The sequence below is a fragment of the Leucoraja erinacea genome, chromosome 39, assembly GCF_028641065.1.
Source record: "Leucoraja erinacea ecotype New England chromosome 39, Leri_hhj_1, whole genome shotgun sequence".
In the NCBI taxonomy this organism is placed as follows: Eukaryota; Metazoa; Chordata; class Chondrichthyes; order Rajiformes; family Rajidae; genus Leucoraja; species Leucoraja erinaceus.
Window position 1 is genome coordinate 11,725,026 of NC_073415.1, and position 144,179 is coordinate 11,869,204.

The window sequence follows — 144,179 nt, forward strand, 5'->3', positions numbered from 1 at the left end:
GCAGTCAGATGTCTGATGCAATGATGCAATGTCCAATCTTATCGACCATTGATGCCAGGTCCAATTCCATTGACCATTGCCACTGGGTCCCATCCAACTGACCATTGACACAAGGTCCAGTCCCATCATTTTAAATTCAAGCACTACATAGCATAGGAATTTGCTAAGGCCACTGTGGGTAACATTAACCATGCAATACGGGACTGTCAAAAAAAACCCCAACCAGTCACAAATGTCTCAGCAGGCTGGTCTCCATCTGCCTTCAGGCCACCAGACCCTCTGTTGAAGGGCAGTTGGGGTGTGGACAAATGCCCGTCCACATCCATAACCAGTGAACACATACACAAACATGCCTTCACTTGTATGAAGTGTTGGTGCTCAAGTCGAGCCTTGTTCTACCAGTCCACCCTGTTCCTTTCCCAATAACTGCCTGTAGGGATGAGTGAATTCCACATTCTATCCGTGCTCTGGGTGGGGTGACCTGGGGCGGTAGGTGTAATAGATTGTCACCCTCCAGGTCAGCTTTCACCACCACCTCACAGGGCGAGGAAACTGACCATCTCCTGTCGTCCATCCCACTCCCTCCCAATGTCCAAGTAGTGTAACCTCAACGGGAATGAGATGGGGAAGGGTGGCATGATCAGGAAAACAAACAGTTATGAATCTGCGTTGGAAAATTGGATATTGCAGCAAACATAGATGTTTGGGACCACCTGATCTCCCTTTGTTTCCCAGCCATGGTTACGTTTGGTTTGGTTAAAGCCCATATGTCTTCCCTGCCTCGTTTGGCACCTGAGCTCTGGTTTACTGAAGCCTGCACCTCATTGACCATCCACTTGACCCAACAAAGATGTGCGCACCATTCTCAAATGCTGTCTTAATGCTTCACGAAACTAAATAACATCTCAGTTATCTAGCAAGGATCTAGATACCAGGAATAAGTACCTGACCTCTAATTCCTCACTGTAGCTGGAAAGATAATAACAAGTTGCATTGATGTAGCACCTGCCAAGACATCTCAGATAGTTTTACACCCAATGGGAAGCTTTGAAAGTCCAGTTACTGAGGAACAATGGTAAACAATTGGTGCTCAGAATGGTCCCGTGCCGCCTGTAATACATATGGCCATGGTCTGATCTGTTCCTTGCTGTGTTTAGCTACTGCAGATGCTGGTCTGGCAGGGGGAAAGTTACAGCCAGAAACAGATACATCATACCCAGCCAAGCAACGCCAACAGTCCAAGTATCTGAGTCATTGCCACTTCAACAAAATGCAGGCCAGAGGGATGACTGCTGTGGCCATCAGCATCCTGAGAAAGGGAATCTGGGGATGCTACTAAACTAGGGAATATATGGTGCACGAGTTTGTTATTCAGTTTGCAGAACCGGAGTTTGGCAACTGCTCTGCATTCTTCTGTCTGTTCGCTCCACTTCCTTATAAACTGGCTGCTAATCTCAGAGCAGCATCTGTGAGTGGGGAGGAGCAGCTGGCCGCGACTGGAGGAGATCAGGAAATCGCCCGCATTTCTGGGACAAAATGGGACACAAAAATGGTACAGTAAGTTGTGTTGCTGGGGTTACCATTGTAGACAAATCTGCACTCATTTTCCTCTGTATTTCTCAATAAGAACACCCCTCATTCTTCTAAACTCTGAAGTATAGTTTAGTTTAGTTTAGTCTTTAACTCAAGCTACAGTGAAAAGCTTTTGATGCGTGCTAACCAGTCAGCAGAGAGACAGTACTTGATTACAATCGAGCCATTTACAGTACACAGATACATGATAAGGGAATAATGTTCAGTGCAAGGTAAAGCCTGTAAAGTCTGATCGAAGATTGTCCAAGGGTCACCAGTATAGTAGATCAGGACTGCTCTCTGGTTGTGGTTGAATGATCCAGTTGCCAGATACAAATGCAAACCACTTCTCCTCCACATTGCAATGCTTTCTCTTGCATCCCATTGCATCTTGTCCTTGAGTCCACTGGTCCTTCAATCTCCCACTACTCTAAACCCATCATGAACTTGTCGACCATTCATGAAACCCAACTCTCAACCTTCTTCACCCCAAGGGGAACAAACCCATGGTCCTTGCAGCTGGAGGCCCACATCTCTGGGACCATCCCAGTAGATGCTTTCTGCAGAGCGTCATCACTCGATGTCGGAATGGGAGGGGTGTTTTAATATGGAAGCTGGGGTGAGAAGAGGACCCTTCTTGTTGTGGCCAGCATTCCCCAGTGTGCCATTTCCAAATGTCAGCAAATACCTTCTTGGTTTATTTTTGTGGTGAGCTCCTGAGCTGATTCTGGCCAAGAGTTATTGGCTGTGGCAACCACCGTGGCTACCAAGCCCAGTGGACAGGCTGTCACTCAGCGACAGCTCGTATTCCTGAGTCTTGCTCTGGTCTGAAGTTCAATGTTGGAAAGTTCTAAACTCATTGCCCAAACAACACAGTCACGTAAATAATGGTTTTGTGCCAGCAGTGATTTACCACAGTTATTGTAGATCATTACTAGATCTCAATTACAGTCACCCTACTAATCAAGAATCTATCTATCTCTGCCTTAAAAATAATAGTTGCACCTATTGCGTTAAAATGAAGTTATTTTGTTGAGCCACAGAGGGTTAGATTCTTGATAAGTGCGGGTGTCAGGGGCTGGGAGGAGAAGGCAGGAGAATGGGGTTAGGAGGGAAAGATAGATCAGTCATGGTTGAATGGCGGAGTAGACTTGATGGGCCGAATGGCCTAATTCTGCTCCTGACCTTATGATCACACGTATGTTCCGTGTGTTGAGAGCGAGGTGGAGATGAAGGGGTTAATGTGTCGGCCGATTACACTGACACTGTTTATGATGCATTCCAGCATGCATCACATGGTGTGTGTGTGTGTGTGTGTGTGTGTGTGCATGTGTCTCCCCATCAGCTCGCTACATAACCAGAAAAGGCCATGCTGTAGAAATTACAAATTTGATTTCTTTTTAACCAAATTAGTAAAACTCAAAAACGGCCTATAGTTTTATTTTTAAATATTGTGTCCCATGCATGGCCTAATATGCAGTGGTATGTGGACTGGTCTTTCTCTTTCAGAAGCTGTCTGACTGTGAGTCAGAGTCAGAGTTGGTGCCTAAATAAGACACAAGGTGCTGGAGTAACCCAGCTGGTCAAGCAGCACTTCTGGAGAACAAGGTCTGAAGGAAGGAAGGTCCAGACTCGAAACGTCACCTATCCTTTTTCTCCAGAGATGCTGCCTGACCCGCTGAGTTACTCCAGCACTTTGTCTATCTTTGGTATAAACCAGCATCTGCAGTTCATTGTTCCTAAATGGAAGGTGACGTTTCAAATCGAGACCCTTCTGTAGAATAGCCCCTCATATTCTGCTTGGGTAGTTTGTTTTGTGAACCAGCATCTGCAGTTCTGTGTTTCTACCTCTTGGTCTGCTTAATGTGGCCATTCACCACCCTCCAGTCCAACTCCCTCAATGCTGAGGCTCTATAAGGTGCTGTTCAGGCAAATTTGGGCCCCAGGTTGGAGAATACTGTGTGGAATGAGCTTCCAGGTTCGTTTTTATCATTTAAAAATAAATTGGATAGTTATATGGACGGGAAGGGAATGGAAGGTTATGGTCTGAGCGCAGGAATATGGGATTAGGGGAGATTATGTGTTCGGCACGGACTAGAAGGGTCGAGATGGCCTGTTTCCGTGCTGTAATTGTTATATGGTTATATCTGAGGAAGGATGTGCTGGCTCTGGAGAGGGACCAGAGGAGGTTTACAAGGATGATTCCAGGAATGAGTGGGTTAGCATATGATGAGCGTTTGAGCACTGGGCCTGTACTTGCTGGAGTTCCTTATTACAGAATAATGAAAAGCATAGATAGAGTGGATGTGAAAAAGATGTTTCCACTAGAGGGTGTATCTCGGACCAGAGATCGCAGCCTCAGAATTAAAGGGCACTGTTGTAGAAAGGAGGTGAGGAGGAACTTCTTTAGTCCGAGGGTGGTGAATCTGTGGAAATTCAACTGAGGAGAAGTAGTGTTTTATTTTTCCCTGAATATGTGAGGGTTATTAAAAAATAATGTAGACAAGATTGCTGGAGAAACTCAGCGGGTAGGTTGCCTATTTCCTTCGCTCCATAGATGCTGCCGCACCCACTGAGTTTCTCCAGCAAGTCTTGTCTACCTTCGATTCTCCAGCATCTGCAGTTCCTTCTTGAACATTAAAAATAATGTTGCAGGGAGGATGTTTCCCAAACACTTGCATGTGTGTGTTGCAGCTCTTCCAAGCGCCCGGTTAGGGATCGGTCAGTGTGCAGTGCGGACAGAGAGAGAGAGACAAAAGGAAAGGGGTAGTTGGAAAGAACTAAGTGTTCCAATCTGTGGTCTAGTCTGTGACGCTACCTCTCACACTAACCCTTTGATGAGAAGCCACTCGTATGTGATTGATTTCTTGAGATGCCTGAATACTTGGCATGGACTCGGAGTGCAGAGATAGCCGACATTAACATACTCCAAAGGTTGGAGAAGATGAGAAGAATGTTTCCTTCACTCTGTGGAGCAGTTTATGGAACGGGATCTGGGCCAAAGCAGCTGGGCCCGGTCAATTAGTCTCTTTGTCACTAATAAAGAACTCCCCTTTGTCTCCCGGTATTGCTCCTATAGATGGTTTAGAATGTTTAAAATGTAAAAGAATAATTTCCTATATCTCTAACTTCCCTCTCCCCTGACTCTCAGTCTGAAGAAGGGTCGCGACTCAAAAGGTCACCATTCCTTCTCTCCAGAGATAATGTTCCTTCTCTCCAGAGATGCTGCCTGTCCCGCTGAGTTACTCCAGCTTTTTGTGTCTATCTTTGGTGTAAACCAGCATCTGCAGTTCCTTCCTACACATTACCCGATCTGTTACCGAAGCTAAGCACCATGAACTGAACACTCTCAATAAAGTGGATATACACATACCCCCGGGACTATTGATGATGGAATTTTGAGCAAAGATCCCTGATGGAGGAACTCAGCAGGTCAGGCAGCATATGTGGAGGGAAGTGGCCAGATAATGTGCCTGGTCAGGGCCGTTCTTTGGTCTTGTGTAGATCTTTACCAGATGCATCTCGGGACATCCTGAGCATACGGGCAAGGGTTTGGGAGATGGATGAGTGGGTTTACCAGCTGCTGCAGCATGTTCTGCCGTGTGGGAACTTGGTTCGAGGCAATGTCATTGCATCTTGTGGAGAAGTTAACTGCCTGGTCATCCACACAGGGCCCTCGGTCATCCTACACTATTATGTCAACATGTTGCTGGCAGCCCTGCTTTAGACTCGGGAACGGAACAGTGTCCTGACCTGGGCACAAACTATATGGTTAAAAAGATTGCTCATCAAAGGAGCAGGACAATTCAGTGAGGCCTCTCATCGTCCCTATCAACTATTCTGCTGAAGATATAGTTGCCTCTCAAACCCACCTCTTGTGTTGCAGCATCTCGGGCAGTGGGGGACTGACCAGGGTGTCAGCTTGCCCGATGGCAAGTGGGCCCCCATTGTCTCCTGGCAACCAATATTTTTAGACCCAGGCCGCCACTGATCTAGGGAGAACATGGGTTGAAGTTCCGGTCAGGACATTACATCAGACTAATCAGTCTGGAAAAGTGTCTCGACCCAAATTGACACCTATCCAGAGATGTTGCCTGACCGATTGAATTACTCCAGCATTTTGAGCCGTCTGTTGATTAATTGTTAGCTTAGATGGGGCATCTTAGTCGGCATGGTTTAGTTTGGTTTAGCTTATTGTCACATGTACGGTGAAAACCTTTTTGTTGCGTGCTATCCGTATGCGAACAAGTTGAGCTTGTTTAGTGCCGTGTGAGTCTATGACTCTAGATAGTTTCATTTAATGCTGCTCTTTTCAATGAGGGTTGGCCAGTGTCATGTGGATTGTCTCAAATGAGCTGTTAGTGTGGATTGAATGAGCTGCGTAGCCGGGCAAGTCTTTGGTGTAATGATGGTACTGATACTGTCAGCAATGCCCTATACAAGTATGTATGTCTGCCTCACACTCTGCTGAGAACTGTTGCTTTGAATAAAATTATCTTATTTTGGCCTTTTGCGGAATCATCCTTGCCCTGGAGGTTCTGACTCACACTGGGTGTGGTTCCAATCACTGGGCTTGTGCAAACCTGCTCACTAAACCCAGCAACCTGTGTTAGCACACAGCCAGTGTTGGAGAGAGTCCCATCTCCCTCACATCCACATTGGAGCCGTGGAGGCAATAGCCAGCACAGGAGGCCATCACAACCTTGTCCCCATCCATCCACCCCTGTCCACCCCCTGACCCCTAACCCTGACCCCTGACCCCAACCCTGACCTGACCCCCAACCCTGACCCCCAACCCTGACCGACATTAGCTCATTTAGAAGCAACGATGATCAAACTAGAGACCACTAATTATTAATAAATTAATCAAAGCGAGACAAATGAAATCTGAAATCTGGAGGAAAGCATTCATGGGTGGAGATTTGGGTTAGTGACTGTACTAAGGAAAGATTTGCTTTGTTGAAGTATTAACCCAGCTTCTCTCTCTCTACAGATGCTGCCTAACGTACCGGCTATTTTCCAGGGTCCTCTGTCAATAGTTCTTCTGCACTGAGCTCCCAGCTCAGGAGATGGTCGCCCCAAGTCTGTTTTAAGGTAACTATGGAACCACAAGAGAGTTTGATTTCTGCACTAGATTGTTGTAATCTGGCAAGTACTGCCTGGGGAAAGGGGCAAAACTGTCAAGGAGATGTGTAGGAAGAACTGCTGGTTTAAATCGAAGGTAGACACAAAATGCTGGAGTAACTCAGCGGGACAGGCAGCATCTCTGGAGAGAAGGAATGGGTGACGTTTTGGGTCGAGACCCTTCTTCAGACTGAATGATAAAGGAGATGTGCAGGGCATGACTGTTTTTACATCGAGACTGATATGTGCGTGGAACTTTGTCCGTGGGAAGTGTTGGAAGCAGATACGATGGCGGAATTCAAGAGGCATTTAGAACCACCAGGCTGTGGAGGGATATAGAGCTTCAGCTGGCACATGGGATTAGTTTAAATATGTTTCATGGCCAACTAAGACATTGTGGACTGAAGGGCTCGTTCCTATGTTGTACTGTTCCATGCTCAGTGACTAGTTGTGGAAGCAGATACCGACCACGACCACAACAAGGTTGCAATACAACCAATGATACAGCCGGGAAAAAGACTATGCATTAATTTTAACCATGCCTCTCGTGACCTTGTACACCTTAATAAGGTCACCTCTCAACCTCCTACACTCCAAAGCAAAACTCCCAGCCTATCCATCCTCCCTTCCCCTCTAACCCAAGTCCCCAAGTCCGATAACATCCTGGTGAATCTTTCCTGCACCCTTTCCAACTTAATGACAGGAGTTGGCTGCCAGGGCTCAATATCATTGATGTACATGTTCTTAGGCAGGGTTTGGTCTAACACAACCACCAATAACCCAAGCCCTTGACCATCAATCAAATTACTGCTCAAGCTGTTGGTAACTCCCCAAAGCACACAGCAAGATCCCACATGCCACAAGTGTGTATCAGGTGACAAAGATGTTACTGAAACCCGCTTTACACATCCCTAGTCTGAGCAACTGGTCTGAGAGGTATCTCGTCCTCACTATGGGACAAGAAAGTGGAGTTAGATCTCCAGACCAGCTCACTTAGTTTAGTTTAGAGATACACTGCGGAAACAGGCCCTTCAGCCCAGAGTCCACACTGACCAGCGATCCCTGCAAATTAACACTATCCCACACACACTGGGGACAATTTACAATTATACCAAGCCAATTGACCTACAAACCTGTACGTCTTTAGAGTGTGGGAGGAAACCGAAGATCTCGGAGAAACCCCACGCAGGTGACAGGGAGAACATGCAAACTCCGTACAGGCAGCACCCGTAGTCAGGATCGAACCCGGGTCTCTGGCGCTGTGAGGTAGCAACTCTACAGCTGCACCAACATGGTTGGAGGTCTGCAATGGGGCGTAGAATTGGAATAATTCTACATGCAAAAGGCCAATGGTTTTTTATATATGAAAAATGAAAATTTCTGCCAGCCAGAATATGCATGGGACACAATTGCTTGCTTTCATCTTGTAGTGTTCCTGGTTGAAGGCTGGTGATGTAACACATCATGGGGCAGGATTTCTGTAGATTGGGAAACTCGTGTTCCTTACAACAGTGGATCTCAGATAAAGTGGAATGACTGAAATGCAGAAAGTACAATACTCAGCTTGAAGCGTTTGAACTTGTGCTGCTGCAAGGAAGAATTTCATTGTTGTATCTGGGACATATTGCAACAAAACACTCTTGACTCTTGATAATTCTTGAGGCAGCTGTGAGATATTTTGCAATTTTGGAGTTTACTGTGGTTTATTAATGTCACGTGTGCCGAGGTAAAGCTTTTATGTTGCGTGCTTTCCAATCCGCGGAAAGATAACATGTAATTACAAGACACAGGGCAAAGGGAATAACGTTTAGTGCAACTAGGAACAATTAAAGATATACCGAGGGTCTCCAATGAGGTAGATGGGAGTTCAGGACCGCTCCCTGGTTGGTGAGAGGATGGTTCAGTTGCCTGATAACAGCCGGGAAGAAACTGTCCCTGAATCTGGAGGTAGACAAAAATGCTGGAGAAACTCAGCGGGTGAGGCAGCATCTATGGAGCGAAGGAATAGGTGACGTTTCGGGTCGAGACCTTCTATTACCAGGCTTGTGAATGGTTCTTCCACAAACCAGGGTCCTGTCCGATTCACCTCTGCCACATTGTGGACATTGGACTTTGTCTAAGGAACTGATGGGCTACCATGCTGAGAACTATATTCTACACTCTGTATCTTCCCCTTTGCTCTATCTATTGCACTAGAGTTTGATGATTGTGTTTATCTGATCTGCTTGGATAGCAAGCAAAACACAGGTGTCAGGGGATAGGGGAGAAGGCAGGAGAATGGGGTTAGGAGGGAGAGATCCATCAGCCATGATTGAATGGCAGTGTAGACTTGATGGGCCGAATGGCCTAAATCTGATCGTATCTCTTATGACCTTATGATCAGATGACGTATATTCAGATGAAAGTCCAGCATGGACTGGACGAATGAGTGTTGCAAGTGACTGTGACTTGGCAAGACAGATGTGTGATCACTGACTGATGTTGGACTGCTTTGAACAGCTGGATGATTTTATCCAGATGTTATTGGTTAATTTCCTATTGAATGGTCACTTTTAAAAACTAAAAGAAAGTGCTCTAACTGCACCTAATTATAACGTTGCACTCAAATGAAGGGAAAGAGTATTTCTGTTATTGCTCCCAATATCTGTGAAGAAGACTTGCCAATACAACTCTAATATTCCGAAACAAAAAGATAAATATCTAAATGAAAACTGATGCTGGAAATTTGAACACAACACAAAAATCTAATCAGGCAGTATCTGTGGAATTGGAAACAGGGTAGGTACTGTCATCCCTGGATTGCAAGAGAGTTTCAGTTGCCATATGTACAAAAAAAAACAATGACATTCTTACTCAATACAAGTTGTTGTGATCAAGACTTTTGTCCAAAACTAGTTGTGGGTTTTTGGTCTCTAAGTTAACATTGTGGTTGAGCGAGACACATACGCCGTTGCTGAGATGACTGGTGAGCTTTGCTTTGTGGGTTGAGATCTGACTGCATATCTGTGGGCTGTGAAGTTGTGACTTCACAGGGTCTTGGTGAGACCACACCTGGAGTATTGCGTACAGTTTTGGTCTCCAAATCTGAGGAAGGACATTATTGCCATAGAGGGAGTGCAGAGACGGTTCACCAGACTGATTCCTGGGATGTCAGGACTGTCTTATGAAGAAAGACTGGATAGACTTGGTTTATACTCTCTAGAATTTAGGAGATTGAGAGGGGATCTTATAGAAACTTACAAAATTCTTAAGGGGTTGGACAGGCTAGATGCAGGAAGATTGTTCCCGATGTTAGGGAAGTCCAGGACAAGGGGTCACAGCTTAAGGATAAGGGGGAAATCCTTTAAAACCGAGATGAGAAGAACTTGTTTCACACAGAGAGTGGTGAATCTCTGGAACTCTCTGCCACAGAGGGTAGTTGAGGCCAGTTCATTGGCTATATTTAAGAGGGAGTTAGATGTGGCCCTTGTGGCTAAGGGGATCAGGGGGTATGGAGAGAAGGCAGGTACGGGATACTGAGTTGAATGATCAGCCATGATCATATTGAATGGCGGTGCAGGCTTGAAGGGCCGAATGGCCTAGTCCTGCACCTAATTTTTAATGTTTCTATGTGACCATTGGTGGGCCTGCATCTTGTGATTGTACTGATAGTGGGATTGTTGCGTTTGCCACCAACACTATGAGACGGACAACAAAACTGTTTATAGGCATGAGTATGAAACATGGAACTCTGGGAGGTTGTCATTCATCTCAAGGAGCTGGTCCATGGTATCCTGTTAGTCATACAGCACGGAAACAGGCCATTCGGCCCAACATGCCAATGCTGCCCAAGATCTACACTAGTCCCACCAGCCCTTGTTTGGCCCATATCCCTCTAACCCATCCCTATCCATGTATCTGTCCAAAAGCCTCGTAAATGTTACAGTCTTTGACAATAGACAATAGGTGCAGGAGGAGGCCACTCGGCCCTTCAAGCCAGCACCGCCATTTACTATGATCATGGCTGATCATCCCCAATTAGTACACCATTTCTGCCTTCTCCCCATATCCTCATGACTCCACTATCGTTAAGAGCCCTATCTAGCTCTCTCTTGAAAGCATCCAGAGAACCTGCCTCCACCGCCCGCTGAGGCAGAGAATTCCACAGACTCACACCTCTCTGTGAGAAAAAGTGTTTTCCTCATCTCCGTTCTAAATGGCTTACTCATTCTTAAACTGTGGCCCCTGGTTCTGGACTCCCCCAACATCGGGAACATGTTTCCTGCCTCTACCGTGTCCAACCCCTTAATAATCTAATATGTTTTAATAAGATTCCCTCTCATACGGAGTTTGTATGTTCTCCCCGTGACCTGCGGGGATTTCATCCGGGTGCTCCGGTTTCGTCCCACACACCAAAGACGTGCAGGTTTGTAGGTTAATCGGCTTGGTATAAATGTAAATTGTCCCTAGTGTAGGATAGTGTTAATGTGCGGGGATCGCTGGTCGGTGTAGTCTTGGTGGGCCGAAGGGCCTGTTTCATGCTGTATCTCTAAACTAAGGTCATAAGGAATAGGAGTAGAATTAGGCCATTCGGCCCATCAAGTCTACTCCGCCATTCAATCTTGGCTGATCTATCTAACCCCATTCCCCTGCCTTCTCCCCATAACCTTTGACACCTGTACTAATCAAGAATATATCTATCTCTGCCTTAAATATATCACTGACTTGGCCTCCACAGCCTTCTGTGGCAAAGAATTCCACAGATTCACCACCCTCCGACTAGAGAAATTCCTCCTCATCTCCTTCCTAAAAGAACATTCTTTAATTCTCTAATGAAATCTGTGCCCTCTAGTTCTAGACTCTCCCATTAGTGGAAACATCTAAACTCAAATACAAGCGGGGCTCCAGTTGGGAAAGCTGCAGCAGAATAAAGTGTCTAGGTTGGCCTTGTGTAGTGACAGCAACTGATGCATAGAGCCCCTGGTTGCAGAGTCTCCATTGTTCTGCCCTTCACCAAGGTTATTTGGTGTCTGCAAGTCTCCTGTTGGAGTTGACCACAGGAATGGCTGAGTTGATGTACAAGAGCGTAGTAATTATACAAACCCCGTCGAGGTTTCTCAATCCATTTGCTTCACAACAATTTTCTCTTCGACTTCACAAACCGGCTTTGATCCGACTTCCCCCGTAATTGTCCCATTATTATTCCTGGAATTACCGGAACTCTGTCTCCCAGTGGGTTATCCTTATCCCGCCTTCCCCCCCTGCGCTTTAATCTACTTGCCTTCTGACTTGGGGCCAGTATTTTGCAGAAGTGGCTAGTTACAAGGTGACCAAATTGAGAGCCTCAATTGTTTGGGCAATGGCCATTTCACCCAATGTCTTCTGCAGAGAGGCACAAAGTGCTGGAGTAACTCAGCGGGTCAGGCAGCATCTGTGGAGAGAAGGAATGGGTGATGTTTCAGGTCGGGACCCTTCTTCAGACTGTGGGAATAGCAGGATCAAGCTGGAAAAGAGAGGTGGGGGTGGGACAAAGCCTGGCGAATGATAGGTGGACACGGGGGAGGGGGAATCTGCAGACAGAGGCTGGGGGAGAAGGGTGTGTGGGGGGAGAGAGGGTGTGTGGGGGGAGGGAGTGTGTGGGGGGGGGGGGGGGGAGAAGGGGTGTGGGGGAGGGAGAGGGGGGTGGGGGGAGTGGGGTCGAGGGGGGGAGAGGGTATGTGGGGGGGAGAGGTGGGGTGGGTGGGGTAGAGGGGTGTGGGGGGGGAGGGGGGGGGGTGTATCGAGGGGGGAGAGGGGGGTGGGGGGGGGTGAGACAACCACATTTCTGGCTTCCTCTGTCACTGTCAGAGGGGGAGGATGTGTGTGCCTGCACCAGACATATAAAGGAATGCTTTGATGGTAATACTTGTGCAGGTTGAACAAACATACCGATATCTGGCTAGGCGGGCGGGGGCAGTGGGGGTGAAAGATAAATCACGGAAGCAATTGCTGTTCATCGGACACAGCTTCTAATCTGCAACTTACTGCGATCAGCATCGGGGAAGGGCGGTCGGTAACATTCAGAGACTCTTGCCGCTAAGATGTGTCCTTTCCAAACAAAACAGTAGTTTAAAAATAAACCATGTGGTTCAAAAAGTATTTTGAAAGTATTTCCTTTCCTGCTCCTTTGAAGACGTGCTGGGCCTCTCACTGCTCAGCCGTTGGCTCAGATCTGTGGGACTCTGCAGTGGAAACATCAGCCATGGCGCCACCAGTATTACTTCCCTCAGTCCTTGGGTTAAAAGCACCAGACCTCAGAGTCATCGAGCCATAGTTATAGAGGCACTTCGCATGGAAACAGGCCCTTCGGCCCAACTTGCCAACACCGTCCAACATGCCCCAGCTACAATAGTCCCACCTGCATTTGGTCCATATCCCTCCAAACCTGCCCCATCCATGTACCTGTCTAATTGTTTCTTAAATGTTGGGATAGTCCCAGACTCAACTACCTCCTCTGGCAGCTCGTTCCATACACCCACCACCCTTTGTGTGAAAATGTTACCCCTCCAGTCCCTATTAAATCTCCCCCCCCCCCCCCCCCCCACCCAACTTTAAACCCGTGTCCTCTGTACAAGTTTCCCCACTCGCCAGTTGCGGATGGAGGTCCCAAGGCCATCTCTAACCAGCACTCAACGTTTATAATAATAATAATAATAAGTTTATTTATATAGCACATTTATAGTCAATTTTCATTGACCCCAAAGTGCTTTACATAATTTAAAAATCAGTTCCATACAAAGCATAAAGATGGGTTAACAAAATAATAAAATGCATAAACAGGACACAACATGTAACATAAACATCCACCACAGCATTCATCACTGGTATCTCTTTGGTCGAGATATTGATCAGCCATCCTGGTATCTCCTCATTTGACTTGGAGTCAAATTCACTTTGGTAGTTTCAGGCAGTGTGCGATCATTAACTATGCAAATACTTGCCGGAGAGAGAATGTATAATTGGGATTATTTTATTATTGTCAGGTGTACCGAGATACAGTGAAAAGTTTAGTTTTGCGTGCTGCCTAGGCAAATGATAATGTGCCTGACTAGAACAGCTCAGGCCAAAGAGAAAATAAACAAGTGCTGAATATAATGTTACAGCTACAGGGAAAGTGCAGGTAAACAAAGGCCAGTGATGAGGTAGACTGGAAGATCAAGAGTTCATGCTCCACATATTGCTGTGGTTAATGAAAATGAAATGGTGATCTCCAAGAGAATGATGTTCCACACAGACTTCTGCTTCATTTGAATCTCTTTGCATATGATTGAAGTAACATTTACGAGTTGAGTTTGGGATTTGTAAGTTGCTACGTGGCTTTTACATGGAGGGGAGAACATGACTCTTTGTTTGAGATGTTTGTTAGCGAGTTATTCCCCAGACAGTCTGTGACCCAGAGAGAGACCACGATTCACTGTGTTGTCTTGGGCAGCTCAACGACCCCATCGTTAGACCAAAAAACTGCTGCTGCTGGGAAACTAAATTAACTGCCTCTCACCTGTCTGCCACACACCCGTCTGTCTCACACCCGTCTGTCTCACACCTGTCTGTCTCACACCTGTCTGTCTCCTGTCTGCGTCTCACACCTGTCTGCCACACACCTGTCTGACTCACACCTGTCTGTCTCACACCTGTCTGTCTCGCACCTGTCTGTCTCCTGTCTGCGTCTCCCACCTGTCTGTCACACACCTGTCTGTCTCACACCTGTCTGTCTCCTGTCTGCGTCTCACACCTGTCTGCGTCTCACACCTGTCTGTCTCACACCTGTCTGCGTCTCACACCTGTCTACCTCGCACCCGTCTGTCTCACACCTGTCTGCGTCTCACACCCGTCTGTCTCACACCCGTCTGCCTCGCAGCTGTCTGCCTCACACCTGTCTGTCTCACACCTGTCTGCGACTCACACCTGTCTACCTCGCACCTGTCTGTCTCACACCTGTCTGACTCCTGTTTGCGTCTCACACCTGTCTGCGACTCACACCTGTCTACCTCGCACCCATCTGTCTCACACCCGTCTGCCTCGCACCTGTCTGTCTCACACCTGTCTGCGACTCACACCTGTCTGCGACTCACACCTGTCTGCCTCACACCTGTCTGCGTCTCACACCTGTCTGCCACTCGCCCATCTGCCAACCAAGTCACAGATCGTGTCTCAGGCACCAACCCGTCTCCGTAGCCCACTGGGTCGCAGGTTATGACCTGTGTTTGGGGCTGGGTTTGGGGAAGAGGAGACACCCAGGTGGAGAATCTACAACCCCCCCCAGATGAACCACATTTGTCTCGCGGGACCCCTCACCAACGAGAGCACCAGATCAGGTAGCTTACTCCAGTAGAACCAGCCAGTATAAGATGGTGGTAGACGGCCACATTTATAGCCACATGTTCAACCGCAGGTCTTGTATGGTCTGATTTCTCCAGCAAATACCATTCGGTTGAGGAATGTTATTGCAAACAGGGAGCAGCAGTAAAACGCTAACTATAGATTTTTGTCATGCTTCAGGCATTCTGTGGAAACCATGTAAAATTAGTGGTGGTAACTGATCAGCAGACGTTTCGAACAAAGTCATCGCTGTCACTGACACATCCTCTCCAATGCAGAATTTTTCCGTTGAGTTACTCCAGCTTTTTGTGTCTTTCTTCGGTGGTCAAGAACCTGGGCTGAAATGCCACGGGGCAATCTGTTCCTCCAATAGGTCATAAGGTCATAAGTGATAGGAGCAGAATTAGGCCATTCGGCCCATTAAGTCTCCTCCACCATTCAATCATGGCTGATCTATCTCTCTCCTGCCTTCTCCCCATAACCCCTGACACCCGTACTAATCAAGAATCTATCTATGGCTGCCTTAAGAATATCCATTGACTTGGCCTCCACAGCCCTCTGTGGCAATGAGTTCCACAGATCACCGCCCTCTGACTAAAGAGATTCCTCCTCATCTCCTCCCTAAAGGAACGTCCTTCAATTCTGAGGCTGTGCCCTCTAGTCCTAGATTCTCCCACTAGTGGACAAATCCTCTCCACATCCAGTCTATCCAGGCCTTGCACTATTGGGTAGGTGTTGGCATTCCACATTCCATCCACATGCACTGAGTGACAACAGCAGACGTTGGGAAAGTCAGGGAAACGTATTTGGCCAGGTGACAAGAAACTTAACTCTTCCCCTGCACCTTGTGCCAGATGCCTGGGATTCTCTGAGCACGGACTGGACACTGAGAACTGTTGAGGTGTGTCTGGTGCTCTGATGTGGGCAAGGTGGTGGCCACTGTACACACAGCGACTCTCACAGACACCGACCTGATAATGACCAGATCATCAGTGTCACTGATCACAGTCGAGGCACAAGTTTGGCCCCAGGGCACATGGAGAAAGTTCATGTCTACAACATTTCTCTCTTCTGTGTAGGAAGGAACTGCAGTTGCTGGTTTAAACCCAAGATAGACACAAAAAGCTGAAGTCACTCAGCTGGATGGGCAGCATCTCTGGAGAGAAGGAATGGGTGACGTTTCAGGTCAAGACCCCTGACTCTCAGTCTAAAGAAGGGTCTCTTATCCATGTTCTCCAGAGATGCTGCCTGACCCGCTGAGTTACTCCAGCACTCTGTAAAACGTCACCTATCCATGTTCTCCACAGATGCTGCCTGACCCGCTGAGTTACTCCAACAATTTGGATCATTCCTCATTTCTGTGTTGTTATCGAAAGCAAACTCTGTGGGTGCTGGGCATTAAGTAGAATGTATTGGAATTCCACATTTGCTGCGGACTTCAGCCCATCGAGCCCGTGCTAGCTCAGGGAACTATCCCAATTTCCCCGTCACCCAACACTTTGGCCAGAAGCAACAACTCAACTACACTCAGGGGCCCTGACTGAGCCAATTAACTTGCGTGTATTTGGGATGTGGGAGGAAACAGCTGCCAAAAACCCAATCCACTGAACCAATCATTGTTATTGATCCCGTGGTGTCTGAGTCTAATGCACGGTGGGGCTGGTGATCTGGAGTAACTAAGCATGACATTCGATATTGGGCAGTTCTGTAATGTCTCAGTTCCTGAGTCAAGTCATATGATTACAGATTTACCACCACTGATGTAACGAGAAATGAGCTCAGTGGCTGTGCTTGAATAAGACACTGTCTGCAGCTGATGTCGGAATGTGGAACAACATCAGTAAAGAGAGAATGTTGCATTGCCCACCCAACCCTCCTTGTTTAACACATGACCATGCTTGGTGATTACAGTTCTGTTGTACAACCTCAGCAGAGTCCCAGTTGCACAGCGGGTGCAGCAGGTGGAGCTGCTGCCTCACGACACAAGAAATCCCGGGTTTAATCCTCACCTCGGATGCTGTCTGTGTGGAGTTTGCACGTTTCCTCACACATCCCTAAGGCGAGTGGGTTTGCAGGTTAATTGGCCTCTGTGAATTGGCCTAGGAATCTGGGCCAGAATAAAAGGAAGGAGATGAGGAAGAATCTCTTTAGCTAGAGGGGGATGAGTCTGTGGAGTTCATTGCCACAGATGGCAGTGGGTTCTTCTAAGGCGGAGATTGATAGGTTCTTCATTAGTACGGGTGTCAGGGGTTATGGGGAGAAGGCAGGAGAATGGGGTTAGGAGAGAAAGATAGATCAGCCATGATTGAACGGCAGAGTAGACTCAATTTGAACATCAACTTAGAATCAATGGCTCAATGGGATGGTCATCTCTCTCCTGGTCATCTCTGCTGATGAGAATAATTAACTGTGTCAAGTGTCTCCAAATGACTGGTGATCTTGCCTCCCACCACCCTCAACCCTTCTTCTCAACCTTCTTTGGTCCAAGTAGAACCTCTATAGAAACATAGAAATTAGGTGCAGGAGTAGGCCATTCGGCCCTTCGAGCCTGCACCGCCATTTAATATGATCATGGCTGATCATCCAACTCAGTATCCCGTCCCTGCCTTCTCTCCATACCCTCTGATCCCCTTGGCCACAAGGGCCACACCTAACTCCCTCTTAAATATAGCCAATGAACTGGCCTCAACTACCCTCTGTGGCAGAGAGTTCCAGAGATTCACCACTCTCTGTGTGAAAAAAGTTCTCCTCATCTCGGTTTTAAAGGATTTCCCCCTTATCCTTAAGCTGTGACCCCTTGTCCTGGACTTCCCCAACATCGGGAACAATCTTCCTGCATCTAGCCTGTCCAACCCCTTAAGAATTTTGTAAGTTTCTATAAGATCCCCCTTCAATCTCCTAAATTCTAGAGAGTATAAACCAAGTCTAGTCTATCTCTGTAGCTGAGCTCCCTCTCCTCTGGAACCGCAGGGACATTCTGCTTGACCGGGCAGTTTGCTCCATTGGCCTGGGCCCCTGGGCTATATCACACCTCTGGCATGACAGTGGCCATTTAATGCATCTGGGTGTGAAATATGTAGCAGTTGTACTGGTGCTGGTGCAGGAGATGCAGACCTCCAAAGCGCTGGACATTTATTTGGCCGTCAGTCTGCAGCCTGCTCCCGTCTCCAATGGGAGGCCAACAGGATGTTTTGACTCAGCGTCTCCATGTTCCTCCTTCCAAACGGTCTCCAGAGGAAGTTGGGAGAGGTCCATGGAATAGAGGCAAGGAAGAGCCGGCCAAATATTTCCACACAGCCTGGTCAAGTGGAGAAGCTGGTGGAGTAAGAGAGGGGAAAGTGTGGATCCAATCCATGCTGCTGTTTACACTAGCCAAACAGGATTAGTTTACACAGTGTCCTGTTACCGGTGCTGCTCAAATAACCCTCGGACCAGCGAGTCTGCGCTCCTCGCCACTGGCAGATGTTTGGAGATTAACAGGAACATCTGGATCTTTTGGGGGAGAGGGCTTTTCCTTTGAAGCTCTCCATAAAGAATTAACCCGTTTGTGTACACAGGGTTACCGTTCCCTAGCAATCGCTTGGGAAAAGCAAAGGAACATAGTCACGCAGCTCAGAAACAGGCCCTTCAGCCCATCATGTCTATGCTGACCCTCAAGCACCTGTGGAGACACACAAGACCACAGATGCTAGAATCTTGAGTAAAACACAGAGTGCTGGAGTAACTCAGCGGGTCAGGCAGCATCTGTGGAGAACATGGATAGGTGACGTTTCACAGAGTGCTGGAGTAACTCAGCGGGTCAGGCAGCATCTGTGGAGAACATGGATAGGTGACGTTTCACAGAGTGCTGGAGTAACTCAGTGGGTCAGGCAGCATCTGTGGAGAACATGGATAGGTGACGTTTCACAGAGTGCTGGAGTAACTCAGCGGGTCAGGCAGCATCTGTGGAGAACATGGATAGGTGACGTTTCACAGAGTGCTGGAGTAACTCAGCGGGTCAGGCAGCATCTGTGGAGGGGATAGGCTGATGACGTTTCAGGTCGGGACCCTTCTTCAGATGGACAGAATTAGAGGGGGAAATGCTGGAGAAAAGATGTTGTGGTGAGGCAAAGCCTGGCAGGTGATGATAGGTGGATACAGGTGAATGGGGTGAACCAGTAAATCTATTGTCTTACCTGATAGAAAACATAGACAATAGGTGCAGGAGTAGAGGCCATTCGGCCCTTCGAGCCTGCACCGCCATTCAATATGATCAAGCTGATGACACTGAAGAGATGTTGTCTGCCCATTCCCACCACCAACTCTGCCTGACCCTCTGAGTTCCTCCAGCACTTTGTGCCTTGCCAAGATTCCAGCACCTGCAGTTCCTTGCATCTCCCTGTTGACATTGATAGCAGGACTATGAAGGCCAAAGGGCCTGTTTTCATGTTGTTTCTCGAAACTCCCAGTTACTCCCACCTCAAGGAACAATTTTAAAAGTCGTGAAAGAATCTGCTATGAGAAAGGGCCAAGATTAGTTTAACAGGAGCGACTGATAGCACAGACCCACATTGAAGTGTACATTTACGAATGTAATAATAATAATAATACATTTATGTGTGTATAGCACATTTAAAAACAATTCACGTTGACCAAAGTGCTTTACATCAGTGCACAGAGCTAACGATACATACAGTGGTACGCAGAGCTAACGATACGTACAGTGGTACACAGAGCTAACGATACATACAGTGGTACGCAGAGCTAACGATACGTACAGTGGTACACAGAGCTAACGATACATACAGTGGTACACAGAGCTAACGATACATACAGTGCTACACAGAGCTAACGATACATACAGTGGTACGCAGAGCTAACGATACATACAGTGGTACGCAGAGCTAACGATACATACAGTGGTATACAGAGCTAACGATACATACAGTGGTATACAGAGCTAACGATACATACGGTGGTACACAGAGCTAACGATACATACAGTGCTACACAGAGCTAACGATACATACAGTGGTACACAGAGTTAAGGACACATACATAAACTGTTTACAGCACCCCGTCCGAGGGCTCAACAACATTGGGAGTTGAAATAGGTTTTGAGTCGTGACTTAAAGGAGTTGATGGAGGGGGCAGTCCTGATGAGGAGAGGGATGCTGTTCCACAGTCTAGGAGCTGCAACCGCAAACGCCCAGTCACCCCCTGAGCTTAAACCTAGACCGCGGGATATTCAGTAGCCCCATGTCGGCTGACCTGAGGGATCTGGAGGTAGAATGGTGGGTTCGATTAGAAGATTTTAGATATAGGGGAGGGCAAGCCCATTGAGGGCTTTGTATACGTGTAAGGAGCTTGAAGTTGATTCTGTGCCATAGTTTGCAATAAGTGAGTATATGTTTGATGTAAACACTTCTGACACTCACTCTGTGTGCAGAGGGACTATCGCCACATACAAATGCTCACCCACATCAAACTCCCTCGGGAGAAGGGAACTTTCAAACTAAAGTGTCGATGAACTTTGTGGTTTAGATTTGGAAGTTTCAATAGATTAAGATTCTGAGCGTTTTCCACGTTGAGTAATAGCCAGTTCTCTAAAAGTGCTACGTTCATTTTCCATGGCAATTATTTCCCAAATGTCTATTTTTGTTAAGTTATGCATCCAGTTCCCTCGACTGGTCAGCATTTCTTTCCCACGTTAATCCTCCGTATTCAAAGCTTTTTGGTTTATCCCATGTACGTATCTTGTTAATTACCTTAAATATCCCCACTAATTATCAGTGCTGATTAGAGGAAGTAATCTTACTCTCGAGATCATAGGATAACCTTCAGGACACCCAGCTTGGGTCCAATCTATTCCCTCACCGTTCCGCTGAATGAGACTCCCCAACATTCCGGGAACTGATCCCAGCCTCTCTGGAAGTCGGAATGGGAGAACACACAGTGTGAGGTAGTGTTCGTGGGAATCGGGAACTCACAAAGGCCTTTCATTACAGCTGAGGGCAACCTGAGCAATTATAGTCGCAGGATGTTTTGGCATGGAAGGTTGCTTTCAGTAATGAAGTCCATGTAGCCTCTCTTCATGGACAAATGACTCCCCTCCCCTCCCCTCTCCCTCATAAGAGTAAGACTGTACACCACAGGAACAGGCACTTTAGCCCACCGAGTCCATATCACAACCGATCACACACAAACCTCAATCTCATTCTCTCCACATCCCCATCAGCTTCCCCGAAGATTCTACCACTCACCAACCTAGTGAGGCGTGATTTACAGAGGCCAATCCACCTGCCCATTCCCACACCTTTGCGACATGTGGTGAAACCGGATCACCCTGGGTGACCCCGAACATGCAAACTCCACACAGACTGCACCCCTGCATCCAAAATCATTTGGAAAAAATAAGTGTTGTCCATGTGGTCGTTTGTCAGATTTCCTGCCCTTCAGAGCTCCTCTTTAAGGGCAGCACGGTGATACAGCAGTAGAGTTGCTGCCTTACAGAGCTTGCAGCGCCAGAGACCCAGGTTCAATCCCGACTACGGGTGCTGTCTGTACGGAGTTTGCACGTTCTCCCCGCGACCTGCGTGGGTTTTCTCCAAGATCTTCGGTTTCCTCCCACACTCTAAAGATGTTTTGATAGACAGTTTGTTGGTTAATAGGCTTGGTCTAAATGTAAAATTGTCCCTAGTGTGTGTAGGACCGTGTTAGTGTGCGGGGATCGCTGGTCAGTGCAGACTCCGTGGGCCGAAGGGCCTGTTTCCGCGCTGTATCTCTAAAAACTAAAACTCTGAAGCCTCCAACTCCAATGTTGGGAAGTCTGGACAAGGCCAATCAAAGTGCAGCAGGAATTAAACTAGAGGGGTGAAGGGAGGAGGAACCACCAATAGAATGGGGGTGACCACATGAGTCTGTCCTTGTCTGCTGTTTCTCCCATCACCAGTGAGGTGGTCAGTGTTGGGCGGTTTGCAGCAGTGGCCATACTGACCAGTGACTTACTTGTCTTTGCAGTGAATTCAAGTGGTGGAGCCCAGCCCAAGGCTCAGCGGCAGAGGCTTGAAACCAAACAGCATACACGCCTTGGACAACAATCAGCAGCTGACCATTCAGAGTATGTATGTGGGCAATGCTGGCCTCTCCAACCTCACCATAGCAACTCGGCACCAAAACAGACCAAGGTTTCAGAGACAAGTCTGCTTTGAATCATCTTCCTCTCCGTCAAAGACTCTGGATTGCAGGTGAGTTGTAGAATCTGAGAGAGGTGATGGGGATCGGGAGACACAGGTTGAGGTAGGAATAATGTGGTCAGCACAGCTCGCTGGGCCGAAGGGCCTGGTTCCCTGTTCTGTGACTCTGAGATCTGGTCTCACATGTATACTGTGTTGAACGGTAAGAGGGTGTTTGGGGTCGGCATGTGGCTGAGATAACTGTTGCCGAGGGGGATTCCTGGTGAAGTGATTTTATACAAAGCACCGAATCACATTGCCAGGGATTACCAATCGGTGACAAGTGTTGCTGCATCAGCCTGAAGACTCTCCTGGCTGTAGAAGCTTCCAAAGTTGGCCGAGGAACGAGAACCAGGAGCTCAGACCAGAACAGCTTCATGCCGTTATGTGTTGGCACTCCACTTAATACAGGAGTCTCCCCTCACAGAGTATATGGCCAAAACTGGCCATGTGCAGAAATTTGACACTGTCCGGGGGGGAGAGTGATCACATCGCAACCTTGAAAATCACAGGCTTTTTGAGTTTAGTTTACTGTCATGTGTACTGAGTACAGTGAACAGTTTTTGTCCCTGTCAACAGCCAGTCTACCAATGAAGATAGACACAGAGTGCTGGAGTAACTCAGCGGGTCAGGCAGCATCTGTGGAAAGAAGGAATAGGTGACGTTTCGGCTCACTGCCATGGCCAGCAGCGGTTCAGGGCTTAGCTAGTTTGTGGACAGAGCTGTGTGTATCCCTTGTTCACAGTGGCTAAGTTCCGCACCTCTGGGGCAAAGTCAACACCAGGAGATGTTCTCGTCGCGGCTGCGGTGTCCGGAGAGGACCCAGGGGCGATAGTGAGGGGTCGGTGCAGCGGTCAGTCAATGGGGGCGCTGACCGATGGACGAGGATGTCGCTGCCGTGGGAAGGAACAACAGTGGACCTGGCGTGGAGAGACTGCCGTGTGGAGGGGTGAAGAACAGTGGATTATTGGGGACCCAGAGTGGGGGGCACTGTCGTGAGGGAGGGGAGAGAACCATACAAGATGTGGCCACTACTTGCATTCCTTGGGCAGGAAGGAGAGCAAAGAATTTCACCGCGACTTCACACATGTGGCAATAAAGTGTTCATTCATTCATTCAATCATTCATTCATTCATTCATTCACAACAAGAAGGTCTGCAAACCTTCAACACACCAACACTCGAAAGAGACGAGGGGACTCTTCATTGAAATGTACTGAATAGCGAAAGCTTTGGATCGAGTGGATGTGGAGAGGATGTTTCCACTAGTGGGAGAGTCTCGGACTAGAGGCCACAGCCTCAGAATTAAAGGACTTTCTTTTAGGAAGGAGATGAGGAGGAATTTCTTTAGTCAGAGGGGGGTGAATCTGTGGAATTCTTTGCCACAGACGGCTGTGGAGGCCAAGTCAGTGGATATTTTTAAGGCAGAGATAGATAGATTCTTGGTGTCAGAGGTTATGGGGAGAAGGCAGGAGAATGGGGTTAGGAGGGAGAGATAGATCAGCCATGGTTGAATGGTGGAGTAAACTTGATGGGCCGAATGGCCTAAATATAATCCTACCCCTTATGACCCTTTCAAACTGGCTGCAATATCCTATTAGCTGCATTGCTCCGTAAACTTCTGGGTTGGTGGAATGAAGAACTAGGGGTTTAGGGTGAGAGAGGGAAGACTAAATGGGAAACTGGGGGTGGGGGGGGGGGGGGGGGGGGGGGGGGGGGGGGGGCGATTTTTTTTACACACAACGTGGTGGGTGTATAAAACGAGCTGCCAGAGAAGGTAGTTGAGGCAGGTACAATAACACTTATAGACACATGGGTGGGAAAGGTAGAGTGGAATTTGGTGCAAATGGGACAAAATTAAGGGACAGAAGTTTAGGGGTAACATGAGGGGGAACTTCCTTACTCAGAGAGTGGTAGCTGTGTGGAATGAGCTTCCAGTGGAAGTGGTGGAGGCAGGTTCAATTTTATCATTTAAAAATAAATTGGATAGGTATATGGACGGGAAAGGAATGGAGGGTTATGGTCTGAGTGCAGGTAGATGGGACTAGGTGAGAGTAAGTGACTAGAAGGGCCGAGATGGCCTGTTTCTGTGCTGTAATTGTTATATCGTTATATGGTTATAAATGGGACTAGCTTAGATTGGGCATCTTGGTGGGCATGCAGGAGTTGGGCTGAAGGGCCTGTTTCCGTGCTGTCTGATGCAGGCTAGTAGAATCTTTCATCCATTGTCACCATTACTAATGCTATCTTTAATTACAGATCTATTTCCCCGACTCATGGTCCCATGCCGCTGGTTCAGCCTTGCTGTTATCTGGTCGTGTAAACTAGCAGCATAGAGCCTTATGCCCCTGTCCCACTTAGGAAACCTGAACGGAAACCTCTGGAGACTTTGCGCCCCACCCAAGGTTTCCGTGCAGTTCCCGGAGGTTGCAGGTGGTTGCCGGAGGTTGCATGTGGTGGAAGCAGGTAGGGAGACTGACAAAACCTCCGGGAACCGCACGGAAACCACACGGAAACCTTGGGTGGGGCACAAAGTCTCCAGAGGTTTCCATTCAGGTTTCCCAAGTGGGACAGGGGCATTAGAGCAACGTGGAACAAAGCCAAGAGGCTGGAGACCAGCTTCAAACTGCAGCAACAGGTGACAACTCTGAAGCACAAATGGGAAGAAAAGGGTTAAGGTTGTTGTTGATGTCAATTTTCACAATTTTTTATTTTTTATTTTCATTGCAGTGAAGGTTGTTGTTGGTGGAGCAGACTGGCCCTGTGTGGTTGGGATAAAGAGGCTTCATTAACATGGAGGGGGTTTTATGAATCAGGTCTAACTCTGCTCAGCCGGTTATTGCTTCTGGCCAGGTACCAGCAGGGTAATTCCCACTCATTTTCTCCCTGTTTATCCTGTGGGGTTTTCCACCGTTTATTTCCTGCCTCCACTTCATCCGGCCTCTGCGGTTCACTAATATCCCACAAGCCGAGAGAGACTGGGACCTACCTGGCCAGGAACTCCATGGATGAGTGATACTGACCTTACAGCCTGCACTCCCTGCCCATGGACAGACTGGGACTGCAGATGGTTCAGAGCAGAACGCTACCTGGTCAACAACATGTAGGTGCAGGGGTAGGCCACTCGGCCCTTCGAGCCAGCACCACCATTCAAATATGATCATGGCTGATCATCCAGAATCAGTACCCCATTCTTGCTTACAAAATCATGAGAGGAATAGATCGGGCAGATGCACAGTCTTTTACCCAGAGTAGGGGAATTGAGGACCAGAGGACAAAGATTCAAGGTGAAAGGGAAAAGATTTAATAGGAATCTGAGGGGTAACATTTTCACACAAAGGGTGGTGGGTGCATGGAACAAGCTGCCAGAGGAGGTAGTTGGGGCTGGGACTTTTTTTTATCATTCAAGAAACAGTTAGACAGGAACATGGATAGGTTAGGTACGGTTTGGAGGGTTCTGGACCAAGCGCAGGCAAGTGGGACTAGGGTAGCTGGGACATTGTTGTTCGGTGTGGGCGTGTTGGGCCAAAGGGCCTGTTTCCACACTGTATTAATCTCTTGATTCCGTTAGCCCTAAGACCTATATCCAATTCTCTCTTGAAAACATTCAATGAATTGGCCTCCACTGCCTTCTGTAGCAGAGAATTCCACAGATTCACAACTCTCTGGGTGAAAATGTTTTTTCCACATCTCGGTCTTATTCTTAAACTGTGACCCCTGGTTCTGGAATCCCCCAACATGCAGAACAATTTTTCTGCATGGCAAAGATGGAGCTTCCTGACCCAGTTACTGACACAACTCTTCCTCCCAGTCCCTGCCCATGGATTGGAACCAAGAAGAGACGTGGCAGGGACTCATGGAAGAGTCTAGACAGTGTTTGTATTCCTCAGGATGAGAATAAGGGGTAACCATGTGTCCATAAGTGATAGGAGCAGGATTAGGCCATTCGGCCCATCATGTCTACTCCACCATTCAATCATGGCTGATCTATCTCTCCCTCCTAACCCCATTCTCCTGCCTTCTCCCCGTAACCCCAGACACACAAGATCTCAAGGAGGTGATAGGGTAGATGGAGGAACTCAAGGGGTCAGGCAGCATCTGTGGAGATGATGCTTCAGATCAGGAGAAGGGTCCTGACTAGAAATGTCATCTGTGCCCTTCCTCCCTCCCAAATGCTGCCTGACCTGTTGAGTTCCTCCAGCACTTTGTGTTTTGCTGAAGATGCCAGCATCTGCAGTTCATTGTGTCTCCAGGTTAGATGTTGAGATGTTTCAAGTGCTGGGAGAGTTATGGACCAAGAGGACTTGTCCATCATATAAGGGGCCAGTTATTTAAAAATGTGGTCTCTGAGTGTGGAGAATCTCTGGAACTCTCTGTCCACAAGGGTGGGGTGGTCTGATCGGATCACGGGTTTATTTGTAGCCGAGATAGAAAGATACTGGAAAAAAATCCAATAAATAAGGCTATTCTTGGAAGCTTTGAAAGGTGGAGAAATGTTTACAGAATGTTGGTTGTATCCACTACAAGGGGAGGTTGACCAAGCCTGGATCGTCAGATGCTGAGAGGAGACCAGGTTATGAGAGGCCTAGACAGGGTAGACAGTCAGAACCTTTTTCCCATTTTCCTAGAGGGCACAGCTTTAAGGTGAGAGGGGCAAAGTTTAAAGGGGATGTGCAGGGCAAATGTTTACACAGAGGGTGGTGGGTGCATGGAACGTACTGCCAGGGGTGGTGGTGGTGGAGGCAGATATGATAGTGGTGTTTAAGACAGGCACATGGATATGCAGGGAATGGAGGGATACGGATTACATGCAGGCAGAGGAGATTAGGTTAACTTGGCATAATGTACGGCACGGAAATTGTGGGCCGAAGGGCCTGTGCTGTACTGTACTGTTCTACTGAGGATTGACACAAAAAGCTGGAGTAACTCAGCGGGACAGGCAGCATCTCTGGAGAGAAGGAATGGGTCGAGACCCTTCTTCACCCGAAACGTCACCCATTCATTCTCTCCAGAGATGCTGCCTGTCCCGCTGAGTTACTCCAGCATTTTGTGTCTATCTTTAGTTTAAACCAGCACCTGCAGTTCCTTCCTACACATTGCACTGTTCTATCTTCTATGAATGCTGTGTCAATGATCCATCATCGATGAGGGACTGAAACTCTGGGAGCGCGCTCGCAAGAATAACTGGACTCCATCTCCCGTGCCTACTGAACTGATAATCAGTTGATGTTGTATATACTGGCTCAGTTCAGCAGGAACAGGAGTTCAGCCCCGCTTCCAACTTGGGCCACTTGGTGAAGCACAACTGGTCTCCAGCGATGCCCATGGTGGCAGTAATGTGGTCTCTCTCTCCCCAGGCAACACACGACTCAACTCCTCACAGTATGGCAGCTTCACAGGACATTGAACGGAGGTGCTCAAAATTATCTGGGGTTTTAGTAGAAAGAAATGATCAGGATGTTCTCTGGCACGAAACAAAATCTCTTCACTGTACCTCAGTACACAACAATACACTGACTGAAGCAGGCAATCAAAACTTAACTCAAAGGAGAAATTGGAGAGAAAGGGGATGGGCAGGAAGGGCTGAATGGCCTGTACTGTACAACCATGTGAATTACATGGTTCTCCTTAGAGACCAATCCATCTCTGTAATGTAAAACAGAGTGGATGGTACTTCTTCACAGAGGGCGGTGAACCTGTGGTATTCTCTACCCCAGGGGAGAAACCCCTTAAAGAGTAGGTGGAAAAATAGACAATAGGTGCAGGAGTTGGCCATTCAGCCCTTCAAGCCAGCACCACCATTCAATATGACCATGGCTGACCATCCAAAATCAGTACCCCATTCCTGCTTTTCCCCCATATCCCTTGATTCCGTTAGCCCCAAGAGCTAAATCTAACTCCCTCTTGAAAACATCCAGTGAATTGGCCTCCACTGCCTTCTGTGGCAGAGAATTCCACAGATTCACAACTCCCTGGGGTGAAAGATGGGGGAGCGGAGAGCTCTGTGGAACTGGCAAGAGAAGAGAGATATTGACACCTGAGACATGATCATAGTGAATAGTAGGGTAGGCTCGAAGGGCCGAACGGCTTACACTCACTCCGATCTCCTCCTGCGTTGATCTATATGTTCGGTCTACAGCCGAGCTAGGTGGGACACTGAGTCACTTGTGTAGTTTCATTACCCCACAGTGATGGCAGTGTTCCTCCACACGTTGTACGTCAGAAATATCCTCGGGGGAAACAAACCCAGAATCACAAAGTTGGCTTGACCCATCCTCCTCCATATCAGGGCAGGCAAGTTCTGTATGTTACCAGGAGTTCAAGGAGCAAGCTGAGCATGAAACTATCTTGTAACAAGCAGTCTCCATCGCTCCAAAATGCATCCTCTTTGGTTGGATAATTTGATTCTGAAAGACACTGTGGAAATTGATCTGTTTTTTCTTCTTCCTAATAAAATATCTTTAAAATAACTAGTTTTGGTTGCGTTTTGTGATTATATTTGATTGCACTGGCCAAGCACAACACAAACAAGCAGAACCTACTGCTTCTAGACACAGAGTGCTGGAGTAACTCAGTGGGTCAGGCAGCATCTGTGGAGAACATGGATAGGTGACGTTTCACAGAGTGTTGGAGTAACTCAGCGGGTGCAGCAGCATCTATGGAGCTAAGGAAATAGGCAACGTTTCGGGTCGAAACCCTTCCGGGTTTCGGCCCGAAACGTTGCCTATTTCCAGAAGGGTTTCGGCCCGAAACGTTGCCTATTTCCTTAGCTCCATAGATGCTGCTGCACCATAACTTAGCGGGTCAGGCAGCATCTGTGGAGAACATGGATAGGTGACATTTCACAGAGTGCTGGAGTAACTCAGCGGGTCAGGCAGCATCTGTGGAGAAACATGGATAGGTGACGTTTCACAGAGTGCTGGAGTAACTCAGCGGGTCAGGCAGCATCTGTGGAGAACATGGATAGGTGACATTTCGGGTCAGACCCGCTGAGTTACTCCAGCATTTAGTGTCTATCTTTGGTATACAGCAGTATCAGTTCCTTCATACACACATTCACTTCTCTCACGCAACCCTATAACTGAGACATTCACCCATTCAGTTCAAGTCCCGATTTGCCCAGACCAGCCCAGGTTAGGTAAGCAGACTAGTCTATGAACGACAGCCCTGACGACTCTAATTACTGGGCTGTAATCAACAGTTCTCACACTTGCTTGAAGTTGTTGTTGATGATCCTTGGGGAAGAGACGTGACAGGATCTGACACGTTTGGAGAGACATCAGAGACCGACCGAGTGGAGGAGGTGGAGAGGTGGAGAAACACCACACATTCCTCAACTGTGTCTGATGCAACAACACACTGAAGCTAAACCAACATGCACCATAAACCAGAGATCTCCAGATGGTTTAGTGACATTACTGGACAAAACTTGGTCCAAGCCGTGCAGTCTGGTGCAGTTAGTTTAGTTTATTGTCATGTGTAAACTGACTGGGAGGGGAGGGAGCTGTGGAATGTGACTCAAGGACATCTCGAAAATAAGAAAGCTACGGATAGCTGGTGGATAGAGTTTGTCTTTCTCCAAGGCCAGGGAGAGGAGGTGATGGATAGTCTTGAGGCTCCAGGTCGGGGGATGAAGAATTAAAGGTGAAAGGTGAAAGATTTAATGGGTATCTGAGTGTCAATATTTCCACACAGAGGCTGGTGGGTAGATGGAACAAGGTGCCAGAGGAAATATTTGAAGCTGGTTCTATAACAACATTTAAAAGACATTTGGACAGGTACATGGATAGGAAAGGTTTACAGGGGTATGGGCTAAATCACCATCACATTGTGAGACACAGGTCCAGGCATGTCGGCCGATCAACTGAGTCTTAATTACTAAAGGGATCAGATATGTACACACGCCATTAACCCCTTTGTGTAGGAAGGAACTGCAGATGTTGGTTTACACTGAAGATAAACACAAAAAGTTGGAGTAACTCCGCGGGTCAAGCAGCATCTATGGAGAGAAGGAATGGGTGACGTTTTGGGTTGGGTCTGAAGAAGACCATCAAAATCATCTTCAAAGCTCAAATATCTTAAAGAATAAAGAAGCAAACTGCCTCAAACTGTCTCAAACTGCCCCAAACTGTCTCAAACTGCCTCAAACTGCCCCAAACTGTCTCAAACTGCCCCAAACTGCCTCAAACTCACAAACTGGCTCAAACTGCCCCAAACTGCCCCCAAACTGCCTCAAACTGCCCCAAACTGCCTCAAACTGCCTCAAACTGCCAGTCACGAGAGAATCACATGTGTTGAATAAAGTTATTCAAGGCATTTGAGAAATACAATTGGCAGCGGCTCACGGCAACAGGGTCAGATCGTGGGGTCACACACACATACACACACACATACACACACACACATATACACACACACACACATATACACACACACACATATACACACACACACACACACATATACACACACACACATATACTCACACACACATATACTCACACACACACACATACACATATATATATATAGTCCAATAGATCCTGAAGAAGGCCAGAGATGGAAAAAACAAGTTTAGTTTAGAGATACAGCATGGAAACAGGCCCTTCGGCCCACCGAGTTACAACCGACCAGCGATCCCCACACATTAACACTATCCTACACACTATAAGAACCATTTACACATACACCAAGCCATTAACCTGCACGTCTTTGGAGTGTGGGAGGAAACCGAAGGTCTTGGAGAAAACCCACGCTGGTTCAGGGGAGAATATAGAAACTGTAGAGGCAGCAACTTCACCGCTGCTGCTCTAGGTGTGAATTGTGAATGATGGGGAAATAGTGTAAGGGGGAGGGAGGAACAGGTGCCGGTCCGGGTGGGCTACATGGGGGGGTTTGTTAGAAGTTAGCTACACTGGGAGTATTCAATGTGCATGCTGTAGTTGCAATAAATGCATCCACTTTAATGCATCAGTCCCCACATCTCTATGGTGCATCGAGTCCCATAATCACATGCTCTCTCTCTGGGCAAAGACGGTCCTTGTGAATTCCCTGGTGGATTTCAGATGGAGGAGAGAAAGTGCCTCACAGAAGCCGGCAGCCGTTAGTTAATGAGTCAGGGCTAGGGAATGCCGGGTTCACCAAGTCTACAGTCATTAAACATGACAAGTGCATCAGCTAGGATAGTGTCAGTAAGTTGATCGCGAGGCTTTGCCCAGTGACGATTATTTTCTTGGCATGGATGGCCACAGCGTGCAGGGCTGGGATAAAAAGCAGCGCTCACACCAAAGTGATCTCAAACAGTGCCCTCGGATTATTAATAGCTGACATTTCTGATCACGGGCCACAGAGGATTTGCTGCCCAGTGTAGACTTCACTTTCCGGGGTGGGAGCTTGCAACCTCCACCTGGTCCGCCCTGTTTCGACGAATGCAATCAACCTGGCGTGCACATTCAAATAAGATCAAATAGAACTTTAGGTTGTACACGCCACACACAAGAAGACTTTCTCACTGCCAGTGGATGTTGTAGAGGCCAAGGTTTGTGCAACACAGAGTCAGGCCCTTCGGCCCACCTTGTCCATGCTGATACACACAAAATGCTGGAGTAACTCAGCGGGACAGGCAGCATCTCTGGAGAGAAGGAATGGGTGACGTTTTGGGTCTGTGGTTTGGGGGGATATGGGCCAAACTCAGTCATATGGGTGGGACCAGTCAGTGTAGCTGGGACATGTTGGTGTGTGTGAGCTGGTTGTGAGCAAGGGCCTGTTTCCACACTACATAACAAAGATCGTATAGCATGGGATCCTTGTTACATAACTCTATGACTCAAGTTGGGAGCGCCTGGAGCTTGGTTTGTAGAGGCTGAGGCAGAGAAAGGAACACCACACTCACACACAGAGCCCGGACACCATCCAATACCCACGTGGTAATTCACTTAGAATCATTTTAGACCAGCTACCATCCGTCAGTATCCTTCGGCCCAACTAGCCGATGCTGTCCAACATGCCCCATCTACACTAGCCCCACCTACCCCCATTTGGTCCATATCCCTCTAAACCTGACATCCATTTACCTGTCAAAGTGTATTTTAATGTTATTAATTTACCCGCCTCAACTACCTCCTCTGGCAGCTCGTTCCACACACACACACACACACATCCACAGCCTCACAGAGAAACCACTTCAGGCACAGACATTGATTGCGGGCAGGCCTGGCTTGTCCACACTTTGGGGAGTTGAATGAGGTTGTAATTTGATGCTCATTTTGATGCTGTTCTTCCTCCCAGAGTTGGTGACATGGAGAGTTCAGTGCATGAGGGGCTCAGCCAAAAAAAGACACAGAGTGCTGGAGTAACTCAGCGGGTCAGGCAGCATCTGTGGAGAACATGGATAGGTGACGTTTCACAGAGTGCTGGAGTAACTCAGCGGGTCAGGCAGCATCTGTGGAGAACATGGATAGGTGACGTTTCACAGAGTGCTGGAGTAACTCAGCGGGTCAGGCAGCATCTATGGAGAACATGGATAGGTGACGTTTCGGGTCAGGATCCCTCTTCAGACCGTTAATAAAATAGTCAGCTGGGAGCAGACCCCAACCCAAGCCCTGACCAAAGTTTCCCACAACTCTGCCAGGCTCCAATGAGCGAGGAATCAAGTCTCAGCCTGCCCGACCCCTTCCGATAGCTCAGACCACAACCTCGTAAATCTTGTACACTTTGTGGCAGGGTGACTGGCCTCACCAACATCTTGTCCAACGCTGATATATCTCTATCCTCAGTGCCCAGCCAAATGCAGCCAGTGCTCAGGGGATGACAATTAGAAAAATCTGCTTCATAATTGGATGAGATTGTTAAGCGCGTTCCCTTTGCTGAGAGAGGGGACAAATGAGAGGCTGCAGCTGTGCAAACAGTTCTCTGGGGGAAGAACAAACAGGTTGGTGTGTGGGAGGGGGACAGAGATACAGGCATGTCCCGGTCCACTGCACTCACACACAACCCTGGCTGCAAATATGGAGCTGGAGATTTGTTGCCTTCTTTAAATGAATGAATGAACAATTGTAACTCAGAGAGTCAGACAGCAACAAAACAGGCCCTTCGGCCCAACTTGCCCATGACGACCAAGATACCCCATCTACACTAGTCCCACCTGCCTGTGGTTGGCCCACATCCCTCTAAACATGTCCTGTCTATGTACCTGTCCAAATGTATTTTAAATGGCACTTTGACCCATGTACACACAGTGTGGAAAAGCTGCCCCTCAGGTTCCCATTCAATGTTTCCCCTCTCACCATATTCTCCGGTTCTGGGTTCCCTTATTCTGGTTAAAAGACTGCGTGCCTTCTTCACCTCGATCTCTCCCCTTTTATGAAGCAACATGAGAGACTTGACCCACAGAGAGATACTGGACCTGTTCACTGGACTCGGGGCAGGTTTCTGGAAACCACAAACTGCACAGATGCTGGAATCTGGAGTGAAAAACAAAGTGCTGGAAGAACTCAGCAGGTCAGGCGGCGGCATCTGTGGAGAAGATGGACATACGGCGTCAGGACACTGCGACTGCCTCCACAGACGCTGCCGACCCGCTGAGTTCCTGCTGCAGTTTAATGCTTAACATGAGATTCCTTGGATGCGAGTTCCATCTAGTGGCATCTTTAACTATGACAGCTCCACACAGAGGTCAGGCTTGCTGTCCTGTCCAAAGCTCTCTACTCTCTGCTATAGGATCTTTGGTCCTGTCCACCCACAAGTGAAGATTTTCCCGACGTATCAGAGGTGGTAAAAGAAGTGGAGGAGTAACGCCACTAGATCAGAGACAATGTCACCACCGCACTCAGAGAGGACATACAGGCGGGTTTACCCATTGATCAATTAAAAAAGGTACAATCGCACTCATAGGGATAGGATTGTACTACAGACCTCCCAATAGCCAGCAGGAGATAGAGGAACAAATATGCAGACAGATTTATGGAAAGATGCAAAAGCAACAAGGTTACCATTGGAGATTATTTTAACTTCTCCAATGTGGGCTGGAAATTGCTCCATTCCAAATGCTTGGACAGAATAGTTTGGTAGGTGTATGAGTATACAAGAGGAGTTTCCAGAAACAGAATGTGGACAGTCCAATCCAAAAGGAGAACATGCTGGAGCTTGTGTTAGGAAATGATCGTGTGCAGGTGACGTGCGTCTCATTGTAAACATATTTTAAATATTTTTTAATCCCAACTCCATAAATTTAGAAAGAGTTGTGAATAAGTCTGAACCTTGGAGGAAGTCACCAAATTGGGGTATGGCGATTGTATCAGACTTATTCACAACTCTTTTTTATTGGTGCATGTGGTTTTAGCCGTGAAAAATAGATCGATCTGGTCATTGTGTGTTTTAAAACAAGTGTTTAAAATTTGAAGATGGAGCTCCGGTTATTTTGTATTAATTCCGCAAGGGGGCAGGAGTGTGCAGACCACCACACCACGCCTGGCTTTGGAAGGCAGCGATGGCCAGAGGCTGCTGCCAGCTAGACACAGACACAGACACAGACACAGACACAGACACAGACACAGACACAGACACACAGACACAGACACAGAGACACAGACACAGAGACACAGACACACACACAGACACAGACACAGACACAGACACAGACACAGACACAGACACAGAGACACAGAGACACAGAGACACAGACACAGACAGGCACAGAGACAGACACAGAGACACACACACAGACACACACACAGACACAGACAGACACAGACAGACACAGACACAGACAGGCACAGAGACACACATACACAGACACACAGAGACAGACACAGACAGACAGACACACACAGAGACAGACACAGACAGACAGACACACACAGACCCAGACACAGACACACACAGAGACAGACATACACAGACACAGAGACATACACAGACACAGACAGACACACACACACAGACAGACACAGACAGACAGACAGAGACACACACACAGACACAGGCACAGACACACACACAGACAGACACACAGATACACACACACACAGGCACACACACCGACACACACAGACAGCCACACAGACACAGAAACACACACACAGACACACAGAGACACACAGACAGAGACACAGACACACACAGAGACAGACACAGAGACAGACACACACACACAGACCCACACACACAGACCCACACACACAGACCCACACACACACTCTGCAGTACAAGCAAGAAGGATCACACATTTGAAGATAGGAACAACATGCTGGAGTAACTCAGCGGGACAGGCAGCATCTCTGGAGAGAAGGAATGTGTGACGTTTCGGGTCGAGACCCTTTTTCAGACCAGCTTCCATTGACTCCATCTACACCTCACGCTGCCTCGGCAAGGCCAGCAGCATCAACAAGGACCTATCTCACCCCGGTCACTCCCTCTTCTCCACTCTCCCATCGGGCAAGAGGTACAGAAGTGTGAAAACCAACGCACACCTCCAGATTCAGAGGCTGTTATTTGGCCACTGAATCATCCCACCACAACAAGAGTGTGATCCTAACCTCCCATCTACCTCATTGGAGACCCTTCATCTCTAATTGGGCATTAAAAAGCTAATGCTCAAGGCCAGAGGTCATGGAACATCATTGGGTTGAAAGGTGCACTTTTCCTCCACAGATGCTGCCTGATTTGCCCATAAACCTGTGGGGATTTAAATTTTAATCCACTTCTGAGCAAAGCTGTCAAGTTCCCCTTCATATTTGAGCTTTTGCCTTGTTTGGTGAGTGGTTCTCAAAGTCCGACCAGATCAAACCACCGTCACAGGCGTTGTTCGAGCACAATGCACCACAGCCACGATGTTCAGACTGAAATCCCTTCATATTCTGAGTCACTTTGATATTTTGAATTCAGTTCCTAGAACTTGCCTCCAATTCCAGTAAGCAGTGCTCAAATAGAGTGGAGCCAGAGCATGTAGTTGACACAGACAATTTAACAGTGTGGATCCCACAGAGATACCAATGTTAAAGGGACTGTCTGAGATTCAATCTAGGAAAGTAGGGCAGGCAAAACCTTTAAATAGACAAAGTGCTGGAGTAACTCAGCGGGTCAGGCAGCATCTGTGGAGAACATGGATAGGTGACGTTTCACAGAGTGCTGGAGTAACTCAGTGGGACAGGCAGCATCTGTGGAGAACATGGATAGGTGACGTTTCACAGAGTGCTGGAGTAACTCAGTGGGTCAGGCAGCATCTGTGGAGAACGTGGACAGGTGATGTTTCACAAAGTGCTGGAGTAACTCAGCGGGTCAGGCAGCATTGTGGAGAACATGGATAGGTGACGTTTCACAGAGTGCTGGAGTAACTCAGCGGGTCAGGCAGCATCTGTGGAGAACATGGATAGGTGACGTTTCACAGAGTGCTGGAGTAACTCAGCGGGTCAGGCAGCATCTGTGGAGAACATGGATAGGTGACGTTTCACAGAGTTGGAGTTGGGTCAGGCAGCATCTGTGGAGAACATGGATAGGTGACGTTTCAGAGAGTGCAAGCGGGTCAGGCAGCATCTCTGGAGAACATGGATAGGTGATGTTTTGGGTCAGAAGCCTTCTTCAGACAATTTGAAAATGTTTAAACGTTAGGTTCATAAAACCATGGTGGTATTGATAGGGTAGATGGCCTTTGTCCCAGGGTAGTGGAGTCTAAAACCAGAGGGCAGAGGTTTTAAGCTCTGAGCTCCACCCAAGGTTTCCGTGCGGTTCCCGGAGGTTGCAACCTCCGGCAACCACCTGCAACCTCCGGGAACCGCACGGAAACCTTGGGTGGGGCTCAAAGTCTCCAGAGGTTTCTGTCAGGTTTCCCAAGTGGGACAGGGGCATTACCCCAGCACTTTGTGTCCACCTGTCATTAGAAGTTGAGTGTGTGCGGTATTGTGTTTAGTTTCAGGTTTCCAGAATCTGCTGCAGTTTACTTTTGGATTACAAAGTCAAAACTCAACATTTGACATGAATTTTCATAAAGCCTTTGATTAAAGGTGCCGCACACGAGGCTGCTGAACAAGATCAGACCCCCATCATATTAGACACAACACACTAACATGGATGTATGCATCTAACAAGATTGGCTGACTGGCAGTGGGGAATAAAGGAGATCCTTTTCTGGTTGACTGGCGCTCTGCAGAGGTCGGTGTTGGGTCCGCCACTTTGATAATCTGGATGAGGGCTTTGTGGCCATGTTTGCAGAGAATACATTGTGCAGAACAGGTAGTGTTGAGGAAGCAGGGAGTCGACATGAGGACTTGAACAGGTGAGGAGGTTGGGCAAAGAGGTGACAAACTGAATACAGCAGAGCATGCACTTTAGTAGAAGGAATAAAGGCATAGACTATTTTCTAAATAGGGAATGAATTCAGAAATCTGAGATGCAAGGGGATTTGGGAGGTGCTGGTGCAGGATTCCCAAAAGCTTAATTTGTAGTTAGTGAGTTAGTGATGAGTGAAATGAAATGAAATGATTCAATTTATTGTCATTGGCAATGTACAGTACAGAGACAACGAAATGCATTTTTAGCATCTCCCTTGAAAGGGAGACACAGGGCGTCGCGGTGTGCCCGCGCCTGCCGCCGTACATTCCATTACAGGCAAAGGTGGGTGAAGTGTCTTGCCCAAGGACACAACGACAGTATGCACTCCAAGCGGGATTTGGCCCTACCACATCAGAGGAAGGATGTGCTATTGTCGCCAAATGGTAATTTCCAGAGGTGATGTTATAAAAGAATGATGTCCCAGAGGTTTATAAGTACACTGGAGACATTGGGAATTTGATAGGAAGGATCGCTTTGGGGGGCGCAGTGATTTACGAACACCTAAAGTACGCTCGCATCCGCATAGACGATCAAGCCTGACCTCCGCCGGTCCGCAATAACCAGCACTCCCAACTCCACTCCCACTCCGTCTCCGACCTCTCTGTCCTGGGTCTCCTCCATGGCCACAGCGAGCAGCACCGGAAATTGGAGGAACAGCACCTCATATTCCGTTTGGGGAGTCTGCATCCTGGGGGCATGAACATCGAATTCTCCCAATTTTGTTAGTCCTTGCTGTCTCCTCCCCTTCCTCAGCTCCCCTGCTGTCTCCTCCCATCCCCCAGCCTTCTGGCTACTCCTCCTTTTCCCTTTCTTGTCCCCGCCCACCCCCGCCCCCGATCAGTCTGAAGAAGGGTTTCGGCCCGAAACGTTGCCTATTTCCTTCGCTCCATAGTTGCTGCTGCACCCGCTGAGTTTCTCCAGCTTTTTTGTGTAACCTCCGAGCATTTGATAGGTCTGGGCCTGGATGAGGAGGATATTTTTTTTGTTGAGTTTAGAGACACATCGTGGAAACAGGCCCTTAGACCCATTGAGTTTACACTGACCAGCAATCCCCGCAAGTTAACACTATCCTACACACACTCGGGACAATTTAAACCAAGCCAATTTACTGACAAATGTCCCCTTTGGAGCGTGGGAGAAAACCCTAATTTACTGACAAATGTCCATACGTCTGGATTGGAGCTGTGGACCCTGGCACTGTAAGGCACCATGCTACCACTGAACCTGGGACACGGCACTGTAAGGTACAAACTCCATAGTTACCATCGAACCTGGGACCCTGGCACTGTAAGGCACCAACTGTACCATTGAACCTGGGACCCTGGCACTGTAAGGCACCAACTGTACCATTGAACCTGGGACCCTGGCACTGTAAGGCACCAACTCTACCACTGAACCTGGGACCCTGGCACTGTAAGGCACCAACTCTACCACTGAACCTGGGACCCTGGCACTGTAAGGCACCAACTCTACCACTGAACCTGGGACCCTGGCACTGTAAGGCACCAACTCTACCATTGAACCTGGGACCCTGGCACTGTAAGGCACCAACTCTACCATTGAACCTGGGACCCTGGCACTGTAAGGCACCAACTCTACCATTGAACCTGGGACCCTGGCACTGTAAGGCACCAACTCTACCACTGAACCTGGGACCCTGGCACTGTAAGGCACCAACTCTACCATTGAACCTGGGACCCTGGCACTGTAAGGCACCAACTCTACCACTGAACCTGGGACCCTGGCACTGTAAGGCACCAACTCTACCACTGAACCTGGGACCCTGGCACTGTAAGGCACCAACTCTACCATTGAACCTGGGACCCTGGCACTGTAAGGCACCAACTCTACCATTGAACCTGGGACCCTGGCACTGTAAGGCACCAACTCTACCACTGAACCTGGGACCCTGGCACTGTAAGGCACCAACTCTACCACTGAACCTGGGACCCTGGCACTGTAAGGCACCAACTCTACCATTGAACCTGGGACCCTGGCACTGTAAGGCACCAACTCTACCATTGAACCTGGGACCCTGGCACTGTAAGGCACCAACTCTACCACTGAACCTGGGACCCTGGCACTGTAAGGCACCAACTCTACCACTGAACCTGGGACCCTGGCACTGTAAGGCACCAACTCTACCACTGAACCTGGGACCCTGGCACTGTAAGGCACCAACTCTACCACTGAACCTGGGACCCTGGCACTGTAAGGCACCAACTCTACCATTGAACCTGGGACCCTGGCACTGTAAGGCACCAACTCTACCACTGAACCTGGGACCCTGGCACTGTAAGGCACCAACTCTACCACTGAACCTGGGACCCTGGCACTGTAAGGCACCAACTCTACCACTGAACCTGGGACCCTGGCACTGTAAGGCACCAACTCTACCATTGAACCTGGGACCCTGGCACTGTAAGGCACCAACTCTACCACTGAACCTGGGACCCTGGCACTGTAAGGTACCAACTCTACCATTGACCCTGGCACTGTAAGGCACCAACTCTACCATTGAACCTGGGACCCTGGCACTGTAAGGCACCAACTCTACCACTGAACCTGGGACCCTGGCACTGTAAGGCACCAACTCTACCACTGAACCTGGGACCCTGGCACTGTAAGGCACCAACTCTACCATTGAACCTGGGACCCTGGCACTGTAAGGCACCAACTCTACCATTGAACCTGGGACCCTGGCACTGTAAGGCACCAACTCTACCATTGAACCTGGGACCCTGGCACTGTAAGGCACCAACTCTACCATTGAACCACGGGCCAGCATCACATTAAAACTTACTGAATAATGAAAGGCATGGAGCGGATGTTTCCCGTAGTGGGAGAATCATGGAGCAGAGGGCACAGTCCCAGAATGCACCTTTAGAATAGAGAGGAGGAATTTATTTAGCCAGAGGATGGCACATCTGTAGAATTCATTACCACAGACAGATGTGGAGGCCAAGTCTTTGGGTATTTTTAAAGCAGATATAGAAACATAGAAAATAGGTCATTCGGCCCTTCGAGCCTGCACCATGGTCGATCATCCAACTCAGTATCCCGTACCTGCCTTCTCTCCATACCCCCGATCCCTTTAGCCACAAGGGCCACATCTAACTCCCTCTTAAATATAGCCAATGAACTGGCCTCAACTACCCTCTGTGGCAGAGAGTTCCACAGATTCACCAATCTCTGTGTGAAAAAAGTTCTTTTCATCTCGGTTTTAAAGGATTTCCCCCTTATCCTTAAGCTGTGACCCCTTGTCCTGGACTTCCCCAACATCGGGAACAATCTTCCTGCATCTAGCCTGTCCAACCCCTTAAGAATTTTGTAAGTTTCTATAAGACTTCCCCCTTATCCTTAAACTGTGACCCCTAGTTCTGGACTTCCCCAACATCGGGAACAATCTTCCTGCATCTAGCCTGTCCAACCCCTTAATAATTTTGTAAATTTTTATAAGATCCCCTCTCAATCTCCTAAATTTTAGACATTGACAAGTTCTCGATTAGCAAGGGTGTCAAAGGTTATAGGGAGTTAGGCAGGAGGTGAGAGGGACTAATAGATCAGCTGTGATTGAATGGCAAAGTAGACATGATGGGCCGAATGGCCTGTGTCTCATGAACTTATGCTGACCGACCTCGAACTTGCGACACGCCAACTCGGGATAAAGGATGATTCACTGCAGTCACAATAAAATGAACGAAATCCAACAATTTGTCATCTTAATAGGTCTATTTCTCAACAGTGAAACCATTTCCAAACTGTAATAAATATCTAACAAAAAATTGAGGATACACTGTACAAAAATCAAGAGCAATTAAAAACTGACCAGCAGCAGTTCTATTTCTCCTTACACTGTGCAGCACATCATGTTGATGAATGACAATCTGCTTGCCCACAAAACACATTCAAGTACTATATTACATACTCCATAAATTAAAAGGTTTTTTAAATTTTCATCTTAATTTGACAAATAAAATACTATTTACAAACCATAGTCTTCTTCCCTGAGAATGGGCTCAGTCACAGCACACACAGGTTTACAAAACACACTCGGCTGCTCAGAATGGCTTTATCTGCGACCTTCCTTTTGTTTTTAATTCAAGTTTGGCAGGTTTATGTTGGCAAGAGATAGAGACAAAGTGTTGTTCAGAGGTATACAGCAGGAGATTTGGTATAGTCGGGTACATGTGGCTCTCTGGGAGGTTTTTGGTCAATGTTGTTCTGGTCAATTTGGAGTTGGCAAGAGAATAGGTCAAAGGAAGAGATGGATCCTCGGTGGAGTGTGCCCCAAGCTATGTCACACCAACTGATGCAGTGTTTCTGACACAATAGGGCTGTTGAGCCAGTCTACAGCATCAGTATTTGTGGCAAAGTGTAGATGGCTCCAGACATGTGGAGCTGCAGGACATGTACAAGAACAAAACAAACCCTTAACCAGTGGGTCGGGCAAGAACAAAACAAGAAAGAGTGCCAGCTCCATTGTGTAGTCACTGTTACACTTGATCACACTTCAGGGAGTTATATCGTCAACACTTTAAGGAAACGTGGCCTTATTTAGGGAAATGGTGGTTGGGAAAGGAAAAGGGTTCAGTTGACTGGCTGACACGCAGTCTAACAGGAAGCTTTACGACAGGACATGAGCTGGCAAGAGAAAGTCTAAGGGTTGAAGCTCAAGTAAAAATACTGATGAGTGAAACTAACGCAGAGGCTGCTTGGGAATGGGACGTTGCATTTTGGCACCAAGTGTCAGAGTCACTAACGAGCTGGATAATGAGGGGGTAGATGAGAAGGCGGCTCATCTCACTCACGGCACACCTTTGTCATCGGAGCCTGTGCAAGACGGGCGGGCGCTGTGGCGCGGCCCTCGGGAGTGGAGGCTCAACGCTGCTCCAGCAGTGAAACACAACAGGCTTCCTGGTGAGCAACAGCAAGGTTGTGGGAGACATGGAGAAGGGGGGAGGGGGGGGAGAAAGGGATGGAGGTCACACAGGACTGACCCAAGCACACGTGACACAGGAGGGCAGAGAATATCACAGCACGTTTCTGCAGTGACAGTCCCCACTTCACACCTTTTGTATAAAATAGGGGCCACATTGATATAAATCATTTAACAGATTTTTCCCACCCTTCCCCCATTGAAATAGTAAGTGGGAAAGCCCCCTGTAAACAGTGCGTGCAGTAGAAAGTATCTTTACTATTTAACCCCTGCCTGTGAAACGTTCGGGGACCACCAGCTGGGGCACCGTGCACCCCTTATGTTTAGTATTGACAGTCCAGTCTGGCCCCCCCTCCTCCCCACTGCAAAGACAACATCCCCATTCTCAACACCAGAGGCTGGGGAATCTAAACTGTGCCCGTGGCGGGGCTCGGACCAGGATTGAACCAGCTCTTCTCCAACATGTTGCACATGGAATGACTTCAGTTTTGGCTCTTTGCAGAAAGGAGTTCATGGTAACAAAGGAAGACTCGGGAACAGGAGGAACCCTGGATTTCAGCCAAAACGTTCTCGAACCAGCATCATCAGCTTCTTCTTTCCCTTGTAAGTCTGTTTGAGGTTGTCGATGAACTGTGTGAATTGTATGTGTCCATCCTGAGCCATCAGGAAGGTCTCTCGAGCTTTGCTGAGGAACTCGATGAATTCTCCGTAGTGCCTGGGGCTGATGTGGGTCAGTCGTGAGTGTGTGGTGCTGACATAGGCGTCCATGGTGGCATTTAGCAACTGGCAGAGGGGAGCCTTCTCTGTGGACATGAGTTTGCCCGAATTCCTGCGTCCAGGTAAACCAGGTAGACCAGGTGCAGACATTGTGCATCTACGCAAGATGTCTGACAACACAGGGGCGCACTGCACACTCTTGATGACCAGTGGCACGATGGCGGCCAGCTCGTTCTTGCCTAGAGAGTGGCTGAGGGAGCAGGCCCACAGGACGTCGGTGATGGCTGGGTGTGTGTCCTGGTTGTACGCCACACTGAGGTGGGACAAGGCCAGGCTGGCCATCTTGTAGGCGCGGATGGGGAAGCCCCTGTGTTCCATGTAGTGAGCGATGGTGAACAGGTGTGAGTAGCTCATCCCGGTGGAAGCAGAGTCAAGCACAATCTGGTACGCGGTTTCAAAGGCTACGTGGTTCTTCTCGCAGAGGTTGAGGGCAGACAAAGCGCAGTTCTGAGGATCCTTCATGGTGCACTGCAGTGCCACAGTGCGTGCACAGCTGTCCAACTCCTCACGCTGACTATAGTCCAGGCTCAAGCGCAGGACCGTGGCGTGAGACGTGACTGTGGCTGCAACTATCGTAGTGGCTTCTGTCGGAGTGAAGAGAGAATACCAGTTCTGCATAATATTCATCAAGGCACACACACCTGAAACACAAGAGTTGGACTGTTCAGACTCGGGCGATTCATGTTTTGTTAAAGCAGAGGCAGGCTCTGTTACAAATTATTACTGAGTTAGGGTCCCACAGATAACTGGCCACACGGCTCATTGGTCTACAGTGGAAACAGCAGCAGCCAACTACCCTCCCACACACACAGCAAGATCCCACACAACACTCTGCATTTCATTACATGTTGGCCATTAAACCAAGCAAACCTCTCACCCTTTCCAAAGGTACATTTGATCTTTTACATTTAGACTGGAAAAAAGGCAAAAGGGGGTTTGACTTTTGCAAATAATCCACAAACAGCTCCCCCCCCTGACATGTAGTGTCCCAAGCCGCTGAGAGGATTCTCCCGATGCCGGAGTACCATCACCCGGCGAGAACGGACTGGACCATCGGGCCTCCGTAGCGGCCACTGCGGAGGCCTCAATAGGCCCGACTATGGGTGGACATGGGGATGGGACTGGACTTTGTGCCTTCCCTCATAATGGAAACCATTGTGGGGGGATGTTTTTTATGTTAAAGTTCTTTATTATTGTCATGTTTGTATTCTTTTTTTATGTGCTGCATGGCAACAAACATTTCACTACACCTAGGTGTATGTCACTAATAAAGAAACCTTTGAACCTTTGACACTGCAGCACTCCCTCAACATTGCACTGACGTGTTAGTCTGGATTGGAATCAACCCACACACAAACTACAGCCCCTGAGCCACAGCTGAAGCTTCAGTGGCATCCTCCATGCTGAGAGCAAGGACATTAAGACTAGTCAGGTTAACATGGCAGTGGACTGAGGAAGCAGGCTCTCTCACACGTGAGCTTGTACCAGCTTACCGACTTCTGTAGCACAGCTCACCAGCCAACGAACCATCTCCCTTCGACGCCAATTCATGGTGGACAATGTCATCCTCATGACCTGCAGAGCAAACACATTCAGTCAAACCCCAGCACCAACACGTTTGCAGTAATGACAAACAGGGTTTCTATTCAACTTGACACAACTGTGCCTTCCTATCTGGAGCACAATAACTAGGGTTTGTACAAGCACCACTCCTCACCAAGGGGACATCTTCTGCACCTGGCCAGCCAAGGCCTGTAACTATTTTGCAAATGTCATTCCTCTGAACACCAAAGGCAGGCCTTTTAAGCAAATAGTCTGAGAATTGTTATCCCACTCCCTCTATGGCACGTATATCCTTTAGGAAGAGTGACCAAAACCCAACCCAATAGTCCCGATGTGGAATCATCAATTTTGTAACTTATACAGTAAAACTTAATGTTGCAGAATCAGTTCTAGTTATGCAGCATGGAAACAGGCCTGGACAAATATGCCAACTCAAAATGTCACCAATCCATGCTCTCCAGAGTTACTGCCTGTCCCGCTGAGTCACTCCAGCACTCTGTGAAACGTCACCTATCCATGTTCTCCACAGATGCTGCCTGACCCGCTGAGTTACTCCAGCACTCTGTGAAACGTCACCTATCCATGTTCTCCACAGATGCTGCCTGACCCGCTGAGTTACTCCAGCACTCTGTGAAACATCACCTATCCATGTTCTCCACAGATGCTGCCTGACCCCCTGAGTTACTCCAGCATTGTGTCTATCTCAGATTCCCATCTAACTGTACACTGCGCCCCACAGAGGTTCCTACCTGTAGCCCAAGCTCCAGAGAGACGTTGAGCAGTGTGATGTCAGGTGCACAGTTGGGGGGTGTGGCTGTCTTGCAAGCATCCTGAGCCAGCTTGTAAATGAGGGATGGAGAATGGATGTTCTGTTGAATGGATTCCAACACCACTCGCAGCCACTTCGGGTCTCCTGCAACAATGGGAGGAACCAATCGATTGATCAAACCACAAGTGTCGAAGTAGCTCGTTGCACAGACTCAAGCCCATAGATTTTTCACCCAGTGCTTCACATCTGTAGCATTTCATACATGGCCTGATGAAACCACTTGCTTAGACAGTCGGGCCGACTAATCTGTGCCAACCCAGCTGCCCAAATCCTGCATTTGTATAGACCATATCTGTTTGCTCATTGCACATTTATCTATCCAAATGCTTGACTATATCATTTACCACCTCTTACTGTGGTCTCAACTTCACATGAATAATTGAAAGATCTAAATAGCCTAACCGAGGAGAAAAACGTACTTTTAAGTTTAATATACTCACAGGATATGGCTCTTGCCATCTTGAATATCCACCCCAATGGCATTGGCATATAACCTACCTAAATATCTTCATTTACTTCCCAGAAACAAGGGTTTTTAAACAATTTGAATCTCCAAAAAGTGAGATTTGAAATGGAGTAACTGGATGAAAAGTACAGGGCAATTTGCATCTTATCCACTTTGCCACCGTGACCTTAAATTTCAAGCGCAGTTTATTGTCACATGTACCAGTTAAGGTGCAGTGAAATGGGAGTTAAAGATGGATTCTAAAGACCAGATGCTATGACAAACTTTAAAATAATTCATCACCAAATGCAATGGTGGAAGTGATTGAGCGGGCGGAATTGACTCCATGTGTTCCAATACTGCAGGATAATCAGAAGCACAACACTTAGACTACAACATGGAGACAGTCTCACAGCCACACCCTCCTGATCCAGGAAGACACCGACCTAGAGGAAGGTGCCAGACCACTTCCAAAACTAGAATGGATTTAGCTGAAGTTACATTAGAAGACCATGAAGAGCCTTCCTTCCACAGTTCTCTACAATACAGAACGGGGCAAGGTGAGAATACTGATTTATACACACACCCATTTTCCCAAAATATTAATCCAAAACTCCCGCAATGCACCTTAGCATTAAAAGCAGATGCTCAACCCTTCAATCATGCTATTAGTTTAAACAACTCCATAAGAGATTTAAATTAAAGGAAAACTTTATATATTGGCTTCCAAAACTGGAATAGGAAAATGGCACGTACAGAGTGAATGTGGAACAACGATGACATCACAGCTTTCTCTGCACAAAACCCTATGAACTTCAGCAACTGTTACAAAAGCAGGACACGTACAGCAGGGGTCTCGAGCTAATTACGTGTTAGGTGGGGAATCACTGGGAAAAAGATAGATGCATTGGGAGGACAGCAGATCCTAATGAACATTGAACTCAGAACAGCGGAACAGGCCATTTGGTCCAGTCTGCACTGAACAATGCCAAGAACATCACTAATCTACCTGCACACAACGCATACCCCTCCATTTTCTGCATATTCATGCACTTATCCAAAGGTCTTTTAAATGCCACTAACATGTCTGCTTCATTCCACAGCTCCAGAGCACTCCCCACCCTCTTAAAAACTTACCCCACACATCTCCTTTAAACTTTGCCCCTCATTTAAATCTACCCTGGTAATGCCACAATGTTAGATAGTTCTTTCATGTCTCCCTGCAACCTCTGGCAATCCAGAGGAAACAAGCCAAGTCTGCCCAATCTCTCCATGTAGCTAATATCCTCTAATCCAGGCATCATTCTGCACCCATTCCAAAGCCACCACATCCTTCCTGTAATGGGGAGAGCAGAACTGCACGCAAGACTCCAAATGTGGCCTAACCAAAGTCCTATAAAGCAGCATCATCACTTCTTGACTGTTACACTCAATGACCAAGCTATGAAAACAAGCATACCATATGCCTTCTTTCCCACTCTCTGTTTGTGTTGCCACTTTCAAGCAGTTGTGAACTTGGACTCCAATTAAATCCTATAAATGTTTCCATAACCAACACCATTTAATTAAATCACTGAGTATCCAGTCTAATAGAGAGATGATGAATAATTTCAGCTATAAATTACATCAGTTACTTTAAATCTGCATGCTCAATTTTCCTCTTGTAAACACAATCTTGAAGTCCTGTTAGCCGATAATTGAACCTTGAGTAAAATTAGCCGCTACATACGCAGCATCACAAGTGGACGCATGTTACTTCAAGCTTCTGCTTTTAAAATGTATTATCAGCAAAAGAACGAGTCAACTTTCCTGTCAAGCGGTGGAACAGGAAGGAAAGGATCCACGAGGCATTCCAGATTTAAAACTTGGTGACTTCTTCTAAAAGCAAACTAGATATTAATTCAGCACATTATCCCGGCTTCTGTCGAGGGTACAACCAGCTGAGCGACCCATGGATAGGAAAATTTAAAAACTAGATCCACCCAAACAAAAACTTAAGAGCCAGCATTGGCAGTGAGTCGCAAACTGAGCGGGGAGGTTCTGCAGGAAGTGCAAGTACACAGTCTACAGCTCAAGCAGCCAGGAATGTGGTGACAGCCTGGTCACAAGACGGAACAACGCATCATTCCCACAGCTGATGGAGCAGATTCAAACCTTGTCAAAACTGGAGTGGAAGAAAGGTTGGGCAGACTGTAGAAACAAGGAACTGCAGCTACAGGTTTATACCAAAGATGCTGGCGTGCTGGAGCAACTCAGCGGGTCAGACAGCATCTCTGAAGAAAAAGGATAGGTGATGTTTTGGGTCGGGTCGGGGCAGTTCCATCGATTTAGAATTTGAAGAAGGTGTCCGACCTGAAACGTCACCTATCCTTTGTTTCCAGACCCGCTGAGTTACTCCAGCACTCTGTGGTCTATGAAAGATTGGACAAGTTTGATTATTGCCCATCAAGCTTGAGAAGTGGCAAAATGTTGATCAACACGTGATAAACTAAACCCCATTTCCCTTCGCCCTCGGCTTGGTTTTACGCCCCTCGTTTAGGATTGAAAGTAAATGGTAGAATAATTGGAGACAGGAACAATGTTTTTGCCAGAGGATGGTAGGGAGAAATAGAAAGAGGCAGAAATGTGTGACATTCACAAAGCTCTTGACATGCACCCTAGAAGCAGTGACACAAAACTAGTGATGAGCATGGGGTTCAAATGAGCAATGGACCAAATGGTTTCCTTCTGCACTGCAGATTTCCTACAATTCTACGAATTTCACCAGCAGTCAAGTTCCACAAAGTCCCTGGTTATAGGAACTCACTTGCAGGAAGTTTGTTTCTACATTCAGCTGACTTGTCTTGGAATGAGATTATCAGCGTATTGCATAAGACTGCAAGACAAGACAAAAAAATGAGTCCTATTTTCCAAAAAGGTAACGCTTAGATGAGTCGGCATGCTAAAACTTTGGATAGGTCTTGGCATCAGAAGGATTCAACCAAAAGATATGAACCTAAACACTGATAAAAGGTTTTTAATTTTCAGCTTCTGTTTCATTCTTCCAAAATGTGGTTTTATTTTACAAGTATTTCCCATTCATGTCGAAATAAATCACCATCATGGGAATGGTTCCTATTCATGTTTTACTTCCAGTGACTGCATTCACAACAGCAGCTCACCAGAAGGCAGGTGTGGACAGAGAGCTTTAACCAGCCTTACCTTTTGCAGCTGTTAACATGGTGGACGCCAGCTCACACTGCTGAGTTTCAAGATGCCCGAGGATGAACCAACGTGGGTAGCGACTGGGATCTACCAACGCCACCAGGTGTGGGTGAGAGCCGTCCGCAGCTGGAGCCATCGATTCCAGCACTGGCAACCTGAGGAAACAACCGTGACATTATAAATGACTGCACTTCCAACACAGGATTCTATAGACAACCCCCGGCTTGTAACCAAACTCAATGATCATCAAACATTTGGACACCAGCACTCCCTCATAGGCACCCTGCTAGTCATCCCAAGTGTAACTGCTTCATCCATTTAATATTCTTTCCAAGCCAACATCGAGCACTCTATATTTTAATGTACCTTTGTTTGAATGTCTGAACTCAGAGCAAATGCTGATCACTCATCTATACTGCTTGTTACAACTTCAAACAGAATTTGTTTAATATGATTTTCCTTTCATAAATCTAGACTCGCCCCAGTCCTATTATTTTCCATGTATCCTGAGGCAATCTAATAATGGCAATTCTAAGAGCATTTTCCCCCCTACTCCTGATGTCAGGCTAACGGGGGAGCTTCCCCTCTCCTGCCTTCCCAAAAAGATTACATTTGCTACCTTCCAGTGTGTGCGATGATCACAAACCCATCATCTCCACAGCCTTTGCCTTCACACCCTTCGGATATAGGTCATCGCGTCCCGAGGACTTGCAGCCTTTTAATTCCATTAACTCTTCATTTTAAACAATTGCTGCTCAGAGCTGTTCATTCACTCTATCAGTGTTCACTACCTACACAAGCTTCATGTAGAGTTCTAGGCTTAGTTTACTGTCACGTGTACAGAGGTACAGTGAAAAGCTTTTGGTGCCTGCTAACCAGTCAGCGGAAAGACAAGGTGTCCGGTTTGATTTCTTCACCATTTCCTTTGCTTTATGTCAGGCTGTAAGGGAGTTGCATAAATTTAAACCAATCCCTCCCTCGTATGTACTTCTGGAAGCCCCCACTGTTTTCAGTTCTTGTCCGACTTTCCTTTATGCCCCGGTCCTCCTTTGCAAAACAGCAAAATCCTCCCATCTGCAACTTGTTACTATTGTTGGCAGCATCATCCTTTTATCTAATACTATCCCAAAACCTTCCGATCGCCACTGAACTATTTTCTTGTTTCTTTTTGCAACCACAATGCCCTGCCTGCAGACACAACTTAGTTAACAATGAAACCCAAAATGATTTTCCAATTCCAGCCCCATCCTGAAGCACAAAAGCAGAAGTCAGCCGTGCTGCTTTGGAATATTTTAAAAACTTGAGCTTGCACAAAGCCATTTCCATGAACTAGCTCGATAGTCTGACCACACAGGGCATTTGGGAGTCAATATGCACATTGCAAGGTCCCACAGTGACAAATAACCAGAAAGGTTTGAGTGATTTTGGATGAGATATCGAGGCTCTGACAGTATAGCTCTTCCCAGAACTGTGTGTAAACTTGGACCAAGATTGTCCATTTACAATAAAGTCACAACTGAACTCTAGCACAACTGGATCCAAGTGCTTATTGAGAGAATACATTATTCTCTTAATTTTAGTAATAATATTGATTGTTATCCTCCAAGGTCAAATGCAGCGTTTTTGGGAACACAGTCCACTGTTCAGAGCAGCACATATAAAGCTGTAAAGAATTGTCTTGCCCAGACTAAGGAACTACTTTCTTCCCCCCCCCCCCCATTGCTATTTGTCTCCAGAACCAATCACCTCTTCCACACCCTATTCCCAGAGGTGCTGCCTCACCCATTTATTCCATTTTCACATCTTTTTTAAAAGACTATTTCAGATACACCTTTAATGGAGATTTGTATTCATCATTGTATCTATTACCATGCATGTTGTTCACTCAGAGCTTCATGCATGCAAGGAATTTCATTGCATCCCTGCGTATGACAAACTGATCTGAATCAAACACATTGATGCCCTCTACTCATGTTACATGATTAAAGTTGAGGAAGGAGAGACAGTTGAAAGGCATTTCAATAGTTTGTGTTGTATAATTTTTAATTCTATTAAATGTAAGTATTTCACGATAATTCTACAGACCAATCAAGAACATATTTTGGGGGCAGCTGTGTGGGAGGTGCGTGGTTTGTTAAGGGAAGCCTCTTGGATTATTTAACTGGGTCTGTGGTCACAGAACATGTACTCAGACAGTCACGTAAGGGAACCTACGCAAGACAAGCAGCATTGTGATGTTCCATTAGAGAAGTTTCCCTCGTCTCAACAACCCACAACACTTTGGTGTGACGCCTCACACTTGCCAGAGTGGATATCAAACTGGGTCACAGAGCCCCCTCTACCACGTCACACCTGGTACAGAAAGGTGTCAGGATTGCCACGTGGGAAGTGGAGGAGCAATACCTCACTGCCCAAAGTATTTCATGCTCTTTAAAAAGTATTACAACGAGTAAACTGACGCTTGGAGACTTAGTTATGTTTATGAAATGGGGTTAGATGAACCAGCTACACCACACAGAAATGTTCCAATTCCCCCACCTATGAGAGACGTTAACTGCCCTCATGGAAAGCACACCCACGTTACAGAGAATGCTCCATTTCATTAGGTGTCATTTTCCAGCCATCGTCACAGTTGTATAATCAGCTACGACTCTCAGTCTGTGAAGTGTAGAGCTTTGTTTGGTCTTAAAATATACTTGTTGGGCACAATGATTGCATGTTTAATGAGTTGAAGGCTTCCCAGAGAATTTCACTCACCTCATGGCTCTCAGAGACACTTTGTAGGCCAGATCAGGGTCATGAAGCAGGAGAGCTTTGAACAGGTATCTTGCAAAAGTGTGCATAGGGACACTTTCCCTGTGAACTACTTCACCTAGGCCACTAAATGGACCTCCTGTGGAAAACAAAGCAGCCAATGTTTAGTCTTCATCTCTGAAGGGAATAGGAAAACCTGCTAATAATTTAACAAATAATGAGATCAGCCCGTTTGCTACATCACATGAGTATTAGTCAATTTCTGTGTCCCACAAAATCAAAACCATTACAAGGACATGACTTCCTGGGCTGGTATTGGAAGGGACGTCATTCCATTGCCATTCCTATCCAACAGTTGCCAGACCAGGAACTCTCCAGCAGGTCCAGGAACAGCTTCTTCCCTGCGGCTGTTACATTACTCAACACTGTACCTCGATGATGGCCAATCACCCCCCACCCCACCCCACCCCTGGTCACGCCTTCCACCAGGAAAAATAAAAACTGCACTATTATGACTGTATGCATGTAAATATATTTATTTATTGCTCATATTCGATGTCGCTCTTCTAGGGAGATGCTAACTGTATTTCATTGTCTCTGTACTGAACACTGCACAATGACAATAAAGTTTGAATCTGAATCTGAATCAGTCCCCACAGCAAAAAATACTATTGCAGACCAGCCTCTCAAATAGAACTGGCCTTTTAGACCAAGCGTGAAGGCATTTACATTTACAAGAAGCGGACTCATCAAGAGATGATATAGTGGGGAAATAATAGTGGTCAGACGTGCTGGCTCATAAGAAATAATGCTCTAGAAATGTAAGTCATTTTACAAAAATGTCACAATTTAAAGGACCAATGCCCAGAAGATTCAGATTCAATTTTAATTTAATTGTCATTGTCAGTGTACAGTACAGAGACAACGAAATGCATTTTTTCCAGAAGCTGCTGGAATTCCACTTGTAGATGGTGGTGGTAACTACACAACGATCACCTCCAGAGTTACTGACAAAGTTTACAGTTACTTTGTGGACATCTTTCAATATTTGTACTATTTTTTCTCCCAATTACCCAGCTGAAGAAATGCCTGGTGTGACAATTAAGCCAACTTGAAGCATGAAGGCAGGTTTACAAAATTAGCTGAACTGTGCATCTAACACATCAATACACAGGGTAGAGGTCAAACCAAGATTAGATTTTCATCTAGCAAAACAAAATGAAGGTCAAGTAATGTAAATAATCAGATCACATTCTGAAGCGGTGTAAAGAACGCGTGTAAAAGTACATGCAAAATGTACTGTGCCTAACCACTCCATTTTTTGCTCTGCGCAAATGTCAGTGTGGTTTTAAGTGGGTTCGTGCTAATGCAATAGAAAGGTCGAGGCTAATCGGGGGAAAAGATCTGCTACAACACAAGCATGTGCGGCAACTCCATTTTCAGTCGGTAGCAGTAAAGGTTCCAATGCCCGTGGAGTCAAATGGCACAAAGTTCTGGCCTGGCTTACAGCCGAGTGCCAGATTCTGGAACAAAAACCCCTCTGAAGTAATTTATCTAATTAGTTTCTCAATGTTGAGAGACTTGATGTGATAAAATACCAAAATACCCTGACGGGAACTTGACACTTTAATTCTGCACTGAGCCAATAGCCATCCATAATAAGGACCTACAAACCCTTATAGAAGTGGAGAGCATCCTGCTGTCATGTTGGGATGGTTGGATGCCAGTGGTCCCATTAGGTCAGTGCTGAGACAACTATCAGGCAACCAAACCATGCTACAATACAATACAATACGGGTTTATTCGTCACATTGCACATAAAGTGCAAGTGAAATGAATATGTCAGCAGCGATACAATGAGAAAGAACACACAATACACAATAAAAATTTAACACAAACATCCACCACAGCATTCATCACTGTGGTGGAAGGTACAAAAATTGTCCAGTCCTCCTCCATTTCCCCCGTGGTCGGGATCAGAGTCCAGAGCCAGTCCATAGTCGGCTCTTCCCCACCGGAGTCCGCGGCTTCAGGATGGTGTAGGCCGCAGGCCGGCGGTCGAAGATTTAAAGTCCCCGCCGCAGCCAGAAGCACCGCAGACCGCAGGGCCGGCGGTCGAAGCTCCCCTCCAGGGGCGATGGTAAGTCCACGCAGGGTCCGCGGTAGAAGTTGGCTGCAGGCCAGCGGTGGAAGCTTCTTCTTCTCCCGGGTCCCCCACGAGGGATCCCGGGCTGTAGACGCCGCGCCAGCTGGAGCTCAGGCTGTCGGCTGCCGCGGGCCAGCGAAACGGAGCGCTCCCCTCCGGCGAGCCCCAGTGAGGGCTCGCCCGCTCCACGCCGAGAGTCCCCGCTGCGCCCGCCGCTGAATCCCCGGGCGCGTCTCTGGGAAAGGCCGCCCGATCCTCGTTGTTAGGCCACGGGGGAGGCGACCTGGAAAAAGTCGCCTCTCCATGGAGGAGGCGACCGAAACGGTTTTCCCCTTGACCCCCCCCCACACAAAACACACATAGAAACACAAAAAACATACTTTAAAACATACTAAAAAAACAAAACAAAGTTGAAAAAAACGGACATGCTGCTGACAGGGCGCCGGCTTGCAGCGCCGCCACCGACTCACCGTAACCAGAGAGCTGTGATCTACCTCATCGGGGACCCTTGGACCATCTGATCGGACGTTACTGGTTTTACCTTGCACTAAACGTCATTCCCTTATCATTATATAGCCACTGCAAATGGCTCAATTGTATTGTCTTTCTGCCGGCTGGTTAGCACGCAACAAAAGCTTTTCACTGTACCTCGGTACACATGACAATAAACTAAACTGAACTGAGAAGGAGTGGCATGGATGCAGTGAAGGTTAGAGGCAATGGAAGGGATGCCTTGCCAACACGTTACCCACTGCCTGACACTAGGCTTGGAAGACCAGGTGGCACTTGGAAAGTTAAATCATCACCCTCAGGACAGTCCAGGTTATTCCTTGCAATGCTCCAAAAGAAACACTAAATTGCAAAGACCCATGGCCTGGCATCAATAAATCATGTCAAAGGCACAGAAATGAAACACGTGCTATAACCCGAGTAACAGAAGTGATTGTTACAACATCTGTGGAAAGAAATGATTCCGAATCACATTGCTGAAAAAGACAACATTATGCAATTGGATTGCAAGGCAACTTTATTAAAAAATGGAAAATGTTAGTCAGTAAGTGAAATAGCTGGAAGAATCAACTCAAAATCTCAATTATTTCTCTCTCCACAGAGGACACCCTATCTGCCAAATATCTAACACCACTTTTAAATTCAGATTTTTCAGCTATCAGCCTAAGAAAATAAGCTTCTGTGCCTGATCATTAATTTCAAATGACACGAACTGGGGAGAATAGTTACATCACATGCCAAGTTCAACTCAATGCCAGCAAGTGTACCATAACTGGACAATGGAAATCTTGGCTGAGCTATATTTCAGAGGGAGTTAGATGTGGCCCTTGTGGCTAAGGGGATCAGGGGGTATGGAGAGAAGGCAGGTACGGGATACTGAGTTGGATGATCAGCCATGATCATATTGAATGGCGGTGCAGGCTCGAAGGGCCGAATGGCCTACTCCTGCACCTAATTTCTATGTTTCTATCCATTGCAGCAGATTCTGACATCTATACCAGTGATTTCCCCAAACCACCTGTGTGTGCAAGACGCTAAATGTGGAACAAACTCGACCAGAATTTAAGCATACAGCATGGAAAAGGGAGCTTTGGCCCACCAACTCCACGCTAACCAGCGATCACCCTTCAACTGGTTCTTTCTTACACACCAATGACAATTTAGAACCCAGTTAACCTACAAACATGCATGTCTTTGGTATGTGTGAGTAAAAAAAAAAAAAAAAAAGGGCACCTGGAGAAAACCCATGTAGTCACCGAAGGTACAAACTTCCTACAAATGGCTACATAGTTAGGATCAAACTGACATCTCTGGCACTACAAGGCAGCGTCTCAACTGTTGCACCACTGGGCCGCCCATATAGGGAGGGGAAACTTAGTGTACTCTGGTCCAAATCAATTTTGACCATAAGGATGCAGAAAAGCAAGGCAATTATGTGTGTCAGTTATTGGGACAGTCAAATTAAATTTCCAACTCATATACTCGAGTTAACAGCTTGCAATGAATCGTATTTCAGTCTCAGCCTCTAGAGCTTTCCCCACAATCAGCCACTCCATTAACAGCAGCCTCAACATCATGAGGTTAGGCAAGAGTGTATAGGGGGCCAAGGTTCAATGTCTTGATCACCACTAGATCTCCAGATGTCCATGGAGCAGACTTGGGTAAGATCACATCCCCATTCACCAGCAGAGAAACAGTTTGCTCATATTGCCCATGCAGACTGAAACTGGCTTACAGCTAAGACAGAAGTGCAATGTGCATGAAGCACATTGCGATCAGATTCCAACCTTGAGCAATATGGCGGGGAGCAAATATTAAAACGTCTTTAAAACCTTTTTTACCTTCCAGCAATAAGACAGCTTGCTTTCGCAACACTTGAACAAGTCGTTCATCAAATTCCATTTGCGACAGCATCGACACAAGCTGTTCTTCATTCCGACACACTTTGTCCTGAGCATAGAGGCCTTCTGGCATTAACCGCTGCTGGCCTAATCCTATTAGTGCCACTTCAAGTGCAAGTGCATAGTAAGACTCTCCCGTGTTGCTACTGCCAGGAACCGGAAAGTGCTGATAGATTGGCTTCCGAATGTCGTTTATTGAATCTGGTAACAGAAAATAGCAATGAGCTAATGTACAGCTGAAACGTTTAATTATCATTCATTTTTGGGTGAAAATAGAGAAAGCCATTCACACAAATACAATTAAAGACCATGGTGTGTGCGTGGAAGAGTGGATGGGGAAGTAACCTCAGCAAACACTGTAACTTGCAATCAAGGAGGTGCACAGTCATTACATCGCTGTGAGGGTGCCACATCCCTTGAAACGCAGGACTTCTAGTCAATATGTTATTTAACACAAGCCATCTTGGACTTTCCCCCATGCAAATGTGCTCACATCAATGACATCACATGTGGACACTTGCTGGCAAATATTTCAGAACACAGAAGCTCCATTGAACATCAATACTTTTGCTTCAAACTGTAACCTTGTCATCAAAAAGGTTTGAAATGGGAGCATGCCATTGAGGCCTTTGGATTTACCAACTCTTTTAAAGAGATCAAACTGGTCTCTCAAACACCACTTCTTGCCCCATCTTGTCCTGTATCCTTGTTCTCAAAGTTCCCCAAATCTCAGCTCTCAATGACAAATGCTCCAGCCCCCAATGTTTCACAATTCCAATAATTTACCACCCTGCCAATTTTCCCTCATGCTAACCCTTACACCCCAATTTTTAAATTGTAACTTTTGGTTCTTGATTGCAGCCAGGAACCCCGTAAATCCTCCCACTATCTTCCCCAATTAATCCGATTTTGTGCATTTCAGCCATTTTTCTAAACCAGGGGTCGGTTAAACCTATGCAGCCCATAACCCAAAATCATCCGGCCCTCGTAATCATCTGGCCCGCCCCCAGCGCGCGGCTGAGCTCTTGCCGTACCACATCCTGCACAAAGCCGCCGGCACGGCCTCGCACCTTCTGTGAACACGTTTAAGAAAGAACTGCAGATGCCGGAAAAATCAAAGGTAGACAAAAATGCTGGAGAAACTCAGCGGGTGAGACATGCAAGAATTGCATGAGGTTGCCTCACCCGCTGAGTTTCTCCAGCATTTTTGTCTATCTTCTGTGAACACGCGATTTGATGCCTGCCATCCGGGGCGGGATCCATGTGTACACGTGACAGATGTGGCCCACCATCCGCTCACAGACATGCGTCCCAGACCCTATGCAGAACAAGGTTGCCCACCCCCGGTCTACACCCTAGTGCAGAGGCCATGCCAACTCTTCATATGCTGGGCCAGCTACCCAAGGAAGCAGTCTTCAGATACAAGATCGACACATAAAGCTTGAGGAACTCAGCGGGTCAGACAGTATCTTTGAAGAAAAGGAATAGGTGATGTTTCGAGTCGAGACCCTTCTTCAGATCTTCTTGCTCAAATGCACGGATATTCCTTTAAGAGGAATAAACCCCAAATTAAACCAATACTCCAGGTGTGGTCTCAGTTCTACTAAAACACTACAAGTTGTCTCCTTGCATGGAATCAAGAGTTGCAGGGAGCGAGACCTTGTTATAGCGGCTGTTATACTAATGAGATAACAATAAGCATTAAAACATTCCAAAAATGCCCAAAACATCTCCACTACAAATTAATAAGCCCAGCAAAATATTCACCAAAAGAAACTGCATTTTTTCCACCAAGGAATAATCAGATTTAGATCCCAATTCCTTAAGGCACCATAAAGTCTGCTGTACCTATCCCCATGAAATATTCATAGGAAAGCTTTATGCCGATAGATTTTATAATTTACATATTCAGCTTTGCCTTTGTTCCATTAATGAGCTGCAAGGACAATAGTTGACTTGGCCACTGATAACCATCTGATTTATGAAGTGAACAGACGTTACCGCAACGATTTGGAAAAACTTAAATTACTTCAATTCCATTTAGATGTGTGATACAATGCCAATCCCATTCACTGGGTCTAGCAACATTATGGCTGTTGCCACTGTTATTTGCTATTAAAAAAAACAATACCTAGTTCTCAGCTTTTGTGAATAATTTGATCAGTTACAGCAGACCTATTGGTGCCCCTCGTACAAGGTTGCATTGGGTGGTGCATGTCTCAACACGGCTCCATCATAAGCAGGATGCACTTGCTCCAGTTCACAGCCTCCCTCCAACCTACAACATCCCACTTACTGCCGTGGCTTCAAGCAGATGACAGCGCAGGTCATGGGCTGAAGCCCACATCTTCAACTCCGAGGACTGAGCATTTACCTGTGAATAACACCGAGCTCTCATCATCCATTTTACAAGCCTCTAGCAACGTTCTGCACAAGCACCCGATCGGATCCAGAGGATGTCCAACCCAGCCTTCCTGATTGGCAATGGCGGTTACACCTTTCTGTAATAGCTCTGGAGAAAAATATACCAGCTATTAAAATCAATTATTTTACATGCAATTCTTCATTCCAGAAGAGCAACCCATTAAAAAAGTATTTAAAAAACTATATTATTAACTTTGGACTTGAATCACACAAAATGGTGCCAGAAATGTGGTGATTCGTGTCTCATTAATTATGATTGCACCCATGTAGAGCAAGATCTTTACTAAACAGCATGTATAGGAATTTCACTGTATCTAGGTACATGTGGCAATAAAGTACAATTGAACCTCAAGTTCCACACGACAAAATCAGCTTTGTAGTCCAGCTTCTAAAAATCCTTAAAGCCTGTTACTCATCTCAATACATTACAAGGTTTACTCAAATTTCCTTCAACAGAAATGCAACAATTTGATGAAATGACCAAACCAAGAATATTTTCCCCAATAAGCAGGCAAGTGATGATTTTAATCGGAACTTTGAACCAAGAAAGAAAATGTATTAACTTTGTAGCCTGGAGTCTTTTCACGTTTGTTTGCAAATGTGCAACCCATTACTCTCACCACCTTGTGGCCACCTTACCCTTCTTCTGATGCTTGTATGTTTCCAATTGGCGTCTTTTCTGCAACCGGACGGTATTAACAATTGCCACCGCCAAGCGAAGGGATTCCCTGGGGTATCCATGCGATCTCAGCGCATCAACTCGAGCACAAGCAGTCGGAACATGCTCTGTGGAATCACATTGCCAGCAATGGAATTAATTACATCTCAGAGTTATTTGTTATTCGACATAATACAAACCATAAACATCTAGCTACACTAAGAATATAAACATTGGGAAAGGGGACAAGAGGATGCAAGATGGAAAACAAAGCCCGTTTCCTCCATGCTATGGAAGCTTACTTCTGATACGAATACAGCTGCTATCTAGAAGAAGACGCCTGCATTAATCATGTGTAAATGGAACTGCAAAGTCAAAAGCTGAATAACTGTACCGAACTACAGGGCAGGAGCTGACCACTGAAATATGGCCGTTTATATTCATCATGCCACAGAGCTGCTGCACTGCACATTAGGAATGCAGATTGGGAGCTGCCGTGCTTCGGACCCGTGCAACAATGATCCATTAGCAGATAAGACATTTTTAAACAGGCTGCCAATGGGAACTGCATAAAGGGCATTAGCTGTGACAGAGTTGACTGAGATTCAGGAGAATAAGTAGCTAGAAAATACAAGCATCTTGCATTGAATGTAACAATTTCCTCTGCCCACTCTAAGAGGTAACAGAGTGCTCTGTAAGGTCAAGGCCAAGGTAAGGCAACAAACGGAATCTCTGTGCAGTCACAGATGTTTTATTTTGCTTATGGGTCAACTACCAATTTGACAGTCTGGCAGATCCTTGCCAAGGTGATGGGAGAAAGGAACCGCTGTTTATGATTCAGTCGACTGACGTATAGGAGGCGCCATTATGCATGAAGTGACCCTGGTGGTACACTAACTACCCATAGATATACCACATTTCTTTATTCAAAGCAATAACCCACTATTTCTTCAGAAATTAATTCCCTTTGGGACAATAAGACAATAATAATTCTGTACTCTAATTCCACCCAGTGCACTCTATCTTGGTTTGATTGTATATGGGTAGACTATTATCAGATTTAATTGGATAGTATACAAACATTTTTCACTGCACCACAGTACATGTCACAATACACCCCAACATAGTTAACTGTCAATTGTTATTTACTCGCCCTTAGCATCAAACATCTTCAGTCGAGTGTAAAGCAAGCAATTTAACTTTTCCAGTGCAACTGCCTTTGTACAAGGCCCAGAGAGGATTTGACATGGTAAACCTGCCATGTAACACAGCACAGTGAAGCAGCAGTAGGCAGAGTTGCTGCCTTACAACACCAGACCCCGCCTGTACAGAGTTTGTACAGTCTCCGTGACCATGTGGGTTGTCCCCAGGTACTTTGGTTTCCTCCCACATTTCAAAGGTGTGTAGGTTTGTGCCCTAGTGTGAAGGATAGAACTGGTGCGTGGGGTGATCGTTGGTTGGTGTGGACTCAGCAGCCTAAAGGGTCTGTTTCCATGCTGTATCTCCAAACTAAACACCACAGATGAGCTCAAACACAATTTATTGCAAGTCAACAAGTCGTGTACATACCCAGCCAGAGGGGCCGCCCCTGGGAGTCAAACAGTGACCGGTCTCCATCACCCCACTGGTTTGTATAGTTGTCACTGCTGATAATTTTGCGAAGGTGGCAGTCTTTCCAGTCCAGGCCGCAGGCTTCTATTGCACGCACAAACACAGTTCGCCGCAATCCTAGCAGCAAAGAAGGATTTATTTCTCAGGCTGCATTTGTGTGGAATTTCATTAAACACATGCTGAATGCAAACCAAAAACACTTGATTTCAAAGACAAACACTACTGAGATCACAAGTGTGCCTGAAACAGTGCAGCACAAGATTCTCTTCTAACAACCAAGGATTCAATACAATTTATGATGCCAGCCCATAGATCTCTCCAGCTATTACACTGTCCAACAGCAAATGGATATGGCAGCTATCTAGCTGAATTCAGAATCAAAGCCATCATGTGCATGCCCTCAGGCTCGCCCCCAAAGAGTGGCTTTCTTGGGAAAAGCAGGAGGGGGGTAGAAATAGGTTGATATTAAAACTGCAGCATTCCACAGTCTGCTTGCTGGAACCATGGGGAAACTTCAACATTTGCACAAGATTGTTTCGTAAGAGCTACCTGCTAATATACTTTGAGGGAGGAGATCCACATGCTGCGTGGAAACTGGTTTCCAAGCGGAGTTCCGGTTTCCAACCAAGAACTAGATGTTCCTAAATTGAATGCCTCAGCTGATAAAATATTGAAATATTTGATAAATACCAACCTGTGCCCGACCACGCCTTCCTGTGATTCATAAATACGTAAACACTAATCTAACTTGTTCTGTCCAGTCCATTAACAACTTGTGCTGCCACTTAGTGGGATTGTATATTGCAGGCATGTCACACTGCTGTGGGCCTCTGGCTCCAGTCTGTAGTCGAGACAGCTACATGTGGTACAGTGCACTTCCCAGGGAGCTGGCCTGTATGGACCTGCAAGTAGCAGGTATTTTTTCCTGCACTCCAAGCCTATCTTGCAGCGGAGGTGGAGGGCAGAGTCATTTCACAAAACCACCCTCACTGGAAGCTGTTCCACAATATCAATCAAGCAGGTTTCGACAGAGCAGAACTAACTGCATTTTTATTGTATTTAGCAATCTCAACCATCCACAGCTACGAATCAGGTTACTTTGAGCTCAAACTATAATCATAAGAAAGTGGTAGCAAAGGTCAAACATTTTCTCGCAGAGATTATCTTTAAATAAAGAGCCTTCTGTTGCCACTCGAAGATTTAAAGAGCCTTTGCTTTGTGCTAGGAATTTTTTGTTACAAGATTCAACAGCAGTAACTCAGTTTCTTCACAAAACACACTTGAGTGAAAAGGTGGGATCCTCACATTCAAGCCAGGCTGAACGCCGGCCTTGTGGCTGTGCAGGAGCATGAAGCTCAGAGAAAAGACACTACACCATGCATCAGTTAGTTCTCAGCCTAAACCATCTCCCCAGCACACTTCCAATCTCAACCCAGTAATCCTGTACAAGAACAAAGTTATTTGACCTGCTGCCTAAAAGGTCAGTAACTCAACCACACAATAATGCTCTTCTGAAAGCATAGCTAACTCCAAAATGTTCTGAAGATAGACACAAAATGTTGGTGTAACTCAGTGGGACAGGCAGCATCCCTGGAGAGAAGGAATGGGTGACGTTTCAGGTCAAGTCCATTCTTCAGACTGGGCTCTGTGTACTAAAATGTCTCTGGGTTCAAAGATGTTTTGTGTACTGTACTTGCACTACCCTGTAGGGGAATCCCAACTAAAAGTCCAAAATGCACTCCATGTTCATAGCCCTGAGTTGATGTTTCCTACTATCACATCTATGAAAGAGTTAAGATGTCCAAACGTTGACAGGGCAGCAGAGTGTACAGGTGCAATGCTACACTTGATACAGATGCAACACTACACTAGATACAGTGACCACCTCACTACACAGTTCAAGCATCAGGAAGCCCAAGAGCAGTTCATGCAAAGCGAATGATCAGAGTGGTAACATGACCACGGAACAGTCACAAGGAAACCACCTTGACCCAGGTCAATAATACTTCCACATCAGAACAGCTCACCTTTACCTATTAAAGATATCTGCACGACAAAAACAATAATGCCCAGCTGGGGCAGACACTGGGTGGGAAGGGCAGCTTAAAGTCTAGAGTCCATGGTTCTCACCCCCAACTCAGTCCTGGAAGACAGCTATCATCACCCATGCTCCATATCACACAAACACCACCCCCTAACTCTGGTCTGCAAGTGGAATATTTGATAGCCAAGGCCACAACTCAAAGGAACATTTCATCAGCATCCTCTATGACAAGTCTTGTTTGAATAAAATAACATTTCAGAGGGGCGAAAGTCATTGTTTCCAATTACTATTACAATGGAAGGCAAATAGGAAGCTACAACAAAAACAGCGACGGTATTATTCTGGAAAGTTCCAATACAGCATGCCAAGTACCTTGGTTTCGATTTGAGTTGTGTTGTAGACCAGCTGTGATACTCAGAGTTTCGCTGACATGATTGCCATAGTTACCATCTTCTTGTGGGCAGACATCCATGTTGTTCCACTTCTTCAGAAGCTCGACCCAGCCTGCTTTCTCATCTTGCTTACAATGAGGGTTTAGCACGACACACACCCAGAGAGCACCTGAGGGAGAGAGAGAAGCCACCTATTAACGTGACTGCAATAAAGCTGAACCACTTTGGTGGTGCTGTGTAAACAAGAGCAAGCACAGTGTGTTACCTCGGGGGAAGTCTGTGCTGGCCTGGAACCTGGCTTGCTGGTTTTCTCAGCTGTTTATTGACATTAAAGAGAAATTTAAACCAGCTAACTACACTAGCACTCACTAACCCCACATGCATTCATGTGACATGCACCTTTTAAAAGAGTAAAGGAAAGGGGTGTGGGGAAAAGATTTTCCATCCAGTGCAAAAGAACCTTATATGGTTAGCATGGTGTGTGACTGGAACACTCACATTTTTGTCCCCACACCCAGCACCACATTGCTGCAGTCCAGAATAGTTAAATGACAACACGTGAATCACACTCAATATTGCAACACAAAGAGATACCAATAGTGCTCTTGTGGTGTTTCGAGATCGAACTGGTTGAGAAAGATGTGATTTGACACTATTTAGAGTTGCCAGAGACCGTAAACAGTGCCAAATTTAATCTGGCTTTGTGTATGCATCAACTTAGATTGTTCACGCAAAACAAAACTAGACTTATAGACTATAAAAGCTTCCAGTACTGATGAAAGCTCATTGATGCAAAACATTAGCAGTTTTTCTACCGTTTAATTGCTTAAGCTTCATTTGCTTCCGACAATGTTGCCCAAATTTCCCCTTCCAACTACCAACCTCATACCAAAGTAACAGGGGAGTTTCCAAGCTCTATGTTTGGTACAGACTCACATATGCTCATTCCCAGGCTCACCAATCTGTTCCTGGGAGGTTGAGAATGAGGTCTGAACACCAACAGAATGGCAGACTCTGTTCAACCTCCGCAGGGCAGAATCAACCTTCATATTATATCAGATCTGACACAACTAGCCTAGATGCAGCAATAGATGATGCCTAAGATAGCCACAAAAAGCTGGAGTAACTCAGCAGGACAGGCAGCATCTCTGGAGAGAAGGAATGGGGACGTTTCAGGTTGAGATCCTTCTTCAAGCATACATTATGCCTGATAAATACTGTGGTGCATAATACTCAAAGCTGTGATTACATATGAACTATGACTTTAAACCCTCAAAACGTATTAGTACAGATACTTCAAAACAAATCTTTAACAGAATCCATTTTGAAGCAGTTTTCAGATACATTTAACCTCATTTTGCCTTACAAATAACATTAGCAAAACACTTCTATTTAACTCCAATAGAGAATTGGCTTCTTTTAAATTCACAATGGTTCAATGCAACTTGACTGTCATGTTTTGACATTGAGACACAAGGAACTGCAGATGCTGGTCGACAAAAAAAGTGCTTGAGTAACTCAGCAGATCCAACCGTATCTCTGAAGGATATGGATGGGTGACGTTATGGCAAGGACCTTCTTGGGATTGATGGTAACAGGGAGAGAAAGCTTGAACAGAGGTGGGGACAAGCCGGCAAGTGTTAGTTGGATACAGGCAAGGTGAGTTGATTGGTAGATGGGTAGACAAAGGCTCCAGTGAAAATTGAGACAACAGGCTGTAAGGTAATTGAAATGTGAAGGTAGAGCTTGGGATGTTGGTAGTAGGAGATGGAGAAAAGGGGGCAGGATAATGGAAGAAATGAATGCGCACCAGAATGAGGCATAGGAAAGACTGTGCACAACATGAACCACACTATTAATTGGAATATACCGTAACAGGATAAATGCACAACCACCACCAAATCTAGTAACCGTATATTTACAGATGATTTTCACATTAACTTATCAATGGGATATCAATTAAAAACCTTTGAGCTGCACCTATCGTAAGTAGGGGTGGGAAGCTGGAGGGAGTTGCAGAAACAGGAAGTGGGCCAAGTGAATGCCAGCGCTGACATCATTGGCCTGTTGTGTTACTGAGACTTTATGTACATTATCCCATATTCCTTCATGCTGTTGAACAGAAATTCATGCAAGATTTCAAAACACTTGTTTATAGACTTGTAAACATTTACACTCACCCTACCGACCCAACAAACACAAGCACTGATAGTCAAAGGTGAAATATTCACCAACACAAACAATTTGAAATTTGAAAGGAATTCAAAATGGACTACGGTTTGAAACCAAGGCTCTCCAAACACAAGTCACCGACACAGCTCGACAGCAGGCTATGTAAATACGTCTGGTTTGCTAATCTCCTGTGCTGGCTGGGAACAGAGCATGGCATTCCCATACTGGGTGCGGACAAGAGGAGAGGAACATCACAGGGGACAGCATAGAAATACCATCATCCCTGGTTCAAACTCCACCCACCTTCCAAGAGATAACACCGACTGCTACCACAAAAGCAAACTAGTGACAGGATAAAGGGAACAAGCTCACTTCACTATTACATATTCAAAACTTCACTATTTTTATCTCGAGATTTGGCTGCTGAAACTGGCTGTGCAGGGGATTAATGCAAATATTAGATTTAGCTGTTAATCATCTCAATAGTTGTTAAAAAAATACATATTAAGTATATTCAAAACTGTAGGGCTGTCTCCTTTTCCATTTTGCTTCCTTCCAAAACATGCAGGAGAATCATTGCATTAACTATATAATGCCTATTAAATCTCACTAATTTATCTCAATTAAATGCTTTGCCCAATTGACAGATTTTAATGTTTGTACCAAATTTCTGCTATGGAGTATTTGCTGAAGGTTTACTCGTTTATTTGCTTTATTCAATCAGGTTAAGGCCTCTAAATGTCCCACCAGAGCGCCTCTCTTCCTCCGCTCCCCCCCACCAGGACCATTTGGATTTATAGCCTTAATAATTTACAGGCCCAATTCTTCAATTCACCAAGGCTTCAGAATACCCCAACAGACCAATGATACCAATACCCCATGAATTGATTGCTATTCTTCCTACACCAGTCTTTCATCTGCTATCTCATTGACCCTGCACCAATTTACATGCAACTGGTAACCCGTAACTTGAGTTAGAGCAGGATTGGGTCACACCATCACTCGTGTCCAGGTATAGCAAGGAGCCGAGAACACGTGACTGTGCCAACGCAGAAAATGACTAATAGATTTCTTCCCCACCTCCTCTGTACGCCGCACATTCCTCTCCTGCTCCTGCTCCTGGATATCACCCTTAACCCCACACAGTCAATAAAACTTTCAGCATCCATACTCCCTGCTACAGGAAACATTCAAACCACTAGCTACTGTCCTGTAACTATACAAAGTAACTATACATTCCTTTTTATTCTTTGTTGGAACTTGGTGGAAGGGGACAAGTTTAACAAGACCAATGAAATGAGTAAAAGCTGAATCTAATCCTTGCTTTAATACCCGACAGTGCCAGTTTCAGCAGACAATTCTGGACATAAAAGTCTATGACATAGACCTATAGTCTCTGTAAATTAAACAAAGATACGAGACTAGATCGACATGGGGATCATCCAATCACTCCTGCTCTCCTTGATTAACATTGCCACTATATGCAGTTAAGTTTTCGTTGTGTAAACCATATACAAACACGATTTATCCTGCCAGGTATAGCTTTATCACTGACTTGGCCATGCCAGCTGCTGGGCATCCTTGTGAAAATGAGAACCAGTTTAACATTCAACTTTGAGAAAGATGGATGACAGCAGAAAACCAGACACATACTGGCATCTGATCATTCCTGATCAAGAACCCAAGGTGCAATTAATGGAACAACAAGTCACATACTGAGATAGCAAATGCTGCCCTATATTGGTACACTGGTCTCTGCAATGCAGAGGAAGCTTACACAGGCACAAACTGAAGCTGGCACTCAATTCCCATACACAGAAAACAATTCAGTCTTTTACCTACAATTCTGTTTTGCCTTAAGATTCCTTTACAACTAACTAAATAATTAAAACAGTCTGTTTTATGCCCATTTAAGCATCTGGTTTAATGATCCTTGCAATTATTAATCAACAAAGAAATGATTTAAAATCATTGATGGAAGGCTTTCTACCCAAAATAACTATTTACCTTTCTGCAGATGTTGCCCAAGCTACCAAATATTTCCTGCATTCTGTTTTTAATTCAATTCAATATCCACATTACATAAATATGGATATTGAAGGTGCTATGTTTTGACACTGGACGCATGCCCATTTGACGTGTACAATTAACTGAAAAATATTAAATAGACATTACCTTTAAAATATTCACACTTGGCTACAAAGCTGATGCTATCACACATTACCACAGATTTGATTCATATGTTCAAGACGATTGGAGTTAAACTTCCCTCAAGGCCCAAATGAGGTGGCCAAACAGTACACTGCAGATGTTAGGGGCTGCTGCATTGCGACATGTGCTTCATCACTAATGCCACTGATTCAAAGTTGTTGATATTGGTAAACCTGAAGATTCCCATGGTATTCGAGCAGGTGCCATACATCAATAATCATTCACTGTCATGCCATAGTGCTTAACAATGAAAGATGATTTTTATTCATGATTAATGCTACAAGGGATTATTTCTCACTGATTTATCACTTTTTCTAAATGAATATTTTCATTCTTACACTTCCATCCCCAATCCTGCAAACGGTTCCAAAGTCCTAATAGTTGGTAGCATGTGTTAGCCTAAACGGTCAATTTGAAATATTAGCAATGTTCTTTCTTGCTGCTGGAGCTGCTCATTCCAAGTTAGTGCTTGCTCAGCCAGAACAATGGCGGCCAAATCAAAGAATTAATTGGAAAAACAAAATCTTTGCTAACTGGCTGGCCAAATTTAAAACTCTGTTCACATCCAGTACCTAAAATAATTTCATGCCTGCTCCAGTTAATCCAATAAAAACATTAATTCTCAGACAGATTCATCCTCAAAATGCAAAACATGTAGAAGCTGTTGAGCAAAATCTTAAACTAATCAAAAAAATTGCAAGAGCCATAGGAAATTGCATTAAAAAGGAGATACAAGAATCTGCAGATACTGGTTTGATTGACACAAAGTGCTGGATTAACTCAGTGGGTCATCTTCGCCCGGCCTGCTGAGTTACTGCAGCAGTCTTCTTTTGGTAAAACCTGCATGCTTATTATGAAGTGCAGCCATTACCTAACTCATCCCACAGTTCTCGGCATTTATCCGTCATGCCCGTCCCCTGCTGCCGCCAGAGAGAGAGCCGTGGGTCTTCCATAAACTGCTCAGTCATCAGTGTCAACATTCGAGCGCCGTTGGAATCCCGCATCCTGAGCATCTCCCGCACCTGTGGGACAACAAACTGGCCGTTGAAACATGCAAACAGCCACGCTGCAAAAAGCCTTCACCATCAACAACAGGCACATGTAATTAGCAATTTGCTACTGAATCACCAGAACGCCACAAGGGTAAATTAAACATGTATGCAGCATCCTTGCATGGCTGATGTGGAACCTGATAAATCAGGATGTGCCTCAGGTTGAGAGCCCCATTGGATAAATAAGCCAATCATTAAAGGTGGGGCTGTGATAATGAAGGTTGGAAGACTTGAGGGAGAACCCAACACTTAAGTACACCTAATAGGGATGAAACTCCATCACTCGTTGCCTATATCACCCAAGGTGCCAGAGGCTCGTCAATGCATGCTGGATCATACACATTAATGCCTTCAATCAAAATCTGGCTTTCAAAAGAAAATGCAAAACACATTATAAAAACAAAGGCTTCATTAAATTTTAAAGTCGGCAAATGGCCATGTAAACTTCAGCCACCACATAAAGACACCAACGTCAATATCACTGCTGCTCCTTCACATCAATCATTAGCATTGCTGAAAAGTACCAAGGGCTTTGAAGAATAAAATATAGGGACAAAATCAATGAGTTCTATTCCTGCAGAACAGTAGGGTTTGGAGATGAGAAGGCCTTACCTTGGCAAACATGGAATGCAGCTGCTTGCTTGCTCCGTAGTAGCCACTGATGGACAGCAGCACCTTCACTTGTTCCTGTACCTGCTGTTCATCCAGGTGCCAGCAGTTCACATCATCAATGCTCGCACCAGCAGTGGGATCAGGAGCACCTGCATGAAACATGAAAATCCTCATACTCATGCTCAGTTTAAACAGAAGATGTATTGACACGGGGGCACAGCGGTAGAGTTGCTGCCTCACAGCGCCAGACACCCAGGATTGATCCTGCCTCTCGGGTGCTGTCAAATGCTCATCATACATTAACCCAATCATGGACACACTCCATGTACTTTAAGTTATGGCATCCATAATAATTCAACAAAACAATTTTGTAAGTGGAATTCCACAGTTTACATGGCTTTGAGAAAATGTGATAAGGAATTGGATCCAACCATCTCCTCTGGAGCCAGGAGACAAACGTCCCAGGATACCCCAAACTTGCACCATCTTGTTGCAAATAAGACAAAGATATAGTATTTTGAATTCTTATCCCAGTTCAAGGTAGAAGTAACCTGACCAATAACATGACCTGCCCACTCCCCCCCAAAGATGCTGCCTGACGTGCTGAGTTCCTTGAGTACATTGGTCTTTGGTTTACTTAAGGAAGGTTACATTCAGTCTATGCTTTAACCACAAGATATGAGATCTTACTGAATTTCAGGCATGAAATGAGAAAACATTTTTAGGTATCCCAATCTAAAAATAAATTTCTCATCTGGAAGAGCAAAGGCAGTAAAGAAACACCCAGAAAGTGAAACAGAGGGTGCATTATAATGATAATGAGCTTACTGTGAAACACAGATGTCTACATAGTTTTAACAGCTAAAGATAACCTATAAATGACTAATTTGCATTAAAACCGACTTTGTGTGAATACAAGTTATGACATTTTAATCTAAAACTAACCTGGGGTAAAGTACATGAACAATACCACCTTGATCCTTACCATGCACTTGATTAATTTCAGAACAGGAAGATAGAATTTCGTCAGCCAGTTTCTGTGCCGTGGGAAGAACCTCTGTGTGATGGGCCGTGATGAGGTACTGCACAAATTTCTGTAGCTGATCCCGGTTCATTTGTGACAATGTCTCTGAGATGGGGAGGCGTAGTTCCACCTGCTGAGCTTTCCGGATACGGTACAGGGAGAGTGCCACGACGTGACCACAGTAGAAGATGTCCTTGTTACCACAGCCACATGTCACTGAGGTAATTTTGCAACGGTCAAAGCTGATGGCGACTTTGTAAGTTTTCTCGGGTTCACCCTGGCTGGCTAGCTCTGTCACAGTTCCACTCAAATGAAATCCTGAGAGGGGGGGAGAAAAAATAAAAGATTTATTGAAGCAGCTTTCAAATCAGCACTGTCACTTCAATAACATGCTGAATTGCAGGTTCCAAGGGCTTGAAACCCAATAAAGTTAGAAACTGGGGAACCAATGAAAATAGAAGGGAAACAAAACTGACCATTATCCAACCTCGGCTTCAGTAAACGCGCATACAAATAGGATGCAAAGATTTTTGGTAGATTGTTACATTGCCCTGGCCTCTTGTCGTCAAATAGTCTGCCAAGAACGGATGAAGTGAGGTTTGGGCTTGGATCCAGATGTACCCAATGAGAAAGTCTCCCTTCTTTCATTTCTCAGGGAGGAATTTGGAGCAATCACTTGAAAATGTAGCACAAAGAGTGTCTACATTTTGGGCATCTTGTCACTTTCATAAAAGCACTATTTTTATTCAGATTTGGGGTGATCAGCATCCAAGAGCAGCCCCACATTGCATGGCTATCCCTCATGCCAGCAGACTTGGGCACCAAAAAAAAGCTTTAAAAACACTGAAGCCACGCCAGGGAGACAACACTGGCATCATAAATTTACTCAGACACAGATTTCCCAGAATTAGGGTTAAAAACCTGCCAATGTAATGAATTAAAATAGCAAAAAGCACAACATTACAAGAGTTGATGTTTCTGGCTAGGCTAAACCCAAACTAAAAATGCTAAAAATCAGCCCAAAATCTCGACAGAATAAAAACTATTTAAAAATGGATTCCAGTTTAGACATCTTCCTGAAAATCTAGCATTGAAATATTAATTACTCATGTAACACCGAACCATAACGTGTCGTTTTAGTTTGGATACCTGTTAGATAGAGTAGTGTACATGGAGTAAATGTTAAAGCCATCCATTGGGGAATTACAAGTAAATTAGAGTTGGGGAACACTAGGGTTTAGAAATTCAGTGTAAACGAGGCTTAGTGTAGAAGCCAACAAAAATTTTAAAATATAAATTGTTAAACTGGGTTGGTTTACTGCAACCTAACTTGAACTGACTCCCAGATAGAGCTGAACAGTACAACCAGCAATACTCAACCCATTCCCAGATTAGGCAAATGCATGCAAGTGAAAAGCCTCAGGAACGGTTCCAAATTTAACATCTCATATACCAAATCAATAGAACCACTGTAATATGTTGGTGTTTAACAGACATTAAAATGTAGCCATTAGAAGATGTTAAGGGGAGGGACAGACTAAAACAGAACTGGAGTGGTGTTGCATCCCTAGTGCCAGGGTCAAGGATGTCCGAGTGGATGCAGGAAATTTGGGGCAAGGCAGGCAGCCCAAAGTAGTTGTACACATCGGTACAAGTGACATGGGTAGAAATAGGGATGCAGTCCCACAGAGCAAATATATGGAGATTGACAAAAGATTGAAAAGCAGAACCTCGAGGATAGCAACCTCTGGATTACTCAGTGTCATGTGCTAGTGAGGACAGGAATTGGATGATGAGACAAAGCATGGAAGCTATAGACCAGAAACCCCAACATCTGCAGAATGTTACTGGATGGGGATCCTGAGGAATAAGATCATGTATGTGTGAAGACAGGGATATATTTTTGTCCCTTATCATGTATCCCTTAAAGTTATTCCCTTATTCCAACACGGACTTCCATCTGTATATATGTATATATGTATGTAGCGCCGTAGAATTTGTGCACCTATTCCCCCCCCCCATCTCCCTTCTGTTTTGTTTTCTGTTTCTTGTTTTTTTGTGTAAAATTGTATGTATGCACTGAGTACGAGCAGCTTTCAGTTTCACTGTACATGTATAGTGACAATAAATGGCATATCATAGCATATCATATCATCATGTGTCTATACACTGAATGGCTCGATTGTAATCATGTCTTGTCTTTCTGCTGACTGGTTAGCATGCAACACAAGCTTTTCACTGTACCTCAGTACATGTGACAATAAACTAAACTAAAACTGAGTAGTATTAAATATAGTGAAGGTTATCAAGTATTATAGCAGGATCTAGATCAGTGGATAACTGGGTATACGAACAGTAAATTGAGCTTATTTCATTCAAGCATTGCACTTTGGGAAAATCAAATCAGTGCAAACATTTTAGTCAACAGAGCCCTTGGTAGTGTTCTAGAACAGAGGGACCTAGGAACACTACTTTGTTCCTCAAAAGCAGTGTCCCAGGTAGACAGGATGGTTAAGGAAGATTTTGACACACACATCAAGTGCAGAGGTTGGATGGTTGCAGCAATTCTTCAAGGCATTGGTGAGACTAATTGGAGTATTGGGTTTACTTTTTGTCACCCTAAAGATGTCATTAAGCTGGAGAGAGAGTGCAAAAAAGATTGAAGGATGTTACCAGGACAAGGCATAAAACTAGAGATTGAACAGTCAAGACTTTAATCCTTGCAGGACAGAAGAGCAAGGGGTGATCTTGGTGTATAAAATCATGATGGACATGGATATAATATGATGATATGAATAAGTTTATTGGCCAAGTATTCATATACAAGGAATTTGCCTTGGTGCTCCGCCCGCAAGTGACAACATGACATACAGTGATAGTTAGGAATGACACATAGTTTTTTTTTTTTGGGGGGGGGGGGGGGGGGCGGCGCTGTTCTGGCAGCAGCCATGTCAGCAGTGCATCAGTTTTTTCAACTTGAATGGAGGAGGACTGGCCAAATTTTTGTGCCTTCCACCAGTGATGAATGCTGTGGTGGATGTTTGTGTTACATTTTGTGTGTTCTTTATTATTGTATCGCTGCTGACAACCCAATCCTTGCCGGGTCACTGCTCGTGCGGGCAACCGGTAGGTGCAGAGAGTAGCTTTGAATGTTTGTCTCTTCGTTGATTGTGTCTCTTTCTTTTTAAAAATTAAAAAAACTACTGTAATGCGCCCTTTTAAATTGCCCCTCGGGGATGAATAAAGTGCTTGATTGATTGATTGATTGATAAAACATTAAACATTAATAATAAAGCATTATCGATTAAACATGTGAATTAAATAAAATACCAGAGCAAAAGGAGGCTACAGATTTTTGGTTAGAGTAGAGCTACTACTAGTGGGAAAAACAGTTTATGTCTGGCTGTGGCAGCTTTGACAGTGAATGGTCTGACTTTTTCCTCATGGTGAGTGTGTCTCAATCTAGATGCCATGGGCTCAAGGTAATAGGGGGGAAATCTAACCGGAACCAGAGGGGCAACTGCTTCAGTGGATGGTACGTGTATGGAATGAGCTCCCATGAAAAGTGGTTGAGACGGGTAGAATAATGACATTAAATAATAGCATTTAAAAGTAATTTTGACCAGCGCATGGATAGTACTAGTTTAGATGATATGGGTTATGCCAAATGTATTTGGTCATCTTGGACAGCATGGACCAGTTGGGCCAAAGGACCTATTCACATGATGCATGACTAATACAAATCCTGGAATTAAGCTTCTTCAACCTCCCAACTGAAGCTTTGTCAACTTATTACCCCACATACAGTCAAGCAAAGTCCAGTCACCAGGTATTAAGGGAAGGCTTAAAAACCTTCATAGAACCCTCTAAATCTCTAAAGGTAACTTGTTCCAGGAAAGAAAGGAAGGAGAAAGGGGGAAAAAAGCACTAATAAGTGATTTTCACAAATGCCTCCCTTGTTGAGGAGGTAATTGATGCTGTCAGCTGCAGAGCTGACACCACTACATCGCACCTCCATCAGCATCATTCCCCGGGAGGAACAGACCCATCCCCAGGCTCTGCTGGAAGCTCATTTTTCCTAATTAGTTTTAATAAATGAATCGATGGCAGACAGATGACACTGGTCTTTAGTTTACTGGACGTCTATTGAGTCGCACTGAGTGCAGTGGGGAGGGAGAGAGAAGCAGGAGTTACACAACCCTTGGGGGGCAATCAATCAGCTGCCTCAGCTCTGTCCAAAGGCAAAAGGTACAATGCAATATTCTCTCCCCTCAGCAGTTGCCAGCACACTGAATTATAGATAAACATGTGCAACTCTACCTACATACAAATTGAGCTATTACATTACAACGCAGCGTTAACTTCCTGTATATTGGAAAATAGACAGAACTAACAATTGTGGCTTTGGTCTTTAACTATAATACGTAGAAACAAGCCCTCATTTTGTGCACATGTATATTATGTTCCTTGGTCTCAGCTGTTCCAGTCAAATTCATAAAGGGGGTCAAAACTCCTATTTTGTAGTTGTCTGCAATAATGGATTACAATGAAAATTCAAATTAATGCATTGTACCTCTGGTTAACACCTTGCCAATTAACCAGACACTTTTTTTTTCTGAAGAATTACTGAAGTCGATCTGCACTTTGTAATCAATTTTAAAGAGTGCACTTTGAATATCAGTATAATGTGGAAATGGATACTTTTGGTTTGTTGTAAACTTGTGACAATTTCTTTAATGGGATTTGTATAAAGTGGAGAAAGTGTAGCAGGACTGAAATTCATTGCAAGCAGACAAGTGCAATGTAGAAGTGAACTGTGTGCTTACTATCACTACTGTATATGCAAAGTATGAGGCACAGATAGCACAAGTGAAATTCATTCTGACTGACAGTTCCACGTTTACAGTACAGTTACTGTCAAGAGTGCACATAATATCTTGCACACATTGCATTTACCAGCTGGCAATGAATTCCACTCCTGCTGTCACTCTGGACAATGCCCACTAAGAGAGTGCATCTCCACTCCATCCTAACAGGCTGTTGGGGAAGAGGGGAAATACACCCAGCAAAGACTTTCAGACTGGTTATGTAACACTCGGGTCTAATGTTTCGAGCGTTGCACAGGATTAGGTTTTGTTGGGGACAATGGTAAAGGGAACTACCGTTCATCTGCAATTATTCCTGGCAGCATGAAAATGTGAGATGCAGGAAGGTCTCAAGCTGCTGCAACTATCCTCCAGCCACTAGATTCAACACCTCCGCAGTTCCTCCTTCTGCTCTTCTTGAACGGTGTAGATTTGAAGCAGTTGTTTTCACCTAAATAATTATATTTTGCCAAATTGTCCATCTCACCATTTGTTTTTTAATTATAACAGTGCTATTAAATTAATTAACAGTAGAATTGTATATATTGCATACGACAGTTTTTGAGAATTACTCTCCTTTTGGTTACCCTCCTGTCTGAAGAAGGGTCTCGTCCCGAAACGTCACCTATTCCTTCGCTCCATAGATGCTGCCTCACCTGCTGAGTTTCTCCAGCATTTTTGTCTACCTCCTTTTGTTACTTTCATCTTCCTGCATGTTATTCCCATAAACTTAGCTTCCTGAACATGCTCAAAGGAATGTACAATGACTGAACTACACTTCAACGTGGGCAAGATTGCGGGAGGAAAACGTGTGTGCAAAATGAGAAACAAGTATTATTAGACCAGTTAGCAGGGTGACTCCCTTATTCCTATTTAGGAGACCATTCAAATCTGAATGGCTGGCTCAGTTGAATAACTCTGCCATCCAACAATGGTACAATAGCAGCAGTTAAGACTCATGGACAGGAAAGGTTTAGAAGGTTTGAGACCTAATGCTGGCAAATGGGACTAGCGTAGATGGGAGCATATTGGACGACATGGATACGTTGGGCCAAAAAGCACATTTGTTTGCCATTATGGATTGCAATGGATATGGACACTATGGATTGCAATGCCGAACACCAGTCAGTATGGATTATGGATTATGCTCAAATCTCTAGAATTGGACCACCCAGCTCAGGGAGGTTAAAGAACTAATACTCAGCCAAGATAGATCAATGTAGGTTCAGGTAATTCAGCACTAATTTGAGTGCTGAGGAATCAGCTGGTGAAGAAGCGGGCAGCACTATAGTTTAACACTAACATTTCCAATATGTGGATTTGCACAACGATCTATTGCTGAAAAACAAAGCTTCATTGAACTTGAGCTGGTGCTTGTGGCATGTACCAGTTAAATGTCAACTATCCCATTTGCTTACGAAATATTTGATATACAGCACTTAAAAATACCTTGATAATCGCTTTGGCCATCTCCAATAAGCATTTCTTTCCCTTTAACTCATCAAACTGCCTATGAGATAGCTGCAGTACAACAGAAGTTTGATTCTTTTATCAGGATCACAGTGGCTATTCACAGCTGAGTGGAGACAAAGCTGGCTTTGGGAGGGTGGGGATGTTTGTTAGTAGGGAGAGGGGGTAAACAAAACCAACAAAATCAAAACTATTGCATACATTAAAACAGGATTTTACAGCTGTACCAAATGACTTTAAAACACAATTCTTAGCACTATTCACCGAGTCAAACATACCGCGTTTGATTTTATGCTCTGGCCAGTGTGCTTATGCAAGCCACCAGTACACAGTCAGCCAGAGCATCTAGGAGTGCTGGTGGAACAGTAATGTTGCGTGGAAATAAATACAGCGCACAGGAACAGGTAAAGCTTTTAAGCAGTTATAAATCAAACTACCTGTACTGACATTATTGTGGAGTTTCCAATGGAAAATGTAATAATTTGATGTCTACAAATGATGTACCTTTTCCTAAACCAAATCGGTCACTAGGCACGGATGGGTAAACAATCGCCTGAAGCCGTCACCTTTCAAGCAACCCCTGCAAGCCCACAAACTGCCGTTGCAAAGCACCAGCTCATTTTACATCGCCAAACCAGAAAGTGATCTATGGCCACAAGATATGGTATTCATGTTTAACAGCAAATATCAGGAGATACTGACTGCCATCAGATTCCCAAATCAGGTTTCAAAACAAGTCCATGCAATATCTCTAGGTGCAAAGGCTGTGTACTCAAGTGTGCTACCGGGTACTACACACCAAGTCCTAGACGCAAGGGGAACCCAAAGCTTCAGACAAATGCATCAGAGTCTCAGCCTGCATCTGGGTCAAGATGAAGTGTCTTGTTGCATCCTAGCCCAACAGATCACCGTGAGAAGCTACAACGGAACTTTGGAATCAAACAAATTCTGACAAATAGGCTTAAAACAAAAAGTGTCTCCTCACTGGCTGCTAATTAATATGCTAAAAAAAGAGAATAACACTACTAATTTTAAGCATGGGCTGAAACCAGATCTGACAAAATGGGCAGATTTTTGCAACATGTAAAAGACCAACAAAATCCTTCCAGATTTATGACTGAAAATATTAAAGATCATGTACACAGCTCGGGTTTATGGTTGCTGGCCTATGGAGGTCACACTGTGGTGGGAGAAGCGCAGTACATGCATTCATCAATAGAAACTCAAGAGGTGAAAGACGGCACCAAAGAACAGGATTAGTTAGCACGTCCCCACTGCATGTCCTTGCATGCAGTCATGTTCTCCAAGGAGTCCAAAATATCCAAATTGTTCCCCGAGGAGTCATAACAGCCTTTAGAACAAAAAGGCATGTCACTGTTGCGAGCCATATGAAATGACATCCTTCCCTCTCTGGAGGAATGATTTTTTTCTATCAGAGTTGGGATTCCTTTGTCGCGGTTTACTGGAGCTCAACGCCTCTCTGTACGCTGGTAGCTTAATCAATCAAATTACTTGGAAACTTTATCACACTGACAGAAGGGTGGAATTAAATGGACGCACCCCACCTGCCCAACCTTATCATCTGGAGAAAGGACAATAAGGAAACAGTACAATTAAATGCAAACCATTTGATGAAAACTAATGACAAAGCAAATTCAAAAATCTCCAATAATGTACTTAAACAAGTGAAATTGGAGATGTACTAAAAAGATTTAAATCTCAAAACAAAATGGCGTTTAAATAGTGCAGATGTAAAATTGGTATGGTTCAAAATCAAAACAAACATCTATTAGGGAGGAAACCTTCTTAAAACAAAGAGCTCTTGGCAACTCTTAAAATTGGATTCTTCAAATCAAATGCAGAAACGTGAATAGTAAACAGAAGGTCCAGTCACAGGCCATGTTCATCCCCCTATTCCAGTACAAGAGAATTAATTTGGCTCCATTGAAAAGAATGGACATGAGCGGCAGTACTACAGCACAGATTCATAAATGGAGTCCCAGAACAAGTTTAAAATAATTCGCCAATCAACTGGCCAGTCTTCACTAACATCTCCAACCTCTCTAATTAGTCTAGTGTTCCCATCCGCTTCAAACAAACATCCACCATTCCAGTCTCCAAGAAAAATAAACTGATCTTTCTCATTGACGACTGACAGTAGCTGCAACATCAACCACAGTGCTTTGTAACATTGGTATGGACAACATCTGTATGGACAACATCTGCGCCTGGTTACCAGACAATTGAGCCACCTTACACTTTGTATACTGGGGACCAAATCAACAGGGCATCATCTTTCAGTCTTCATTAGTTCAACCACCTTATAAAAAGCACCTAGGCCTCAGGACATATATCTACATCTAGATGACAAACTAATCCAAATGACTTACCTGCTATAACTATCAAGACAGAATTGATTTTATCCAACAATGGCCAGTTAGACTGGAACAAAGACCAGCTCATCTTCTGAATACAAGTCTGTGCCACTCTGCCCAATCTCTGAAGTTCTATTTGGTTTGGGAGGGAAAATGAAGAAGCATAGAATCCCAAAGACAACTGAACTCAATGTATATTTAAACCTACACTACTCCATACAAAATTATGTATATCCTTTCAAAGATGGGGATGGGGGAATATAGAATTATACTTGGTAGTTGCTCAAGTGAGGCGGAAAAAATTCTTACGCCAGTCAGTTAATGGGTGCAAGCAAGCAGAATGTCACATTTCAATCAGTCTTACGCCAGTCAGTTAATGGGTGCAAGCAAGCAGAATGTCACATTTCTATGTTTCAGCCAAGAAGCTTCCATTTGGTTTGATAGCCTCAGAAGAGGAATGTGAAGATAGCAATGATGTCCTGCTAACTACCAATGTATCCATACGATTGCTTATGAATAGTCACTTGATTTTATTTTTAAAAGGCCACCTCTGCAAACTCAACTTTGAGATCAGATGGAGTGTTTGCTAGTTAAAGCAGAGAGAAGAGAGGAGAGACAGGCAGGTCCATGAAGGTGATGGTTAAAACAGCAACAAATAAACTGAGAATACAGGATGTTAACACAAGTGAGAACAAGGTTGACTGCACAAAATTCAGGTGAAAGGAAAGGACAAAAGACTGGCAGCAAGAAAATGGGACTTTGCAGTCTTCAGAGGAAGATGTTTCTGAAGTGTAACCACAGGAAGAGAAACTGAAGCTTTAAACTGGCTGCAAATTGATAAACAAGGGCCTAAGCAAGGCTGCAGACAAACCACCTGCATCATTCCTGGAGCAGGGGAGCACATTGTCATGGTCCTGGGCAACATCTAAAGCTAGATATGCAGGGCCAAGAACCAAGATCTGAAAAATTGCACATTGTTTAAAGAGGTAGATAAATGCTAAATGTGTACAAAATTGTTTCAACCTCCATGGCAGTGAACTTTCTTGGGACAATAATCAGGAGTAGAATTTGGTATGTAGATGAAGAGTCAGAATAAGTTTAACAAAGCAGTCACATCTAACTGGGAGGCAATTTTGAAGGAACAGGGACAGCTGATAAATGTGGACTTCAAAGGTTCAAAAAAGTGCCAGATTAATTGAAGTCCATGGAATAAAGAGTACCACAGCTAGAAAACTGCTGAAATAAACAGTGTGGCAGTGGGATCTTTAATTAACCTCATTCATGGAGCTTATTTTTGGAACCAAAGTGTACAGCAGGTGATTATTAATATATTGGTGTATACTCAAGTGTACAGAGGATAACGTCAAAACTTGCTGATAAATGAAAACAGAGGCAAAGAACTGAGAACAGTAACAAACTTCAAAGGAAGGCAGGCTGAGTACTGGGCTGAATGCAGATAAAACTTAACCGAGCAATGGACTGGTATATTTTGGTAAGAAAAGCAATCCTAATCCAAAGGGCACATTTCTAAATGTAGTACCCTGTACAACAAAATCTGGGGATAAACATGCTTGGCTGGAGAGACTGAGCAAGTGGCTAATAAGAGGAAAGGAAAGCATGCTCTATCGCTTCACAAGGCTGGGGAGGCCTCCAGCCTGATACGTTAGGCAAGATGCAAAAGCATTGAGGATGAAGTTTAGCAAATGGATTTCACGGATGAGGATGTATGGTTCAGTAGAGAGACAAGCTGGTCTTCTCCTTGGTACCTCAGATTGCAGATGGAAGTATTTAAAATGTTGAAAGGAAAAAGACAAAGCACATTGAACATGGTTTCCGTTGTCAGATTTGTCACTAGCATCAGCAAAAAGACAACTGTTGACTTAAATGATTGGTTAGGATCTGGAAGCAGTAGAGAAAGATCGACAAAGAGGGGATTTGCAAGACTATGGGGAAAGGGCTGAACTAGCTGGATTGTTTGAATGGACTCCTGTGTTGCAAGGCCTAGTCTCTTAGGAAATATTTCCTCCATAGCATCCAATCTCAATTCCCCAAATATCTCAGAAGATGACAGTGGCAGTGTAACTCAGCAGGTCAAGCAGCTCCTCAGGAGAACATGGAGAGCCATGCTTCAGGTCAGGACCCTTCTTCAGCTGGGTCACACTGTGTAGAGTTTCTACCTTCTGTCCAAGATCTGGAAGCAGAAGCCTCCAGACATAGCTGGTTTCTGTCTGAAGAAAATAAATGGCAGATGATGGAGAAACTCCGTACATCAGGTAACATCTGGGGAGGGAATGGATAGGCAGTGTTGTTTACGGTCAGAACTCAGGGTAGAACCTCACTTTCAAAATAGATATGTAGTGCACAACTTAACTGCTCTTGAACCTTTAACCAAATAACTCCACAGCAGTGACAATCATATCTCACTTGGTCTATGAGGCTTCAGCAATATTGTTGAACCTTGACCATGAATGGAGTTTGTGTGCCCCAGATCACCTCGTTTTCTTCCACTCGCCAAAAATGTGTGGGCTTGTGTTTAATTGCCCATTAGATTGCCCCAATTGTGGAGATGAGCTGCAGACTTCAGTGTGGGGGGTGTCTGTATGATGGGAACTGAGAATAAAATGAGATGAAAGTAGATTAGTGCTTTCTCACTTGGGGACACTGGGCTGAAGAACCAGTTTGTGCTGCATGACTCGTGCACAATTATACTAAAGCCTTTGTTCTCCAAATAAATTATTCCCTGAAACATGGACTGCAGTTTCCTTATAAATTCACCAATCCCATACTGCAAAGTCAGAATAAATGTGTTATTTCTACAGCCCGGCCAAAACCATGAGAGATGGTCAAGCATAACAGTGACCTTCAAAAATTAATTCTAAATGCTCGTCTCCAGCAGAACACTCGTTATACCGAGAACTCCAATGTTCTTGAACAAACAGCTGAAGCAAACCGTTTTGCTATTCTAGCTGTGACATTTTAATTATGCTCATCCCAATCAATAAAGCCATTGTATTAAAAAAGTAATCAAAACTGGGATTGTATGTGTGCTAAATCAGAGGGGGGGGTAATGAGGTAGGGAGGGGAGGGGGATGTAGAGAGGGGAGGCAGGAATGTAGGGAGGGGAGGGGGATGTAGAGAGGGGAGGCAGGAATGTAGGGAGGGGAGGCGTGGGGCAAGACACAGAGAGGGAGAGGAGGAAGGGGTATGGAGGGCATTTCAAAGCTCCAGTCTCTCCTTCTGGCTGGCTTTAATTTCCTCCTTGCCGACTGGCTAGTGCAGCTTGCCTGCTCCCTGATAAATCAGCTGATGACCTTCCAAAATGCTAATTCTGTCTCCATATGGCTACGCATTTAATACAGTTATCACAACAGCGATGAACACAGGGGCCTCCAACTGAAACCTCATACGTACACGTCTCCATCTGAATCGCACTCCCAGCTAAAGAACACATGCTGCGAAACATTATCCTTGGTACAAGCATGCAACTTTTTCCTGCTCCTATTGTCCTCCACAGCCCCATCCACATAAAAACACCTAGAACTTAGTGCAGCTATGCAAAGCCTGGCAAGGACTCTAGACACCCTACACATCAGCTCGAGATGTCACTGTGCTTTTTTGATAGTTCTATCTTTTTAGGCCATGGTGTGTTGTCTATTGTATTAACTGACCAATTTATTCTTTGGGGTAAAATGCATAGTAGATAAAAGTATAATTACTGCCAAAATCATCTGCAGTAATAATGTTCATAAGTCCCATGTCATTCCGAATCAATAACAGCACCATTCAGTACCAACTCAATCCACCCCAACATGTAAATAGTCGTGACCTCTGCACACATTCTGCAATGTTCAGTCGTGATGCCCCAAAATGCAGGAAACACAGTAATGTTAATTGATAATTCATAAGATTTAGAATAACCTACTTTTTATTAAATGTAGAAATTAAATTGGGAGTAAAGTGGAGTAGCAAGTAAAAATCTTCAGGATCCCTAACTATAAAAATAAAAACTGAGCAGTCTTGTCAGACATTGGGCCATCAACAGCCCAGTTCACAGATACGGTTCATGCTGATACTCACTGGCAGAATGGATACGAAACCTAAACTTATGTACTTGGTGTGTGTAGATCTACTGCATAACATTGTTTTCTCAGTTTAGTTATACAGTGCAGAAATGGGCCTTCCTGCCCACCAAGTCCATGCTGATCAGCGATCACCCTATACACTAGCACTATCCTGCACACTGGGGATAATTTACAAATCTTACCAAATCCAATTACCCTACAAACCTGTATGTCTTTGTAGTGTGGGAGGAAACTGGAGCACTGGGGAAAAAACCCACGCGGTCACAGGGAGAACGTACAAACTCCGTACTGACAGCACTCATGGTCTAGATCGAATCCGGGGCTCTGGTGCTGTAGGGCAGCAACTCTACCGCTGCACCACCGTGTTGCCCTAAATCTCAGAAATGGCATCCTCAGTATTGTGACACGAATAAAGACTATGGTCATGAAACTGACAAGACTGAAGATAGACACAAAAAGCTAGAGTAACTCAGTGGGGCAGGCAGCATCTCTGGAGAGAAGGAACGGGTGACATTTTGGGTCGAGACCCTTCTTTAGACTTAAATGAGCTTGTCTCAAGCCCTCTTCAATAAGTGCTGTGTTTGCAAATATCTCCAGCATCTGTGTTGTGAAAAGTAAGACATCAATGCTAAAACAAGGACAGCAGGGATGATCTCAAATCCAAAGTCCAACTGTTCTAAAATGTGTAATAAAACTGTCTTCTGCAGTTCAATTGTCTGTTAGCATTTACTTGAACTGATTATCCAGCTTTGCTGAATAAATTAAAAAATCAACCTAGCAAAGGATATCTACTCCAATTACACAAAATGTCTACGTTTGAACTCCTGATCTTTGTGTGGAAGAACAGAATATGCAGGAAGGGAAGTTAGCAAACAAACTAGGCTACGAGGGTTCATTTTATGGTTACTATGGAAACTATTACTACAATTACAAAGTACTATGGAAGCCAGAAATCAAGTTTTTTTTGAACAGCTTCAAGATCAAAGACAGTAATTAGTTTACATAGCATGTAAAACATAGTGCCAGGCCTGTGTATGTTCAACATGGAGAGTCCCATCATGCAGCGACCTTAGAATAAAATTTGCAACAATACCAGCAGCACAAGGTGTCAATGAGAAATGATGCATACTCAGGACAATCACAGTCTGCCTTTAATGCGTTTGGTGAGGAAAGGCAGCCTTTATTTTTAAACCAAAGCATTATAATGGATCACTTGTATTATTGCAACGAGAATGCAAAAGAACAGAACAAGTTCCACAGCTTCAATACAGTTTATCACAATGTTAAAGGTAAATTGGTAGAGTTTAGTTTATTGTCATGTGTATCGAGGTACAGTGAAAAGCTTTTGTTGCGTGCTAACCAGTCAGCGGAATGACAATACATGATTCCAATCCAGCCATTCATAGTGTATAGATACATAAGGGAATGAGCAAGGTTTAGAGCAAGGTAAAGCCTGCAAAGTCCAATCAAAGAGGTAGATAGTTGTTCAGGACTGCTCCCTAGTTGTGGTAGGATGGTTCAGTTGATAATAACCAGAACCACCAGCTAACACAACAAAAGATTATACCACTAACATTTAGTGTTAGCTTTCATTCACCTAGCAGCAACTTTACTTCAATAACCCATTAGTCTGGAAGACATCTCAACAGTGTAATAGTGTAGAATACATGCCTGTTCAAAAGCTAGACAGATTTGTTGCATCACTGCTAAACACGGGGTTGGAACTGAGCGAGTGACAGCGTAGCCTGAGCCAACAGAGCTGACAGGAACGTTCTAATTCCAAACACATGCCACTGTGCAGTGAACAGCAAAGCTTCCTCTTCAATCTAAATCATCAAGTGTACAAGATTTATCGTTGATGCAATTTTGTGGATCTCTAAATTTGTGTTATACAAATGCATGAAACCCTCCAGATAAAAACAAAACATTGATATCGTACACTAACGAGAATAGGCTGCTATAATTTAATCAGGCATTTAATTAGGGGAGGCACAGTGGAGCAGTAGCAGAGTTGCTGCCTCATGGTGCCAGAGACATCGGGTCAATCCTGTCTACGGGTGCTGTCTGTATGGAGTTTGTACACTCCCCATGACCACTGCGGCTGCATATTCACCCTGTAACTCAAGCTTCGATGTCCCAGGGCTATTCTGGCAAATTCCCCTGCACCCTTTCCATCAATGACATTCTCCATAGCCGGGCAACCAGAACTGCCAAGTACTCTAAGCACGAGTTCACCAACGACTGGTGCAGCTGCATCACGTTCCAGCTTTTATACTCGTACACTTCCCAATGAAGGCACCTTGACCACCGTGTCTCCATGACTCGCCACTAGCTGATGTCAAGCCCCTAGTACATCAAATGAACAATTGGTTCAAATTATATCCCATGCATCAAGGATGATAAAAGCATGGTATCTATTTTCCACCTCAGGTGGCTGTTAAATGCTTCAGAGCTAGTGTTTGGAAGGATCTGGACAAGGTAAAGAAATATTTGGGAAGAAGGGCAATATTTTCCATCAGTCTTCCATATTGTGAATGTAATAAACACAATTAATGTCTGTGTCAATCCAGTGCCATTGTTGTGCATCTGTTAACACAAACAAGGACACAAGAACCTTCATCTAGTTTCATTTAAAATCCTCAAGCTCATGCAGTGTCAGGCGCATGCCAGCAACCATCAATATTGTTACCTCCAAGGAGAGCACCTCATTTCTTCCCACCCCCATTGTGTTTGTATGAACAACGAATAACAAACATCAAAGCATGCCCGAATCGCCACTGCACTAAAATTAACCAACACCAGAAACTGGGATTTCAAATGTACACCATGCCTCACAGCTCCTTCTTTGCATATATTTGGTTTGAAGGCATTATCCATGTTGGAGTTATTTTGCTTGCCACCCATGGATTGCTGACAGGTTTTGCCAGCTTTGGACCACCCAAAGAGAGCTCCACACACACAACCAATCCATCAGTGACATCCACTACCAACATGCAGCCCAGGAGAAATGAGGGAACAATATCTAAATGCACCCACTCAAAAAGAAACCTAATGACATTTACAAAACGACCCAGGTGCTGCGACTTGCAAAACAGACAGTTCTGCAGCAGTTAAAGCTGATCTGTGCCAAATCTAAACACTTGCTGTCAAAGCATGTAGGTAATTGGAACACAACAGGACCACCAGACCCACCGAGCTCTCCATAAACAATTAAAAAACATCATCCTAAGTAGACCCAGCTAAATAAACAGTGCAATCCTATTGATCCAATTTTATGTGGGTGTTAGGTTAATGTGTTTAGGATTATACAATCCTGACTCCAGTCCCCACTTCAGTCAGAACATTTGATGGAGAGAACTTGTAGTGGTCATGATATTGGTCACTTGGGTCCCAGCTATTATTATTATTATTAAATAAAGGGAAACATTCAGTAATGCTTCCTAGACTTGGCTCAAGTGAAGAGCAGCATCTCAGTGTCTCTTTACTGGCAGAGTATCAGGCAATGCTAGCCAGTTAAAGAATGCAGAAATAGGAAAGATCGACAAGAGTCAAGAGCATTCGACTGTCGTATACACTGGCAAAATAAACCAATGACATTCTCACTGACTGCATCTCGACAGGCATATTAATCATCAATACAATACATTGTTGAGGTGGAGGCAAGAGTCTGATGGAAGCAGCTGTTCTTGAACCTGGCGTCAGATCTGTACCTTATTCTCAACAGTTGCAGCAAGAGAGGGCTTGGCCTTTGATATTAGCTGCCTTTCCTATAGATCCCTTCAATGGTGGGGAGGTAATTACCTGTGATGGACCAGGGAGTATCCATTACTTTCTGCAGCCTTTTTCTTAGGCTTTCAAGTTACCAGACGAGGTTGTAATATGCTGACCCATAGATGTTAGAGAATTGGTACAGCAAATCTAATGGGACAAATAATTGAAATACACATTGGTTGACAACTGTCAGAACACAAGTAGAGAACAAGTGGCATATAGGCAACTGTGACCATCAACTTCAAGAACAGCTTCTCAGGAACTATTGAGTTCTTAAACAATACACAACACTAACCACTACCTCCAACTACGATCAACTTGGGTCGATAAAAAGCAGGAGTAACTCAGCGGACCAGGCAGCATCTCTGGAGAAAAGGAATAGGTGACGTTTCGTGTCGAGACCCTTCTTCAGACTTCTCCAGACATACCGTCTGACCCACTGAGTTACTCCAGCTTTGGACTGTCTTTGGTTGCACTATAGATGGGTTTTGCACCATTATGATTATTAAATAATGGATTATTGATTACTATATATTTATCCGTTAGTATATTAATGGAACTGTTAAACTGCTGCACGGAAGAATTTCATTGCAGTTATTTATGGCAATTAAACACTACAATACATTGCGTCAATACAATCCACAATGAGGAACCGAAGCTCAATTTTAAGTACTTTTGGTGTGGCAATACGGTACATTTGACGTCTGTTGGGATTTAGTCTTTAAAATTTCTTAAAATGATGGCACTACTCCAAATTTTAGTTGGGGATTTCTATATTCTAATTGAGGAAATTCAACAACTTGAAGCAAATTAGAAAGTCTGCAAAACATAACCAACTACTTAAAACCATCCAATAAGCAGGAACATTTCTCCAAATCAACAACTATTGTAGATTGCAGGATTGTAGGGCACATTGTGTAGGAAGGAACTGCAGATGCTGGTTTAAACTGAAAATAGACATTAAAAGGTTGGAGTAACTCAGGACAGGAAGCATCTCTGGAGAGAAGGAATGGGTCTGAAGAAGGGTCTCGACCCAAAACGTCATCCATTCCTTCTCTCCAGAGATGCAGCCTCATCGACATGACATAACTTAAACTTGCATCCTAATTATGTAGACATTTGTCTCTGGAACTTTCACTTAGTGTAAAAGGCAACAGCTTCTTCAAGCCATCTCACCATACTCCACTTTCCACCAGTGAATGCTTGTTAGTAATAAACAACCTGTAACCACCAGCTCCACATGCCCGGCAGACTCGCATTAGAAGTTTAACCTCGACTACTGTATATTTTAACATCCATTTGTACAAATACAGAATGGATATTTTTACTGAGAAAGGTTCTAAATAGTTCACTTTTTATTCATGACATGATTCCCTGTTTCAAGAACTCCATAGAATGAAATGCCCAGCTGCATAAACAAGGACAAAATGCAATATGATACTAATTACAAATACAGGCCTAAACCATCTCCATGCTATTTGTTCTAGCTATGTACATGACTGTGGAAGTGGAAGGATTGCTTTGCTTTTTAAAGTCCTTACAATATTTTGTATTTTGAAATTGATATTTAGAACAGAAATCAGAAAATAGTCACAGATCAGGGACAAGGCCAGAGGATTAAGTCCCACACTGCACGATACAAGGCTTCTCTTTAGTTTAGTTTAGAGATAGTGTGGAAACAGGCCCTTTGGCCCAGCAAGGCAGTGCCGATCAGCAATCACCCATACACCAGTTCAATGTTTCCTGGTTTCTCATCTACACACAAGGGCCAATTTACAAAAGCCAATTAACTTACAAACCTGCACTTTGGAATATGGTAGGAAACCCAGGGAACCTGGAGAAAACCCACAGGGTTATAGGGAGAACATACAAACTCTGTAGAGACAGCACCTAGGATCTGGCACTGTCAGGCAGTAACTCCACTGTCAATTCTCAGCTACAATCTCTGCTACATTGTCCCACGTATGAAGGCTGTGTTATGATCCAGCGCCATAAGAGAATAAGAGAGGGACATTTAGAGTTGCACACAACCATGGGATTGGAGGAGAAATCAACCTCAATCTCTTTAAATTAAGCTTTAAGAAAGGTTAATTAGAAGATAATGCTTCTTGACTTTGAGCTCTACTCATCTACCATAAATGCAGTTTGTTCCAGAATCCAGTCTTGTACTACAATTAGAAGAATGCATCTGTTCCTGCTGCACAACACTTGTCACTAATACAATCCTACACTAATCCTTGAAAATAAAACTAGCCAAACCAGTGAAAGTACAAACAGAATGGAGGCACTGGGCATTTATGGACTCCACAAACGAATTATTAATTAGTTGGACAATGGCAGCTCCAGAGTACAGTCTGAGCACAATGCATAACATTACTGGTCAAAGGGAAGAGAATGTTAGCAAAGTGCTTTCAGATCTGATGTAGTGAGGGTCTATCCACATCAGAAGGGGTTGAGGGCCTTCCTCAAGTAGAGGACAAACCAGTTCCACTCCACACTCTCTTGAACCTGCTCTTATATCGAACCTCCTTCAATTCCACTCGCCAGATAAAAGGCGTAGCTATGGAAACCCAATGTGTCGGTCCAACTATGGTAGAATACATTCAGTACACTTGACCACTTGGACAGTCAATTCCTTTCAAGTTGAAAGTCCTACCGCAATCAAAATTATAAGCAAAAACAGAGCAATTCAATCAGGCAGTATTTATGAAGGGAAATGGACAGTCAACATTTAGTGTGGAGAACCCTTTCTTTCACCTGGACTCCACCGTCTGCAGTCTCTAGTATCCAACCCAATCTAACACAAAGAGTTCTTGCACTGGGGCATATTCCCATCTTAGAATATCACTTGGCCATGGGATTTACTAATCAATGTGCACACAACAGAAGCTACACTTTAGGTCTGTGCCCCTGAATGAGCAATCCTGAAGCCACATGGGCAAATAGGTGCAATACTGCTGTGTTCATCTGCTGAATAAAAATGATCTTGAAAGCTGCCCGACTGTTAACTCTTGTGGTTCAGTGCTGGCCGACAACTGCAGGCCACACTTCACTCCAAGTGCAACATGCACAAAACTCAGTGGTTCTGCGGCTGTATTCTGCAGTTTTAAAAAACAGTATTCTGTAAAGATAACAGATTACCAAGTGCAGAGAATTGCACAAACAAGTTTAACATTAATAAGGTACAAAAGATGCTAGATATTAAAGTTCTTCTACAGACACATCATTGTAATATGCCCTCGCGTATTCAGACAGAGTGTAGACAATGAAAGAATAACATCAATCTCGGTGAAGCTTTATTCCATGAGGAACTAACTGTCTGGATAAATTACGCTGCTTTATTCAATGTTGAGTCAAGTGGACACAATACAAGGGTTACCCTGATACAGTACAGAACTCTGAATAAGATGGAGTGATATGGAAGGTAGACAAAATATGGAGAAACTCAGCGGGTGAGGCAGCATCTATGGAGAGAAGGAATAGGCAACTTTTCGGGTTGAGACCCTTCTTCAGACTAAATCAGCTAAAGAGTATAAGTCTGGTCTAGTGGAGCAGCCAGCAAGGACTCGTCTCAAGTCAGAGGAAGCTTTGTAGGTTACTCTGAAACATTTACGAAATCTAAACTTGTAAAAATATACAATGCTCATTTCTTCACGAGAGAATCTGCAGCTGTGTAATTTGCTTAGTTCAAAGCTGGTGGAACATGAGGCTAATGCAACTCATCGTCATTTCGCCAGTCGCATAGCTCATCAATAACTCACCAGCAGAGGGCCGAGTCAGAGGAGAGGTCGACAGAAACTTGCAAAACTACAAGCTTCCTGAATAATTTGTCTATCAGCAGCTACATACCCGGGTAAAACAATCAAATAAGCTGCCATCTCCCAGAACATGCTTACAGGTTGCGATATATACATCAAACCAGTCAGTTGTGAAGATGTTCAAATTGTAAAGACCAAAGTGTATTCCGATTATTCTTAGTCTGTTATGAAAAATACTTGCATCAAAACTAGAGAAATCTAAAACTAAGTTATCAAAGCCTTTTGAAAATTCTCAAATATCAGGTTCTCCTTCCAAAGGCACAGAAATATCAGGTTCTCCTTCCAAACCGGTTCTACATACCAATGCACTGTAAAGACCTATTCTTGTCCCAGGCCACACCATTTTCCAGAGGGGTTGGTGTTGTTGATTTACCAAACCAGTGGAAGATGTGGGAACAGTAGAATCTCACCCCTGAAAATAAGCCCATTTACCATAAAGCTAGCAGGACAATGGACAAATGTTTATCGCCTAGAAAATTACACAACCGCTATTAAGGAAATCCCCACATTACAGAAATTTGCCCTTAGAATTCACACATCAGAACTAAAAAAATGACATGAATAAGGTTCACTCACTGATTTTGTGAAATAAACCGTTTTTTTTTAAACTTCTTGGCACAAGCAGATATATTTGATGTTTTGGGTCCAGATCCTTCTTCAGCCTGCTGACCAACTAATTGAACCCAATTTTACCTTCCTGATGAACTAAGTGATGCATGATTCCATAGCAGTCTGCAGATCTGGCAGCAGTGTTGACCAACATGACAGGGCTAAGAACAAATGGACGTGTATATGCAGCACTTCTCCCCATCTCCACAAACACATGTAAGGGGGTGTAAATTGGATGGAAAAGAAAACAGCAAATAGCAGGAGCTAAAGCCAACTGCTGAAGATAAAGTGAGCACATTACTAATGTATAAAATTTATGAATTGTAGAACACATTATGACTGTTCATTAAATTAAACTCTCCTGCATATCACCATTAGATTTCTTTCCACTAAATACAATGCAACTACTGCTGGAACACAAACAAATCAATTTGCTAAAACTCACAGGAGACAATGTCTAAACTTCAGAAAAGAGTGTGGTTTGACCATGGTGATCTTCAGACATATGAAGTGGCAAGTCTCAAAAAGCAAAGTGATCTATCACAGCCAGGGATTATAGCAAGACCCTTCAACAAAAAAAAGTTTAAACTGCCCGCTCAAACACTGCTTGGGTCAAGGCTGTGTTAACATCTCCAACTGTGCCATCCCAAAGCTCAGTGGTCACTTCCTTCAGATCTTTTAAGCAAGCACGGACAAATAGCTTTGAAGTTGCAGTGGAAGACAGATACAGCCAAACACTTCACAGAAAAGCTTGTTCACAATCAGAGGACAAAGCCTGTTACTTAGCCAATACACAACCCTTAACAATGAAGGCAGTTAAAACTATTTGAACCAGGGCATCTCAGCAATTTTTTATTTCCCATCCTTAGTTTACTTTTATTATTCATCTCCCCCCCCCCCCCCACCCCAGATGTGGGAAATGCTGGAAAGACCACACTTTGTACCCATTCCTCCCCCTGCCACCCCCCACAAAATGCATTTATTCATTATATATACACAATTGGGAGACACCTTTCTCTTCATTCATTGTATCATCAATTCAATACATTCTCTTACAACTGCTCTCCAATAGGATGCCTTGTTTGGACATTTTAAGAGAGATTTCCACCCCGAGTCTATGGTCACGTCTGAGCCAGACCTGGCATGGACAGCAGAATTCTTGTACTGATACACACTGGTAAATACAGTAAGTTTGCAGTAATCAATGCAGAGATTGGCTGTCCTTTGAAAAAAGTCCACATTACTAAATTTAAATTTCACAGCTGGATTTGAATGTAGGTCTCCAGATTGTTTGTGCAGCTTACTTGCTTACTCAGTGCCTGATGTATCATATTTAAATGCATAAAAATAAAACAACTTCTAGCATGATGGAGTTTTTCCTGTGCCAATTGCCATTTGGGCATTCATTTTTAGCAAACAGGAACTGCAAGAGCCACGAATAATTACACCATTTCCTGGACAAAATCTGTTTCCAACCTCATTCAGTTCTACAAATCTCTCCTTCCCTTTCTTGGATATAGCTTCTGATGGCGTGTGGGGCAGAAAAAGATGAGGGGTGTTTGCATACAACAAACTAATCACCCAAACAATTACATATGGAGAAGAGGTCAAGAACTGGATTTCAACCCAATTTTAATTGAAATTCTGAAAAACTAACATCTCTTGTTTAGAATGATGAATGGTATTATTGACAGCAAATGAAAAGATAGGTTTTATTGCCAGGAGCATGACAGTTTCAGCAACAAGTGCATCCACTTTGTGGAACCATTGATACAATTCTTTTGAAGCCATATGGTTGTGGGCAATCTTCCCAGGAGTTTCCTCGCACACACGAAAAGGAGCTTTGTCCATTAGCACATGATCATGCTGGCCTACACAGCTAGCAGGACCAATCAGCCAACCTGTGCAAGCCAACATCTTGCACGCTTTAGATAGTTAGAAGTCTCATACAAAGCTTGGACAATTTGATTTTGCTGGGGAGCTGCTCAATTTACAGGCTACCTGAAGCAATCATAGAGTGATACAATGTGAAAACAAGCCCTTGGCCTAACTTGCCCGCACCAGCCTTTGGTCCATATCCCTCCAAACCTGTCCTAACCATGTACCTGTCTAACTGTTTTTTAAATGTTGGGATAGTCCCGGCTTCATCTGCTTCCTCTAGCAGCTTGCTCCATGCACCCACCACCCTTTGTGTGAAGAAGTCCCTTGCTTTAGAAAACAAGGATTCATAAAGATACACCAGCTGGTTTAATATTCACAGAAGCCAAGCACATCCCTCCGAGGTGACCACACAGTGGACTCAACCCAGGTTTCCCAGCTTGAAAAAGCAGTCTTCATTTGTCCTTTGAATAAACTAGTGATCCTTTGTAGATGAGGCAGCAATGAAACATATAAAATGTAACACTGGGCTCTTGGGAATCCTGTAGAATTCTTTACTAAAACAGCTGTGTGAACAGAATCCTTTAAAATACCTTTTGAAAAGCAAAATTGGAAAAAGGAAAAGGTAAGATAATCGGGGATAGGAGCTAACAGATAATACAAGCACGTGTAGGAGAACCATGTAGGCTGCTGCTGAATATTTTAATCACTATGGCCAGAGACTATTTCTTCCTTCTCTTTCCCAGTTACAACATACCATCAATCGCCAGTTACTCCACATCATTCAAAAACTGAAAGCATAAAACCGAAACATTCCGACCCAAAACATCACCTATCCATTTGTGCCAAATACACCAGCAATGTTGGATTTATGTTATTCAGTACTAAGTTGAAGCACCAATTTACAGGTGGTTATACAAAAACCTCAGTCCAAGTGCCAGTTTAAAAATCAGCATATCTAAATGTTTGCTTTAAAATAGGCACACAGCATGAAATTAGAAGCTATAGTTGTACTTTCACATTTATAAAATAATCTACAATTAATCTACCAGTGGTCTGTTGTAAACAGGTCTTCAAAAACTTCCTAAATGGGTTAAATCAGCAACTAAAGCATAGTTGGCCAGATTTTCAAAGGCTGGACCATCAGGGACAAGGAAGTCATAAATAGCACCAGAGTCATAGACAATGTCAAATAAATTAAAGAGGGTCAATAGTCCTCCATACTGCTGCCAGTTTGCCTGCCTGCAGAAACAACATCTCAAAATGGTTACTGTACAAAAATCAGCTCATGCTCAGTGTCCACACAGGCCAATTAATTTCTCCCACTGCCTTGATAGTTCTGTAAATGCTCTTTTATAAAACTTATTCATCTCCCTTTTCAACCGTTGAATCTGCCTCTGGTTCTACCTGGCATGCTATCCTGAACCCAATCACCACCTTGTTGCCTTGTTCTATACCATCCAGTTGTTGATCCCTCCAACAATGGGAGTTGTCACTTTGCGGGATCCTCTCTCCAGGCATTTAAACTTTCCTCTGCATCTTGCTTGAAGCATTACATCTTTTGACATGTGATGCCCAGAACTATGCACAACACCAATCCACCAAGGAGGACACTAACCATCACCTTGTAACTGCCGCCAAATGCAATACCCGGGTGGTGGTTTCAAAGAATCCTTCCAACCACACTACCCTCACCTCAATGGAATAAAATACAGCCTGGCATGGATAAAATACAGTCCAGACCCAAAGGTAAGGCTCCTTGGGCCTCAGCATCAGACAAATGGGGTCAAGATGAACACGTGACCTTGATGCACAAACGGCCAATGAAACTGTCTGCTGTCAACACTATCCCAGATTAGATCCTGCTCTCAATCCATAGTAAACCTGTTCTAAACCTGCAATGATAGCTTTCCACCAGTGAGCAGGCCAAACAGAACTGAGCCACAGGTCAGGGACGATGAGAGATACATGGGGTGCAACTGTCCCTTCAAATGAGAAAAGATTCAATTTACATTAAATTATTCTATTTTGTCCTTAAACTTAATTCCAGATTAATTGAAATATGAACTGGACAACCATGCCCTTGCCAAACACAAAATGGTCCCTTTTTTTTGACAACCATCCATCAGTGGAGCTAAAACAGACCTTTCCTGCAGACTACACCTCTCTGTACTGACGGGGCATTCCCATGCACATGCTCATTGAACCAGCCCCAAAAGGGGGCATCACACGCCACCATTTTATTGGCAGGGTGCCAGTGTTGCAATGCACTTTGTCAGAGCAAGTGTATATAGCATTGTATACTCAGCAAGTTAGCTAATCATCATGCTGTCTTGTTTATTTTTACTCAGATATACTAAACATATTTTTCCTGGTCAAGGGGTACATACTGAAAACCAGAGGACAAGATTTTGTATGAAACTGAGGGGCACCATTTTCAACTCGGAGTATGGTGAGTATGGGCGATGGATGAGGCATATACCGTATCACCCAAGACAATTGGGCAGGCACATAGACAGGTCATATTTTGAGGAATACGAGCCACATACAGGCAATCTTAGACAGGGCACCTGGGGCAGCATGGACGAGTTGGGCCAAAGGGCCTGTTTCTGTGCTATATGACTGCACCTAACTATTAACCTGCAGGATAGTGCCAAGGAAGGTACCTACAATTCAAGGGAGTCAAAGGCAATAGATCTGTGTTGGTGAGAGAGGACCCATTGAACAGAGTATTGTTTAAGGGAATTTGGATGCAGTTTAAACAACCCTAAATTGAAAAGTCAACGGGTGTACTGCACAAATAGCATAATTTGCAGAACAGCTGACTTGCATGTCAAGGCTGCAGGAATCATCGGTGCTCCAGCAGCATTTTAATGGCTTTCATTCCCATTCCACAATTTAGGTCATTATCGGAAACTCCTGGGTACAGCTCACACTTTATTGCAGATGTAACATGTGCACACTCCTGTCAAAATTATTTTTTCTTGTGCGCTGCTAGATTGGCTGAGCGAAATGACAGAATAAGCTTGTTAAACAGACACCTGCCGGTGGTTTCTCAGGGAGCTCTGATATGAATTATACATAATTACACACCCCAAAACAAATCAGTTCAGGGAAGCCTGGAGGGCAACGACTCAGAGACATTGGAGCACTGTCACCACACGAAGGAAAACTCCATGACTGACTCCTCGTCTAATCAGCTTTTGGAACTGCGCGCAGGGTTCACCTGTTATGCAACACTAGAAAAGGATAAGACTTGCAAGACTGATGAGGAGTTAAAGTGCAACAAAAGTTAAACAAATGCCTCGAGGTTGCTCAGACACTAATATGAATAAAGTCAATCGAAACTTGGCAACTATACAACAAAAGGAAACAAGAGGCAAAATGTCAGTGTAGAATCTGATGCTTATCTCCAACCTTAAGGAATTAACTCAACCAGATCCACATGGATAACCACACCTGGAATGAGTACCAACTGAGAATGCTTTGTCTCCAAAGGACAAATGGTCTGTGATAAGCAGGCTGAGCATCAATGATCAGAAGGATCAGTAGCACAGGTCCAAGCTGATCTCTCCCATTGGAACTCCTGAGGCAGAGCAAGAACCTCCACCGAGCATTTTTCATAGCACCAGGCCAGCCCATTACAGCAATATACTCATTTTGCAGCACTTTACTTTAGAGATACAGCAAGCCTTTTGGCCCAACAAGTCTGTGCCGACCAGCGGTCACCTCATACACTTGCAATATCTTACACATGAGGGACCATTTACAATTTTACCAAAGCCAATTAACCTGCAAACCTGTTTGGAAGATGGGAGGAAACTGGAGCACCCAGAGAAAACCCATGTGATCACAGGACGAGCGTACAAGCTCCGTACAGACCCGCAGTGAGGATTGAACCAGAGTCCCTGGCGCTGCACGGCAGCAGCTCTACCACTGTGCTGCCCCTGTGTAATGTAGGAAATAAAGTAGCTTATACCCTAGCACACATCAAGTTCACAAAAGCACTGCGATAACAACCCAATTATTATTATTAGAGAGAACTGTGTTGATGGGCATATATTGGTCAGATCTACAGAGATCTTTCCTGGTCTTTAAACTGAATGTCAGAATCTTCTTTATCCACTTGATGGAGAGACAAGGTTTCAGTTTTAAACTTGAGAGAAAGGACAGTGCTCATCATTTCTAACTTCCACACTCAAATCCCTGCAGTGAGACTTCAATCTGCAACTTTCTTGTACTGAGACAAGAATGCCAGCAATTGAACTGTGGCTGACATTGCAGGCAACGTATAGCACTGAATGATACTCCCAGCTAATGAATCAGTAGAGAACTGAGAGAATGAAAGCATCAAATATGGGGGTGGAAGTGTAACTGGAATCTTAAATCCTTCTACACAAACACTTGGCAGTCGGTGCAGCTACGAATACATCACACATCTCCATTCAATTTGTTTTTGAATGGAAGGTTGTGCCCCAAGCCATCTGAAATTATTTTATTAGGAGTTCACTATTGTGGGAAAATGCTCCATTTCCACTGTCTAGGGACCACATGAGCATCGTAAAAGGAAGTCCATTACTTAACATGCTCTGCTAAATGCTACTCAATGCCAAGTTAGTAATCTAGATCTTGTTAATGGCTCCTTAAAAATTATACCTGCTTTTCAAACCAGTCGGGTAGCACTAACAGCAACATAACAAAACCTCGAGTGATTTCAAGTAAAGATTTCAACCCACGCTCATTACAAACGTATATTCACAGTTGCAAGTCTCAATAGACCTGTCATTCCACCTATTGCAGGCTGCATAAAGTAAAAGGCTTATCCAAACAGTCTGAACATTTCCTGTACATTTGGTGCATAAGGTTAGGTGCAATCATCACTGTGATGAAGTCCTAAACCGAGTAGTGGCTTTCAGGAGTGCCAACATCTCGTACCATCAAACTGCATCAATAATCTACATTTAGCACAGGCCCTTATTCAGGTAGATAGATAAAATGCTGGAGTAACTCAGCAGGCCAGGCAGCATCTCTGGAGAGAAGGAACGGATGATGTTTTGGGTCGAGACCCTGCTTCAGACCCTTCAGTCTGAAGAAGGGTCTAGACACAAAACATCACCCATTCCTTCTCTCCAGAGATGTTGCCCGAGTTACTCCAGCATTGTGCGTCTATCTTCAGTGTAAACCAGCATCTGCAGTTCCTTCCTACACCTGGTTGTGTACTCACCTACTTGCAGGACACGCTCTATGGCACCCGTTTCCAACAACCTCAGCCCTTTGTTGAACGGAACTTCACCATCCTTCTCCCCTTCTTGACACTGATAGCTGAGCGACGAGTACATGCAGATTTCACGCTCATTTCTGGGAAAGGACCAGAAAATAATCCTTCTCTGAACAGGCTCGGGAATTCGTGAAAATCGCTCCTCTACCTAAAAATAAATACACAAATTAAACAACTGCACCCTGTCAATAGAGAATAAAACATTTCCAAAATGTGGTCAGAGTAATCAGATCAATGCGTTACTGGCCTGTAATGTGAAAATTCCTGGCTTTCAATAAACCGGTGATGGAAACAACACTAGGCATTAAATCACTAGTGATTGGTAATTTTTCAGCTGCACTGCTAGCTGTAAATACCAGGCACTCTTCCCCCAGAAACCACAGTAGTTAGCTGCAAGCAGTTTACTTGCACAAACAACCATCCCAACTCGCGAGAGAACAATTCAAAGCAATTTGGAAAGCACGAAGACCATCATTTGGCCAGTCGAGCAATTCTTCCCACCCATCATGTATAATTTAACCCGTCATGGAGTCCACCCAAACCATGAATAGAAGTTTGCTTGGAGATCATACCCAGGCTTTAACAATCGTCACTGCATAAAACACAACCACTCATTCAAGACAAGCCTTCGGATGGTACACTCTACCTGACTGCCCGGTTCCCACACGTGATGAACAGCTGCTAAAAGCACAGGCTAAAAAAAAATCTAAATTTCCACTGGAACTAAATTGGTCACAATCTGATCTTCTGATGCAAACGCCAACATTCACACCTGGACTCCAGTTGTAATACCACCTGCGAACACTCACTGTACACTTGCAAGTCCCACCTGACCACAAGCTGAAGTCTGTAGCCCATTAACTGTAAATTATAACTTTGATGCCGGAATGTGATACAACTACATTGGGAAATCATACATTATCAACAGTCTCAAGTGGTGGCTTGGTGCCAACAAATCACAAAACATTACATTTCCACTGACAGTCACGCAGTATTCACCATGTGTTACCTCAAATAAGCTCCCGCCCTGACTACTATTAATGACATCATTGGAGCTTAAAATTCTCTCCATATGTAAACATGGAAGGTCACTGCACCGATCTTTTCTCAGTTGAAACAGCATTGTCCCAACAATGCCCCACAACAATAAGATTCTATATTAAACATTCTATGCTGTTACGGTCAACCAAGTGCGATTTACACCTTAAGCTTTCTAAAGGTATGAGCAAGGCAATTTAAATATTATACAAAAATAACTCCCAGCAAAAGGGAGTTCAAAGTGGATTAAGACAACAATCAGCTTAATGCTGCATCTGAATTGATGGGATTCCCCTTGAGAGACGGCCTTTACTCTCCTTGACACCACCCTTTCCACCAGGGGCACCGTTCGACTGGTAGCCCCGCCAGTTTTTTTGTCTATTTTTAATTTTTAGTGTGTTTTAATAGTCTGTGTAAATGTTCTCCAGTTTGTTTTATGAGGGGGGGGGGGGGTTCGGGGAAACTTATTTTCAGTATCTTATCTTGCCAGAGATGCGATTGTTTTCTGGGCCACATCTCCGGTCACTCTGCGGCCTACCATCGATGGAATTGGAGACTTCCTCGGGCTGACTTTGAGCCCCACAGCGGGGCGTGGAATTAACGTTGGAGACGATCCCTTGCCTGGGATCGCTCCAACTGGGGCCTGCGGTCTTTACATCGAGAGCTCGTAGTTTCGGGAGAGGCTAGTCGGGAGCTCCACGATGCAGAGGCTCAACCAGCCCCAATGCGGGGTTCGATCGTCTGGTGTGGGGGAGCTGACACCTCCCCAATGCAGGAGCTGAACGCCCCATCGCAGAGAGCCAAACGATGCCGGCTACAGGAGTCAAGATTGTCCTGTCAAGGGAGGGCTCGAGGCCCCCGACCGCGGGAGAGCAAAGACCATCTTTGCGTTCCATCACAGTGAGGAATGTGGCGGAGTCACTGTGGTGGATGTTTATGTTAAAATGTATTTTGTGTGTTCCATTGCTTTTTATTTGTATGACTGACTTGGCAAATGGAATTCCTCGTATGTTGCAAAACATACTTGGCTAATAAAGAATGATTGCGATTACTATAAAGCATCAGTCATGGCCCAGTCCGTAGAACTCACCCAGTCACTAGGTTGGGGTTCAAAGCCAGCTCTGAAGATTTAAGTACAGAGACCATACTGACACATCAGTGCAGAACCGAGACATTGCACTGGTGGACGAGATGTCAAAGAGCATCATTATTTTGTAGATGATCCAGCCAATTCTTGTCCCTCAGTCATTATCACAGACATAACTGCCCCCCCCCCCCCACCCCAACTTTACACTTTCACTCCTCTTCTCCCCTTATCTCACACACTTTTGTCTCCTTTTCACCTCCAGCCTTTGTCACTTATTCCACCCATCTGCCAGTCACCCCCACGCATGTATCCACTTATCACTTGCCAGGATTTGCCCACTCCTGCACCTCTTTTCCAGCTCTCTCCCTTATCTACTCCATCAGTCTGAAGGGTCCTAACCCAAAACCTCATTTGTCCACACCCTCCACAGATGTTGCCCGACCCGTTGAGTTCCTCCAGTGTTGTGTGTTGCTATTAGGGTGCTGGCCAAAGCAGCTGCATTTCCTACAATGCACCAGTACTGTGCTGGATATGACAGAGTATCCCCACATAAACACAGTCTCTCTATCTGTCCTAATCCACTTACAGCAAATAGAGAGTTACACTACAATAAACCACAAACCACACTGCTTTCCTTGGAAATTTCAGCTTTGAAGTGGAACGGCTTTATTATGTTTTTTTGTTAAATGCTACAGCTTCAAGAGCTTTGAGACGGAGTTACGTCACAGTCCAGTAGTGGGACTGGTACATCCAGGGAGGGAGGTGGGTGAACGAGGGGAATGTCTGGTGGGACTTGTATTTCCACACCCACTCATAGTTAACCCCACTTTTCAGTGGTGATTGTTTGGGACATTTAATGAGCTTCCGTATCTAGCCTCATCATATCACACCCAACAACATTCAATCATTTTCCTGGCGACCACTGGCACCCACAATAAACATTGCCCCCTCAAACACACGCCTTATTCCACACACCCCCAAAAGATAGACAAGTTACTGAACACCCTACAAAACAAGCCTTACAGATCAACTCTTTGGGATCAGTATTTGGACCAAATTAAACTGCAACGCATACACAACTAAAACAGTTGGACTGATGAGTTATAGAATTACTATTGGGTGCGACATAGTGTAAAATTAATCGGTTTGATTAAACTGGATAGCCCTGCCAAAGTCTGAGATCATGATGACCCACATTACCCAAGTGTTTGTACAGACCCACTACAGACACAGACAAACAAAAGTCCAGACCAGTATCTTGGGTGAAGACACAATTCATGTGGTCACAGTCTCTTTTTCACAATCAATACTTTAAAATTAACTCCAGAGACAAACGTCTGGCAACGCGAATAAAGCAAATAGCTAAAGCCTGATTCACGGCTAGCTTGACCAACTTTCAGACCCTACGGGGCAACTGCTCCCACCCACACCCTGGGGGAGATGGAAACGGGAAAAAAAAGAGGGGGGGTGGGTAAAAATAGTCTGACGGAAACAAGAAAATGCACTCCCACCCTTGCTGACACACACCTCTTGAATGTGGTTCCTGTGGAAACAATACTTGTCTTTACGGACAAATCTACACTCTAGTGCAGGCACACAAGACACCGACTGCAACAAGAGGATAAGCACACAGACACAGGCATCTTACAACATGCACCAAATAAAAATCAACTTTGATATTTTTCCATTAGCAATTCTGAAAACAAAAAGACCCTTTTGTCCATGTTACATTCACAGTTCTTAATAAACAAACTGGCAGGAGTCTGTTGTCACCGGCAATCCTATTTGTCAGTTAATTATATTATTTAATCAGCTTCTTGACACTACATGTACAGAAGAAAGCCCTTCCTTTCCTCAACTTATGGCCTTCATTGTTTGGGACAATCATTATGTAAATGAAGTAAAAAAAAGAACAAAAATATCAATTACAACAGTTAACCAAACTATTTTGTAGTAATTTACTGCAAAATAACTAAGTTGTCTGTTGAACCACAAAAACAAGATTGTAAAATGCCTAAATCTTTGACTAACACTGAATGCCAAACTCAGCCAGAGACCCCAGTCAATGCAGAAAGGCCAAGGGACACAATTTCCACTGCACGCATCAACTGTGGGTGTCAATCTTTACATTGAGATGAAGAATGCACATAAACTGTAGGGGGGTGGTGGGCAGTGAAGGAAGACTGGAGAAATTGTCCAGTTACAATCACCTTTAAAAAGCAGTTCAAACCCAGAATTCTAAGAGTTTGACAAAACCAACCTGGGTTCCCTTTAACACGAGAATTAACTCCCTTTAACTGGCGGTGTCTTTTACCACCAACACCCCAACCAAATCGAAGATAGACACAAAAAGCTGGAGTAACACAGCGGGTCTGAACCCAAAATGTCACCTATTTTCTCCAGAAATGCTGCCTGTCCCGCAGTTACTCCAGCTTTTTGTGTATCTTCAGTTTAATCCTGTATCTGCAGTTCCTTCCCACACAAACACTCCAAGCAAATCCCTCAATTTCTTCTTTATTTGCCCATCTCCTGTTAATGCTCCAGTTCCATACTCTCCCCCACTAGACGCATTAATTGAATGGTGGGGATTTAACAAATACATTTTGTTGTAATCCCAGTGTTGCTCTGACACAAAATATATATTAACCACTTTAATATCAAGCCAGGTGCAGCAACTAAACGAACTAACTAACAGCAACCAGGACACATTTCTTCTTTTATTTAAATACAATTTTACGATGCTAGCCTTCAATCTGAGCAAACAAATGTATAAAAAATGTGTAGAAACAATCAACAATTCTGGATACGGACCTTGTACAACAAAAGGGATTGAGGAAGAAGAAATTATGAGGGGAAAATTAAAAATTAGACGGAGAGAAATTAGGGAAAGAGAAAATAAATTGATTGTGGATGTTTTGTTTGTGGTGTAAAAGTTAAAGGAGGAATTTGTTGTCAGATTGTTGTGGTGGAGCGGCCGGCGAGTGACAGCTTGGGGTTTATTGCCTATTGTTCAGCCCCTGCCTGTCCCCACCACCCCCTTGTTTACTGAGGTGATTTATTTATCGCTCCTCACCTGCTCGAACGGCCACTTCTCCGCCACCTTCTTGGCGCTGATGTCCAGCAGCGAGTCGGGCTTGTGGAACCTGCCGTGGCCCGGCTTGGTGTGAGCCGATCTAGCCGGGCCGCAGTGGCCGAGGCACAGCCGCTTGGCCGCCGGCGGCTCCCCCCTCGAGTCCGCCATCGCTGTCTGTCTCTCTCTCTCTCTCTCCCGCCTGTCTCTCCGTCCGCTGCCCGCCACTGACCGCTCGCCGGCTGCCGGCGCCGCTTATATAGGCCGCTGCTCGTCCCGCCCCCCGCCCGCTCTCATTGGCCGCCTTCTCAATGCCCATTGGCCCGGGTCCCTGTCTGTCATCCGCCCCTCGACCTTCCCTTGCTTCCATTCGCTGTCGTCTTCCACTTGTCCCGCCCTCGTCCTCCTCTATTGGCTGTCGACCTGTCTATCTCCCAATGGTCCCGCCTTCCACTTCATTCATTGGCTGTCGTCCTCCGATGGTCCCGCCCTCCCCTTCCTCCATTGGCTGTCACCCCGTCAATCTACCACGGGTCCCGCAGTCTCCTACGCCCATTGGCTGTCACCCTGTCTCTTTTGCATGTCCCGCCCTCCCCTTCCTCCATTGGCCATCGCCCCTGCCAGTCCACCAAAGGTCCCGCCCCCCCCGTTGCAGCAGAATTAATGTCTATTATTGCAGACTGACTCAATCATACTGTCTGTCTGTCTGTCTGTCTGTCTGTCTGTCTGGCATTGGACCTTTTAAATCATTAGCAGACAGGGTCTGCATCTCGGGATAGATAATCCCTTCAAAAAGTTATCTGAACTAAAGAACAGGACTAACGCAGCCAGATTCAAGGGGATACTTGAGATGGGTATGAGACAGAGAGGGCAGTGGGGATTTGCTAATACCCACAATAATTTGTGCAAGAGTGCAATAAATTAATTGCAAAGCAGGCTGGGTTTCCAGCTGCAATCAATATGCAAGGAATCCCAGCTGGAAAACTGCCTTGGGTTAGTTTAGTTATTGTCTGTCACGTGTGTTGAGGTACAGTGAAAAGCTTGTGTTGCGTGCTAACCAGTCAGTAGAAAAACAATGCAATAGACTATAATAGACAATAGATAATAGGTGCAGGAGTAGGCTATTCGGCTATTCTCTTATTCTTAAATTGTGGCCCGTGGTTCTGGACTCCCCCAACATCGGGAACATGTTTCCTGCCACTAGCGTGTCCAATCCCTTAATAATCTTACAATGATTACAATCAAGCCATCCACAGTGTACAAATACATGATGAAGGTAAAGAGGGAAGGAGCAGTTTCAAGTACTGGTTACCCTGGAGAAAAAGTCAAACTGCTCAAAGAACTCAATGGGCCAGGTAGCATCTGTGGAGACAAAGGAATGGGTGATATTTCGGGTTGACACCCTGAATCAGGACCATGGTGTTAAACATTACTTACTGACATCAGCAGTCAAGCATCTTGTTGGCAGGCTTGTAATAGAAAATCAAAAGAGAGTGGAAATCTAAAATGCAAACAGAAAATGTTGGAAATACTCAGCAGATCAGGCCACGTCTCCGAGAAAAGAAACAGCATTAATGTTTCAGGTTGAACCTTAACAGAACAAGTCAAAGCCTTTGACAAGTGGAGGAGGAAAAATTGACAAGAGCAAAGATATCCACCAGCTAGTGGCTAAGGCAGCCTAACACCATGCAGCATCAAAAGGGAACTCATAGTTTGGAACTTTGGCTGCTAACTTATGATGTTCTATGGTACAGCCTGTTTTTATTAAATTAATATGATTCTGTGCACCATTTCAGCTTAGCACAGATTTTCACCCATATATATTCTAACTTTCCCATTTTTCCCAGGCAATTTGCCACTTCTACATCCAAACTGCGCCGAGAACCAACCAAGATTTCATTAAACCACGTCTGCTGTTCTTTGTTTCTCCAAGATTTCATTAGCTTTCCTGATTGTTTGTTCTACCATTTAATGAGGGGAACGTGGACATCCAAATCCAATGCCTGAGAAAACACTGCAGCAGGTACAGCATGCAGTTTTGTCACCACACTGTAGGAAGGATGTGATGCAGTAGTGGAAGTTCACCAGGAAGTTTCATGGGATGTTTCCGTGAGGAGGAGAGACTGGGAAGGCTGGGTTTGCTGCTCTGGAATGGAGGAGGCTGAGGGAGGAACAAATGGAGGTTTACAAAATGATGTCAGAGATACACAGAGTTAATTAAAGGGGTAACATGTTTAGAGGCAATCTGAGGAAGAACTTTTCCTTGGAACCTGGAGCTCACTGCCTGAAGGAGTCGATTCTTGATTATTATGGGTGTCAGAGGTTATGAGGGTAGTTGAGGCCAGTTCATTGGCTATATTTAAGAGGGAGTTAGATGTGGCCCTTGTGGCCAAGGGGATCAGAGGGTATGGAGAGAAGGCAGGTACGGGATACTGAGTGGATGATCAGCCATGATCATATTGAATGGCGGTGCAGGCTCGAAGGGCCAAATGGCCTACTCCTGCACCTAATTTCTATGTTTCTATGTTTCTATGAGGAGAAAGCAGGAGAATAGGATTAGGAGGGAGAGATAGATCAGCCAGACTGATCAACCATCACTTAGAGGTTTGGTATATGGAACTAGCTGCCAGAATAATGTGTGGAACACTACAATGGCCTGTTTCATCTGCCATCACTACTTTTTTTTTGCATATCTTTCATTCATTTGTTCCATATCTCTCTACATCACCATCTATATCTCTCGGTTCCCTTTCGCCTGACTCTCAGTCTGAAGAAGGGTCTCGACCAGAAACGTCAGCTATTCATTTTCTCCAGAGATGCTGTCTGACCTGCTAACCCATGTATAGTTTTTCCACTAACTGGATAGCAAACGACAAAAAGCTTTTCACTGTATCTCGGTTCACAATGAGTACTCACCACACACCTGACAATAAGCAAACTAAACTATAAAACTTATGCTCCATAGAAATTTCAATTGCAAATTTGGAAATGAGATGTTTATATTCCTTTCATGCCAGTCATATAGAGGAAGCAAAGCTGAGGACTGAATACATAGAAAACAGAACATAAAACATAGATCAATGCAGCACAGTAATCCACTATGTTTGTGTTGAACACAATGCCAACTGCACATCTGCCTGCACACATAAAGTTATGCAGCGTGGAAACAGGCCCTTCGGCCCAACTTGCCCACAACAGCCAACATGTCCCAGCTACACTAGTCCCACCTGCCCACGTTTGGCCCATATCCATCCAAACCTGTGCTATCCATGTACCTGTCTAACTTTGTCGTAAACATTGGGATAGTCCCTGCCTCAACTACATCCTCTGGCAGCTTGTTCCATACACTCACCACCCTTTGTGTGAAAAAGTTACCCTGCAGATTCCTATTAAATCCTTTCCCCTTCACCTTAAACCTATAAAGAATTACAGCATATATATAACATATCTATATATATATATGCACATGGCCGAAACCCCTTAATTCCATGCCTCTTCATGTGCCTTCACCACCCGTAGCAACACGTTCCAAGCACCCACGACTTTCTGTGTAAGAAACCAAATCTACCCTCTCTTTCGCCCTTTCACTTTACAGCTGTGCCTTCCAGTGTTTGACAGTTCCACCTGAGTGAAATAAGGTTCTGACTGTCTACCCTATCTATGCCTCTCATCGTTTTATAAACTTCCTGCCAAGGCTCCAGAGAAACCAATCCATGTTTGTCCAAAGTATAGGAAGGAACTGCAGATGCTGGTGTGTAAGAAGGGTCTCGATCCGAAACGTCACCCATTCCTTCTCTCCAGAGATGCTGCCTGCCTCGCTGAATTACTCCAGCATTTTGTGTCTCTCCAAATGTTTGTCCAACATTTCCCTGCTGCTGATACTCTCCAATTCAGGCATATGTGAGAATACCACAGCACACCCCAACATTCAGAAACTAAACATCTTCATCCCACTCTCGATTTCCAAAGGTCCAACAAAATTATGAAGAGAAGTTCAATTTCATTTCAATTTCAATTCAACTTTAATGTCATCGCACAAATACAAGTATCAGTACAACGAAATGCAGTTTTGCGTCAGTCCGTAGTAGTTGTACATAAAGAGAAAAAACAAGAAAAAAATAGAGAGAGAGAAGATACAGAATAATCAGGAAATACAGAATGATTAAACAAAGGGGGACGGAGGGACCAGAGAAATCTATCGTCGGGACTCCGAGTTCAGCAGTGTGATTGTGTTGTTATAGAAGCTTTTCCTCATCCTGCTGGTACGTGACCTGAGGCTCCTGTACCGCCTCCCTGATGGGGAGGAGGGCAAACAGTCCATGGTTGGGGTGTGAGGGGTCTTTGATGATCTTCCCAGCCCGTCTCAGACACCATTACCGGTGGAGGGCATCCATGGCAGGGAGCGGGCACCGATGATGTGCCTGACCTTTCACCACCCGTCTGTAGTGCCTTCCTGTCCCAGCAGTGCAGCTGCTGTACCTACCGTGAAGCAGGTGAGTTACTCTCAGCACTCTGTGAAACGTCACAGGATCTGGGGGGACATGCTTTCTTCTCCACAGTAAATGCTGCCTTTTTGATCCACTGAGGTGTTGAGGGACCAGCAGTCCTCTGTGATAACGAGGAACCTATCCATGTCCACCTCTCCCGTTGACATGGATGCGGCCTGACTGCCCTGCTGAGTCGACAATAATCTCCTTCGCGCTCTGTTGAGGAACGTCACCTGGCACACCAGGTGGTCAGGTGCTGGATCTCATCCCTGTAGGCTGACTCATCGTTGTCGCTGATCAGTCCTACTACCGTGGTATCGCAGAGTAGCCCATTGTTCCTCAGTAGAAACACGAAACAGGTGCTGGTTTATTTTTTAAAAAGGCACAAGAGATGCTGCCTGACCCGCTGAGTTACTCCAGCACTCTGTGAAACATTACCTATCCATGTTCTCCACAGATGCTGCCTGACCCGCTGAGTTACTCCAGCACTCTGTGAAACGTACCTATCCATGTTCTCCACAGATGCTGCCTGACCCGCTGAGTTGCTCCAACACTTTTTGTTCTTTTAACAGTTGCTCATCTCTCTCCTCTATGAGATGTGAAATATTTCTTGGAGACCCAGAGGATGCTCCTGTGCCCAATGTCCCTGCAAGCCCAACCTTGGATGGAGAGCTGGCCCAGCAAGGCTGTCTCACACTCTGAGCTGCCCTGATGCTATTTCCATTCCAAGCAACAGTGGCCAGTGTCAGCAGGCAGCCACTTCAAAGGCAAATTGTGTCCACAATGTGGACACTTTAATCCCACCATCCACCAATCCACTTCCTCTGTTGAATGATTTCTCACTCTGGAAATGGAGTTGATGTTTTGTTTGGAATGGGAGATTGGAGAGAGATTTAATCAAGGAGCAAAAAAACAATGAAATACTCCCAAAGAAAAGACGGATTTCTCTTTGAATGATTAGTAACCGTCGGATGTAGATTTAATGTGACTGTTAGAAAGGTTAGGGAGTTGTTAAGGAATTTATTTGCACCCACAAGTTTCAGTTCAGTTTATTGTCATGTGTGCCAAGGTACAGTGAAAAGCTTTTGTTGTATGCTATCCATTCAGCGGAAAGACAATACATTATTACATTCGAGCCATTTACGGTGTACAGATACTGTACATGATAAGGGAATAACGTTTTGTGCATGGTAAAGTCAGCAAAGTCCGATCAAGGGTACGGGGATCAGGCTCAGCAGACACTCTGGAGGGGGGTGGATACAGGAAAAAGCCACTCAATCACTTCTTAAAAAACACTTTAATTTGCAAGGACCAAAGTCCAAAAAGTGGCAATTGGGATGACACTTGGCTAGGCCAATGTGGGTCCTGTGGACTGAATCGCTCTTATGTGAGTATATTTTCATGATTCTAACTGAGGAGAGGAAGTTGTGCTTTTTGTTGCATAAAAGCCCACGGCGTGGATCTTTGCTGCAGCTGCCTCACTGATGTGAAATGTGATGCTTCCTGACAGTGGCTAACATGTGCAGCTCCCCTGTTCTACACCCAGGAGACTGCCTCTTCCACCCTGCCCCTTGCACTTCACAGTCCGACAAAAAAACAAACTTCAAGAGCTTCCCAAAACTTCTCTTATTATACGAGCAGATAATATGTCTGCTGCCTCTGTTGCTTCCCAGAACCTAGATTTCAGTCTGAAGAAGGGTCTTGAGTCGTAACATCACCCATTCCTTCTATCCAGAGATGCTGCCTATCCCACTGAGTTACTCCAGCCTTTTGCGTCTATCTAGATTTTTAGATTATGCCAACTATTCACATGCCCTGGTTCCTGCCTGGCTGTGCTGTGCATCGTTTCAGACAACGACGAGAAGGCCTACCGGGAAGACGTGGCTGATCTAGCACTCTGGTGCCAGGATAACAGCCTCCTCTTGAACATCAAAAAAACGAAGGAGCTGATCGTGGACTTTAGGAGGGCACATCATCCAAGGACGTACACTCCATTGAGGATAAATGGGGATCCTGTGGATAGGGTGAACTGTTTTAAATATCTGGGAGTCCACATCTCCGAGGATATGACATGGGCATCACACACCTCAGCACTGGTGAGTAAGGCAAGGCAGCGCCTTTACCACCTCAGTCAATTGAGGAAATTCAGAGTGTCTCCGAGGATCCTCCAGTGCTTCTACGCAGCGGCGGTGGAAAGCATCTTGTCCGGGAACATTACCATCTGGTTTGGGAATTGCTCTGCCAAGGACAAGAAGGCTCTGCAGAGAGTAGTGCGTTCGGCCGAACACACTATGGGAACTTCACTCGCCCCCCTGCAGGAACTATACATCAGGAGGTGCAACTACAGAGCCAACAATATCATGAGAGACCCCTTCCACCCCTGCAACGGACTGTTCCAGCTGGTACGGTCAGGCAAACGCCTCCGTTGCCATGCGGTGAGAATGGAGAGGTTGAGAAGGAGTTTCTTCCCAGAGGCCATTCGGACTGTAAACGCCTATCTCACCAGGGACTAACTCTACTGAACGTTTTTCCTTCCATTATTTATTATGTAAAGGTATATGTGTGTTATGATTGTGTTTATAGTTTGTTTGGTTGTTTGTCTTTTTGCACAAAAGTCCGCGAGCATTGCCACTTTCATTTCACTGCACATCTCGTATGTGTATGTGACAAATAAACTTGACTTGACTTGACTTGACTTAAACTGGCCACATCTTCACAGGAACTGTGATAAGTACTTCAATGCACTTTTTGAGGAACTTGGGAATGAGGTGTGAACCTGCACTACAGATGATTCAGGAGCACAGCTGCTGATGAAAGCGAGGGTACACAAAAGACTATTCCTCACACCCACCAGAACTACGTGCAAAGTGCCATCAGGAAGCTGATATTGAAGAGAAGGTTTGTTCTCCTTCCTTCTCAGAAAGTATCTGATCACCAGGTGGGTAAATGCAATACACTACACCCTGAATACTCACAAACAGGTCAGTGGAACCTAACGTAAACCAGTCTCCGACCATTTCCTTTTACCGAGATTGACAATGTCTGGCATTGGAAAGTGAAGGAGGGTTGGGAAGTAAACAAGAACATAATGAGAGACAATTATAAAAACCAGCGCAGTTAAACATTTAGCAAAGTTCCATGGACAGGGTCAGCAATGCTTTGGTTGGTTACGCAATACCCTGTGCAGTCTTCTATTCCCTCCCCCCCTCTCTATTCCCTCTCTTTCCCTCTCCCTCCCTCTCCCCCTCCCTCCCTCTCTCTCTTTCTACCCCTCCCTCTCCCTCGCTCTCTGGGTTGTCATTCTACACCAGCTGCTAAAGGCCATTCAGTAGAGCCCCTCACACTCACCCCATTATTCAGAAGAAGGTCTCACCCGAAACGTCACCAATTCCAATCCACCACGCGTGTCCCTCCACACATGTTCATGAAACGTGTTCCTCCACACATGTTCCACACGCGTGTTCCACCACATGTGTTCCATCACACGTGTTCCACATGTGTTCCATCACACGTGTTCCATCACACATGTTCCATCACACATGTTCCACCACGCGTGTTCCTCCACACATGTTCCACCATCCGTGTTCCTCCACACGTGTTCCACCACATGTGTTCCATCACACATGTTCCACCACGTGTGTTCCTCCACACCTGTTCCACCATCCGTGTTCCTCCACACATGTTCCACCATCCGTGTTCCTCCACACGTGTTCCACCACACGTGTTCCACCACACATGTTCCACCATCCGTGTTCCTCAACACATGTTCCACCATCCGTGTTCCTCCACACGTGTTCCACCACATGTGTTCCATCACACATGTTCCACCACGTGTGTTCCTCCACACCTGTTCCACCATCCGTGTTCCTCACCACACGTGTTCCACCACACACGTGTTCCACCATCCGTGTTCCTCAACACATGTTCCACCATCCGTGTTCCTCCACACGTGGCCCTTCCATTCCTCGATTCTCCGCATCACTGTTCTTGGTGCAGGAACGTTCGCTGAGCTGTGAAAACGTTGCTTCGTTTACAAGGGTCCAGGGCAGCTGCACAAACCCAGCAGACAGCAACCAACAACGCTAACATTTGCTTCATATCATGCCAAAAAACAATAATAACAAACATTGTGCCTTTGTGAAGAAAATCCCAAGCTGCTTCACAGAATGAATTATTGCTGGAAAACTCACCTATAAACTCACTGGCTTGTCCCATCATCCAACCAATGTGTGTGTGAGAATATGATAGAATTAAACACACAACAGATTCCAAGTGGAGTCCACACAAATGATCAAAAAATAGTCTGCAATTAACAACAGATGATGAGGAAGTACCCACAGCGCTAACAATCCCGACATCTAAAAACTCAACCACTCTATTGACTTTAGCAGCAGTAACCAAAGAGGCTGTAGGAATGTTGGCTTTTATCTCAAAGAGGCTGTATTACAAAGCGGAGGAAGTTGGTGAGATCCCATCTGGAACCATGTCCCAGCGACAATACCGATCCACAAAACGCACCAACACCCAGAGCTCAGTGCAATGGGCTCAGCTGCTCCTTGCTGCACATTACAGTGGAACGTTTGCATTTATCTAGCACCTTGACACTCCACAGACACGGATCCATCTGCCCTATCTTCCCGTTCCTATCATCACTAGCATGTGGCATGGGAGGTATCTGGAGATTACTGCCCTCAAAGTCTTGATTTTTAACCTATTGCCTGAGCCCCTATATTCACTCTGCAGGACTTCATCCCTTTTCCTACCCTAGTCATTTGTGGTGATGTGCATGACAACTCCTGACTGCTCACCCTCCCCATGAGAATGTTCTGCAGCCACTCCTAGACATCATGGACCATCCAGGTTTGGAAGTGCAGGTGTTATCAAAGACTGACCCTTGCTTCCATGATGTGGTGGCCCGCGGACATTTCATGTTGATGAAGGTTTTGACCCGAAACGTCACCCATTCCTTCTCTCCAGAGATGTTGCCTGCCCCGCTGAGTTACTCCAGCTTTTATCTATCATGTTGATGAGAGGCAGGCGAGTCCAACATCTAATCCCAACACCAGCACCTCTGACAATGCAGCACTGACATATCAGGTGAACGCTATTTCTTTGCTCTGCCTTTGTTCTCTTGCCTATCCTTGCAATCTTAAGTATTTTTTTCTGGGTTAACCTGTTTAATTTTATTTGCCACTTTTTAAATCACAATCTGATCTCAGCTATCTCTGGGTTGCTAAAACAATCAGGTTTCTCCAGTCCTTTCTCATACTTCAGATCACTGCTGTCCCTCATCACAAATGTCCCTCAGTCCTCTCCAGTCTTAGAGCGATACAGGCCCTTCAGCCCATCGAGCTCACGCTGACCATCAGCCAACGTTCAGTCCCCTGCTGCAGTTATTTTGGCCTCATAGTTGCTCTCCTTACCCAAGGAGGGATATTAATGATAGACATAGAATTCTGGAGTAACTCAGCAGGTCAGGCAGAACATGAAACGACAGATAGCACAATGGGCTAAGAGTTCGGCTGGCGACCGGAAGGTAGCTGGTTCAAATCCCGCTTGGAGTGCATACTGTCGTTGTGTCCTTGGGGCAAGACACTTCACCCACCTTTGCCTGTGTGTAATGTAATGTAATTATGTGAAGCACTTTGGGGTCAATGCAAGTTGACTGAAAATGTGCTATATAAATAAGATTATATATATGAATAGGAGATGTTTTGGGTTGGGACCCTTCTTCAGACTGATTGTGGGGGGGGAGTGGAAGCAAGAAAAGACCAAGACCAAGACAGGGCCGGCAAAAGATGACCTCAGGCTCCCTGATAGGCCAATTGTTGGCTTGGGATGGTGTGAGGCCAAGGGGGATACATCGTTGGATATCACTGCATTGGAGGCAATGGAGAGAAGGTTTACACCACTAATGCTTGGATCTGACAGGCTGTATTACGAGGAATGGTTGGAGAATCCCGGCCTGTATCCACTGGTGTTTACGAGAATGAGAAGGGAGTTGATTGCAACAGATAAGATCCTGCAGAGATCTTGAGAGGGCGAATATTTGGAGGATGTTTCGTCTTGGGGGAGAATCTAGAACCAGGGCTAGCACGTAAGGTGAGCTATTTCTCTCTCCCATGCTCTTTGGAACTCCCTTCCTCAAAGGCCTGTGGAGGTAGAGTCTCTGAATATTTTTAAGGCAGAGGTGGGCAGATTAGGGGGAAGGGGGGGAGATTCAGGGGGTGGAGTAACTGGGGAAGTGGAGTTGCGCTATGAATCTCTGGGTCTCTTCTTCTGACGCTACTTGACTATTTGGAGTTGAGGGAACGGGCTGCGATGGGTCCAGGGTGAAGTTGTGCATCAAGCACCAAGGCGGACCAGAGAGAGAAGTGGGAAAACACGGAGACTAAGTCATGTCCCAGCGGGAGTCTTGAGATGACCAGATAAGGCCATGGGTGACAGGAGCAGAATTAGGCCATTCAGCCCATCGTCCACTGCACCATTCAATCATGGCTGATCTATCTCTTCATCCTAACCCCATTCTCCTGCCTTCTCCCCATAACCTCTGATGCTCTGCTGAACACCAGATGCAACAAGAAGTCAATGTCACAACGCCTCTCATTTGCTGCCCCATTCAGTAAGATCTGAAGAAGGGTCTCGACTTGAAACTTCACCATTTCCCTTTGTCCAGAGATGCTGTCTGACCCATTGAGTTACTCCAGCATTTTGTGTCGCTCTTCAGTAAGGTCACAGCTGCTCTGACCCCAGGCCGGCTCCATTCCCGCTGCCTGAGTTAGAATATATTCAATGACACCACCAGAGATTCACAGCCACCTCAAGGAAGAAGTCCCTCCTCATCTCCATCTGAAATGGTGAAGCATGATTCTGAAACAATGCCTCCTTGTTCTCAACTCTCTCTCCCAGTTTCACAAACGTTTTGTTTTACAGGGATGGTAAGAGAGCTGCACTGGTGTTTGTATCTGTCACACAGGGGTGTGTGGGGAGATCTCAGACACATCAGCAGCAGACTGCTGCTTGCTCCCAACCTCCTTCCTCTCCCCTCTCTGCTGAATCCCTGCACAGCGGCAGGTGACAAGTCCAGAACCATCAGCTCTTACTGAAACTTACTGAATGGTGAAAGGCCTGTACAGAGCAGAAGTCTAGATGATGTTTCCACTGGTGGGAGAGTCTAGGACAAGAGGTCACAACCTCAGAATTAAAGGACATTCCTTTCGGAAGGAGATGAGGAGGAATTTCTTTCGTCAGAGGGTGGTTAATCTGTGGAATTCATTGCCACAGAAGGCTGTAGAGGCCAAGTCAATGGATATATTTAAGGCAGAGATAGATAGATTCTTAATTAGTGCGGGTGTCAGGGGAGAAGGCAGGAGAAAGGGGTTAGGAGGGAGAGATAGATCAGCCATGATTGAATGGCGGAGTAGACTTGATGGGCCGAATGGCCTAATTCTGCTCCTATCACATGACCTCTTGAACATCTCAGGCCATTTCCTTGTGCTTTGGCTGCCAGTGAATAGTGGAGTTCTGTGAGAGTCGGTCTTGGGGCCGCTACTCTTCCTGGTAAATATCAATGATTTGGATGAAGGAATTGATGCAATTTGCACCCTACTTCCTAGCTACTGTTGGGAGGTTTGTGAATAACTCCCATCAGGGTATTTTTTACCCTTGCAGTTTTTCAGCTCTCCCCATTGTCAGGGGTTAGGGGCGGGGGTGAGAATCTGCCCTTCCCACTTTGTGGAGCAGCCCTGCTCAAATCCTAATCAGGAGCCAGCCTCTGATGTGGACGTCTCTCGGCTTGTCTCTACTCATCACCTTTGTTTCATGCCCCACTTCCACTTGACCAAACCACTGATCTTTGACACGGGACTTTAATCTCTCCAAACAAGGGCAAGTGAAAGGAAAAAAGCCCATTTAAAATCAAAGCCCTTCAAATCCTTAATTAAAGATAACGAGATTTGTGTGGACATGGGAGGGGGAGTAGGGGGGGGGGGGGGGGGGGGGGGGGGATTGTGGGGGTGGGGGGTGGGGGTTGGGGGGATGGGGCGAGTGCAAAGAGTTAGCACCAGTACAAAGAGCCCTACAGCAGACACCAGGCCCCGTCTGGTTAGACACAGAATGCTGGAGTAACTCAGTGAAGAGAGACACAGAATGCTGGAGTAACTCAGTGAAGAGAGACACAAATGCTGGAGTAACTCAGTGCAAATGGAGTAACTCAGTGAAGAGAGACACAGAATGCTGGAGTAACTCAGTGAAGAGAGACACAGAATGCTGGAGTAACTCAGTGAAGAGAGACACAGAATGCTGGAGTAACTCAGTGAAGAGAGACACACCAAATGCTGGAGTAACTCAGTGAAGAGACACACAGAATGCTGGAGTAACTCAGTGAAGAGACACACAGAATGCTGGAGTAACTCAGTGAAGAGAGACACAGAATGCTGGAGTAACTCAGTGAAGAGACACACAGAATGCTGGAGTAACTCAGTGAAGAGACACACACCAAATGCTGGAGTAACTCAGTGAAGAGACACACAGAATGCTGGAGTAACTCAGTGAAGAGAGACACAGAATGCTGGAGTAACTCAGTGAAGAGACACACCAAATGCTGGAGTAACTCAGTGAAGAGAGACACCAAATGCTGGAGTAACTCAGTGAAGAGAGACACCAAATGCTGGAGTAACTCAGCTGGACAGGCAGCATCTCTGGAGAGAAGGAATGGGTGCACACACAGCCTGTTTACCTCCTGTCCAAACACATCAACTACTTTTTCCAAAGAGCTCAACTTGTAAAACTGTGCTGGAAATTAAAAGCAAGTATTCCATTGGCCTTCAGGAGAACCGATGCAAATTCTCACCACAGCCTCATTACTGCAGCTCAGATCTTTTGGGAAATATTTGGCGCAGACTACAAAACAAACTATAAAAAAAAGAAAGTTGCAGAGGCACCAAAATCGCTTTATACAAGACATTCAGTAGTACAATACAACGTCCTCCCTGCTGATCACTAGAACATATTAATGTATGACAGGCCCTTCAGCCCAAAATGTCTGTGCTGAAGAAAGGTCTCAACCCAAAACGTCACCTATCCCTTTTCTCCAGAGATGCTGCCCAAACCACAGAGTAACTCCAGATTTTTGTGTCTATAATTCCAAGAAAAACTCCTAACTGCCTGCACGCGATCCATATCCCTCCATTCCCTGCATATGCATGTGCCCTATCTAAAAGCCCCTTAAACACCACTATCGTATCTGAATCCACCACCACCCCTGGCAGCGCGTTGTAAGCACCCACATCTCCTTTAAACGTTGCCCCTCTCACCTTACAGGTATGCGCCTTGGTAGATACTTCCACCCTGGGGAAACGTTTGTGGCTGTCTATTGATTGGCACTGATGTCGCTGTGCAGACTTTACTGACAGTCACTGCCTGGGTCTCAGGAGGCAGTGAAGGGTTAACCACTTACACCCTGTCATTGGTTCCCACGCCCACATTTACACAGAACCACAGCCTGCCCCCTCCCATCACCAGGGCCCTCCAGCAGTTTATTGTCAGATGGTGCACTGACATTCCTTGTTCACATCAAGCTTACAGATTAAACAATGTACATAAATATTAAATACAATGAGGAGTGCAAAACACTGGAATGATGCAAGACGGTCAGTCAAACAACAAGCATTGCAATTTGTGTTTAGATTAGTTTAGTGTTATCATGTGTGCTGAGGTACAGTGAAAAGCTTTTGTTTGCATGCTAACCAGTCAAAGGCCATACATGAACATGAAGCCATCCACAGATAGAGCATAAAGGATACAACATTCAGTGCAGTATCAAGTCTGATTTAAGAAAGATCAGGTCCCCAGTGAGGTGAATGTGAGGTCAGGACCGCTCTCTAGCTGATTATTGAAGTTCACTAATGGAATAACTGAAGGAGATAGAGTTCAGAGTAAGAGTATGTGGCAACCTACAGGTTCAGGAACAGTTTCATCCCTACAGCCGTTCGGCTATTAAACACAACAACTTTAATTAACTCCAAGCTACATACACTATTATTGCCATTATTGCACTATTATTATTTATTTTTGTGTGTACGTATGTGTGTGTGTGTATATATATATATAATCTATGTGTAGGAAAGAACTGCGGATGCTAGTTTAAATCAAAGATAGACACAAAATGCTGTAGTAACTCAGCGGGACAGGCAGCATCTCTGGAGAGAAGGAATGGGCGACCTTTCGGGCCGAGACCATTCTTCAGACATTATAGATATATAATCTATAAATATATGTGTATTTGTGAGTATGTTTATATGGGCACACACTGAACCTTTCTCTCTCATCTATTATATTGTTTACAGTGTATTATCTTTACATATTCTGTTGTGCTGCAGCAAGTAAGAATTTAATTGTTCTATCTGGGACATATGATTCCCCGCCTGTAACCGAGCATCCCCCTTGGTCTAGTACGTCAATGAAACAATCTTGACTCTTGGTCCAGGGGCTGAGTGAAGAACTTATTCCACACCATTGACGGCAATGAAACAGTGTCAAGTTGCATGACTGTGCCTTTATAAATATGGGTCAAGGTATTAATAATTAGCAAAATAAGGGAAGTATGTATGTGACTTCATAATGAAGACTAAATTATACCAGTATGTTAATTTATTCTTGTGCTCCTGAACCTGCTGCTCCAGAATTGTAGATGGTGCTTTTATATTTCCTGTGTGTGCTGAGGTTGTGTAATCGTTCTAGGTTAAACAGGGAGTCAGTCTGAAACACACAGAACGCTGGAGTAACTCAGCGGGTCAGGCAGCATCTCTGGAGAACATGGATAGGTGACGTTTCAGGTTGGGACCCTTCTTCAGGGGCCTGGAATAGGTCAGCCATGATCACGTTGAGTGATGGGGCAGGCTCGATGGGCCGAATGGACCCACCCTACCCCTACGGTGGGTTCTTGAGTCCATTCCACTTCCAGAACATTCCAAATCACTACCCTGCCAATCATTATCCTGTATCTGTACACCATGCAGAGTTCGATTGTAATCATGTATTACCTCGGTATACGTGACAAAAAACTAAACTGAACCAAACCAAACCAAACATAATGAGTCTGAAGAAGGGTCTCGGCCCGAAACGTCACCCATTCCTTCTCTCCAGAGACATTGCCTGTCCGCTGAGTTACAGCTCAGCGCTGTAATGGTGGATACCTGGCAACAAACCCACACACATCATGCTGACTAGATCATCTATTCAGTGAGGCTTACATAAGATCATAAGGGATAGGAGTACAATTAGGCCATTCGGCCCATCAAGTTCACTTCACCATTCAACTGTGGCAAATCTATCTTTCCCTCTCAACCCCATTCTCCTGCCTTCTCCCCACAACCCCTGACACTTGTACTCATCAATAATATATCTATCTGTGCCTTAAATATATCGACTCATTTGGCCTCCACAGCCGTCTGTGGCAATGAATTCCACAGATTCACCACCCTCTGACAAAATAAATTCCTCCTCATCTCCTTCCTAAAAGAATGCCCTTTAATTCTGAAGCTGTGTGCTCTAGTCCTAGACTCTCCCACGAGTGGAAACATCCTCTCCACATCCACTCTATCCAAGCCCTTCACTATTCTGAATGTTTCAATGAGGTTCCCCCTCATCCTTCTAAACTCCAGTGAGTGCAGCCCCAGAGCCCATCAAATGCTCATCATATGTTACCCACTCATTTCTGGGAAATGTCGCCCTATCCATGTTCTCACGAGAGACTGCTGTCCCGCTGAGTTACTCCAGCTTTTTGTGTCTATCTTGGTTTAAACCAGCATCTGTAGCATCCTTCCTCTATGGAGCCCGGAATTGCTTACAAATAGTCAGGGATATTCGGGCCAAAGAGCTTCTGGGAATAGGCACTGGGCCTTCGGGATCAAACCACTGAGCTCAGCATCGCGGGCTGCACCCATGGACAGCTGAGCCAGGCTGCTGCTTGCCAGGGAGACAGGGGAAGCAGCAGAGACCCTATTTCCTTAGCCCAGAGATTCTGCCTGACCCGCTGAGTTACTCCAGCACTCTGTGAAACGTCACCTATCCATGTTCTCCACAGTGCTGCCTGACCCGCTGAGGTACTCCAGCACTCTGTGAAACGTCACCTATCCATGTTCTCCACAGATGCTGCCTGACCAGCTGAGTTACTCCAGCACTCTGTGAAACGTCACCTTTCCATGTTCTCCACAGATGCTGCCTGACCTGCTGAGTTACTCCAGCACTCTGTGTCCAGCTGGGTGTCAGTGTCTGGGCAAAAGCCATGGATTCAAGCTCTGCATCATAATTCCTAAAGAAACGATGGTACACCGTGACTTGGTAATTGAAGGGAACTGTAAACACATCTCTCTGCTTCAGTTTATTTTGAGAAATACTTTAGAATTAAACCAAATTGAGGGCCTCCACAGCTTTAACATTTTAATTAGCATTTCATGTTGTTGTTAGCCTACAATTACCTCATTAAATCCACTCAAAAGGTTATCTGCAGATTTAATTCCATACATGTTTGAATGCCACAAAGCCAGAAGAATTAAAAGCAGAGTGAAATTAAAGGATTATGCCCTGCATAGATTTGCACATTAAAAAGCCACAAGGAAGGTATTTACGGTGGGAAGATCGTGCAGAGAGCCATGAGATGAACAAGAAGGGAACTGAGACTCTCTCTCGTCCAGTCAATAAACGTCACAGAGCGGAGATCACAACGATGACAGTAGTTATTGCTATTTCAGTTGAGTTTAGTTTATTGTCACGTGTACTGAGGTATATTGAAAAGCTTCTGTTGCGTGCTAACCAGTCAGCAGAAAATCTATGCATGGTTACAATCGAGCCGTCAACAATGTACAGATACAGGATAAAGGGAATAACAAGAATAATGTTTAGTACAAGATAAAGTCCAGTAAAATCTGATCAAAGATAGTCCAAGGTAGACACAAATGCTGGAGAAACTCAGTGGTGTGGCAGCATCTATGGAGCGAAGGAATAGGTGACGTTTCCATAGATGCTGCCTCACCCGCTGAGTTTCTCCAGCATTTTTGTCTACCGTCGATTTTTCCAGCATCTGCAGTTATTTCTGATAGACCAAGGGTCACCAATGAGGTAGTTGGTAGTGTATGAAGGAACTGCAGACGCTGGTTTAAACCGAAGATAGACACAAAAAGCTGGAGTAACTCAGTGGGCCAGGCAGCATCTTGAGAGAGAAGGAATGGGTGATGTTTCAGGTCGAGGCGCTTCTTCAAATGGTAGATGGTAGGTCAGGACTGCTCTCTACTTGGTGAGAGGATGGTGCAGTTGCTTATAACAGCTGAAACTGACCTTGACCGTGGTGATGTGTGTTTGGCAGTAGTGTATTGGTGGTTCCCAGGTACCTGGGCTTCATTCATCAGTCTGAAGAAGGGTTTCGGCCCGAAACGTTGCCTATTTCCTTCGCTCCATAGATGCTGCTGCACCCGCTGAGTTTCTCCAGCATTTTTGTCTGCCTTCTTTCTTGCATCCTGAGGACCTGTGATTGCCTCACGTGCCTCTCCCTTCGATCACACCTGTCCTACTCACCTGAGCACATCACCAATACCGAGAGAGAGCACAGTTTCAGGGGCCATCGTCCTTTAGGTTAGACTTAATTTCAATCTGCCTCTCAAGCAGGAACCATTATAAAATACATTTGGACAGTTACATGAGCAGGAGAGATTCAGATGGAAATGGGTCAAACAAAGACAGGTAGGACTAGTGTAGATGTGGCATGTTGGTCGGCATGGGCAGGTTGTGCCAAAGGATCTGTTTCCATGGCAGTGCAAGAGGTGGTCTGTGGTCGAGATCTCTGCTCGGTGACATTTATTGACTGGACGAGAGAGTCTCAGTTCCCTTCTTGTTCATCTCACGGCTCTCTGCACGCTGTCGAGGTGGGATTAGGGTCGTGTGGGTCGGTGCAGGAAGCTGATTTTGCGTTCACATTTGTGGAACTCTCTCTGCATGTTGCGTGTACATCGTGAGTGTACACGGGGCGGTATATTCTGGGATGTTGTGAGCTGGTGAAAGGTGCGGTCTCTCTCATTACTTGACCAGAATTAAAGTGTAGTTTTTGGTTGGCACAAGAGGTGTACACGGCTGGCTTTATTCTGGTCTACACTACAAAGTGCTTGCTAATCATTGCACATTTCATGGCAGCTAACATCTGCCTTTTATTACAGCCTGCATGTAACTATTATCCATCATTAGCCAATGCAAAGTAGTCACTAATGGCAGTTTATACTGCTTGTTTGGATACAAACAACTGCCTCTGATGCCTCATTATCCAGCGGAATTGTTGCAACAGCCCAGGATTCATTGAGGTGGGAGAGGATGGGGGGAGGTGGGGCTGGTGAAAGTATCAAACACACTACGCTAGCAATGATAGTGTTTCACCAACAATTATAATTATATAACACCTTGTTTCACCTGCATTTATATAACACCTTGATCATCCCAGCAAGAGAATTCCAGAGCTACATACATGAAGGAATGAAAAATTGAGCCATGTATATGATGCCTGGACTGGACATATATATAGAGGCTGAGAAAGGCAGGGACATGGAAAGCCTGGAGTCTCGAAACACCAGCTTCAGGAACAGATACTTTCTTACAACCATCTGGTTCATGAACTGCCCGCACAATCCTGAATAAGAGTTGGGCTTGGCATCATACTCAGACGGCATAGACATTGTGGGCTGAAGGGCCTGTTCTTGTGCTGTCCTGTTCTATGTTTTAAGGATGGCTCGGACAGAAATTCCCAGAATGTGATCAGACAGAAACTAGAAAGCAATTTAAACAAAGACTTGCCTTTCATTTGAGGATGCAAATCACAGCCATGTGGATGTAGAGGCTGGTTTAATGTTTGGGCGTGGAGCAGGCTTTGTCAGGCAAGCAGTATCACCGCACCCCAACTGCTCTGGATATAATGACTGGAACCTGACTCGGCATGCCTGCACGGGTTAAGTAATACATCTCTGCAGCTCCCTTGTCCCGGAGACTGAGGGTGGTGGGTTCACATCCCACACCAGAGTCGACATCACAAACACCTAGGTTGATATTGCAGTTAGTTTGACACTAAAAGCTGGAGTAACTCAGCGGGACAGGCAGCATCTATGGAGACAAGGAATGGGTGATGTTTCGGGTCAAGACCCTTCTTCAGAAATGGCCCTGATCGCAGGTGAGTTTACCCTTGACTAAACTCGCAGCGAGGTTGTCACGAGGTCGTGGGTAGGTCATAGCAGGTCGTGATGCTAGTCGTAGGTAATCGTGGCATCAAGTAGGTCACGGTGTTTTTTCTAGCAAAATGTCCACGAGTAAAAAAGGTTGTGAATTAGGTGGTGAAAGTGGGACAGGCCCTTTAGAGGGACTGCTTCATTCAGCTGTAAAACAGGGTTCAGCTGGCCCTCTATAGAAGGTGGCACGGTGCTGCAGCGGGTAGAGCTGCTGCCTCACAGCGCCAGAGATCCGGGATCGATGTCTATGGGGAGTTTGTACCCGGTATCATGTGGGTTTCCTCCGGGTACTCCAGTTTCTTCCCATATTGTAAAGACGTGCCAGTTTGCAGGTTAATTGGCTTCTGTAAATTACCCCTAGTGTGTAGGGAGTGGATGAGAAAATGGGAGAACATAGAACAGGTGTGAACGGGTGATCTATGGTCAGGAAGGAACTGCAGGTCCAGGTTTATACCAAAGATAGACACAAAATGCTGGACTAACTCAGCGGGACAGGCAGCAACTCTGGAGAGGAGGAATGGGTTACTAGACCCAGGACTGAAGATGGATCTTAACCCAAAGCATCACACATTCCTTCTCTCCAGATGCTGCCTGTCCTGCTGAGTTACTCCAGCATATTGTGCCTATGATCGATGGTTGGCATGGACTGGGTGGGCCGAAGGGCCTGTTTCCATGCTGTATCACTGAAGTAAACTGAGATCCGTGGCCACGTCTATGAAGAACAGCCATCTCCAGTGTCATTGGCTTAGTGTGGGATTTCACTAACTGCTTTGTTTCCTCAAATACAACAGTAAAAACACCTCAAATGTTCCTTGTTTTCTGTAATAAAATGTGTTGGAATATCCTGAGTGTGAAGATTACGGCACAAACAAAATACCTTTTGGAATTATAACAATTTATCAACCCTCTCTGTGGACTGGTCTCAAGTTGTAATGTCACCTACTTCTTTTCTCCATAGATGCTGCCTCACCAGGTAAACTATTTATGTTCATTTCCTTTTGTAACGTTGCTGCTGAATCTCTCAGATATTCCACTCCGAGTGACAATCTTCAATGCAAAGAGTTCTCCTCATTTCCACCTCATCCTCTCCCATATTTGTTAGTTATTTACTACCATAGTACCATACAGGTGTCAGGGGTTACGGGGAGATGGCAGGAGATGGGGTTATGAAGGAAAGATAGATCAGCCACGATTGAATGGCGGAGTAGACTCGATGGGCCGAATGGCCTAATTCTGCTCCCGTCACCTGTAACCTTATGATGATAGAGCACCGTACCGATGATCTGAGGTCAAGGTTTCAAGGTCAGTTTATTTTCACATGCACCAATTAAGGTACAGTGAAATTCAAAGTCTATCTTCTCATCACTGGCTGGTCTGGGTCTGCCCAGTGTTTCTGCTTCCAGCAAAACCCCTCTAAACTTTGAGTATTAAATCTCAACGCCTTCTTTACACTGAAGATTGACCCAAAATACTGGAGTAAACCAGCGTCTGCAGTTCCTTCCTGCACCTTCTTCTCACTGCTGTCCCCCTCTACAGCAGTCCGCTGAGTGTCTCTATGCTGACTTTGTCTGTGATGTGGACGGACATTCATTGTTCTGGAGGGAACATAACTTTACAAATACACAATTTCCAGGGACTACAATGTGTTAGACCAAAGAGAAGACACTGCCCTCAACAGTTCTCCTGCAATGCTTTTGTCCTTTGTGTTTATCTGGGAGGTTTCCTGCCTTTTGCCCCAATTATGTATCGACAGACAGTCATTCCGTGGATCGTGATGTCTTGCTGACTGGGATTTTGCACAGAATGATACGGTCCACACATTCACTGCCTCGTTACTGCATCGGGAGAGTCACAGGATCACCTCGCACACGTGCCCACACACGACACACATACACACACACATGTGTACACACATACACGTGCCCACACACATATACACACGTGCCCATACACGACACATACACACACACACATGTGTACACACATACACGTCCCCACACATACACATGTGTACACACATACACGTGCGCACACACACACACGTGCCCATACATGTGCGCATACACACATGTGCGTACACACACACATGTGCGCACACACATACACACATGTGCGTACACATACACACAATTGCTCACACCCACGTGGTCACACACACGTGCGCACACACATACTCACTTGCACACACACACACACACATACGCATGCAGACATACACACGCACTCACACACACACACAAACGCACGCATCCCCAAACACTCACACACAAATGGGAAGCTGACGCTGAACCACGGGAGACGTTAGTGAAGACAGCCACACGGTCACAATGGGAAGATTTACGGAACCTCCAAAGAGATGTTAATTTCCTGGTACAGGTAGTTAAAGTTAAGAGAGGGTTTTGCAGACCTGAGTGTCAGTTCAAGGCAGGGCTGAAATTGGGGAAGTGATTCAATGGGGACAAGGCTCTCATGGACTCGTGGCACCAGAGGTATAAACTGTGGGGGAAAATGGCCGGTTTCCTTTATCATCGTTACTTTTTTGCTTATCTTTCATTCATTTGTTTTATATCTCTCCAGATCACTGTCTATATCTCTCGTTTCCCTTTCCCCTGACTCTCAGTCTGAAGAAGGGTCTCAACCCGAAACGTCACCCATTTCATCTCTCCAGAAATGCTGCCTGTCCCGCTGAGTTACTCCAGCTTTTTATGTCTATCTTCCCTCCACAGATGCTGCCTGACTCACCAAGTTCCTCCAGCACTTTGTGTTTTGCTCAAGATCCCAGCAACTGTAGTTCCTTGTCGGCTTTATAAATGCCAGCGTTTCTATTCTGAGATTGCATGAAGCTGCCTCATGAAGAAGGCATGAGATGGAGGATTTGATGGGACATCTGGATTACAACCCTGTCCTCCATTTCCCAATCAGGTTCAGCGTGTGGCAGCAACATTGTCTGCCGACATTCCTACACAATTTATTTTCATTATCTATTCGCTGGGACATTTCCCAGAATTTGTGGACCTGATACTTCAAAAAGACTTAATCAGCATTAAACATTTCCAGATGCACATCCCACCGACATCTTGCTCCGTAATGCTGAATCGCCACCAGCTTAAAGATGATTCATTCTAACCCCAACCATAAAACACCTGCTCTATTTCTTAACCAACAGCAAGGAGAAAGAGAATTTAGACACTAAATGCTGGAGTAACTCAGCGGGACAGGCAGCATCGACGAAGGGTCTAGAAAATAAAATGTATTTTACACACACGTACACCCGAAACGTTACCCATTCCTTCTATCCAGAGATGCTGCCTGTCCTGCTGAGTTACTCCAGCATTTTGTGACTATCTTGTTCAGTGTAGATATTGTGGGATAAAGGTCTGTTCCTGTGCTGCACTGTTTAATATTAAAATTCATCAGAGTTTTAATTAACGGCAGGAAAGGCTAAAGAGGCTCCTCTCCTCGAGTGTAAATACCTCCTATACGAGGCGCTTGGTGCTTTATCTGGGTGCTGGGGTAGAGGTCAGTGCAGCCGTGAAGGAGTAGAGTGCACCATCTGCATCAAGTTGCCAGGGAGCCAGGCACTGCCGGGAAGGGGGCAAGGCATCAAACAAGCTCCACATGCCGGAAGAGGCGGGTGCCAAGGCATTCCGTGAGTAAAGGCCGAGAGGTTCCGAAGTGGAACAGTTCTGGAAATGTGCTCCTCACAATAAAATTAATGGCAGCTGTCATTGCCCCTAGCAACTCAGCTGTCGGTAAAACCCACTTACATCTCCAGATAAAGCATTTAATCATACTGCACGTAAACAGGCCCTTCAGCCCAACACATCAATGCTGACCAACATGCTCCAACTATATCCCATTTGCCTGCGTTTGGCCTAAACCTCTAAATCTTTTCAATCCATGTACCTGTCTAAATGTCTTTTAAATGTTGTTATTGTAGCTGCCTCAACTACCTCCTCTACCAATCTGTCCCATAGACCCAACACCCACCAGAGTCACTCGCCCCTCAGATTCTTATTAAGTCTTTCCCTTCTCACCTTAAACCTATAGCTTCTGGTTCTTGGTTCCCCTACTCTGGGGGTAAAAGATTCACCATAACAATTCCCCTCATCATTTAATACACCTCTATAAAGGAGCAGATGAAGGGTGGAGGAGGCTGCAGATGTACAAGAAACAAAGCCATAGACAGAGTTGTCGGTGGGGATTATTGTTGGTTTGGTGTGTACGTGTGAGTGTGTATTTGCTAAGATCTAATATATATTTGTGTATGAACTTTTCTCTCTCGTTTATTATAATGTTTTGTGTACAATGTTTACATATTCTGTTGTGCTGTTGCAAGTAAGAATGTCATTGTTCTATCTGGGACATACGACATTTACAATTACAGTGGGGTGAGTCAGACAAGAGACCTCCCTGCTGACACAAGTAGAGGGCAAGGCAGGGAGGGAGGGCCACGGTGCTGACAATATGCAATCCATGTGTAACCAAGGATGAATGAAGATTTCTGCGAGGGCAGGGCTTGTACCACGACAGCTGAGCGATTGTACATCAGCAAGTTAATATTTAAGACCTGTAATGTTTATTGACATTACAAAATCAATGTAAAATAAACAGTTTTTTAACATGTAAAGTGTCAGGGGTTTTGAGAAGGTGGTGTTTAACAACTGTTAACGTGGTTTTCTGTCGTTGCAATGATCCCCAGGGCAGCTGTGCCCTTCACCCCTACTGGTTAGCAGCCTGCTTTTTCTGGGGTACCTTCACGATGGTCAGTTTCTTGGCCATGTTGGAGCTGGCCTTCATGGTGATGTCATGCTCAATCTTGTTCCTGATAGCGACCTCCAGGTCCTGCAGGGGAAGGTCAGAAACCAGAGGTCAGACACCTGCCCCACTTAACCCACTCATACCTTTACATATAGGTTTATTATTCATGTGCTGAGCTACAGTGAAGAGCTTTGTTTTGCATGCTATCCAATCCAATCAGAAAATAGTACACATTAATACAAACAAGCCGATCTCAAGTACAATAGAAGGAGCAAAGGGGAAGATACAGAACGTCTATCTCCAGCTCATCCTTGCTCACTGGCTACCTCTGCTGGCAGAACGACAGCACTGCAGGTGTGAACATTCATCCAGGGTGACACCAATCGATCACGACACAAAACGTCACCTGTTCCTTTTCTCCAGAGATGCTGTCCATGCTGTCTGACCCGCTGAGTTACTACAGCCTTTTGTGTCTATTCACAAAAAGACCAAACTACGCTGCTAATTAGAGAATATTTAGCCCGCGCCCCGCTCCAATCCCTGTATCCACCTCGAACCCCAGACTCTGTCAGACACTGGGCACCACTGCTCGCAGGGGAAGGGAACACTGAGAGGAAGTTTCATCCCCTCGGTTGCCAGAACAGCTGGAACGTGAAACCTGCTAATGGGAGCAGCTGAAGGGAAGAGGGAATGTGGATAAACATGGACGGCTACTTGGGCTGTGCTGAGAGATGCCAGACCGGAGCGGGAGTGTGGATTGGATGGCACAAATAGCCTGGTTCTGGCCTTACATTCTCCGCAAGGCAACAGAGTTTTAGTTTAGATAATTGTACCGAGGTTCAGGGAAAAGCTTTTTGTTGCGTGCCCAGTCAGCATAAAGACTATACATGAATACAATCAAGTCGTCCACAGTGTACAGATACAGGATAAAGGGAATAATGTTTAGTGCAAGATAAAGTCAAGTTAAATTCGATTAAAGATAGTCTGAGAGTTTACAGTGAGGTAGATGGGAGGTCAGGACCGCTCTCTAGTTGGTGAGAGGACGGTTCAGCTGCCTGATTACATACTTCTCTACCTCTTGCCTGATGGGAGACGATGAGGTTGGTTTGGATGATGGTTCGGGCTGCGCCATTCCACCCACTCCCCCCATTCTGCACCCTCCAGACAGAGCAGAGACACCCTCCTCATCAGTCTCACCCCAAAGCCGTGTTTCCGCCGTAACTTGGTGAGTATCAGGCGCACAGAGTGAGTGGCATCGAATGTGCTGCAGACTCTGTCCCTGCACTGTGTGTTGCTCCAACTCTGCACAAGACTGGAGGGGCCGGGATGGTGTGTACGGTTCTAACGTCACATTATGGGAAGCAGTAGTAGCAAGAGAGGGCATGAATGCCACACAGACTCACTGTGAGCGAGACCTAGCCGCACTCATCAGAAAGGTCCACGTATTCTGTTTCAAAGCTTGATAATGATATTCTATGACAGACACTGTCGTGATGACACTGCCCCAACAGGGACAAATTCCCAAGTAAATACCTTCTTCAGTTTCTGTTGTTTAATCACGTGCTTCTTTTTGGGAGCAATTACTCGCCCTAATGGGATAAAGAAACATCAAGAGAATTATCAACTCGATAGATCTTCTCAGTGCAACATCTTATACAGAATCCCGCACGGTTTATTAACATGTTCAGGCAGAACAGGTAAACTGTACTCATGCATCACACACAGAGATTGTCTTTGCCCTGCGAGTATCAGCCTCAGCTTTGTGGCAGCAAACATGGAAACATAGTAATTAGGTGCAGGAGTAGGCCATTTGGCCCTTCGAGCCTGCATCGCCATTCAATATGATCATGGCTGATCATCCAACTCAGTATCCCGTACCTGCCTTCTCTCCATACCCTCTGATCCCTTTAGCCACAAGGGCCACATCTAACTCCCTCTTAAATATAGCCAATGAACTGGCCTCAACTACCCTCTGTGGCAGAGAGTTCCAGAGATTCACCACTCTCTGCGTGAAAAAAGTTCTTCTCATCTCGGTTTTAAAGGATTTCCCCCTTATCCTTAAGCTGTGACCCCTTGTCCTGGACTTCCCTAAGCAAGGGGCAGAGGATCCGGTGTACAGGTGCAGGTGTAGAGGGACGTGGGCCAGACGCGGGCAGGTGGGACTGGTGTAGATGGGGCATGTGGGGCAAGTTGGGCCGAAGGGCCTGTTTCCACGCTGTGTCACACTGTGACTGTGACTGTGACCCCCCCTCTCCCCGCTCCCCTCCCCCCACTCACCTCCCTTCCTGGGCCCCGCGCCCTCCACCACCACCTCCTCTCTCTCCGCCCCGCGGCCGCTTCGGCGCCGCCAACTTGAACCGTCCCTGCGCCATGACACGAGCGGGTCACTGGGAGGTCAGCGCGCGTCGCCTGCCGGGAGTGAGGTCAGATCTCGGCGCATGCCGGGAGAGATGAGGTCAGTACGCAACGCCTGCCGGGACAAGGAAGGTCAGATCTCTGCGCTTGCCGGGAGAGAGGAGGTCAGCGCGCAACGCAACGCCTGAGAGAGGAGGTCAGGCCGCGGCGCTTGCCGGGAAAGAGTAGGTCAGCACGCAACGCCTGCCGGGAGTGAGGTCAGCACGCGGCGCCTGCAGGGACAAGGAAGGTCAAATCTCGGCGCATGCCGGGAGAGAGGAGGTCAGCCGCGGCGCTTGCCGGGACAAGGAAGGTCATATTGTGGCATCACAGATTATAAAGGCGCGGGGGTCATAGGGTCATGGGGCAAGGACGGGGCAAGGTGGGACAGAGACAACAAATACACCGTCCAGGCCCTTCGGCCCACAGTGTCCGTGCTGACCACAATGTCAGGTCAACCTGGTCTCTGCCTCACCTGGCCAGTATTAGCCGTAGAGCGCAGACACAGGCCATTCGGCCCACCTTGCCCACACTGGCCAACATGTCCCACCTAGCCCATATCCCTCCAAACTTGTCCTATCCATGTACCTGTCTAACTGTTTCTTATACATTGAGATAGTCCCAGCCTTAACTACCTCCTCCGGCAGCTCATTCCATACACCCACCACCCTCTGTCAGTAAAAGTCACCCCTCAGGTTCCTATTATATATTTCCCCCTTCACCTTGAACCTGCATCCTCTGGTCCTCGATCTTCCCACTTTCGGCAAAGAGACTCTGTGCGTCTACCCGATGCTATTGCTGGAGTTTCAGTGAGGGCGAGGACTCAGAGTCACAACTTAAAACTGCAGGACAGTCCCCCCCGATTACACACCAGACATTCTGCATCTGCAGTTTAAAGCAGGAGGAGGCCATTCAGTCCCTCATCCTTATGCTTGAACCTAATCCTGTCCTTTCAAGTGCAAAAGCACTAATCCTATCTTACTTCCCTCCACATTTTTATTAGTTCTGCCAAATAAAAGGAGTCAGTTTGTTGAAGAGTACACGGGTGTTTTAATCAAAATGAAACAACCCATGCAAGGGCTGGAGTTCAGGGTGTGATGCGTCCTCTTTAGAGGAGACGTGACTGAGAGGTTCTTGTTGGGTAGCTCGGGAATATGGACAGCAGTTCCACACTGGCCGTTTTCCAGAAAACAAAGCACTGGGAATACGCAACAGACCCAGCGGATGCTCAGCCATCGTGACGAGCAGACACCTGTTGACAGCGGAACTGTGGAGATAGTGATGAAGAGAGGGAAGTCTGAAGAAGGGTCTCTACTCCTAACGTCACCCATTCCTTCTTTCGGGAGATGCTGCCTGTTCCGCTGAGTTACTCCAGCATTTCGATTTAAACCGGCATCTGCAGTTGGTTCCAACACAAGAGAGGGAAGTGGCTGTAACTGAACCAGAGGAGGGCCAGACTCCACTGACCTATTCCTGCTTCTTCTCCTCGTGAAGATTCCCATCACAAAACCAGCGCAGGGGTGCACGACGATCCTTGCCTTTGGGCGGGGGGGGGGGGGGGGAATGGAAGAGCAAGTTTGGAATTTGTACGGAAAGAAAGGTGGAAGGGGCAGGAAGGGCGAGGGATATCGTGCAGCTTCTGGGGACCACGGCTCAGGAGATGTGCTGCGTCTTCTCAGTGAGGACTTTCTGAAGATCTTGAGGGACGTGGACTCCAAATTCGGTGATGATCGCCCCTGTGATCAGGCCGTGGGGTGTGATGTCAAAGGCGGGGTTCCACACACCCACCCCTGCAGAGAAAGAATAAAACCTTCACAAACTGAAGCTTTTACATCACATTATCTTCCTCCTGCTTGATCTTCACAGTACCAACTTGACTGGAAGGATGCAGAGAGGATGACTGTCAGTCCTTTACCCAGGGCACAGGGTCTTACACTAGAGGGCTGAGGTTTAAGTTGAGAGGGGGAGATATTTAAAGGGGACTTGGCGGGGGAACTTTTCCACATGGAGGGTGGTGGGTGAATGGAACGAGCTGCTGGAGGAGGTGGTTGAGGTTGGGACTAACAAAATGTTTATGACATTTAGACTGGTGCATGGAGGACAGGTTTAGAGGGATGTGGACCAAAGGCAGGCAGGTGGGGTTTGTGTAGATGGGGCAACTTGATCGGCATGGCCAAGTCGGGCCGAAGGGCCTGTTTCCTAGCTCCATGATAATGATTTGTTGGAGAATCTGGAAATAAGGCTCACCCCCCCCCTCCCACCCCACCCCCCCCACCCCAGCTGGTGCCACACTCCCCCTTACAGTGACCCCTGACCCTCCACACTCCCCCTTACAGTGACCCCTGACCCTCCACACTCCCTCCCCTTACAGTGACCCCTGACCCTCCACACTCCCCCTTACAGTGACCCCTGACCCGCCACACTCTCCTACCGCAACTCGACGGGTCAGGACATTGACCGGTGGTCAGTCATGCAGTGTGGTGCTGGGCTGGGGTCAGAGGGGAGGGTCAGGGGTCACTGACCGGCAATGGGTCAGTGGTCACTCACCGGGTGCGGCCACGTGGACACCGTTGATGTGGGTGAGCTCGTTGGCTGGACGCTCCTCCACTGGGATGTGGTGACCAGAGTCCAGGCTGAGGTCACATGACTGGCTGGGGGCGGCCACATAGAAGGGGATGTGGTGGTGCAGGGCCACGATGGCCAGCTGGTACGTCCCCACCTTGTTGGCTGTGTCTCCATTGGCAGCAATCCGGTCAGCTCCCACCACCACCGCTACAGGGAGGGATGGGGGGGGGGGGGGGGAGGAGAGTGGGGGGAGGGGGAGTGGGGGGGGGGGGGGGGGGGGGGAGCAAGAGAGTGAGGATGATGAGGGGGGGGGGGGGGGAGAGAGAGAGTGACAGATTAGCCAAACAGAGACACAAGGAACTGCAGAAGCTAGAATCTTGAGAAAAACACAAAGTGCTGGAAGAACACAGCGGCTCAGGGAATGGCGGCGGGTAGACTGGTCACACACCAGTGTCCAGCCTGGCCTGAATCCCAGTGTCCAGCCTGGGCAGTGTACCCATTCCATCCACACCTCACATAATCAAAGACCATGAGAGAAAGGCCAGGGCTGGAGAGGTGTTTGGGGAAGCTGCTCCATGCTGGGACCACCTGTGATAAAAGTTGGGGCAGCAGCTCCATGCTGGGACCCGCCTGTGATTGCCGGGGCTGGCTCCACGCTGGGACCCACCTGTGATGGCTGGGGCTGGCTCCGTGCTGGGACCAACCTGTGATGGAGATTGTGATGAAGGTTGAGGCAGCAGCTCCGCGCTGGGACCTACTTGTGATGAAAGCTGGGGCAGCAGCTCCGCGCTGGGACCCACCTGTGATGAAGTTTGGGGCAGCAGCTCCATGCTGGGACCCACCTGTGATGAAGATTGGGGCTGGCTCCGTGCTGGGACCCACCTGTGATGAAGGTTGAGGCAGCAGCTCCATGCTGGGACCCACCTGTGATGAAGATTGGGGCTGGCTCCGTGCTGGGACCCACCTGTGATGGCCAGGGCTGGCTAGCTCCGTACTGGGACCCACCTGTGATGAATATTGGGGCTAGCTCCGTACTGGGACCCACCTGTGATGGCCAGGGCTGGCTCCGTACTGGGACCCACCTGTGATGTGCTTCTCCTTCATGGCCACAGCAGCCATGCTGTCAGTGATGAGCGTGGCTGGGATCTGCTCGTAGGTCAGCTCGTAGGCGGTCAGCCGCGCCCCTTGGTTGTACGGCCGTGTCTCCGTGCAGTAGACGTGCTCCAGACGACCCAGGGCCCAGAGCGATCGGATCACACCTGAGGCACAGCACACTCTTTAGTTTAGAGATACAGAGCTGAAACTAGCCCTTCGGCCCATCGAGTCCATGCTGACCAGTGGGGGAGAAGTAACTTTAAGAGTGGTGGGGGAGCAGGTCAAAGCCTGGTGAGTGATGGGTGGATACAGGTGAGGGGCGGGGGGTGGTGATTGGCAGATGGGTGGAGTAAGTGACAAAGGCTGGAGGTGGAGGATGGATAGAAGGGGGTATTGGGGAGAGGGGGATACAGTGCGAATGTCCTGCTCTGGCTCCATTCTCAGTGTCTGTATCCCTGCGGGGCCAGCTGTCTGTCGATGAGTGCAGGAGATGTGTATGAGATCTATACTGGAGGGACAGTGTACTTTGTGCTGTGTCTCTAGGGACAGGGAGGGTGAGGACAAAGGACTCAAGGCCAACGACCTCAGTCATTACACCTTTACTCCTACACACTAAGGACAATTTACAGAAGGCGATTAACCTACAAACCTGTACGTCTTTGTAGTGTGGGAGGAAACCGGAGCACCCGGAGAAAACCCACGTGGTCATAGGGAGAATATACAAACTCCGTACAGACAGCACCAGTGGTCAGGATCAAGCTCGAGTCTCTGGTGCTGTGAGGAAGCAACTCCACCGCTGTGGCACCGTGCTCCGGTTTCCTCCCGCCCTAAATCTCACAGCTGGCATTCTCAGTAATTCAGTATTGTGACACGAGTAAAGGCTATGATCATGAACTTGACAAGACTTAACACAGCTTGTACCAAGCCCTCTTCAATAAGTGCTGTGTTTGCAAATATCGCTCGCATCTGTGTTGTGAAAAGTGAGGCATCGATGTTAAAACAGGGACAGCAGGAAATACAAGGGATGATATCAAACTTCTCTTCCTCAATGTGTAATAAGACTCTACTGCTACGCCACCAAAACAGAAACAGAAAAATAGGTGCAGGGGTAGGCCATTCGTCCACAATCAGTACCCCGTTCCTGCTTTCTCCCCAAATCCCTTGATTCCGTTAGCCCAAAGAGCTAAATCTAACTCTCTCTTGAAAACATCCAGTGAATTGGACTCCACCCGTCTGTGGCAGAGAATTCCACAGATTCACAAACATTTTTTCCTCATCTCAGTACTAAATGGCCTACGCCATATTCTTAATAAGAGGTGAGTGTGGAGACCCGGTCAACACTTACCCAGAGCGGTTCCGTAGCCTGCCGTGGCCAGGGAGCCCGTGTTACAATGAGTCAGGATGGTCACCTTGTCTGTTGTGGCCATGGACAGAATGTGCTGGGCACCGTGTGACCCGATACTGTGGTTGTCTCTGATGTCCTTCTCCAGCATCGACTCTATTCTGCAAATCAAACTTCCATTGGGAAGACAAGATGGTTTAGTCAGGAAGGTTTCGTCATGAGGGGAATAGATTATCTAGAATCTCTTGCCCAGAGTAGGGGAATCATGGACCAGAGGACATAGGTTTATGGTGAAGGGGGAAAGATTTAATAGGAATCTGAGGGGTAACTTTTTCACACAGAGTGTGGTGGGTGTACAGTGACTGATGGGACTTTCCAGGTGGAATGTTGAGTAAAAGGAACTGAACCTACGATCCTTTGTTTAACTGAAAGGTTGTGGGGAGACTGAATGAAGACCCCAGGAGCCAAGGACATCTGAACAAGTCAACAAATTCTTCAGTACATGTCAAATTTTCCAAATCCTTGATCTTGGGGAAGTGTCCTCAGGGTGCAGAAATTTGAGAGAGATGCAAGCTGAGGAAACACCAGCGTAACGGTTTGTGATAGACAGATGGTTGGACAAGAGCCAGAGATAAAAAGACAAAAAGTGTGGGAAGAGGATAGAGGTGTAGTGAATTGTAAAGCTGGTGGAACCAACATAGATGGAGGGGGGTGAAATGGGGCAGAGGGAAGAGAGGGGGGAAGAAGGAAGGGCTTGTTAGACAATAGCTGCAGGAGTAGGCCATTCGGCCCTTCGAGCCAGCATCATCATTCAATGTGATCATGGCTGATCATCCACAATCAGTACCCCATTCCTGCCTTCTCCCCATATCCCCCGACTCCACTTTAAGAGCCCTATCTAGCTCTCTCTTGAAAGTATCCAGAGAACTGGCCTCCACCGCCCTCTGAGGCAGAGAATTCCACAGACTCACAACTCTTGGTGTGAAAAAGTGTTTCCTCATCTCCGCAAAAGAGAGTTAGCTCTTCGGGCAAAAGGAATCGAGGGATATGGGGAGAAAGCAGGAACGGGGTACTGATTTTAGATGATCAGCCATGATCATATTGAATGGCGGTGCTGGATCGAAGGGCCGAATGGCCTACTCCTGCACCTATTTTCTATGGAGGGTGAGGGGAGTGAGCATCAGGTCAGCACTCACTTCTCCTTGAAGTCGTCAGCAGTGGTGTCTGGCCTCTTGACCTCCAGCTGGATGAATTGGGTCAGGTCCTGGGCAGCTCGGGCCATGTTGACCGCCGTGGGTCTGGCCGTCACCAGGTAGTCCAGTGATTCCATGGCAAAGCTGGCCAGGGCTTCCTTGTCCATGTCCTCCCTGTGGTGGAGCTCCACCGCCAGGCTCAGGCAGCCAACAATGGCAATCGCTGGGGCACCTCGTACCTGCACAGGGGGCTGGAGTTACAGAGGGCCACGCACCAGGGGAGAGGGGGGGAGGGGGAGAGGGAGAGGGGGCAGGGGGAGAGAGGGGGAGGGGGGCAGGGGGAGAGAGAGGGAGGGGGGCAGGTGTGTAGAGAGGGAGGGGGGCAGGGGGGAGAGAGGGGGGGGGGGCAGGGGGAGAGGGGGGGGGGGTAGGGAGAGAGAGGGGGGGCAGGGGGAGAGAGGGGGGGGGGCAGGGGGAGAGAGGGGGGGGGGGGCAGCAGGGGAGAGGAGAGGGGGGGGGGCAGGTGTAGAGAGGGGGGCAGGGGGAGAGGAGGGGGGGCAGGAGAGAGGGGGGGCAGGGGGGAGAGAGGGGGGGGGGCAGGGGTAGAGGGGGCAGGGGGGGTAGGAGGGGCAGGGTAGAGAGGGAGAGGGGGGGGGCAGGGGTAGAGAGGGAGGGGGGCAGGGGGAGAGAGGGGGGGGGGGGGTACGGGGGGGGGGGGGGGGGGAGGGGAACCCCCAGGGGGGCCCCACCACAGACCACAGATCTGCTCTAGGATCTGTGAGGGGGGGGGCAGGTCTAGAGAGGGGGGGGGGCCCTGTACCCGCATGGGGGGCGATGTTTAGAGGGGGGGGGGCAGGTGTAGAGAGGGGGTCCACGGGGGGGTAGAGGGGGGGGGCCAGGTGTGGGGGGGGGCAGGGGGTCCAGGATGGAGAGAGGGGGCCAGGTGTAACGAGGGGGGAGGCAGGGGAGGAGATGAAGGGGGGGCAGGGGGGAGAGGGAGGGGGCAGGTGTAGAGGGGAGGGGGAGGGAGGGAGGGGGCAGGGGGAGGAGGGGGGGGCCAGGGGGGAGAGGGGGGGGGGACAGTGTAGAGGGGGGGGGGGGAGGGGGGGAGGGGGGGGCAGAGGGGGACAGAGGGGAGAGAGGGGGGGGGGGGTACGGGGGGGGGGAGGGGAACCCAACGAGGCCACCACAACCACAGATCTGCTATAGGATCATTGACCACACCGCCTCTACCCCCACACCCCCCCTGTACCCGCATGGCGGCGATGTCGGTCCAGGCGGCGCTGACTCCATCCACGGGCCGGTATTGGCGCCGCTGTGGCAGCTCCAGTTGGTCCAGGATGGAGAGGCGGCCCCGGCTGTAACGCAGCGCCTGCAGCTCCATGGTGACCCGGCCCGGGGACAGGAGCACACGGGGAGGCCGGGGATGGAGGAGGGAGGGAGGGCCCAGAGGTGGGGGGTGAAGCCGGGGCCTAGGGTAGGTGGCGCCGCGGGGAGGGGGAGTGTCTGGGCCGGGGGGAGGGTCAGTGTATCAGCGGCTGGACCACACACACACACCCCCCCCCCCCCCCCCACACACCCACACATATACCCCCACACACACACACACACACACACATATATATATATATACACCCACACACACATATATATATATACACACACACACACACACACACATACACACACACACACACATATATATACACACACACACACATATATATATACACACACATATATATATATACACACACACACACACACACACCCATATATATATACACACACACACACACACACACACACACACACACACACAGATATATATACACACACACACACACACATATACACACCCACACACACACACCCCCACACACACACACACATATATACACACACACACACCCACACAACCCTTTAGCAAACTGAGTGAGGGGAGAGCTGAACAGGGGGTGAAATATTGAAACATAGACAATAGGTGCAGGAGGAGGCCATTCAGCCCTTTGAGCCAGCACCATTCGCCATTCAATATGATCATGGCTGATCATCCCCTATCAATAACTCGTGCCTGCCTTCTCCCCATATCCCTTGACTCCACTAGCCCCTAGAGCTCTATCTAACTCAAAGATTCTCTATAATAGTTGATATAACTCTCTTAAATCCATCCAGTGACTTGGCCTCCACTGCCCTCTGCGGCAGGGAATTCCATAAATTCACAACTCTCTGGGTGAAAAAGTTTTTCTCACCTCAGTCTTAAATGACCTCCCCTTTATTCTAAGACTGTGTGGCCCCTGGTTCTGGACTCGCCCAACATTGGGAACATTTTTCCTGCATCTAGTTTGTCCAGTCCTTTTATAATTTTATATGTTTCTATAAGATTCCCCCTCATCCTTCTAAACTCCAGTGAATACAAGCCTAGTCTTTTCAATCTTTCCTCATATGACAGTCCCGCCATCCCAGGGATCAATTTAAGAGATCAAATTCACAGTGTACAGATACAGTGCATCAAGGGATAACGTTTAGTGCAAGATAATTTTAGTAAAGTCAGATCAGGATAGCCGGAGGGTCACCAGTGAGGTAGATAGTAGTTCAGGACCGCTCTCTAGTTGTGGTAGGATGGTTCAGTTGCCTGATAACAGCTGGGAAGAAACTGTCTCTGAAACTGGAGGTGTGCGTTTTCTGTACCTTTTCTACCAAACCTCTCAGTCTCAATAAGTTCAGGGGGCCTTCGTGCACTTAACCTCATGACTGTCTGCAAATGTCGACTTAAACCACACTACATTTGCAACAACACAGAGTTTCTGCTTTGCTTTTATTGAAATTAACTGACATTAGTTTCAGGAACAATCAGGTCTCTCCATTGGACAATGTGGAATTACAAAAGGGGTTTTAATTGAATGCATTTTCAAATCTTTATTCACAAAATTTAAAAAACACAGGCGACTTTCTGCACAGGTTATAAATGGTGATTTTCTACAAATCTACAGGCACTAATGTATTAGTGGGAGCAGTGCTCAAACTAAACACCGAACTGGAAGAATCGTTTTGGGAACGGTGACAACAACAAAAGACATGGACTGTAATGTTAGAAACAAACTGCAGATGCTGGTTCAGGCATCATCTCTGGAAAGCAGGGATAAGTGGCATTTCTTCATTCTTGGAGAAGGGTTTCGAACTGAAAAGTCACCTATTCCTTTTCTCCAGAGAGTCTGACCCGCTGAGTTACTCCAGCTTTTTGTGTCAATCTTCAAACTGTAATGTTAGCTCTGTTTCTCTCTCCGCAGATGCTGCCCAGCCTGCTGGATATTTCTGCTAGTTTCTACTCGTAATTCAGATTGCGGACGTACATGGTTTAGAAAGCAAGAATGGAGGAAACTGGAACTACAGAAGCCTCTACCAGTAACATCACGCTCACATTCACACAGAGGGTGGTGAATCTCTGGAACTCTCTGCCACAGAGGTTAAGATATTTAAGAGGGAGTTAGATGTGGCCCTTCTGGCTAAGGGGATCAGGGGGTATGGAGAGAAGGCAGGTACGGGATACTGAGTTGGATGATCAGCCATGATCATATTGAATGGCGGTGCAGGCTCGAAGGGCCGAATGGCCTACTCCTGCACCTAATTTCTATGTTTCTATGTTCCCTCTGAAACGCAGCACGCCTCCGAGACTGCCCAATAAACCATGAGCGCGAGTGAGATCCCTTGGACACTTCAGCAACACTTCAGCTTTGTGACTAAATTCACCGATCGTTTCTCTGGTTAACAAAAAAACAGAGTGTTGAAGTAACTCAGCAGGTCAGGCAGCATCTCTGGAGAACATGGATAGCTGACATTTCACAGAGTGCTGGAGTAACTCAGCAGGTCAGGCAGCGTCTCAGGTGAACATGGATAGGTGACGTTTCAGATGGGCACCCTTCTTCAGACTATGAGGGAATGTCACTCATCCACATTTCCCAGAGATGCTGCCTGACCCGTTCTAGTTCTGGGTCACTGTTGGTCCAGTCAGGAGTGAAGTGCAAATCTCTCTCAGAAAGGCTGTGGATTCTGGGAATCCTTTGGCGTTTCCAAACCTGGATGAAGGCAAGGCAAGGAGGGGCAGGCACAAGGTACACAAGGTACAAGCAACAGTACTGATCAGGCAGGGTCCAATTCCACAGCCCAGATGGCCAGAAGGTCCCTCTAAGCTCCACAAACCAAAGCTTGTCCAAACCATGGTAAGTCCCGGTCTTGTGAAGCATCTTGGCTCCCAAGGTGTATGTGGAAGGTCTGTATTGCTGTTGGCCTCTGTGATAGTAGAGAGCCATCTTTAATTAATTTAATTATTTTAGGGTCATCTTAACAGTAAAAGTGAACAAGATATTTAAGGCACTTGCTGTAACAGTAATAAGCAGCCGATTAAAACAAATGAAAGAGGGAAATGAGGAGAATGTTCCCAATTGTCGGCAGTTTAATGTGTGCGCAGTTGGTAATCTGAAAAATAAGACACAGAATTAAAAGAGAATCTATTCTAACAAGTTTCAATGTTCATTCATTCAAACCGCCTGATTGTGATCAGAGTACGACTTGTTTTTTAATTATGGGTTAGTTTCGAGAGGGGCGTTCCCCATTGGGGAGAGTGGGGTCAGGGTGGGGGAGTTGGAGTGGTCAGCTTGGGGGAAATGGGTCACGCTGGGGGAGCGAGGTCGGGGTGGGGGAGGGGGAGAGTTGTGGGTGTGGGGCCGGGGAGGGGTTGGCCGGACCCTGGGGGGGGGGGGGGGGGGGGGGGGGGGGGGGTGAGGGGGTTGGGGGAGTTTCCAGCAGCGGCAGTGAGTCAGTAAGTGGGAGGACATGTGGACTGGGCAGCACTGCCCCTGTGTGACCAGCTGGACACCATCGCGCATCCTAGACACAGCGTTGAACACGCTCTCCACTACACATGGCTGCGGCCACACTGACCTCCACTTTGGGTGATGTATCTGACCCAGGGCAGCGCCTGGTAACCACTCTTCTCAATGATCTTCATGTATCGCACCTGTAACAGGGAAACGCCAAAGGCTGTGATCATCACACTGCATTACTGCATTACACTACAAACATTGTGGTCCCCACACTGTGTTACACTGTGTTATCGTTACTGTGCTGCACTGTGCACTGTTGCGATCCCCCACTGCATTACACTATAGAGTTGAGACCCCCACCCCACAGCGTGACACTATTACACTAAGTTACAGCGTGACACCCTGTTGCGGTCACTGTGTGACACCCTGTTGCGGTCACTGTGTGACACGGCGTTGCGGTCACTGTGTGACACCGTGTTCCATTGCCATCCCACACTGTGTCACCACCTCCACCACCAGCGTACACACGGTCACTAACCTGGACTCCCGATACAGTGAAGTAGGGGATCTCGAATTTGATGGTGATCGGGGGTTTGCCCTCAGTGGTTTCATTCTCCACACTCGGCAGGCCAAAGTGGGCGCGCATCAAATATTCCTTCCCGCCCTTTGGGAGAGGGAGGAAGACAGAGAGACGGGGGGGAGAGATTAAAACAAAGAGCCATTTCTATAACATTATGGTGATCAATCTGAAATTACGAAGCCAATAGTTTTCATCCTCACTGCCCCTTATCCTTCACCTCTTTCCAATCTACACGCCTACTCTTACTCATCTTCCATAATGTAGACTTGCAGTAGCTGCGATGGGTCAGTGCACTCTTCAGCTAACAGAACTGGTGATGAGCAAGGTGCTACACACATAGTGATGAGCAAGGTGCAACACACATAGCGATGAGCAGGGTGCTACACACATAGTGATGAGCAAGGTGCTACACACATAGTGATGAGCAGGGTGCTACACACATAGTGATGAGCAGGGTGCTACACATATAATGATGAGGAAGGTGCTACACACATAGCGATGAGCAGGGTGCTACACACATAGTGATGAGCAGGGTGCTACACATATAGTGATGAGCAAGGTGCTACACACATAGTGATGAGCAGGGTGCTACACACATAGTGATGAGCAGGGTGCTACACATATAGTGATGAGCAAGGTGCTACACACATAGTGATGAGCAGGGTGCTACACACATAGTGATGAGCAGGGTGCTACACATATAGTGATGAGCAAGGTGCTACACGCATAGTGATGAGCAGGGTGCTACACACATAGTGATGAGCAGGGTGCTACACACATAGTGATGAGCAGGGTGCTACACACATAGTGATGAGCAAGGTGCTACACACATAGTGATGAGCAGGGTGCTACACACATAGTGATGAGCAGGGTGCTACACGCATAGTGATGAGCAGGGTGCTACACACATAGTGATGAGCAGGGTGCTACACACATAGTGATGAGCGGGGTGCTACACACATAGTGATGAGCGGGGTGCTACACACATAGTGATGAGCAGGGTGCTACACGCATAGTGATGAGCAGGGTGCTACACACATAGTGATGAGCAGGGTGCTACACGCATAGTGATGAGCAGGGTGCTACACACACCTGCTGATCAGACAAACCCCCATCACTTCTCCACATATTTTCCTGAGAATTCTTTCATTTTGGTGATTAATTGCACTAACAGGTCCCATAATTAAACTGTGTTGGTCATAAGTGATTGGAGCAGGATGAGGCCATTCGGCCCATCAAGTCTACTCTGCCATTTGACCATGGCTGATCTATCTCTCCCTCCTAACCCCATTCTTAGATTAGATTAGATTAGATTAGATTCGTTTATTGTCATTCAGACCATTCGGTCTGAACGAAATTCTGTTTCCCTGCAGTCATACATATAATTTTAAAAAAATGACAAAACACATAGTCAACACAAATTTAACATCCACCACAGTGAGTTCACCAAACACCTCCTCACTGTGGTGGAAGGCAAAAACTTAAAGTCTCTGGCTC

At 46.0% G+C, this 144,179-nt stretch overlaps 4 protein-coding genes across 4 annotated transcripts in view; all 4 read right to left on the reverse strand.

Annotated features, from left to right (window-relative positions):
* Positions 1-41,286: 41,286 nt before the first annotated feature.
* Positions 41,287-104,409, reverse strand: LOC129714391 (zinc finger SWIM domain-containing protein 4-like). The gene is made up of 15 exons (XM_055663960.1): positions 104,186-104,409; positions 98,934-99,135; positions 70,803-71,159; positions 69,818-69,966; positions 69,025-69,175; positions 63,751-63,939; positions 61,293-61,451; positions 59,705-59,851; positions 59,016-59,153; positions 56,582-56,842; positions 52,088-52,223; positions 49,328-49,485; positions 45,602-45,765; positions 44,783-44,864; positions 41,287-43,930 (listed from the first exon to the last, which is right to left on the reverse strand). The coding sequence occupies exons 1-15, from the start codon at positions 104,351-104,353 to the stop codon at positions 43,068-43,070; spliced, it is 3,324 nt and encodes a 1,107-aa protein (XP_055519935.1). The 5' UTR covers positions 104,354-104,409; the 3' UTR covers positions 41,287-43,067.
* A 24,076-nt stretch (positions 104,410-128,485) lies between these two features.
* Positions 128,486-131,077, reverse strand: c39h19orf53 (chromosome 39 C19orf53 homolog). The gene is given in 4 exon segments (XM_055664084.1): positions 128,486-128,774; positions 130,224-130,279; positions 130,968-130,983; positions 130,985-131,077. Coding segments are annotated over 4 exon segments (273 nt in total). The 5' UTR covers positions 131,063-131,077; the 3' UTR covers positions 128,486-128,651.
* A 1,033-nt stretch (positions 131,078-132,110) lies between these two features.
* mri1 (methylthioribose-1-phosphate isomerase 1) lies at positions 132,111-138,818 on the reverse strand. The gene is made up of 6 exons (XM_055663979.1): positions 138,532-138,818; positions 137,283-137,518; positions 136,090-136,259; positions 134,732-134,908; positions 133,632-133,856; positions 132,111-132,874 (listed from the first exon to the last, which is right to left on the reverse strand). The coding sequence occupies exons 1-6, from the start codon at positions 138,661-138,663 to the stop codon at positions 132,738-132,740; spliced, it is 1,077 nt and encodes a 358-aa protein (XP_055519954.1). The 5' UTR covers positions 138,664-138,818; the 3' UTR covers positions 132,111-132,737.
* Positions 138,819-140,080: 1,262 nt separating this feature from the next.
* The window catches only part of LOC129714394 (AP-1 complex subunit mu-2), a 13,839-nt gene continuing 9,740 nt past the window's right edge, over positions 140,081-144,179 (reverse strand). Inside the window, exons 10-12 of the mRNA XM_055663966.1 lie at positions 142,641-142,766; positions 142,221-142,296; positions 140,081-141,755 (exon numbers count right to left, since the gene is read on the reverse strand). Of these exons, the coding sequence (XP_055519941.1) occupies positions 141,733-141,755; positions 142,221-142,296; positions 142,641-142,766 (225 nt within the window). The 3' untranslated portion in view covers positions 140,081-141,732. The remainder of the gene's footprint in view (positions 141,756-142,220; positions 142,297-142,640; positions 142,767-144,179) is intronic.

Coding starts and splice junctions, on each gene's coding strand:
- mri1 (XM_055663979.1), bottom strand. CDS start 138,663: ATGGAGCTGCAGGCGCTGCGTTACAGCCGGGGCCGCCTCTCCATCCTG. Junction 133,857..134,731: donor GAAGGAGAAGCACATCACAG/GTGGGTCCCAGT, acceptor CCCTCCCTGTAG/CGGTGGTGGTGGGAGCTGAC. Junction 132,875..133,631: donor TGTCCACGTGGCCGCACCCG/GTGAGTGACCAC, acceptor CTTTCTCTGCAG/GGGTGGGTGTGTGGAACCCC.
- LOC129714391 (XM_055663960.1), bottom strand. CDS start 104,353: ATGGCGGACTCGAGGGGGGAGCCGCCGGCGGCCAAGCGGCTGTGCCTC. Junction 69,967..70,802: donor TGAAATTAATCAAGTGCATG/GTAAGGATCAAG, acceptor TGTTTCATGCAG/GTGCTCCTGATCCCACTGCT. Junction 45,766..49,327: donor CATGTTAACAGCTGCAAAAG/GTAAGGCTGGTT, acceptor CCATTGTTGCAG/GAGACCCGAAGTGGCTGCGA.